Source organism: Pelophylax lessonae (assembly GCF_965119305.1).
Source record: "Pelophylax lessonae genome assembly, chromosome: 1".
In the NCBI taxonomy this organism is placed as follows: Eukaryota; Metazoa; Chordata; class Amphibia; order Anura; family Ranidae; genus Pelophylax; species Pelophylax lessonae.
In genome coordinates this window covers 498,977,039-499,121,217 of record NC_138768.1, presented here as the reverse complement: position 1 = coordinate 499,121,217, position 144,179 = coordinate 498,977,039, and the positions used below count along the sequence as shown (strand labels likewise).

General features: G+C 44.5%; 1 protein-coding gene across 2 annotated transcripts; it reads right to left on the bottom strand.

Annotated features, from left to right (window-relative positions):
* Positions 1-39,629: 39,629 nt before the first annotated feature.
* Positions 39,630-141,890, bottom strand: LOC309566127 (uncharacterized protein). 2 transcript variants are annotated; one of them, XM_082271183.1, is made up of 3 exons: positions 141,802-141,890; positions 70,017-70,894; positions 39,630-40,122 (listed from the first exon to the last, which is right to left on the bottom strand). In XM_082271183.1, the coding sequence occupies exons 2-3, from the start codon at positions 70,886-70,888 to the stop codon at positions 39,960-39,962; spliced, it is 1,035 nt and encodes a 344-aa protein (XP_082127309.1). In that variant the 5' UTR covers positions 70,889-70,894; positions 141,802-141,890; the 3' UTR covers positions 39,630-39,959. The 2 variants fall into 2 exon arrangements, with proteins under 2 accessions (XP_082127309.1, XP_082127310.1); XM_082271184.1 differs by having other exon boundaries at positions 141,798-141,812.
* Positions 141,891-144,179: the final 2,289 nt, after the last annotated feature.

Genomic DNA, 144,179 nt, shown 5'->3' with positions numbered 1-144,179 from the left:
TCGGCCACCTCCGCCAACATGAACTCTATGATAAAGCCGAGAAATGTGAATTTGAACAGCAAAGCATCCAGTTCTTGGGCCTGATCATAGCCACTGAAGGAATTAAGATGGATCCTCAAAAAGTTTCTGCTATCCTGGATTGGCCGGCTCCATCTGACAAAAAGGGAGTGCAAAAATTAGTGGGATTTGCAAATTTCTACAGGAGATTCATTAAGGGGTTCTCTACCATCATCTCACCTATCACACAGCTTACCAAGCATAACATTCGCGTCCATTGGTCCCCTAAAGCCCAGACCACCTTCTCAGTCCTGAAAAAGCTGTTTACTACTGCTCCCATCCTGAGACACCCTGATCCCACCTTACCTTACCTCCTTGAGGTAGATGCGTCAGAAGTCTGATACTGTCAGGACTCTGGAGGCGAGCAGAGGGTAGCCTGACAAAGAGGAGTCACCCAGGCAGTAGAAGCAGGCTAACCCGAGGTGTGGAATCTAAGTGCCAACCGGTATTCACCAGAGCCTCTGATGGTGAGGATGGATTTCGCTGCGTGTATAGCACCAGGTCGTGGTCCTCGGGGTTGCCCTGCCAGAAGGTGAACAGGTCAGAATCCGGGGGCAGATAAACAGACAAAGATAAGGTAGAAGAGTGGTCACAAACAAGCCGAAGTCAGGGCGGGTAGCAGACAAGCGAGGTGAGGGACAAGCCAGGAGGTCAAACAGGAATCAAACTGGATACAACAGGTTTCAGGTTCAGGAACACAGGAGAAGCTGCAGATCAGACAGCAAAGACACAGTGCTGCTGAGGTGTTTAAATAAGGCAGCCTGTTGCCAATTACTGGAATTAGTCTGCATTAGGTTAACCCTTAGGTGGCAGAATCTTGACAGCACTTCAGTGTGCACAGGGAGCGTTCCTGACACCTAAATTGCTGGGAGGGCGTACATTGACATCCTCTCGTCCTGTTGTGGGTCGGTGGCTGACGCCTGGCAGTGTGGGTGGCTTGCTTGCTGGCACCCTGTTGTGGGGTGGCTGGCTGCTGTCACCCTGTTGTGGGTCGGTGGCTGACGCCTGGCAGTGTGGGTGACTTGCTGAGTTGCTGACACCCTGTTGTGGGTCGGTGGCTGACGCCTGGCAGTGTGGGTGGCTTGCTTGCTGGCACCCTGTTGTGGGGTGGCTGGCTGCTGTCACCCTGTTGCGGGTCAGTGGATGATGCCTGGCAGTATGGCTGGCTTGGAGTCACTCTGTTGTGGGTGGCTGGCTTGCTGGAACACTGTGGTGGGTGGCTGGCTTGGTGTCACTCTGTGGTGGGTGGCTGGCTTGGTGTCACCCTGTTGTGGGTGGCTGGCTTGCTGGAACACTGTGGTGGGTGGGTGGCTGGCTTGCTGGAACACTGTGGTGGGTGGCTGGCTTGGTGTCACCCTGTTGTGTGTGGCTGGCTTGGTGTCACCCTGTTGTGGATGGCTGGCTTGCTGAAACACTGTGGTGGGTGGCTGGCTTGGGGTCACCCTGTTGTGGGTGGCTGGCTTGCTGGAACACTGTGGTGGGTGGCTGGCTTGCTGGAACACTGTGGAGGGTGGGTGGGTGTCTTGCTGGAACACTGTGGTAGGTGGCTGGCTGGCTTGCTGGAACACTGTGGTGTGTGGCTGGCTTGGGGTTACCCTGTTGTGTGGGTGGCTGGCTTGCTGGAACAGTGTGTGGTCACGGTGGTGGGTGGCTGGCTTGGTGTCATCTGGGTGGCTGGTTTGCTGGAACCTTGTTGTGGGTTGGGTGGGTGGCTGGCTGCTGGCACCCTGTTGTGTGGTGGGTGGCTGGATGCTGGCTTGGCACCCTGTTCTGTTGTGGGTCAGATGGCTGGTGGCTGGCACCCTGTGGTGGGTGGCTGAGGGCAGGGCCTGTGGGTGGCTGCCTGTGGCTGGCACCGTGAGCACTGTGATGCACAGTGGGCTGTCTGAGGCATGGGAGGCGGTCTTAGAAGGCAGAACGTGTGCAGCGTGCGGTGAAATGACGTCACGTATGCGCCGCGCAGGCGTGGGAGGCGGTCTTAGAAGGCAGAACAACATACGGAATGACGTCACGAAAATATTGGCAATATCGGTAACTTCAGAGTCCGATTCCGATATATCGGGGAAAGAACATATCGGCCCCCAATATATCGGTGTTGCCGATAATCAGTCGATCCCTACATTGTACCCCTACCCATTCACCCGAAAAAAGGCAGTGTACTGCAAATAATGACGAGACGGTTTTGAGAAGTCCTTCTGTGCGAGCTCCACTCTTTGCGTTTTTTATATAGCCATGGGGTGTGGCCACCTGGCGATGTCATTCAGAGACCCCACCCTTGTGTTGTCACGTGTCATGTGACGACACAAGGGACGGGGTCTCCGGGTGACGTCACCAGGTGGCCATGCCCCATGGCTGTATAAGAAGCAGCAAAGAGTGGAACTGGCATAATCACGGGAGACAGCGTCGGAGGAGGACCAGGTTGGGGGCGGAGAAGACTGGAGGCACGGAAGACCTGAGGGAGAAGATCGAAGGAAGATTTTTAATAAAGGACTTCCAAAACAATCTCTTGTCATTATTTACACTACACAGCCTTTTTTGGGGTGAATGGGTAGGGGTACAATGTACCCCATACTCATTTACACAGGGGGGGGCGGGATCTGGGGCTGCCTGGTAAAGGGGGCTTCCAGATTCCAATAAGCCCCCTGCCCGCAGACCCCCATAACCTTCACCCAGGGTTGTCCGGAAGAGGCCCTTGTCCCTATCATCAACATGGGGACAAGGTGCTTTGAGGTGGGGGGTGCAGAGCCCCCTTGCCCCAATGCACCCATCCCCTCATGTTGAGGGCATGTGGCCTGGTATGGTACGGGGGGGGCGCTCGCTCGTCCCCTCATCTTTCCTGACGTGCCGGGCTGCATGCCCAGATAAGGATCTGGTATAGGTTTTGGGGGGGAGTGGAGTTCCCTTTCAAGCTCCATACCAGACTCAAAGGGCTTGGTATGGAACTTGGGGGTGACCTTACACCGTTTTTTATTTACATTTTGGCGTGGAGTTCCCTTCAAGATCCTCAAATCACAAGTCAAATCATCATGATCCGACTTGGATGCGACTTCCTTTCAAATCAATGGGTTCTCATAGGGAACCATTGATTTTGACATGTCAAAAAAAAAAAAAAACACTTGACGTGGCCTAATGCAGTATGTGGCCTTTAAGCCGTGTTTAGCAGCCTTTAGCAGCATCAGGCGTTTTTACAGCTGTAACTCTGGTCCTCAGAATGCGCTAGCCCTGTTTTTTTTTTTTTTTGCAGCCTAAAAACGCCTATGCCACTTACAGCTTTAAAAAATCTGTGTGTACATGAGGCCATAGAATAACATGGAAGGGCGTTTTTAGGCTGCAACAGAAAAATGCCTGACTCTCCAAAAAGCAGCTGTAAAAATGCCCTGTGTGCATGAGGACTAAATGTTTGATATACCAACCAAGTGAATAGTTGGAATCCAGGTCAAAACTTGGGCAAAATGAGTTCCTGTCTTTCTAAACAGACCTTTACACCCCCTCTGTCATGCTCACCTGTGTCATCTTGTAGAGCCAGGTCTTCTCCCCTGTATGAGTCTGTTGGCACATAGTCAGTGGCAGCTGCTGCTTTAGCCAATCCATGGTCAGGCTTTTTCTTCAAGAGCTGATGCATAATTTGCTTGAGCAACTTGTGTCTCCTAGTGACAGGGGCTGACTGGCAACTTTCGGCCCAGGGGGAAAGTACGAACCAGAGGGCCATGGTGCAGAAAACTCTGCCCCCCCCCACCACTCTACCTCTTCCCGGCCTCCTCCTGACCCCCATTCCAAACATAAAAAAACTGGCGCAACAGGACTCAAAATGAACCTCAATAGCCTCCTAGGAAAATTATAGTGGGAAGATGCACGGACCTGGATGTTGTGTGGCAAAGTCCAAAAAGTCCATAAGAAGCACCGGTCTGTGCACTCCAGAAGGCTGCTGACTCTCAAGTGGAGAAGAAACTTGCAATATACTGGAAGATAAGAACAGCGCCACTCTAAGTGCAGTAAACTCAGTACTTTATTTAACATCTAATAATGCTGGGTACTCACAAGATAAAATGATAAAAAAGCATGATGAATGTGTATAAAAGATCCATTATTCCGGTGTCTGGGCGAGGAGGGGCTGGTGTGCTCCAAACAAGTCCGTCCAACTGCGGGAGTAAGCGGTATCCGGACCCCAAGGACACCTGCAACGCCTCCGGCGGCGGACTTCCGGGTTGGGCGTAGACCGTGGGCGTGATGACGTAGGCGACGCGTTGTCGGAGCATGCGCTCCTTCCTCAGGCCTATGAACCCGCCATCTTGGAGAATTTGGAGATTGTTTAACATGCCCTTGTGGCTTGTTTTATGTTGGCAGGACCATTCGCACACTAAGGAAGAGGTTTGGTGAGCACCGTAGGTTTGTGGAAGGAGGTAATGACAAGCACAGTGTTCCCCGCCATTTTTTGACCCACCATGATCATTCCTCTCTAGGGTTACGAGTCTGGGTTTTAGAATCCATACCCGCCATGCCTTCAGCAGCCCAACGCTTCAAACAGCTGTGCCAAAGAGAAGCTTTTTGGATATATACATTAGACACTTTGGCACCTGGGGGCCTTAACGAGGAAGTAGAGACCAACTCCCTGGTATGAGGCTCCTGACCCATTGGGGTCTCACCAGCCATGCGGAAGATTAGGGTTACTCCAACAAGGGGAGTGAGAAATGGATGATCCTCTGTCATTGTGCTATGATACATTTAGTTTCCCTTGAATTGGACACTACTTATCACTCCTTTCATATTAGAACTTTTTAATATTACTATCTTATTTATTTTTATTTTAACTTCAGTCTATGTATGATACATAATAAATTTATAATTCACAACCTATATGTTTTACCATCTTAGTGAATGAAGGTTGCGACACTGTTTGCATGTGCACACAGTTCCCCTTCTTCACATTTAAAAGAAGGTTGCGAGAGTGTATGCTATATGCTTACCACTCCCCTTCTTTTTATTTAAATTGTCACTAGCTCCATCCATTCAAATTTATTCCATCAGGTTTCATTTAGTTTTATTCGTTTTTTTTTTTTTTTTTTTATTATTATTATTATTATTATTTTTATTTCAATTTTATTTCCATTTTTATTTTATTTTATTTTTTTTTTTATTTTCATTTTCATTATCATTATTAGTTTTATTTTTATTATTATAATTATTTTTATTTTTATTTATACACATTTTTTTATTATTTATTATTTTTTATTTTTTATTTTTTTATTTTTTTTATTTTCCCCATAGCAATTCTTACTATTTGAATCCAGCTTTCCATCATCCATTTTCAACTTTATTATATTTATTATTTTTTATTATTTTTTATTTATTTATTATTTTATTATTTATTATTTTTTGCTGCCATTAGGATCGGTTCCAGATACAATACTTCCTACTATTAGGTTTCTATTTATCATGATTACCAATTTCTTCTTTTAGTAATCCTGTTGTTTGTAGTATATGACCACTTTGATCTATTTATGTATACTCTGTGTGTATATATTTAACCATACCCACTTAGCTCTTAGGCTCGAACTGCCGTCCAGGTGTCCTTAGTGAGGGTATTTGCCGCTTTGGACTCCTCCTAGGACCCTGCGGCAGCCGAGCGTCCCTCCCCTATATAATGCCCTTCTCCAAGATGGCGGGTTCATAGGCCTGAGGAAGGAGCGCATGCTCCGACAACGCGTCGCCTACGTCATCACGCCCACGGTCTACGCCCAACCCGGAAGTCCGCCGCCGGAGGCGTTGCAGGTGTCCTTGGGGTCCGGATACCGCTTACTCCCGCAGTCGGACGGACTTGTTTGGAGCACACCAGCCCCTCCTCGCCCAGACACCGGAATAATGGATCTTTTATACACATTCATCATGCTTTTTTATCGTTTTATCTTGTGAGTACCCAGCATTATTAGATGTTAAATAAAGTACTGAGTTTACTGCACTTAGAGTGGCGCTGTTCTTATCTTCCAGTATATGACCCCCATTCCAGGCTGAAGTTTCGCTCCAGGTACTCTCTACTCACCTTCTAAATCGGGGTTCCTAACCTGGCCAGCAGGGCGAGGTTGGGGGGAGCTGGGACAGCTCAGTTGGGGCTGGAGGGGGGAGAAGAGTCTCCAGTGGGGCATGGAACTGACCTCTGCACAGACACAGTTTACACCATCCATGCTGGGGGGGGGGGGGGCTGCGTTTTGTCCTTGTCTTCAACCCGCACTTAGTAGTTCAGTGGCAGAGACTTTTTACTTCTCTTCACCAGGAATCCCTTAGGGCATGTCTGTGGCAGAAGCAGTGCAGCCTTTTTACGGGGCATCAGAGCAGCCCAGGGGGAAAGTGCCCCCCTGCCCCCTGGCCCAGTCCTCCCCTGCCTAGTGACTTCCTGTGCATGTTTCCACTGAGCCTCAGTGGCCCCTGTTTGTTTCCATTGTCTCCCATGGACAGCCTCCAGTGATTATCTGTGACTTCCTGTAAATGCCTGCTAGAAACTTGCATTTTAGCAAGTGCACTTCAGTCTATAAACCGCATACTCCTGCCTTTGACTTTGTAGTGCACCCCATCCAGAATTTAGTCTGCCTTCAACACTATGGGGTTTATTTACTAAAGGCAAATCCACTGTGCACTGCAAGTGCATTTGGAAGTGCAGTCGCTGTAGATCTGAGGGGAAGTCCTGAAATGAGAGGAAGCTTTACTGATTTCTATAATCCAATCATGTGCAAGCAAAAATGCTGTTTTTTATTTTCCTTGCATGTCCCCCTCAGATCTACAGCGATTGCACTTCCAAGTGCACTTGTAGTGCACAGTGTATTTGCCTTTCGTAAATCAACCCCCCCATGACTCCTTGTGTATATCAGCCAGCAGATGGCATCACAGCACCTGCTTGATTCCTGGGGTTCATGCCAGCAACTTGTTATTTACACCTGTGTGATTGAGCACTTCAGCCTGCATCTGGTCTCCCTACACTTGAGTGTTCCCTGCACTCTCCAGACTTTCCCTTTGAGTCCAGTATCCCAGTGGTTCTACAAGACACTTGTAGCACCTAGTGAGCTCATTCCTAGTTTGTTCAGCACCCTAGTGCTGCCAGAGTCCCAACCCTGTACATTTTCACACATTTCCCCCAGTCAGAGGCCTGCTCACACATTCCCTGGCCTTAGGCCTATGACTTGATATAAGTGAATGTCCACACTCAGATACATTTTCAGCACTTTACTGCAACCTCATGTTTCTTCACAGCGCAGACCTCTGGTGTAGGAAAAAGAGCTTTATTAACCCCTTGTATACTGGGCACTTATACCCCCTTTCTGACCAGGCCAATTTTCAGCTTTCATTGCTCACACCTTGAATTATAATTACTCAGTCATGCAACACATGCCCATATGTATTTTTTGTCCTTTTTTTCACACAAATAGAGCTTTAATAAATATAAATAAATAAAAAAGGCTGAAAATTTTCAAAAAATGCATTTTTCTTTTTTGTTCATTGACGGACACAGCTCCTGATTTTCTTGACCATTGGGTTATACTGCCCCCTACAGGAGTAGTACACTAGGTAGAAAAAGAACTTGACTACACCTATGGGCAGTCCCAGCAGGTAAACTCCCCCTCTCTGCTATAGGTACTCAGTTTTTGTATGGACCTAGTTTCTTGCTGGGATCTCTGGTCCTGGCACTTTTTTTATTTTTAGATAGATTTTTTTCTCCTGTTTTTTTTCCTGTGAGATCTACAATCAACTGCCTGACTGGGCAATGGGCTGGATAATCTAGATCACCCAAGTGGTCACCCAAGTCTGGCCAGCAATCGCGTGCAGACCTCCGCTCTACGCTAGGTCGGCCGTGACATAGCCCCACCGGACGGGTGCTGGCCTGCAAGTTAAATGCCTCGCGAGGTCGCATATGACCGGGCTGCGATGCAGGCCGAAGCCTTCCTCCTGGCCGACAGCCCCCCATTTCACTGGCGAGGAGGTTCTGTCTGGAGCGGTGCCCGTCTGGTTCCTGGTATGGTAAGTAGCTATCCCCCCTCTCCCCTGGAGGGTTTTGGGGGGGACACGGGCCCCTCCCTGGGACGGTCGGAACCTGGGTTCTCCTTCCCACTAGGCCCCCCTTGAGTCTGATGGTCCTGTGGGTCATCTATTCCCCCTCTCTGCCCCCATCCCCCCTCCAACTATACTGGGGTTGTATGGTGGTCTGGCTACCTCCTGGGGCTGGGGCAGGGTGTTGTACTGGCGACGGGGGCAGGGGAGGGGGGGTTGGTGACCGGCTTTGGAGAGGGGCTGTACCTGTTGGAGGGGCCCCTGCCATGACCCCCCTTCTTGCCCTGTGTCTTGCCTGTGTGCCAGAATCCTTCCTGGGGGCCTCGTGGAGCCGCCATTTTATTGTAGCCTATCTTCTCTATAGGCTTGTGGCCATGTTTGTGTAGCCGCTGTGGCCATTTTGCATTAGTCTGGCACTGAAATTAATGGAGCCTTCTGGGCAGCTATTTTAGGTGTGGAAGCCCCTCCTTATCCCCTGGTGCTGACTCCTGGGCCTCTTTTCTTCCTGGGTGCCGCATGTGGAGTGCTTTGATCCTGGTGCTGCCGGTGACTGCCTGGTAAGGTGGTGAGTCTGGTTGTGGCCTCTCCCTCTCTCTGCTGCAGGATCAGGGGGTGTTCTGTGGCTGGTGACTTGGTGGTGTTACCAACGCGGTGGGGGTGTCCCTTAGCAGTGTTTGTTTGCACTTTAGTGGGGTACCCTTATTCCTCATGGAATGTTTGGAGCACATTTCCCACCTGACCCCGACTCAGAGCCTGCGGGGCCCTTCTGGTCCAACCCATCTATTGATGCACTGACGGCGGTCCTGGAGTCCTTTGTGTCCCAGGTGGAGGTGGCTTTTAGGTGGCACGGTAGTAAAAGCACCCCCGCCTTGCCCTGCTTCATATGTCTCCTCAGATTCTGAATCTGATCTGGCAACTGTGGACGGGGCCCGTCCTGAGGGGGCTCAGATAGTGAGGATGATTTCTTCACTCCTGTAGCACGCACGAATAAGCGTGGGTGGACGCACTGATTATGTCTGTGCGTGAGACTTGAATAATAGAGGACGCTGCTGAAGCTGCGGCGGAGGCACCCACTCCCTTTGGCACTCACAAGCCGTCTAGAGTGGCGAAGGTGTTTCCATTTCCTTCCTATTTTGACAGATTTGTCGCAAAAGAGTGGGAACGCCCCTTTGTGGTCCCTAAGCGGTTCGCAATAAGGTACCCATTTGAAGAGTCCCTTCTTAAGAACTGGACTGTTCCAACCTATGGTGGATCCCCCGGTTTCCAGGCTGAATAAGGCAACATGATTCCAGTAGAAGAATCGCCGGCATTTAAGGATCCGGCTCACAGAAAGGCGGAGGGTGTGGCCCACAGTATGTTCACTGTGGCTGGCTTGGGGGAGTCCCATTTAGGTGATGTATTGGGGTCCACACATGCCCAACAAGTCAGTGGACATCTCACACATTGGTCTGTGGAACGCGCGCAGACCGAAAGCTGGAAAAATGGCCATGTCGTATGTTCCAGATGCCGGCCTAGTGGTCTGGGTGTGTTGCATTCAGTGACGCCCACTCGCGTCATCGCTATTCAGCCGGGAGGCAGGAAACCGGATGGACGTTGGCCGTGGTGAACCGCACACGTCATTTCCGGCCTTCCACAAACGGCACCAGAAACACAATAAGATGTGTACAGCCATCATGCACAAAAGGGAAAAAAGGTAATTGGGAGTGCTGGAGATGTGTATCGGGAAACGGATGTTATTATCACATGTCCTATATGTTGGGAAAGGCCAGCTACCACTTTACTGGTGTCAAAATCTGAACATTTAAAATGTACCAAAACTTAAATAGGACAGTGATTAAAATATATAATATAAAAAATATATAATATATATTATATATATATATATATATATATATATATATATATATATAAATACTTAAAATTTCTCATAAAATCAGATAGGTTATGAATCTTACTGAAACACTTATTAGCACTATTATTGGGATATTAGGAAAAAAGTGTCCGTTACCAGAAGTGACGTGTGCAGTCCACCACGGCCAACGTCCTTCTGGCTTCCTGCCTCTCCGCTGAATGGCGATGACGTGAGTGGCTGTCACCGGATGTGACACACCCAGACCACTAGGCCGGCATCTGGAATGCACAACATTTTTCCAGCTTTCAGTCGGCATGCGTTCCATAGACCAATGTGCGAGATGTCCACTGACTTGTTGGGCATGTGTGGACCCCCTTACATTAGGTCACCTAAATGGGACTCCCTAAACAATTCAACCATCGGAAAGGCTGCCAGAAATAGCAACCAATTCCCTAATGATGGTCGGTAATTCAGTTTACAATTCTTTTTACATTTGTTTTGATATTTATAAATTTATGTGGTACTGTGCCCCCCATTACAAGGAGTTTTTTTTTACTATTATCACAATGTGTTTATATTTATATGTATACATATCTTCCTGTCAGAACATCTTTCTCGCACAATAGTGTTTCTATGTTCTATGTTGGAAGGTCATTTGCAAGACACTCTTTTGTGTATTGTGTTTTATTTACGTGCATGTTCCGTTGTTGCATCTATCCAATCGGCGATTCACCACTAAAACCCCGCCCATTCTAAGAGCGATTTATGTTTAGGGTCATTGAGGCATGACTATTTAAAGATCAGCTGCCCATACTCCAAATCCAGCTCTGAGAAAGAGGGGACACCCCTTGAAATGCGTCAGCTTCTTTTGGAGATATCCATCCCACAACTGTCGCTGACCAGAAGGCCATGCCAAGTGGAAATCTGGGTGAATTTACACCTATATTTGCTTGGATTTTTGCAAAGGTAATGCGCTAGGCGGGTGCGCCCCCTGTTATTTTTCTTTTTAGGATTATCTCAGTTGGCAGGCTTTGGACCAAGGGGAGTGGTCCCTTCTTCCGGAGGTGTTTCATCAGCAATGTCTCTGGTGGAGCACCCCCCGAGGTGGATCTGTTGGCGTCTCAGCTCAACAGGTTTGTGGCACTGTCACAGGATCCGCTAGCAGACACCACAGATGCATTGTGATTAGTGTTGAGCGAACACGGACTGTATTATATTATTACTGTATGTTCGGGTTTAAAATCCGTGTTCGGTAATTTTATTTCCTGTTTTGTATGTAATGGCGCGCTTTTAATGGCGGGCTTTCAACGGCCAATCAACAAGCGTTTAACTGGTGTGCCAAAGAAGCCATCACAGCCATGCCTACTAATGGCATGGCTGTGATTGGCCAGCCTATAGCATGTGACCCAGGTCTTTATAAGCTCGAGACACAGCGCGCAGTGTGTCAGCCTGCTGTAGTGTAGGGAGAGAGCACACATAACAGTGCTGGCTGCTGCTGATTAGGAACAGACAGGGTAAAACAACATTGTGCCCGAAAAGAATGCAGGGACAGGTCGGAGTGTAGGCAGGGAAAGATATTTGAGCATTTTAGGAACAGGCTGGAGAGATTAGGCAGGGAGAGATTAGGAGACACAGGACAGAACAATCGTCCGTTAGCAATCTACATTGATTTTGCTGTGTGGGGGGTGGTGCAGTGAACGATCTTTTTGCCCTCACTTGAGCCCACTGAGGAGGAGGAGGAGGAGGAGGGAGAAAAAAAATATATTTTTATCAGTCTGTTGTGTGCAGCGTTCAGCTATATTTTACTACAGATTGATGTTCTAATCTGCTATTTAAAAATTACAAAGTTAAAGGGGATTTTTTTTCCCTTCATAGCCTGCTTCTGACCGTGACATAAAACATAAGACACTGCTGTGTGCTATTGAAAAATCACCAATTTTATATACTTTTTTCTATTCCACTATTCAATATACACGCTTTTGGGGTAAAAAAAATTAAATTGCGGCATAGTCTGTATCGGTACGTGTGAGATAGACCTTTTTATATACTTTTTTCTATTCCGCTATTCAATATACACCCTTTTGGGGTAAAAAAAATTAAATTGCGGCATAGTCTGTATCGGTACGAGTGAGATAGACCTTTTCCGCTATTCAATATACACCCTTTTGGGGTAAAAAAAATTAAATTGCGGCATAGTCTGTATCAGTACGTGTGAGATACACCTTTCAAATTTTTTTGGCGCATCTTCCACCGCCGAGGATTGCAGGGCGCTTCAGTTTTCCTCCTGTTCCGAACTCCTCCTACTCCTCTTCCTCATCCTCATCCTGCCTTTAGGGTACAAAAAATTGTAATCGGGGGCCTAGTCTGTGTTCATACGTGTGAGATACACCGTTTTATAAAAAAAAATTTATTCCGCTATTCAATATACACCCTTTTGGAGTAAAAAAAATGTAATTGCGGCATAGTCTGTATCGGTACGTGTGAGATACACCTTTTAAATTTGTTTGGTGCATCTCCTTCCACCGCCGAGGATTGCAGGGCGCTTCAGTTTGCCTCCTGTTCCGAACTCCTCCTACTCCTCTTCCTCATCCTCCCTTTAGGGTACAAAAAATTGTAATCGGGGCCTAGTCTGTGTTTGTACGTGTGAGATACACCGTTTTATAAAAATTTTTCTATTCCGCTATTCAATATACACCCTTTTGGGGTAAAAAAAATTAAATTGCGGCATAGTCTGTATCGGTACGTGTGAGATACACCTTTCAAATTTTTTTGGCGCATCTTCCACCGCCGAGGATTGCAGGGCACTTCAGTTTGCCTCCTGTTCCGAACTCCTCCTACTCCTCTTCCTCATCCTCATCCTGCCTTTAGGGTACAAAAAATTGTAATTGGGGCCTAGTCTGTGTTTGTACATGTGAGATACACCGTTTTATAAAATGTTTTCTATTCCGCTATTCAATATACACCCTTTCGGGGTGAAAAAAATTAAATTGCGGCATAGTCTGTATCGGTACGTGTGAGATACGCCTTTCAAATTTTTTGGGTGCATCTTCCACCGCCGAGGATTGCAGGGCGCTTCAGTTTGCCTCCTGTTCCGAACTCCTCCTACTCCTCTTCTTCCTCCTCATCCTGCCTTTAGGGTACAAAAAATTGTAATCGGGGCCTAGTCTGTGTTTGTACGTGTGAGATACACCGTTTTATAAAAATTTTTCTATTCCGCTATTCAATATATACCCTTGTGGGGTGAAAAAAATGTAATTGCGGCATAGTCTGCATCGGTACGAGTGAGATACACCTTTCAAATTTTTTGGGCGCATCTTCCACCGCCGAGGATTGCAGGACGTTTCAGTTTGCCTCCTGTTTTGAACTCCTCCTACTCCTCTTCCTCATCCTCATCCTGCCTTTAGGGTACAAAAAATTGTAATCGGGGCCCAGTCTGGGTTTGTACGTGTGAAATACACCGTTTTATATAATTTTTTCTATTCCGCTATTCAATATACACCCTTTTTGGGGTGAAAAAAATTAAATTGCGGCATAGTCTGTATCGGTACGTGTGAGATACACCTTTTAAATTTGTTTGGCGCATCGCCTTCCACCGCCGAGGATTGCAGGGCGCTTCAGTTTGCCTCCTGTTCCGAACTCCTCCTACTCCTCTTCCTCATCCTCATCTTGCCTTTAGGGTACAAAAAATTGTAATCGGGGGCCTAGTCTGTATTTATACGTGTGAGATACACAGTTTTATAAAAAAAATTCTATTCCGCTATTCAATATACACCCTTTTGGGGTAAAAAAAATTAAATTGCGGCATAGTCTGTATCGGTACGTGTGAGATACACCTTTTAAATTTGTTTGGCGCATCTCCTTTCACCGCCGAGGATTGCAGGGCGCTTCAGTTTGCCTCCTGTTCCGAACTCCTCCTACTCCTCTTCCTCATCCTCATCCTCCCTATAGGGTACAAAAAATTGTAATCGGGGCCTAGTCTGTGTTTGTACGTGTGAGATACACCGTTTTATAAAATGTTTTCTATTCTGCTATTCAATATACACCCTTTTGGGGTAAAAAAAATTAAATTGCGCATAGTCTGTATCGGTACGTGTGAGATACACCTTTCAAATTTTTTGGGCGCATCTTCCACCGCCAAGGATTGCAGGACGTTTCAGTTTGCCTCCTGTTTTGAACTCCTCCTACTCCTCTTCCTCATCCTCATCCTGCCTTTAGGGTACAAAAAATTGTAATCGGGGCCTAGTCTGGGTTTGTACGTGTGAAATACACCGTTTTATATAATTTTTTCTATTCCGCTATTCAATATACACCCTTTTTGGGGTGAAAAAAATTAAATTGCGGCATAGTCTGTATCGGTACGTGTGAGATACACCTTTTAAATTTGTTTGGCGCATCGCCTTCCACCGCCGAGGATTGCAGGGCGCTTCAGTTTGCCTCCTGTTCCGAACTCCTCCTACTCCTCTTCCTCGTCCTCCCTTTAGGGTACAAAAAATTGTATTGTAGTCTGTGTTTGTACGTGTGAGATACACCGTTTTATAACATTTTTTCTATTCTGCTATTCCATATACACCCTTTTGGGTTGAAAAAAGTTAATTTGCGGCATATTTGACTGAGATACACCTGTTGTATTTGTATACTGTTTTTCTATTCCGCTATTTAATAAACACCCTTTTGGGGTAAAAAAAATTAAATTGCGGCATAGTTTGCATATTTGACTGTGAGATACACCCGTGCAATACTGTTGTTGTTTTGTTCCGCTATTCAATAAACACCTTTCTGGGGCAAGATCATAAATTACAGAAATATGAGGAGAACGTCAAATAGGGGGCGTGGCCTGGGTCGTGGTGCTGCTGGTAGAGCTCCTGTTGCAAGGAGAGGACGTGGTCGATCTGTGCCAGCTACACGCACAAGTGAAACACCTTCCTCAAGTGTGAGTAGGCGACAGAACCTGCAGCAGTATTTGGTAGGGCATCATGCGCCTCTACAAGTGTTGAGGCAAGAACAAGTACAGGCGATAGTAGATTGGGTTGCTGACAGTGCCTCCACTTCCTTCACATTGTCTCCCACCCAGTCTACTGCAGAAAGGTCAGAGTTTGCACCTGCAGCCGATGTCCAACCGTCTTTCACCTCACCCCCTTGCAAATCAGGCAAGCAGTCTGAGCCCCAAGTCATGCAGCAGTCTCTTCTTCTTTTTGATGACTCTGTCAGCAGGGTTTCCCAGGGCCATCCACCTAGCCCTGCCCCAGTAGTGGAAGAGATTGAGTGCAGCGATGCCCAACCACTTATTTCTCAAGATGAGTACATGGAAGGACCATCGCAGCACGTCTCCGATGATAATGAAACGCAGGTGCCAACTGCTGCGGCACTCAGAATTGTGGAGACCGACAAGGAGGGAAGGGGTGAAGACTGGGTGGAAGATGATGTTGAGGACGATGAGATACTCGACCCCACATGGAATGAAGGTCATGCAGGTGACCTGAGTAGTTTGGAGGAAGAGACGGTGGTCGCACAGAGCCACCAGCACAGCAGAAGAGGGAGCAGGGTGCAGAAGCGGAGCGGCCATGCCCTAGACACTACGCCTGCTACTGCCCAACCCAGCAAGGGACTGAGCGCACCAAAGCCAGCTTAAAGGAGTTCTCTAGCGTGGAAGTTCTTCAGACAATGTGCTGATGACAGGACATGAGTGGTTTGCACCCTGTGCAATCAGAGCCTGAAGCAAGGCATAAACCTTCTGAACCTGAGCACAACCTGCATGATCAGGCATCTAAGTGCAAAGCACGAGCTGCAGGGGAGTAGACACCTTCAAAACCAAGAAAGGTCTCTGGCTCCTCCTGCTTCTTCTTCTGCTGCAGTTTCAGCTTCATCCACCTCTGTAGTGATACCGGCACCTGCCACCCCGCAAACAGAGGATCTGTCAGCAACACCACCACCTGGGTCACCAACCATCTCCACAATGTCCCGTGGAAGCGTTCAGCTTTCCATCTCCCAAACACTTCAGAGGAAGAGGAAGTACCCCCCTACCCACCCGCGATCCCTGGCTCTGAATGCCAGCATTTCAAAATTCTTGGCCTTTGAAATGCTGTCATTCCGTCTGGTGGAGACGCACAGTTTTAAAAGCCTTATGTCAGTGGCTGTCCCACAGTACGTCGTGCCCAGCCACCACTACTTTTCCAGGCAAGCCATCCCTTCCCTGCACAACCAAGTGGGGGAAAAAATCAGGTATGCACTGCGCAACGCCATCTGTGGCAAGGTCCACCTAACTACCGATACGTGGACCAGTAAGCACGGTCAGGGGCGTTATATCTCCCTAACGGCACACTGGGTAAATGCAGTGGCAGCTGGGCCTGAGGCGGATAGCAATTTGGCGCATGTCCTTCCACCATTGAGGATTGCAGGGCGCTTCAGTTTGCCTCCTGTTCCTAACTCCTCCTACTCCGCTTCCTCATCCTCTACCGCCTCCTCATCTGGTCAGCGTAACACCTTCACCACCAACTTCAGCACAGCCAGGGGTAAACGACAGCAGGCAGTTTTAAAACTTGCCTGTTTGGGGGAAAAACCACACACCGCGCAGGAGTTGTGGAGGAGCATGGAACAGCAGACAAATGAGTGGTTGCTGCCAGCGAGCCTCAAGCCCGGCCTGGTGGTGTGCGATAACGGGCAAAATCTCATAGCAGCTCTGGGCCTAGCCGGTTTGACGCACATCCCTTGCCTGGCGCATGTGCTGAATTTGGTGGTGCAAAGGTTCCTTAAAAATTACCCCGATATGTCAGAGCTGCTGCAGAAAGTGTGGGCCGTCTGTGCGCACTTTCGGCGTTCTCACCCTGCTGCTGCTCACCTGTCAGCGCTGCAGCGTAACTTTGGCCTTCCCGCTCACCGCCTCATATGTGACGTGCCCACAAGGTGGAACTCCACCTTGCACATGCTGGAAAGACTGTGTGAGCAGCAGCAGGCCATAGTGGAGTTTCAGCTGCAGCACGCACGCTTGAGTCGCTCTGCAGAACAGCACCACTTCACCACCAATAACTGGGCCTCCATGCGAGACATGTGTGCCTTGTTGCGCTGTTTTGAGTACTCCACCAACATGGCCAGTGCCGATGACGCCTTTGTCAGCTTAACTATCCCACTTCTATGCCTCCTTCAAAAAACGATTCGGGCGATGATGGAAGAGGATGTGGCACAGGAGGAGGAGGAGGAGGAAGAGGGATCATTTCCAAGGCTTTCAGGGCAGTCATTCACAAGTGGCTCCGAGGGTGGGTTCCTGCACCCACAAACGCCAGGTACACAATTGTCCAGCAGGGGCACAGTTCTGGAGGATGAGGAGGAGGAGATGGAGGAGGAGATGGAACCATGTTCACAGCAGGGTGGCACCCAGGCCAGCTCATGGCCATCACTGGTGCGTGGCTGGGGGGATACAGAGGACACAGACGATAAACCTCCCACAGAGGACAGCCTTTCATTGCCTCTGGGCAGCCTGGCAGACATGAGCGATTACATGCTGCAGTGTCTCCACAATGACCGCCGAGTTGCCCACATTCTAACTTGTGCTGATTACTGGGTGGCCACGCTGCTGGATACCCGTTACAAGGACAACGTACCGTCCTTAATTCACTCACTGGAGCGTGATCGCAAGATTCGCGAGTACAAGCGCACGCTGGTAGACGTGATGCTGCTGGCATTCCCACCTGACAGCGGGGCCACAGTGGAAGCACAAGGCCAAGGCAGAGGAGGAGGAGGAAGAGGTCGCCAATGCAACCAGGGCACCGCCAGCACCTCAGAAGGCAGGGTTAGCATGGCCGAAATGTGGAAAAGATTTGTCAGCACGCCACAACAAACAGCAGCACCAGCAGCTCATATGGAACGTCTTAGCAGGAGGCAGCATTTCACCAACATGGTGGAGCAGTATGTGTGCACACGCCTACATGTAGTGAATGACGGGTCTGCCCCCTTCAACTTCTGGGTCTCCAAATTGGGCACATGGCCTGAGCTTGCCCTTTATGCCTTGGAGGTGCTGGCGTGCCCTGCAGCCAGTGTATTATCTGAACATGTATTTAGCACGGCTGAGAGTGTTATCACAGACAAGCGCAGCCGCCTGTCCAGAGACAATGTGGACAAGCTCACATTCATTAAAGTGAACCAGGCATGGATACCGACCTCACCCAGCCATTGTTATATTTTTGATCTTTCTCACTCTTTTGGGGTGTACCCTAATTTAAAATGACTAAAAAAAAGCAGTGTTGGCTACTTTGTCCCCCTCCACCGCCGCTTCCACCTACACCGCCACATCCACCGCCACCTCAACCTCCCTCCTACTCCATATGGGCCTTGTCCTTCGCAGATGAAGAAAATTGTTTTATTTTTCTGTTTTTTTTTGTTGTTTTAAGTTATTTCCCTATCCACATCCACATACCGTCAGCCACCCGATTTGAATGCCATCAGTCTGACCATGCCTGCTTTGAGCACTGTGACAGTGGTGTGTTTGTAAGTTTTATTCCTTGCTTCTCTTAATAAATTGTTATAAGACAGAGAGCATTAGATTCTTCTTACTTTTGTTTCCTGGATGACATGCCCGTATCGAGCCTATCCCAGGTCAAGATCCTAGCAAGAGTTTTGGTGTCTGCAGTTGTATTTCATGGCATAGTGACCCCTAGTGGTCGATTGCTGGAGGTGAGAGGCTTTGATATTCTATGGTGGAAGGATTCACTCTGTATAGTGATGCATATCACTCACCTTTTCCTGCACTGAAGGCATCTCCTTGCTGTGGACTTTATGGACTTTCAAATTTATGCATATTGTAATCATATTTAAAGCGCTGCACTACTGCTAGTTTTTTTTTGTCTATGTTATAGGTTTTGTCAGGTTTGAATAATTTCTTGTTTTATGACGGGAAGCAGAACTGCCAACACAGCTCTTCATCCTCGGACCCTGTTCAGGCATTGGGGAGGAAGGGACAGCGGCCGCTTGAGGAAAAGGAGCCGGCCCCCCTCCAACTATGTCACTCACATTGGGTCTGACAGCTGGATATCGGATTCCCACCCTGCCTACTGCTTGCGGGGAAACCACAGAGAGCAGCCGGGGGGGATAGAGAAGGATCCACTGCCTGACACCTGGAGTTGCAGTGGCAGAAGCCCAGGCGCCAGGATGCGGTAACTGGTCGCTATGGTGACCTGGTGCTTGGGTTTTTTGAGCCCTGGGATATATAAATGTATATATCCATACACAAGTCCAGGTTTTTGAAATTGTGTGTCAGCAAGTACAGATCCGTTTGCAGAGTTGAAGGCACAAGAGGACCCAACACATCAAGCAGCACCTTTGGGGCTAAGCTCTACATGAGCAATTTTGCAACGTGCACAGTCAAACCGTGAATGTGAATATTAGTGACCATTTACTTGTGTATATACTGTACTCCTATTACCCATACTTTATATCTTATAGACAACAAGGTCATCAGCATTATTTCAATATACATCAAGAGGATACACAATGTTCTTTAACTGCAATAAAACATGTGCTATTAATGTGTGTGTGTGTGTGTGTCTGTGTATAAAATAAACAGAATAGTTAATTATGTGAATGATCAGAAAGAGAGTAAGCGTAATTTGAAATTTAAACTAAACTAGGACAAAGTTAGAAGCATTATTACAAAACAGGTTCAGGATGGCACATGCATGCGCTATAGATTGATATAAACTACACAGACATGCATTTGCCATATGACTCAGTAGGGATAACATGGCTACATAGCATAGTCTCAGTGCTCTTTAAGACACATGGGAGTGCGTACCCCCCTCTGACAAGTGATCTGAAGTGGATTACTTTTCAAAGGACGGTGTAACAGTCATTGGCAGGTATTCAAGAGCCAATCTTACACCTCCTGAATGTCTGCTCTTTTTTCAGCTTTAAGGGAGATTTTATAAACTAATAGAATATGTTCAAGAAGCAGGGTATAGAAAGTCCTTGTCAGGGACTCAGACGCCGCTGTACAGCCTACAATCCATCTAGGTGAGTGCGCATGCACGTGCGTCATGTCGCACATCGTACCAACCCAGCCTCCTCTTAAGGATCGCTCACCCTCTCATCCAGTGCTGGATTATCGTCAGCTTCCTGTTTCCTGCTTCCTGTTTCCTGTTTCCTGTTGTGACCCCGGCCTGCTCCACGGACTTGTCTCTGCCTGTTTGCTTGTGTACCGACCCCGGCTTGCTCCACTGACTTGTCTCTGCCTGTTTACCTGTGTACCGACCCCGGCTTGCTCCACGGATCTGCTTCTGCCTGATAACTTGTGTACTGACCCCGGCTGGCTGTTACTTGGACTGACCACACGTGTATGACCCCCGGCCTGGCATTTACCACCGCATTGCTTGCTTTCACTGGAGCTTCTCAGAAGGGACCCGGATATCCCTCTCAGCCATCCACCTGCACCATCACAAGCATCCAGTGCTACTTGGGTCGCGTCACCTCCTGTCTCACTTCCAGGGGTGATTCGCACCGAGCTGCAAGGGAAGCCCTCTCAGCACATCGGCCTCCACCCAGTGATCTGACAGTATAATCCAGCCATGTCAGAGGCCGACAGAGGCGCTTCCCAGCTCGAGGCACTGTGTCAGCAAGTTTCCAGTCTGACCCAAGCAGTTCAAAGACTGCAGGATGGCTACTTCCAGCTGGAGGGTCGAGTATTAAATCTCGCAGGCTCACCACCTCCTGCTAACCCCAATCAACCTCCTGCCAGGTCGGTGCCTGTCTCCTCTCCACAAGGACCAGTTACGGCTACCGCACCTGAACCCAGGGTCCCCATTCCTGAACGCTTTCATGGGGAGCGAAGAAAATTCAGGTCTTTTAAAAACGCCTGTCTTCTGTACTTGGCACTTCAACCTAGAACCTTCTCTTCCGAGACGGTCAAAGTGGGGTTTATAATCTCTCTGCTGGCTGAAGAGCCCCAGACCTGGGCTCATAACCTCCTGGAGCAAAAGAGTCCAGCCCTGAATTCCGTGACCTCTTTCTTTGAGGCCATGGCCCAGCTATATGAGGATCCGCAACATACAGTCACGGCCGAATCCGCTCTGCACGCCCTACAGCAGAATAAACGTCCTGTGGAGGATTACACCGTTGACTTCCGCCGATGGGCCGCGGACACGGACTGGAATGAGCCAGCCCTTAAGTACCAGTACCGACACGGACTGTCTGAAGCCCTTAAGGACGAACTAGCTCGGGTAGAGGCCCCCGCATCTCTGGAAGACCTGATCTCACTAGCGATTCAGCTGGACAGGCGCTTGCGGGAGAGACGTTCGGAGCGTCTTCAAGGGGCTCGACCCACCTGGGTACTGCCCAAGGTTCCATTTGCTGCCTCACCGCATCCTGGGCCTTTCGCCACCACGGGACCTGAGGTGGAGCCTATGCAAATAGGGCTGATCCGTTCCTCTTTGACCCCTGAAGAGAGGCAACGTCGACGCCAGGCCAATCTCTGCCTTTACTGTGGGGGATCCGGCCACTTTTTGCGCAGCTGCCCAGTAAGGCCCAGTAAGTGCTACACCCGACCTCTGCTGAATTGTCAAATTGCCAAACCATCTCCTGCTCATCTGGTTCTCCCTGTCTCCCTACAGGTAGCAGAAGAGAAGATTCCGCTCCTGGCAATCATTGACTCTGGGGCAAGCAGCTGCTTCTTGGACCACTCACTAGCCAAGAGATTGGGTGTCCCTCTGCAAGCCAAGAAGCAACAACTCCATATCCTGTTAGCGGATGGCACCCTGCCCAGTTCTGGACCAGTCAGTGAAGAGACACACCCCATCTTCACCACAACGGACTCCCATCACCAAGAGTTCCTTTGCTTTGATGTCCTGTCCTCACCTATGTTTCCTATCATCTTAGGACTTCCTTGGCTTCAGGCTCATAATCCGCAAATTGATTGGGTTAATAAAAAGGTCGCCTTTACCTCTAACTATTGTCTGAATCATTGCTTTCCTTCAGGATCCAATATCCCTGCTGCCTGCCTGGCCTTCGGCCCAGTATCGGATCTTCCCGAAAACGTCCCCACAGTCTATGGGGAATTTACAGACGTTTTCGACAAGAAAAAGGCCGAAGCTCTTCCTCCGCACAGACCCTACGACTGTCCTATCGAGCTTCTTCCAGGTGCAGAGATTCCTTTCGGGAGGATATTCCCTCTGTCAGAAAAAGAATTGGAGACCCTCCGAGTCTATGTTAATGAAAACCTGGAAAAAGGTTTTATTCGCCCCTCTTCTTCACCAGCAGGAGCGGGCATATTCTTTGTGGAAAAGAAGGACGGTACCCTCAGACCCTGTGTTGACTACAGGGAACTTAAAAGGGGTACCCTCTACCCCTTATTCCAGAACTGTTCCAACGCTTCCGCTCGGCCCGGATCTTCACAAAATTGGATCTCAGCGGAGCTTACAACCTGGTCCGCATCCGGAAGGGGGATGAATGGAAAACGGCCTTTAGAACTCGTTTTGGCCATTTTGAGTACTTGGTCATGCCCTTCGGGCTATGTAATGCTCCGGCCACCTTCCAACATCTGGTCAATGATATCTTCCGGGAATTTCTGGATAACTTTCTCATCGTCTACCTGGACGATATACTCATCTTTTCTCCCAACCTTGAGCTCCACCTGGTCCATGTTAAGAGAGTACTGTCTACCCTAAGGGAACATGGTCTTTATGTAAAGGCAGAAAAGTGTGAGTTCGAAAAGAGCTCCATCCAATTCCTGGGGCTTATTATTTCCACCAACGGCATTTCCATGGACCCACAAAAGGTGAAGTCCATCCTGGAATGGCCAGCCCCCACCGATAAGAAGGGGGTCCAACGATTTGTGGGGTTTTCCAACTTCTATAGAAGATTTATAAAAGGATTCTCCACAATTATTTCACCTATTACCCAGCTGACTCGTCAACAGGTCCGTTTCCATTGGTCACAAGAAGCTCAAATGGCTTTCGACAAGTTAAAAACCTTGTTTATCTCGGCACCTATTCTTCAGCATCCTGACCCAGCCATAGCCTATGTGCTTGAAGTAGATGCATCAGAAATAGCCACTGGAGCAATTCTGTCTCAACGTCTAGGCCCAAAGGCCCTTCTACACCCCGTTGCCTTTTTCTCCCGGAAAATGATTCCTCCTGAGAGGAACTATGATGTGGGGGACCGGGAACTTCTGGCCATAAAATGCGCCTTGGAGGAATGGCGATACCTACTGGAAGGGGTGCTCATCCCATCATGATTTACACAGACCACAAAAACCTGGAGTATCTCAGGACAGCTAAACGCCTGAGACCCCGTCAGGCCCGATGGGCCTTGTTCTTTTCTCGATTTAATTTTCACCTAACCTACAGACCAGGATCGAAGAATGGGAAGGCAGACGCCCTTTCCCGGATGTTTCCAGACATTCCAAATATGACTGAGCCTAACACCATTCTTTCGGCTCAAAATTTTTTACTTATCCAGACCGATTTACGGTCAGCAATCCAGCAAGCTTCCGTTCAATGTATAGAGCCGGGTGTCTCTTCCTTGAGACGACAAGAAGGATTCTTATGATACCGCGAAAAGATCTTTGTCCCAGCACAGGCTAGACTACAGGTCTTGGAAACCTTACACGACCACAAGCTGGCCGGCCATTTCGGGGTCAAGAAGACGTGTGAGCTCATTCAGCGTCTCTTCTGGTGGCCAAATCTGGTCCGGGACTGTACCAACTATGTAAGTTCATGTGTCACGTGCCAGCGGAATAAGGGAGCTAAAACTTAATCCTGGGGTCTACTGAGACCACTGCCAATCCCTGAACAACCATGGAAGGGAATCTCTATGGACTTCATAGTGGAACTGCCACCCTCGGAAGGGTTTACCACCGTTCTGGTGGTTGTAGACCATCTCTCTAAGATGGCTCACTTTCTGCCCATGATGGGCACACCCTCTGCAGTTGACACAGCCAATGCCTTTATAAAAGAAGTGGTCAGGCTACACGGACTCCCGGACAGTATAGTCTCAGATAGAGGTGTTCAGTTCACTTCCAAGTTCTGGAGAGAACTCTGTAAGTCTCTGTCTATTGAGGTTTGCCTATCGTCTGCCTATCATCCGCAGAGTAATGGGCAAACCGAACGAACCAATCAGACCCTTGAACAGTATCTGCGTTGCTTCTGTACCTGCTCTCAAGATAACTGGGTCCCGCTTCTTCCCTGCGCTGAGTTTGCATATAACAACTCTTTGCACTCTGCAACTAACCAGACTCCGTTTTGGGCAAACTACGGGTTCCATCCCTCCTTTTTACCCAACATCTTACCCGAGTCATTAGTTCCTGCAGTACAGGATCGGATAACTACCATTAAAACCAATTATCGACTGCTACAGGATAACATTGCAAAAGCTCAACAGGAGTACAAAAGATTCCACGATCTCGGGAAAAAGGAAAATCCTGCATTTAAGTTTGGGGATGAAGTCTGGCTCTCCTCAATCAACCTAAAGATCTCTTGCCCTTCTAAGAAATTAGGACCAAGGTTTATCGGACCCTTCAAGATCAGGAGGATCATCAACCCTGTGGCCTTTGAACTGGCCCTGCCAGGTTCCTACAAGATTCATCCTGTGTTCCATGCTTCCCTGCTGAAGCCTGCAGTGCCTAGTCCCTTCCCAGGGAGGGAAGAGCCACCTCCACCTCCAATCACGGTGGAGGGGGAATCGGAATTCGAGATCGAGTCCATCCTGGATTGTCGGAAGAAGGGTAATTCTACACAATACCTAATCAAATGGAAAGGTTACCCCCCTGAGGACAATTCGTGGGAACCTGTAAGTAACATTCACGCCCCTAAACTCATAAAATAATTCCATGACAAGTTCCCTGAAAAACAAGCCCAGTTGGGCATCCGGAGGTTGCCCTTGGGGGGGGGCACTGTCAGGGACTCAGACGCCGCTGTACAGCCTACAATCCATCTAGGTGAGTGCGCATGCGCGTGCGTCATGTCGCACATCGTACCAACCCAGCCTCCTCTTAAGGATCGCTCACCCTCTCATCCAGTGCTGGATTATCGTCAGCTTCCTGCTTCCTGTTTCCTGTTGTGACCCCGGCCTGCTCCACCGACTTGTCTCTGCCTGTTTGCTTGTGTACCGACCCCGGCCTGCTCCACGGACTTGTCTCTGCCTGTTTGCTTGTGTACCGACCCCAGCTTGCTCCACGGATCTGCTTCTGCCTGATAACTTGTGTACTGACCCCGGCTGGCTGTTACTTGGACTGACCACACGTGTATGACCCCCGGCCTGGCATTTACCACCGCATTGCTTGCTTTCACTGGAGCTTCTCAGAAGGGACCCGGATATCCCTCTCAGCCATCCACCTGCACCATCACAAGCATCCAGTGCTACTTGGGTCGCGTCACCTCCTGTCTCACTTCCAGGGGTGATTCGCACCGAGCTGCAAGGGAAGCCCTCTCAGCACATCGGCCTCCACCCAGTGATCTGACAGTCCTGTTCTGAACCAAACGTGGTCATTGAAAGGTGACAGAAGTGGCTTTACCAGGACATAGTAATCAAATATAAAGTTTATCAGTACAAAACATAGCGTAAATTACATAAAGATGAAATGAATGATACAACAGTGCCCCATACCTCACCAGTATATAAAAACTGAACAAGCTTTTAAAGTACTACCCACATGCAAATACAAAGAACAGCGTCCGGACGTCCTCTCTTTTTTTTTTCTTTTTCCAAAAGTTTTTATTGCGAAATAAAATGAGCAAGAAAATGTTCACAAACAGGTGAACAAACCGATCAACATTTTCGGTGTTCATGGTAACATCAACATGTGAGAAGGAATAACAAGAAATACAACAAGAATTTGTGCTCACAATTTGGGAGTACAATCATCAACATCATATTGATAGCATTGCTTAAATAATGTCAGGATAAATTTCTTTCTATAATGGGAGTTCATGGTTATATTAATGTTAATTGCACAATGGGGATGAACTCCTGTTTGAACTTTAACAAGTGTTATGAGGGCTTGCGTGATGTAGTATGGGGAGAGTTGGTTTCCTGCACCAACTCTTCCCTTGGTGGGGGGGGGGGAGGGATAATAGTAGAGGGGGAGAGATAAGATAGTAACTCAAGACTAGTATATAGGGGATCGTGTGAGAAATAATGAAATATGCCAAGGAAGTATGAGGTATTTGTTATCAGGTAGTTTCTATAAATTGTGAGGAGGGATTGTTGTTATTTCATAATTTGTATATATGCACTCCTTTTTTTGTATTGAGACCAAGGATTCCAAGTTGATGCCAATTTAGTGGGTGTGTCGTGAGATATTGCAATGAGTTCTTCCATTTCTGCAATTCTTTCGACTTGAATGAGCCATTCTTTCACAGAGGGAGTCTGGGGAGCCCCCCAGTGTCGGGGGATGCAAAGTCTCGCTGCATTTTCTAAGAACATGCTGAGTGATTTACAGTGTTTATTATTAGCAGAGGGTAGCAAATGAAGCAGGTACATGAAAGGAGAAATGTTTGTGATGTTTTGGATGATTTCATGTATTTGTTTCCAGAATTTTTTTATGAGAGGGCAGTTCCACCAGTTGTAGGAGATCCCTTTCCTTCTCATGGCATCTCCAGCATTTATAATCTATATCTCTATTCCATTTGTGGAGCAGAGAGGGTTTTCGGTACCAACGGGAAAGGAGTTTATAATTGTTTTCTTGGGTGGAGACATTGACGGACCCCTTGTGAGCAGCATAAAAGATTTTTGACCATTAGCCATCCAACACTGTGGTTTTGAGATCAGTTGACCAATAGTCACAAAAGTAACCCTCTCCTGGGTTTGTATTTTCCCAAAGTATGGAGTAAAGTTTTGAAATGAGGTGTGGCTTATGTTTGGGCTCTAGACATAGTTCTTCAAAAGTGGTTAATTTGGTTGGTTTGTTGAGTTCTTTTAACCTAAGGGAAACAAAATTTCTTATTTGAATATAGTTCCAGAATGGAATTGTCACGTACCTGATCCAAGGCCGAGATGCAGAGAGGGCTCCCCTTGCGGCTGAGTGCGGCACACCCCTGGGGTTGAGACAGAGGGTGTAGCGCCCACAGAAGCACTGGTTGCCGGCAGGGTCCTGATGGTAGACAGGCGGTCTCTAGCAGAGTGCTTGGCATAAATACACCGGACAGTCCAAGGAGGAACCAGGAACCACCAGGCAGTAGGTGTAAGACCCGCCGGGGGTCAAACACAGGGCTCGGCAGGAAGCTGCAACAGGTGCAAGCCAAAGGTATAGCAGGAAGGCCAGAAGCAGACAAGTCCGTGGGAAAGCCAAGATCGGGTACTGGAGGGCAGGTAGACAGGAAGCAAGTCTGTGAGCCAAGCCAAGATCAGATAACGGGAGAGCCAAACTGGAGCAGGGATGGTCAGAAGAAGCCGGGGGTCAAAGCCAGGAGAGAGAGCAGACAGGTCAGAAACAAGCCGGGTCAAACTGGAATCCAGGAAGTAGCAATGCTCAGGAAACAGGAAGAGCTGAAGACAATCCAGCAATCTGATGGGCTAAGCAGAGTCCTTTTATAGGCCAGTGAATTAGTCTATGGCCTGAGTCCATTGCGGCCATGGGAAGTACTGGCAAAGTTGCCAGTTGCAGCATGGCCGTTTCTCTGACAGGAATATTGGTGTAGTTTGGGAGGGATTTCAGGTTTTCAAAAGTTTGCATTCGTCTCTGGTGTAGAAAATGTAGTATTCTGGTGTTGTCATTAAGCGATTTGTGAGCGAACTGTGGGTTTTTGTGTCCTGGCAGAAAGTCTGGATTATGTAGTATAGGTGTCATGGGACCGGGTGAAGAAGTAATTTTTTGAGATGTGGTGATACGGTTAAAGCATTTCAGGGTGGAGCCAATTAGGGGATGTTTAAGAAGATCTGGTGGTATTGTTTTGAATGTACACCATGGGGCACTTGCTAGGGGAATTTGAGAAGAATAACGTTCCAAGATTATCCAGTCTTTGTCTCCACTTTGTGTATTCCATTCAACAATGCGCTGTAAATGACAAGCATGTGCATATTTCTGTAAATCTGGGATACCTAGACCTCCTTTTAATTTTGGTTTTGTTAGCTGAGTAAGATTGATTCTGGGAGGCCTGCGTGCCCAAATGAAAGTCCTGCATTGAGAACGGAGCTGTTTGAAAAATGATTGTGGTATATGTATTGGTAGGGTCTGGAAGAGATATAGGAATCTTGGGAGAACGTACATTTTAAAGATTGCGGCTATTCCAAACCAGGAAAAATTTGCTTTCTGACACGATTTTAGGCCTTGGTCTATACTTTTGACTAGGGGAACATAGTTCTTCTCAAATAGGGTGTTGAGTCGTTTAGGGAGTTGGATTCCCTGATAGGTAATTGTGTCCGAGGTCCATTTGAAAGGGAAATTCTTTTTGCAATTTTTAACTTGGTGATCAGTGAGGGTTACGTTTAGGGCCTGAGACTTTGAGTAATTAATTTTGAGATTCGACAAATCTTAATAAGATTGGAGTGTTTGTAGGAGGTGGGGAATAGAAATGTGAGGATTGGATAGGAACAGAAGTATGTCGTCAGCGAAAGCTGCGATTTTAAAATTTTATTTCCAATGTGTATCCCCTGTATATTCTCGTTAGCACGAATAGAGTTTAATAGGGGTTCTAATGTTAATATAAAGAGGAGGAAAGAAAGGGGACATCCCTGTCTAGTCCTGTTTGTGATGGGAAAGGCGTTTGACAGGAGGCCGTTGACTCGAACTTTAGCAGAAGGAATGTGATATAGTGCCATTATGAGATTTAGGAGTCTGGGTCCCAGTCCTAGACTGGTTAGGACCGCTTCTAGGTAGTCCCAGGCCAGCCTGTCAAATGCCTTTTCTGCATCTAGGGAAAGAAAGAAGTCAGGTTTTTTTTTTGAGATGACAGGTAATGGTGGATGTTAATAGCTTTTATGGTGTTGTCCTTTGCCTCTCTCCCGCGGATGAAACCAACTTGATCTGGGGACAAGAGAGAGGGGATTTGGGGGAGTAATCTATTAGCTAGAATCTTTGCATATATTTTTAAATCTACATTAAGTAGGGAGATGGGTCTAAAGTTAGCTGGTTGGGTATTGTCTTTTCCAGGTTTGGGGATGACGGAGATGTGTGCTTCTAGGAGCGAAGGGTTTCTATAATTGGAGGAGGAAAGAGAATTGAAAGATTTGAGGAATGGATTCGCAAGGATGTTTGCAAAGGTTTTATAATAAACAAGAGCAAAACCGTCAGGTCCCGGGATCTTGCCTAGTTTCATCTGTTTGATGACCAAGTGGAACTCCTCCGCAGTTAGGGGTCCATCAATGTCTCTTGCTTAAATAGGTGATAGTGTATTAAGGCCATTGGTATGAAGAAATTCCTTGATAACATGTTGTTTGTCTATGGGGGGATTAGGTTGATTGGTAGAGCTATTTAGATTGTACAATTTGGCATAATAATTAGCAAATTCGTTGGCTATGTTGTTATTCGCAGTGAGTTTCCCTCCTTGGTATGAAGTTAAAGAATTGACTGTATTGGTGTCCTTCTTGGATGCTAGAGTTCTGACTAGATACTTGCTGCTCTTGTTGCCAAACTCATAAAATAACTTTTGGGCTAGGGTAAAGGGTTTTCTGAATTTTTTATTGAGTTAGTTTCTCAGAATTTGGCGTGTTTTTTCTAGCTCAGTCAGTGTGTTTTGGGCTTTCGATCTTTTATGAAGGGCTTCTAGAGAGCCAATTTTTTCTAATAAAGAATTGATATATTTCTGTTGGGATCTCTTTCTTTGTGCTGATAGTTTAAGGAGCGTACCTCTAATTGTGCATTTGTGGGATTCCCACTGTGAAAGAGAGGAGGAGTCTGGGGTGTCGTTGATTTGGAAGAACTCAGAAAGTTCTCGGGATTGGCTAATAGTGTGGGATCCAGTCTCCAAGTTTTTGTAAATTGGATATTGTTCGGGAGGGTAAGTTTAAGTGTGATTGGGTGGTGGTCAGAAATGAACATGGGTTCAATGGAAGTGGCGTCGATGGAGGGAATGTCTTTTTGGGATATGAAAAAATAGTCAATTCTGGAATATTTGTGAGGAGTGGAATAGAAAGTGTAATCTTTGGTATTGGGATGGGATATTCGCCATGAGTCATGCAAAGTGAGATCCTGAAGCTGTAATTTAATTTGGCGTAAGGCCGCATAGGGTAAAGATGTTCCCGTGGATGTATCTTCGAGTGGGTTCAGAGTTACATTAAAATCACCTCCTAAGACCACAATACCTTCCTGAAATGCAGCAAGAGAGGCAGTTATGTCCCTAAAAAAGGGAACTTGTGCATGGTTTGGACTGTATATGTTGGCAATAGTGATGGGGGACTGCCAGACAGAATCCTTTGATGAAAATATATCTACCTTCTGAGTCAATTAGTGAGTCAGATATTTTTAGAGGTAGAGATTTGGATATTAAAATGGATTCTCCCTTAGATTTAGCAAGAGGATTTGTGGAGTGTTACTTGGTAGGGAAGTCAATTTAATGGAATTTAAGTATATTGTCCGAGCGAAAGTGAGTTTCCTGTAGTAGGACCACATCTGCCTTACTTCTCTTCAAGTAATGTAATAATTGAGATCTTTTCTCTGGTACGTTAAGTCCTTTAGTGTTAAGAGAAACTAATTTGAGAGTGGTGGGTTGGGTTGTAATATCTTTTCTTGTGTTAGGTGAGGTATGTGGTTTGCGTGGGGGAGCCATACTGAAGTATTAAGTGTTCAAGTCTAAAAGGAGGATGGTCGAGTTACGTAGTGGGTAAAAAGAACGTTTGGTAAGAGTATGGTATTTAGCGTGTTAAGTTTAGTTGGTCGTATGATTTTAAGGGGGTATATTGCAGAGGAGAATAGAGGGGGTGGGGGGATTGGAGAAAGTCACCGACAGTGCGTCTAGACCGGCTAGAGTACTAGTAATTGTCAGTATGTGTAGTTCAAGAGGAGCTTGAACTGGTCAGGTGCGTGGAAGGATTAGGAGAATGATATTAATATTAAGATTTAACAAGGGTCCGGAAGAAACCGTGCACACACAGCTACTCCTTCAAGTGGTCGTAATCTTATAATGTGACCTGGGATCCAGGAAAATTGAATTTTAGTATACAGTCTAACTAGGGGGTGGTTATTTCAGCCTAGTGGTTCGAGTGTAAACAGTCAACAAAAGATAGAACTTTTATCTAGAAAAATGACTTGTCATCCTTGTGGGCTTTAGTGGTGGACCATTGAACTAGATCAACAGGAAACATAATGGAAACTTGAACATTAACAATGAACTGGGTTTGTCAAACCTTCATGTAAAGGGTGAGAGGCATTTTTTATTTTTTTATTTTATTTTTTGCCGCCAGGGTTCTGGTGTCAACACCCCAAATCAGTGTATAAAGCTAGTAGATATAAATCACACAGGAGGGAGAAAAAGAGAAAGCTTTTCTTTCTGAATGATGATATTAGAACCATAACATACATATCAGAGGAGGAGGTATATACTGTATTTGAAAAAGTCATACCTTTGATGCAAACTTCTCATTTCAGGGTACATAGTATGGAAATGTAGAAGGATTTTTTTTAAAATACAAAAGCAGTTAGAGAAATACAAAAAGGAATGTTGTAGACATTTCTATATTACTTTAGAATTTTTCTGGATTACTATGAAATACAGTATAACAGTCTGGCAGTAGATTCGCTAGAAGCCTAGAGATACATTTCAGGGAGTGAAAATCAACTGTAGACACCATACAATTTCAAAAAGGCAAAGAAAAACCAGTAATGGATAGAGATGATGGGGTACTAACTATTGAGTGTGATAAAGAATAATATGCCTATTATCACACAAACATTAATTTTGTATGGGATGATCATGTGCTGTATACAGAACATTAATTTATCTGTTTCAGGGTAGAAGGTGATGATAATCATCTAAGAATATTTGCAGAGAAGTAAAGGTGTAGTTACTGTCAGCCTGTTTTTTTTTTTCTGATAGAAGCAACATGAGAAAGTTATTCTGTTCTAGGTCTTCTGTGAACCGGAGATGGAGGAACACTATTACTCCCCGGAGATCTACGGTTTGCGGGGGGGAGTGGAGTCATGAGGGGAAATTCTTCTTCTTCTGAGGAACCTGGGAGAGTCCTGATGGGGAATTTCCGTAGCTTCATCTCGACGGGACCTCTGCTGGGAAGGGAGCACATTCCAATCTGGGATGGGGACATGCAGAATATGTAGTGCATCACGAAAAACAGGTATATCCTCTGGATAGCGTAGCTGAGCTGTGCGACCTCTGAAGCCTGCTGAGAGGCAGAAGGGGAATTTCCTTTTATAAGGGATTTCCCTTTCTCTCAGGGGACGCAGGGATTTCCTCTTTTGCAGGGTTATCTGTGACAAGTTGTCAACGAGTCTGTGGTAGTGAGCTCTTATAGATCCCCAGCTCAGGATTCCCCAGGGTGCGGAGTCTAAGCCCCAGCTTGCTTCTTCACCAGGGGCCCTGATGGTGGGGATGGACTTACAGCAGACTGGAACCAGGTCGTGGCCCCCAGCTGAGGATGTGGAGACCGCTGGCGTGTGCAGGGTAAACAGGAGACTATAAGGAGATCAAAGAGACAAGCCGAGGTCAGGACAGGCAGCAGACGAACATAGACGGAAAAACGAAGCCGGGTCGGTATACAGGAGATCAGATACAATAGCCAAGGGATACACGGATGGGAGCTCAGAGAACAGCGATGTTGCTCAAGCAAGGAGCAGTTACCTGAGCATGTGTATATATAGGGAAGCACACAGGGAGGTGACCCAGGAAGTAATAGACAGGAACAGGATATAACCCACAGTGGAGCAGGCGACGCCCATAGGAGAACAGAGAAGCCAAACACCACATGTGAAGGGAGGCAAGATAGAGGCAATAGCAGCAAGGAGGTAAGAGATACAAACAAAACTACAGGCTAACTTGTGACACAATTCTTGGAACAACTTAATTTCAGCTCCCTGGAAAGTGATTCTGCCTCTGAGCCTGGCCCTGTTTAGGATCTCCTCTTTTAACTGGAAGTTAACAATACATCCAATGATGTCTCTGGGGGGGGGGGGGGGTCTCCTTCTCTGCCTCTGGGCCTAAGGGCTCTATGTAACCTCTCCATTTCAATGTTTGAATCATGTCGTCTTTCAAGTAGATCATTGAAGATGGATAACACTGATCTGGTGAGGTTAGGGGATTCAATAGTTTCAGGAAGACCCCTTATCCTTATGTTATGCCTCCTGCCCCTATTCTCCAGATCCTCCAAATGCCTGCTCATGTCCCTTAGCTGTGCTGAGTGTGAATTCAATGCTTTCTGTGCGTCATCTATGTCAGCATCATGGCGATCAGTGAGGTCCTCCACATCTTCAAGCCTGCTAGTGACATTTTTCATATCTCTGCGGAGTTCTAGGATGGGTGCATTGAAGGATGATTTGATATCATCTGCTACTGCCATCATCCAGGCACAGTGCTCTGGGTGGATGGATGGCAGTGGATGGAGAGGGAGAGGGCTCTGACTGTCTCTGAGGGATTGTATTAGCATGCATGCTGGTACCTGAGGCCTGTATCATGGCCAGTGCTTCCTTCTGGTGGAACTTGAAGATGTCCGGAATCTGCCTCTCCATCTGCGATTCAGGATTCCTGGGCGAGCGGGAACAGCTGGCAGAAGCTGTGTGGTCGGCTTTCCCTATCTTTTAGGTGCTGATTCAGCCCGGATCGTGCTGGAAGGAGAGCTGGGTGGCGGAGCACTGTATTCAAGCGGCCATCTTCTCTGGCGTCCTAGCCACGCCCCATCTTCTCTTAAACCAGCTTTGGCACCACTGGGGCTAATAGATACTATCAAATGGTCAAAGGCCCTAACTGAAGGAGCGTGGAGCATGCTCCTCCATTTTGTATCCATTTTGTATAATATAAATTGCTAATTGCCTGAAACTCCATTTCTGTCAATTCTAGACACACGTAATATATATAGTTAGTACATAATAGCGTGTCTAGACTGTATTCTTTGGTTTGCTGATATTTTTTACTTTAGTTCCTTTTTTGACTCATACGAGCTCAGACTTGTTTTTTTACATATATTAACCAATAGAATCGAACTAACCAGTTTATACCCGTATAAGGAAATTACCCTAGACCAACCCCCCTTTTACAATGTATGTATAAGTGTTTGCAAGTGCATTAAACCTTTGAGACAATCCTTTGAACCACATGCTGACTAGATCAATTTATTCCAGTGGCAAAGGGTTTCATCCGGAGACTCCACCTTTGCACAGAGCTGACTTGACTGAGTTATAGGTAGTCAGGGATTACCTTAGGAGGGGTTAAGTAAATCACTTTCACTAACCATAAATGCTGCCCAAATCAAGTGCCCCAATGTGTATAAGCCTCCTATGCTCGAGAATTGCAAACAATATAATATTGCATAACTTTAATGGGCCATGAAAAGTTCTTTGCTTATATGCAATATAATGGGCATGCACGACTGTACCCCTTTAAGAAGTCAAGTTAGGGTCCCTATATTTGTTGACATAGCTCGATTCCTTGTTAGTAAGTGGCAAACAACATATAGTTGAGGCCAACAAATATAGTAACCCTAACTTGAACTCTAATACCGATTATGGGTGGGCTCCCTCCAGGCACATATGCCCTCAATCTATTCACAGCTATATGTGCTCCAACTGGGGAGACTCTGAAAATTATAGTTACTTACCGCAGTACACAGAGGAGCCTTGACACAGGCAGGTTATTTTACAGGGTAGCTGGTAAGTGTGCTTGGAATTTTTTGTTTGTGATGTGTGTTGCCCTTCCATGTGCACCTTACTGCAAAGGCTAGGGTGGTTGCCACTTTTTTGTAAAAGTAAAGTGCATATAAAGCTTCAAGTGTAGAGCTTTCAAGGACTCAGTCAATTTCAATAACTTCTTTTTTAGGGTCTTTTTGCCCATTTTTATTTAAGAAAAAAAAAGTTCTTACACAGCAGGTTTTCCATGCAGGGGTTCTCATCATCACATACAGCAGTGGTCTTTAAACTGCAGCCCTTTGCTTCCCTTTATCCATCCTTTGAGGCATTATTCCTCCTACTGACACCAACAATGGGGTACTATTCCTTCCACTAGCAACAAAAATGGGGCATAATTCCTTCCACTGACACCAACTATTTCTCCCCCTAATACCAAAGATTGGGCATTGTTTACTCTCAATGACCACAGTTTGGTCCCACTAAAGTTTGAAGGACAGCAAACTGGCCCTTTCTTTAGAAAGTTTGAGTTTCCCAGTCTAGGTTACACAGGTTCCATGCTTTTTAAACATTATTTCACTATGCTCCTCCATGATCCACTCTTTTTTTTTATCAGACAAATGGTCTGGACATAGCACCGCTCACTCAGGCCTGGACACACACTTCCTGGGTGTCTGTTTACACACTCAATGTTTCCGTTAGCATGACTCCCCTGGGGGAGGGAGGCCCTGTCTGACTACACAGATTCTTTTTCTTGAGTGAACACCCACCTGGCGGTCAATTTCACACCGACTAGTCACCTGTTAGTCAACCTCTTTTAACCTCCCTAGCGGTATTCCTGAATGTGGCTCGAGGTTATTATAGTGTACCAAAAGTGGTAATCCCGAGCCACACTCGGGATTACTCCAGAATCAAACTCACCTTCCCCTGCGATCCCCCGCCTTCCTCCAGCCATCCCCCCGCTGTCCTGTCGCTGTGTGCTCAGCCAAAGCCGGCACCTGTCTTCCGGTTCCCTTCCCTGCGAGCGCTGCTACGCAGGGGAGTGGAACCGACGGCAAATTCAAAAATGTAATGCAACAAAATGACATGGTACAAAGTTATGATCCTATCGGATTACACTGTATCATGCCATTTCAGCACAGGATTTCACCTGGTGGCTTTTCCAGTGCCATGCCTGTGCTTGTGCTTTTCCAGTTCTTTGTGCCTGTAAAATTGAGAACGACCATGGCGTCCAAAAAGCGTTCTTTTTGCGCAAAAGAGCTTTTAGACAAACTGGAAAACAGCGAAACTGAGTTACTTGAAGAACTGAGCAATAGCAACGCGTGGGAAAATTCATCATCAGTTACGGAAAGTGACGACAGCAACGATTCTGATGTCTCTTTCTGGCACATAGCTCAATTTTATTGTGTGGGGGTGCATTGCACAATCTTTTTGCCCTGACCTGAGCCCAGGGAGGAGGAGGGAGAAAAAAACTTTTATACGTCTGTTAGGTGGGCAGCGTGCGGCGTGCAGCGGCCATTTAATGCAAGCTCAGTGCATATGTGTCTGCTTAATCTGGATTTTAAAAAAAACAAAATGTTTTTTTCCTTCATATTTTACTGTGACATACAGCGTTTAGACACTGCTGTTCTAATCTGCTATTCAAAAATCAACAATTTAGGGGGAAAATAATTATTTTTCATTTTTTTATTCATACTTTACTATGACATACAGTGTTTACACACAGTGCTGTTCTAATCTGCTATTCAAAAATCACCAATTTAAGGGAAAAAAAATTTTTTGTTTCAGTTTTTTATTTATACTTTACTGTGACATACAGTGTTTACACACAGTGCTGTTCTAATGTGCTATTCAAAACTCCCCAATTTAAGATAAAAATAATTATTTTTCAGTTTTTTATTCATAGTTTACTGTGACATACAGCGTTTAGACACTGCTGTGCTCTAATCTGCTATTCAAAAATCACCAATTTAAGGGAAAAATAATTATTTTTCAGTTTTTCATTCATACATTACTGTGACATACAGCCTGTACACACAGTGTTGTTCTAATCTGCTATTCAAAAATCACCAATTTAAAGGGAAAAATGTATCCACATCTGTTTGCAGAGCACTTGCCATGCTCTTAACAAGATTTTGCTGCCATTTGCAGCCCTCTAGCCCTTTCCATGTTTTTTTTAGTGCTCAAAAGTTCGGGTCACCATTGACTTCAATGGGATTCGGGATCAGGGTCAAGTTCGGGTTAAGTCGGGGTCACAAACCCAGACTTTTTTTTTCAAGTTCAGCCGGACCCGCCGAACCCGGACATCCAGGTGTCCGCTCAACTCTAGTTAGGATCACAACTTTGTATCATGTCATTTGATGTATTTACATTTTTGAAATTGCCGCCGGTTCCAGCCCCCTGCGTCAAGACGCTTGCAGGGAAGGGAACTGGTAGACAGGTGCCAGAATCGGCCAAGCACACAGAGGGAGGATGGCTGGAGGATGGCGAGGATGGTGAGTTTTATTGTGGGGTAATCCCTAGTGTGGCTCGGGGTTACCGCTTTTGGTACTCTATATTAACTCCAAGCCACACTCGGTAATACCGCTAGGGAGGTTATTATAATTTATGATTTCGTGTTGCAAACTTCATCATACCCGGGATGTCTACTAGACTCTTGTTTGGACAGATTTAGGTGGGTTACTCCTAAGAATTACAGGCCTAAAGTATACAACAACATATTTCCATGCAAAACAATGTACCGCTTTTAGCACAAACATTCTGACATAATTAGACCGCCAGGGAGGTTAACCTCACCATATCCTCATTAGGGCCGTAACCCTTAGAACTATTCTTGGGACCTTCCTGTCCCCCGAGGTAGCCTTTATCCTTGCCTACACCTCATCAGACATTATTTTCTAGTTAGAATAGGATTTAGAAAAGGGGTGAGAGCAATTTTAGGCTTAGTTACAGCAGACCAATCCTGGACTTCCAATTTAGGTTGTCCACACTTCAAGCACCTAGGACAAATACGAAGCTTGTTATCTGGTGTTTTCTCTACACAGATCTACAAAGATCTTAAAACTTGTTAAACATCTGCTGTCTATTTAAAACTGAACCCTAAGCAAGTCTGGTTTAAAGCTTAATACGATAGCAAAGGCTGGTTTTGTTATTGTATCTTGTAGGCCTCTTTCAAACTTGTACGACTCCAAAGTTGCACCTACTTTGGAGTGCAACTTTGGTGCAAGTGTGATGCAATTTTGGATGGGTGAAACTTGGATATGAATTTGGCTTTGGCCAGTTTTAATGGACAACTGTTGCACATAAGTTGCCTTGTATAACATTCAGGTATGACTTTCATACAACTTCTGAGGGTTAACATTGAAGTCTATGGCTCTCAAGTTGCTTGAAAGTCAGACCAAAGTAGTGCATGAACTACTTTGAAGTCGCACAAGTGTGAATGGAGCCTCAATGTGCAAACTCATTTTTATCCTTTTTTTTTCTAGAGTTCTGCTTTAACAATTTGCAATGTATCCGTTTTAAAAGAGAAACAAAGAAAAACAATCTGTAGTCGCTATTTACAGGGAAAAATGTATGTACTAACTTAACATACAGTCAGGTACATTAATATATTGGGACATCGACACAATTCTAATCTTTTTGGCTCTATACACCACTACAATGGACTTGAAATGAAACAAACGTGCTTTAACTGCAGACTTTCAGCTTTAATTTTAGGGTATTTACATCCAAATGGGGTGAATGGTGTAGGAATTACAATATTTATGGACCTGACTGTATGTTTATAACTATTTAAACTCACATGGGACCTGCTTTGTATAAATGTATTGAATCCAACTGACAGAGTAGTAAAAAAGTCTTTTTAGAGCATCACAGACATTATCTTAGTACTATCTAATCTCAGGTTGGAGAAACGTGAGTACATTTAACTGTAGGGATATTTAGGAGAAGAGTGGATAAAAGATGGGAAGTGTACTGTATGTATCTGGTGAAAGAGGCAGAGAACCCTGCTCCATTTGTCCAAAAAACTAAGGAACTCAACCCCTTCATGCCGACGTAATGCAATAATGCAGCCCTCTGCTTCAAGGGGTTGTACCTGGGTGATGTCTCCAATTTTTAGAGCCTGGATGCCCCCCCCACAGCCGCTTAGCCTGGGTCTTCCGTCCCACCTGCATGTCTGCCGGCTGGCCGGAGACCCAAACAAAGTCGGGATCCGCTTTGATCGGGTCTCGGATCTAGTAACGTGGAAGTGACGGTTTACTGGAGTCTTAAAGGCGCCAGTTTTAATACATTTAAAATATTCAAAAATGCCTTTTTGAATACTTTCAAGTGCAGAGGCCTGTGACTGCCTATTACTGTCACAAGCGATGTTTACATTCCTTGTAACAACAATAAAAGTGATTAAAAAAATTTGAAAAGAACAATGTAAAAATTAAAAATATAAAGTCAAATAAATAAGGGAAAAAAATTAAAGCAGCCCATCCCTCAATGCTTGCGCACAGAAGTCGAGCCCGCAAATGTAAACGGTGTTCAAATCACACATGTGAGGTATTGCCACAATCTTTAGAGAGAGGACAATAATTCTAGTGCTAGACCTCATCTGTATCTCTAAACGGTAACCGTTAAAAATGTAAAGCTTCGCCTATGATGATTTTTAAGTACCGTAATTTGTCGTCATTCCACCCTGAATTCCAGGAATTTAAAAGCATGACATGTTCGATATCTATTTACTCAGTTTAACATCATCCTTCATATTATACAAAAAATTGGGCTAACTTAACTTTTTTTTTTTAATTCATGAAAGTGTATTTTTTCCCAAAAAAATGTGTTTGAAAGACCACTGCGCAAATACAGTGTGACATAAAATATTGCAATTACTGCCATTTTATTCTCTAGGGTTTCTGCTTAAAAAAAAAAAAAAATATATATATATATATATATATATATATATATATATATATATATAATGTTTGGTGGATCTAGCAAAAAATACAAATTTTAACTTGTAAGCAACAAGTGTCAGAAAATGGCTTAGTCTCCAAGTGGTTAATCCTACTCCTCTGCACACCAGTAGATTTACAGAAGCAAATTGTCAGCTCATCTGATAACTTATCTTCATGTCTAATATTCACTCTTTAAAATATCCTCTCACAAATATGAAATAGGAACAAATATAAAACCACTGATGACAACATAAAAAAATAAAAAAAATAAACATGTTTAGTCTTGTAACTCATTGGATCAAAAATAATGCAGGGACAACATGCTGACATGATTCCTCCAAAAGCCGTCAAAATTTGATAGATGGAATACTTTTCAGTGATCAGGTAAAATATACACATCATCATCTTCTTTGTTTATACCAGTGTCACCACGATTGCAATAGTTGTAATATACTCCTTGCGTGTTGCTGTATATTGGTTGATTGCCCTCACAGACATCACTCTCTAAATAGGGGTCTTCTTCCATGGTTTGTTTACTGTGGACAGAAAGAATAAATAATGGTCACACTGCTATAAACGAACCTTGCAGTTCAAAATGAAATGGCTCAAACACATATTTACATTTACTATCCTATCTTTTTTGTAAACCTAAGGAGAACTCGAAAGAGTTGTACTATTGTGTGATTCTGTAGTAGCTTACATTGCAGACAGAAACTTTAGTCTTTAACTACAACGTTGTCACAAACTGAATTTTTTTCATACAGTATGTATTTAATATCTGATCCTTTAATACCCTCAGTACAATAATTAAACATGCAGCTCACAGTTCCAATGTAATCCCTTGCCTTAAGGGATTTTAGTTAAGTCAAGAACTAAAAATTGTGACTTAGAACGCTTTCAGCAAGTACAGAAAAACCTGTTGTTCGTGACAGAAATGCAGTTCCTTATCGCCTTCTGTCAAATAAAAAGGAACAATCTTATCTTCTATCTGTAAACTAGTAATCTGCCCATCTCCCTTGCAGAGGAGATGAACAAAGACAGATATGTTTGAAGTCCAGTCTGGGTAAAAAGACTGAAAACATGAAGCCACCTCATCTAAGCACTGATAAACTGCAATATATAAACATTTTTAACTTTGATTTGTTTGATACACTTCAGCGAGAATACATATACTTCAGCCCACAAACAGTTTTACGGCTTACGTATACAGGGCGGTTGAAAACGTATTCTGAAAGCTGGAAACCAAAGGTGAAAAATTTCAGTTTTACAGCTTTTACATACCGTATTTATGTAAGTTTAGCAGTAGTTATGAGCATTTGAGGTTAGAAGTGTTTTTTAACCACTTAACGTCTAGCCACGTAGACCTACGTCGGCTGACTTTAAGGGGTTATACCGGGATGATGCCTCTAGCTAGAGACACCATCCCGGTACCGTTGTTTGAAGCCGACGGTCGGCTTTCCGTCGGTAACGACCGATGCGGCTCGGGAGCCGCTCGATCGTTACCCGGGGGGCGGGAGGGGACGTCCCCCCCCCTCCCGCCGCCTTCCGTGGCTTTGCTCGGGGCTCCCGTCCCACCGGGAGCCCCGAGCAACCAGCCGGCACGTCCGCCGGCTGGATGGAGTCCCGATGAATGCCGGAAACGGCATAGATCGGGTCTCCGATGACTTAACCCGGAGGCGGCGTCCATGACGTCACTTCCGGCTTACTGTGCTGCAAAAGGCGGCAGATTTAAAAAACGGCTGTATGCAAAAATGCCGTTTTCGGCGTTTTGCATACAGGGAAGTGTAGTGGAGGGGTTTGGGGTCTTTTAGACCCTCGATCCCTCCATAAAGAGTACCTGTCACTGCATATTGGTGTCACAAGGGATGTTTACACTGCTTGTGACAGCAATAAAAGTGATCAGATTTTTTTTTTAAAAAAAAACCTGTAATAAAGTTAAAAAAAAAGAAAAAATAAATAGGAAAAAAAAATTAATTTAGCCGCCCCCGTCACCGTTAGCTCGCGCACAAGAAAAAACGTATAAGCAAGTCGAGCCGCGAATGAAATCGCTGTTCAAACCACACATGTGAGGTATCGCCGCGATCGCCAGAGCGTGGGCAATAATTAAAAAAAAAAGAGCTACACTCTAACTCTGAACTGGTAACCGTTAAATAAATTTTAAGCGTCGCAGATTGAGATCTCTATTGACCGTAGTTTGTCGCCATCCCACGGGGGGGCGCAATTTTAAACCGTAACATGTTGGGTATCTATTTACTCGGCGTGACATCATCATTCACAATATACAAAAAAATGGGCTAACTTTACTGTTTAGTATTTTTTAAATGCAGTGAAATGTGATTTTTCTAATTTTTTCCAAAAAAATGGCGTTTTAAAGACCGCTGCGCAAATACCGCGTGACAAAAAATTTTGCAATGACCGACATTTTATTCTCCAGAGTCTTTGCTAAAAAAATATATATATATATAATGTTTGGGGGTTTTAAGTAGTTTTCTAGCAAAAAATACTGGTTTTAACTTGTGAACAAAAAATGTCAAAAATAGGCTTAGTGGTAAAGTGGTTAAAGATAACCTCATGAGACCCTCACAAATGCCCACAATGCATGAAAAACAAGAAATTTATGGTATAAACTATTTCAGCCATTCTGTAAGAAAAGAGAGAGCAGTGTGCTTGTAAATAGCTGTCTTATTTTGTATGTTTTCACTATGGATCCCATCATGAGCATGTGTGAGGAAATGCTCCTTATGTTACTGTTCCTGAGGCTCCAAAGACATAGAAAATTGCATGAGAGGACCAGAGTACTGGACTCATCCACTTGATGCAGACAAAAGCATGTGGTGAAATTTGTTGTTTCAACATTTGTATATGTTCAAAAATGATCAGAAATGTTTTCCCCAAATGTAAGCGTGGTTTACCGTGGTTGCAAGCATTTTTCATTTGAAATGCCGGTAAATTGCAGACCTAAACACGATTTTTCTGCTTTCAAAAAATGTGTGTAACCTCAACTACCTCTAAACTACTATCAATGACTGAATTTGCGTGTACACATCGCAAACCGGAAGTGACGGCACGGGCCGCGGCCGCAGAGGGAGGAAGTGGAAGGAAGGTGAGTATATTTTCTTCTATAATAAGGTAAGTGACCAAAAAAAAAAAAAAAATCACCATTATCCATTTCTTTTTCAGGTTTCCCTTAGCAAGTGGATGGCCCAAAATCGATTTTGAGGCCGGAACTCCGCTTTAATGTCTAAACCGCTAGCAACAAAAGTGAGTACACTACTAAGTTAAAATGTCCAAATTGGGCCCAAAGTATCAATATTTTGTGTGGCCACCATTATTTTCCAGCACTGCCTTAACCCTCTTGGTCATGGAGTTCACCAGAGCTTCACAGGTTGCCACTGGAGTCCTCTTCCACTCCTCCATGACGACATCAGGGAGCTGGTGGATGTTAGAGACTTTGCGCTCCTCCTCCTTCCATTTGAGGATGCCCCGCCACGGATACTCAATAGGGTTTAGGTCTGGAGACATGCTTGGCCAGTCCATCACCTTTACCCTCAGCTTCTTTTGCAAGGAAGTGGTCATCTTGGAGGTGTGTTTGGGGTCATTATCATGTTGGAATACTGACCTGCAGGCCCAGTCTCCAAAGGGAGGGGATCATGCTCTGCTTCAGTATATCACAGTACATGTTGGCATTCATGGTTACCTCAATGAACTGTAGCTTCCCCAGTGCCGGTAGCACTCATGCAGCCCCAGACCATGACACTCCCACCACCATGCTTGACTGTAGGCAAGACACATTTGTCTTTGTACTCCTCACCTGGTTGCCACCACACATGCTTGACACCATCTGAACCAAATAAGTTTATATTGATTTCATCAGACCACAGAACAAGGTTTCAGTAAACCTTGTCCTTAGTCTGCTCATCGTCAGCATGTGGGCTTTCTTGTGCATGTTGTCCTGTTAAAGCTCTGTATGGTCTTTGCTACTGTGCTTCAGCTCAGTTTTAGGGTCTTGGCAATTTTCTTATAGCCTAGCCATCTTTATGTAGAGCAACAATTCTTTTTTTTTAGATCCTCAGAGAGCTCTTTGCCATGAGGTGCCATGTTGAACTTCCAGTGACCAGTATGAGAGAGTGAGAGCGATAACACCAAATTTAACACACCTGCTCCCCATTCACACCTGAGACATTGTAACACTAATGAGTCACACGAGGGAGGTAAAATGGCTAATTGGGCCCAATTAGGACATTTTCACTTAGGGGTGTACTCATTTTGTTGCCAGCAGTTTAGACATTAATGGCTGTGTTGAGTTATTTTGAGGGGACAAGCTGTACACTCACTACTTTACATTGTAGCAAAGTGTCATTTCTTCTGTGTTGTCACATAAAAAAATATAATCAAATATTTACAAAAATGTGACAGGTGTACTCACTTTTGTGAGATACTGTAGGTTTAACACAATAACGCTTAACATTTTCGCCTATTAACCAGCTCTCTTTCATGTTCACACTTTATATTTCAGAGTGATTTTTACATTTCTGCTTTTTGCCTGTTTGTTTGGAGGCAACATTATTTAGGGTAAGGAAGAGAAAATGTGCAATATCGCCTTGCAAAAAAAATGTATTTTCTATGAGACTCACAGTATACATAAAAAAGACCAGTATCAGTTTTAAAATACGTATTATCTAAGGTGCATATTCACAATGCAGCCAATTAGGCCTGCGGAATATAATCGGCGAATCAATGCATCGCGATGCGACCCTTCGCGATTCTGCATCGATTCGGGGGGGACGGCAACATCGATTAGGAAATTACATCATCCAAGTCGCGCCATGCCCTCCCGCGCCTGGGAGAAAAAAAGGCAAAGAACACAGCTGATTGGTGGATAAGTCTGTGTCAGTGGGGGAAGGGGGGTCTCTGTCAGTGTCAGTGGGGGTCTCTGTCAGTGTCAGCTGTGGGGGGGGGGTCTCTGTCAGTGTCAGCTGTGGGGGAAGAGGGGTCTGTGTCAGTGTCAGCTGTGGGGGAAGGGGGGGTCTGTGTCAGTAAGGGGGGGTCTGTGTCTGTGTCAGCTGTGGGGGAAGGGGGGGGTCTGTGTCAGTGTCAGCTGTGGAGGATGAGGGGTCTCTGTCACTGTGCTGTGGGGAAAGGGGTTTCTCTGACAGTGTCAGCTCAGCTGTGGGGGAAGGTGTGGAGGGGAGGGAGGTCTCTCTCAGTGTCAGGCAGCTGTGGGGCAAGGGGGGTCTCTGGCTCAGTGCATTCATAAAAGGGACTGACAGACAGACAGACAGTAATATTTTATGAAATATGTTGTTTGCTTGTTGCGGCTTAGTTTACAAGTGCATTTTTTTTTTTTTTTAACACTGACAGAATTTGGCAACTTACGTCATCTGTCTCCGTCACATACATGGTAATATGGTAATGGCAGAAGGAGAAAAAGAACGAGAGATAAAAAATGCACCTAGCGTTTTAAAAGCAAACATCTGGGCACATTTCGGATTTTACGAACAAACAGGGAAGCGCGAGTTGGACAAGACACATGCTGTGTGTAAAGCCTGTCACACAAAAATTAAATACCTAGGCAATACTACGAACTTGAGAAACCATGTTAGCCGTTTTCACTCTGAGTTAGTAACACCTGTCGCCACCAGCAGTGCCACTGCCAAGGAAAGACTAGACCCAGATCAGCCAAGAATTTATGCCATACTGTCAACTTATCCGCCCAACTCTAAAAAAGGGAAGAAACTAACCAAAGCTGTGGCAGCTTTCATCGCCAAGGGCCTACGGCCTTACTCTGTTGTGGACGACCCCGGGTTTCGCTACCTTTTGAAGACGCTAGAGCCACATTATAAGATCCCGTCACACAGTCACTTTACAGAAAATGTTATACCTGCACTCTACCACGACACCAAAGCTCAGGTACTTGCGTCAATGAACCAAGCCAGTCGAGTCGCAATAACGTGTGATTCATGGACTTCAGTCACGACGGAGTCCTATGTAACAATAACAGCACATTACATTACTAAGGACTGGCAGGTCTTGTCACATGTGTTGCAAACGAGAGCAATTTATGAGTCTCACACGGGTGCTCATCTGGCAGAGCTACTGTCTCATGTCGTGGAAGAATGGCAGCTGTCTGATAAATCTGTAGTGCTTGTGACCGACAACGTGGCAAACATGATAGTTGCAGCTCAAGTTGGTAAATTTCCTCATGTTAAATGTTTCGCCCATACACTCAATTTTGCATGTCAGCGGGCACTGAAAGGGGTCACGCTCTCCAGGCTTCTCGGCAGAGTGCAACGAATATCACATTCTTTTACCACAGCACTAGAGCAAGCTACTGTCTAAAAGAGAAACAGAAATGTCTGGGCCTGAAGAATCATAAGCTAATAACTGATGTGCCAACAAGATGGAACAGCACATATGACATGGTCGAGAGGTTCTTAGAACAACAACCTGCAGTTTGTGCCACCTTGCTGTCTCCAGAAGTCAGAAAAGAGGCTGATCTCTGCACTCTCAATGAAACAGATGTGTCAAATGCAGAGGACGCTGTGAGTGCATTAAAGCCAATGGAGGATGCAACCTTGCTGATGTCAGAAGAGCGCAACCCAACAGTTTCTCTCATTGCCCCTCTAAATGCACAACTGCTCCAGAGCATGACAGACACCATGGGAGACACACCCTTGACCCATGAGATCAAGAATGCCATCAAAACAGGTCTCCTGAAGAGGTACCGCACTGAGGCAGAGAAGAATATCTTTCATACAGCCTCTGCACTGGATCCTCACTTTAAAGGACGTCCTTTGACAAAGTCGGAAATGACGAAACGCATCAGAGCGTGAACCTACGGCGACCGGAAGTATGCGGGTGACACGAGCGGAGCTCTGGAAGGGACCCAACACCGACGTGGAGTGGGTGAGAGGAACTGTCAGAGTACCATTTTTTGCAATACTGCCTGTTTATTTATGTTGCTTGTGAGTGCCTTTTCATATGGTGTGGTGTAGGGTTGAGCGGACACCTAGATGTCCGTGTTCGACGGGTTCGGCCGAACTTTAAAAAAAAGTCCGGGTCCGTGTCCCGGACTTTTACCGAACTTTTCCCGGACACCGAACCCCATTGAAGTCAATGGGGACCCGAACTTTAAGGCACTAAAACGGCTCTAAAACACCAATGGAAAGGGCTAGAGTGCTGCAAATGGCAGCAAAACGTAGTTAAGAGCATGGCAAGTGCTCTGCAAACAAATGTGGATAGGGAAATAACTTAAAACAACAAAAAAAAAACAGAAAAATAAAACAATGTTCTTCATCTCTGAAGGACGAGGCCCATAAGGAGTAGGAGGGAGGTTGAGGTGGTGGTGGATGTGGCATAGGCGTGCGCACAGGGTGTGCCTGGTGTACCTGGGCACACCCTAATCACCTAGGGCACATAGCATTATCGCTCTGTTTGCCAGTGAGGAGATGGGAAAGATCTCCCTCACACCTGCTCTGCTCTATTTCTCTTTGCCAGCAGGGAGAGTAATGTATCCGGGCCATGTACATGTAGGCAAACACATGCATGTGTATTTCAACTTTGGGGTGCACACCCTAATGCAATAGGCTGCGCACACCTATGGGCGGTGTAGGTGGAAGCGGCGGTGGAGGAGGACCAGGGCCGGATTAAGAGCATCATGGTCTTGGTGCTGAGGATTTTGAAGGGCCTTAAGGGCCGTGCCTTGGCATGCACCCAGAGGAGGAAGGGTGCAGCCATGCATGCCTAATTCAACATGGGATGCTGTCTCTGAAGCCCATAAACACATCCATGCATCGGCAACTGTCCCTCCTTGTCCGGCCTTCGCGCTGTGTGGGGAGGTTCTGAGGGTGCTGCCTGGGGAAGCGAGCATAGAAGCCAGACTTCTGTGTTTACAAGTGACAGAAGAGCGGTCACAGTGAATATGGCCAACCCGGGGCCTATATAAAAGGTAGGGGCCTGCATGGAGCTGCAGCTCCAATAGCCCCTACGTTAATCTGGCCCTGAGGAGGAGGACGAGGTAGCCAACACTGCTTCTTTTCACAAATTTTAAATGAGGGTACACCCCAAAAGAGTGAGAAAGAGCAAAAATGGAACAATGGCTGGGTAAGGTCGGTATCCATTGCTATTCTGCACAAGGTACGGAAAAGTCCCGTGGGATCCATGCCTGGTTCATTTTAATGAACGTGAGCTTGTCCACATTGTCTCTGGACAGGCGGCTGCGCTTGTCTGTTATAACACCCCCAGCCGTGCTAAATACCCGTTCAGATAATACACTGGCTGCAGGGCACGCCAGCACCTCCAAGGCGTAAAGGGCAAGCTCAGGCCATGTGCCCAATTTGGAGACCCAGAAGTTGAAGGGGGCAGACCCCTCATTCACTACATGTAGGCGTGTGCACACATACTGCTCCAGCATGTTGGTAAAATGCTGCCTCCTGCTAAGACGTTCCATCTGAGCTGCTGGTGCTGCTGTTTGTTGTGGCGTGCTGACAAAGCTTTTCCACATTTCGGCCATGCTAACCCTGCCTTCTGAGGTGCTGGCGTTGCCCTGGTTGAGTTGGCGACCTCCTCCTCCTCTGCCTTGTGCTTCCACTGTGGCCCCGCTGTCAGATGGGAATGCCAGCAGCATCGCGTCTACCAGCGTGCGCTTGTACTCGCGCATCTTGCGATCGCACTCCAGTGAGTGAATTAAGGACGGTACGTTGTCCTTGTAACGGGGATCCAGCAGCGTGGCCACCCAGTAATCAGCACAAGTTAGAATGTGGGCAACTCGGCGGTCGTTGTGGAGACACTGCAGCATGTAATCGCTCATGTGTGCCAGGCTGCCCAGAGGCGACGAAAGGCTGTCCTCTGTGGGAGGTGTATCGTCCGTGTCCTCTGTATCCCCCCAGCCACGCACCAGTGATGGCCATGAGCTGGCCTGGGTGCCACCCTGCTGTGAACATGGTTCCATCTCCTCCTCCAGCTCCTCCTCCTCCTCATCCTCCTCATCCTCCAGAACTGTGCCCCTGCTGGACAATTGTGTCCCTGGCGTTTGTGTGTGCAGGAACCCACCCTCGGAGCCCCTTGCGAATGACTGCCCTGAAAGCCTTTGAAATGTTACCTCTTCATCCTCCTCCTCCTCCTCCTCATCCTGTGCCACATCCTCTTCCATCATCGCCCGAATTGTTTTTTCAAGGAGGCATAGAAGTGGGATAGTTAAGCTGAGAACGGCGTCATTGCCACTGGCCATGTTGGTGGAGTACTCAAAACAGCGCAACAAGGCACACAGGTCTCGCATGGAGGCCCAGTTATTGGTGGTGAAGTGGTGCTGTTCCGCAGAGCGACTCACGCGTGCGTGCTGCAGCTGAAACTCCACTATGGCCTGCTGCTGCTCGCACAGTCTTTCCAGCATGTGCAAGGTGGAGTTCCACCTTGTGGGCACGTCACATATGAGGCGGTGAGCGGGAAGGCCGAAGTTACGCTGCAGCGCTGCCAGGCGAGCAGCAGCAGGGTGAGAACGCCGAAAGTGCGCACAAACGGCCCGCACTTTCTGCAGCAGCTCTGACATATCGGGGTAGTTTTTAGGGAACCTCTGCACCACCAAATTCAGCACATGCGCCAGGCAAGGGATGTGCGTCAAACCGGCTAGGCCCAGAGCTGCTATGAGATTTCTCCCGTTATCGCACACCACCAGGCCGGGCTTGAGGCTCGCTGGCAGCAACCACTCTTTTGTTTGCTGTTCCATGCTCCTCCACAACTCCTGCGCGGTGTGTGGTTTGTCCCCCAAACAGGCAAGTTGTAAAACTGCCTGCTGTCGTTTACCCCTGGCCGTGCTGAAGTTGGTGGTGAAGGTGTTACGCTGTCCGGATGAGGAGGCGGTAGAGGATGAGGAAGCGGAGTAGGAGGAGTTAGGAACAGGAGGCAAACTGAAGCGCCCTGCAATCCTCGGTGGTGGAAGGACATGCGCCAAATTGCTATCCGCCTCAGGCCCATCCGCCACTGCATTTACCCAGTGTGCCGTTAGGGAGATATAACGCCCCTGACCGTGCTTACTGGTCCACGTATCGGTAGTTAGGTGGACCTTGGCACAGATGGCGTTGCGCAGTGCACACCTGATTTTTTCCCCCACTTGGTTGTGTAGGGAAGGGATGGCTTGCCTGGAAAAGTAGTGGCGGCTGGGCACGACGTACTGTGGGACAGCCACCAACATAAGGTTTTTAAAACTGTGCGTCTCCACCAGACGGAATGACAGCATTTCAAAGGCCAATAATTTTGAAATGCTGGCATTCAGGGCCAGGGATCGCGGGTGGGTAGGGGGGTACTTCCTCTTCCTCTCAAGTGTTTGGGAGATGGAAATCTGAACGCTTCCACGGGACATTGTGGAGATGGTTGTTGGTGACCCAGTTGGTGGTGTTGCTGACAGATCGTCTGTTTGCGGGGTGGCAGGTGCCGGTATCACTACAGATGTGGCTGGAGCGGCCGGGACTGCAGCAGAAGAGGAAGCAGGATGAGCCAGAGACGTTTCTTGGTTTTGAAGGTGTGTACTCCACTGCAGCTCGTGCTTTGCACTTAGATGCCTGATCATGCAGGTTGTGCTCAGGTTGAGAAGGTTTATGCCTCGCTTCAAGCTCTGATTGCACAGGGTGCAAACCACTCGTGTCCTGTCATCAGCACATTTTCTAAAGAACTTCCACGCTAGAGAACTCCTTTGAGCTGACTTTGGTGCGCTCGTTCCCTTGCTGCGTTGGGCAGTAGCGGGCGTAGTGTCTAGGGCACGGCCGCTCCGCTTCTGCACCCTGCTCCCTCTTCTGCTGTGCTGGTGGCTCTGTGCGACCACCGCCTCTTCCTCCAAACTACTCAGGTCACCTGCATGACGTTCATTCCATGTGGGGTCGAGGACCTCATCGTCCTCCACATCATCTTCCACCCAGTCTTCACCCCTGCCCTCCTTGTCGGTCTCCACAATGCTGAACGCCGCAGCAGTTGGCACCTGCGTTTCGTCATCATCGGAGACGTGCTGCGATGATCCTTGCATGTACTCATCTTGAGAAATAAGTGGTTGGGCATCGCTGCACTCAATCTCTTCCACTTCTGGGGCAGGGCTAGGTGGATGGCCCTGGGAAACCCTGCTGACAGAGTCATCAAAAAGAAGAAGAGACTGCTGTATGGCTTGGGGCTCAGACTGCTTGCCTGATTTGCAAGGGGGTGAGGTGAAAGACGGTTGGACATCGGCTGCAGGTGCCAACTGTGACCTTTCTGCAGTAGACTGGGTGGGAGACAATGTGAAGGAACTGGAGGCACTGTCAGCAGCAAACCAATCTACTATCGCCTCCACTTGTTCTGGCCTCATCACTTCTAGGGGCGTATGATGCCCTACCAAATACTGATGCAGGTTCTGTCGCCTACTCACACTTGAGGAAGGTGTTTCACTTGTGCGTGTAGCTGGCACAGATCGACCACGTCCTCTCCTTGCAACAGGAGCTCTAGCAGCAGCACCACCACGACCCAGGCCACGGCCCCTATTTGACGCTCTCCTCATATTTCTGAAATTTAAGATCTTGCCCTAGAAAGGTCTTTATTGAATAGCGGAACAAAAGAACAACAGTATCGCACGGGTGTATCTCACAGTCAAATATGCAAACTATGCCGCAATTTAATGTTTTTTACACCAAAAGGGTGTGTATTGAATAGCGGAATAGGATAAAAAACTGTGTATCTCACACGTACAAACACAGACTAGGCCCGAATAAATTTTTTCCTACCCTAAAGGGAGGATGAGGAAGAGGAGTATGGAACAGGCAGCACCCTCAAATCTTCAGAAGTATGAGATGAACCCCAAAAACTTGGAAAGGTGGATCTCACACGTACCGACACAGACTATTCCGCAATTTAATTGAGCCCCAAAGGTTTTTATTGAATAGCGGAATAGGAAATATGATAAAAAAAAAGTGTATGTTTTTCACACGTACAGAAGCACACTAGGCCCCAATTACTATTGTTTGTACACCTAAAAGGATGGATGAGGAGGAGGAGGAGGAGGAGTATAGAACAGGCAGCACCCTCAAAGCTTCAGAAGTATGAGATGAACCCCAAAAACTTGGAAAGGTGGATCTCACACGTACCGACACAGACTATTCCGCAATTTAATTGAGCCCCAAAGGTTTTTATTGAATAGCGGAATAGGAAATATGATCAAAAAAAAGTGTATGTTTTTCACACGTACAGAAGCACACTAGGCCCCAATTACTATTGTTTGTACACCTAAAAGGATGGATGAGGAGGAGGAGGAGTATAGAACAGGCAGCACCCTCAAAGCTTCAGAAGTATGAGATGAACCCCAAAAACTTGGAAAGGTGGATCTCACACGTACCGACACAGACTATTCCGCAATTTAATTGAGCCCCAAAGGTTTTTATTGAATAGCGGAATAGGAAATATGATCAAAAAAAAGTGTATGTTTTTCACACGTACAGAAGCACACTAGGCCCCAATTACTATTGTTTGTACACCTAAAAGGATGGATGAGGAAGAGGAGGAAGAGGAGTATAGAACAGGCAGCACCCTCAAAGCTTCAGAAGTATGAGATGAACCCCAAAAACTTGGAAAGGTGGATCTCACACGTACCGACACAGACTATTCCGCAATTTAATTGAGCCCCAAAGGTTTTTATTGAATAGCGGAATAGGAAATATGATCAAAAAAAAGTGTATGTTTTTCACACGTACAGAAGCACACTAGGCCCCAATTACTATTGTTTGTACACCTAAAAGGATGGATGAGGAGGAGGAGGAGGAGTATAGAACATGCAGCACCCTCAAAGCTTCAGAAGTATGAGATTGTGTTCACTGTACCCCACAAAGATTGTGTTCACTGTACCCCACAAAGATTGTGTTCACTGTACCCCACAAAGGTTTTGTTCACTGCACCCCACAAAGATTGTGTTCACTGCACTCCAAAAGGATTGTCTTCACTGCACCCCACAAAGATTGTGTTCACTGTACCCCACAAAGGTTTTGTTCACTGCACCCCACAAAGATTGTGTTCACTGTACCCCACAAAGGTTTTGTTCACTGCACCCCACAAAGATTGTGTTCACTGTACCCCCCAAAGATTTTGTTCACTGCACCCCACAAGGATTGTCTTCACTGCACCCCACAAGGATTGTCTTCACTGCACCCCACAAAGATTGTGTTCACTGTACCCCACAAAGATTTTGTTCACTGCACTCCAAAAGGATTGTCTTCACTGCACCCCACAAAGATTGTGTTCACTGTACCCCACAAAGGTTTTGTTCACTGCACCCCACAAAGATTGTGTTCACTGTACCCCACAAAGGTTTTGTTCACTGCACCCCACAAAGATTGTGTTCACTGTACCCCACAAAGGTTTTGTTCACTGCACCCCACAAAAATTGTGTTCACTGTACCCCCCAAAGATTTTGTTCACTGCACCCCACAAGGATTGTCTTCACAGCACCCCACAAGGATTGTCTTCACTGCACCCCACAAGGATTGTCTTCACTGCACCTCACAAAGATTGTGTTCACTGTACCCCACAAAGGTTGTGTTCACTGCACCCCACAAAGGTTTTGTTCACTGCACCCCACAAAGATTGTGTTCACTGCACCCCACACAGATTGTGTTCACTGTACCCCACAAAGGTTTTGTTCACTGCACCCCACAAAGATTGTGTTCACTGTACCCCACAAAGATTGTGTTCACTGTACCCCACAAAGGTTTTGTTCACTGCACCCCACAAAGATTGTGTTCACTGTACCCCACAAAGGTTGTGTTCACTGCACCCCACAAAGGTTTTGTTCACTGCACCCCACAAAGATTGTGTTCACTGCACCCCACAAAGATTGTGTTCACTGTACCCCACAAAGGTTTTGTTCACTGCACCCCACAAAGATTGTGTTCACTGTACCCCACAAAGGTTGTGTTCACTGCACCCCACAAAGGTTTTGTTCACTGCACCCCACAAAGGTTTTGTTCACTGTACCCCACAAAGGTTTTGTTCACTGCACCCCACAAAGATTGTGTTCACTGTACCCCACAAAGGTTTTGTTCACTGCACTCCACAAAGATTGTGTTCACTGTACCCCCCAAAGATTTTGTTCACTGCACCCCACAAGGATTGTCTTCACTGCACCCCACAAGGATTGTCTTCACTGCACCCCACAAAGATTGTGTTCACTGTACCCCACAAAGATTTTGTTCACTGCACCCCACAAAGATTGTGTTCACTGTACCCCACAAAGATTTTGTTCACTGCACTCCAAAAGGATTGTCTTCACTGCACCCCACAAAGATTGTCTTCACTGTACCCCATAAAGGTTTTGTTCACTGCACCCCACAAAGATTGTGTTCACTGTACCCCACAAAGGTTTTGTTCACTGCACCCCACAAAGATTGTGTTCACTGTACCCCACAAAGATTGTGTTCACTGTACCCCACAAAGGTTTTGTTCACTGCACCCCACAAGGATTGTCTTCACTGCACCCCACAAGGATTGTCTTCACTGCACCCCACAAAGATTGTGTTCACTGTACCCCACAAAGATTTTGTTCACTGCACCCACAAAGATTGTGTTCACTGTACCCCACAAAGATTTTATTCACTGCACTCCAAAAGGATTGTCTTCACTGCACCCCACAAAGATTGTGTTCACTGTACCCCACAAAGATTGTGTTCACTGCACCCCACAAAGATTGTGTTCACTGTACCCCACAAAGGTTTTGTTCACTGCACCCCACAAAGATTGTGTTCACTGTACCCCACAAAGATTTTGTTCACTGCACTCCAAAAGGATTGTCTTCACTGCACCCCACAAAGATTGTGTTCACTGTACCCCACAAAGATTGTGTTCACTGTACCCCACAAAGGTTTTGTTCACTGCACCCCACAAAGATTGTGTTCACTGTACCCCACAAAGGTTTTGTTCACTGCACCCCACAAAAATTGTGTTCACTGTACCCCCCAAAGATTTTGTTCACTGCACCCCACAAGGATTGTCTTCACTGCACCCCACAAGGATTGTCTTCACTGCACCTCACAAAGATTGTGTTCACTGTACCCCACAAAGGTTGTGTTCACTGCACCCCACAAAGGTTTTGTTCACTGCACCCCACAAAGATTGTGTTCACTGCACCCCACACAGATTGTGTTCACTGTACCCCACAAAGGTTTTGTTCACTGCACCCCACAAAGATTGTGTTCACTGTACCCCACAAAGATTGTGTTCACTGTACCCCACAAAGGTTTTGTTCACTGCACCCCACAAAGATTGTGTTCACTGTACCCCACAAAGGTTGTGTTCACTGCACCCCACAAAGGTTTTGTTCACTGCACCCCACAAAGATTGTGTTCACTGCACCCCTCAAAGATTGTGTTCACTGTACCCCACAAAGGTTTTGTTCACTGCACCCCACAAAGGTTGTGTTCACTGTACCCCACAAAGGTTGTGTTCACTGCACCCCACAAAGGTTTTGTTCACTGCACCCCACAAAGGTTTTGTTCACTGTACCCCACAAAGGTTTTGTTCACTGCACCCCACAAAGATTGTGTTCACTGTACCCCACAAAGGTTTTGTTCACTGCACTCCACAAAGATTGTGTTCACTGTACCCCCCAAAGATTTTGTTCACTGCACCCCACAAGGATTGTCTTCACTGCACCCCACAAGGATTGTCTTCACTGCACCCCACAAAGATTGTGTTCACTGTACCCCACAAAGATTTTGTTCACTGCACCCCACAAAGATTGTGTTCACTGTACCCCACAAAGATTTTGTTCACTGCACTCCAAAAGGATTGTCTTCACTGCACCCCACAAAGATTGTCTTCACTGTACCCCATAAAGGTTTTGTTCACTGCACCCCACAAAGATTGTGTTCACTGTACCCCACAAAGGTTTTGTTCACTGCACCCCACAAAGATTGTGTTCACTGTACCCCACAAAGATTGTGTTCACTGTACCCCACAAAGGTTTTGTTCACTGCACCCCACAAGGATTGTCTTCACTGCACCCCACAAGGATTGTCTTCACTGCACCCCACAAAGATTGTGTTCACTGTACCCCACAAAGATTTTGTTCACTGCACCCACAAAGATTGTGTTCGCTGTACCCCACAAAGATTTTATTCACTGCACTCCAAAAGGATTGTCTTCACTGCACCCCACAAAGATTGTGTTCACTGTACCCCACAAAGATTGTGTTCACTGCACCCCACAAAGATTGTGTTCACTGTACCCCACAAAGGTTTTGTTCACTGCACCCCACAAAGATTGTGTTCACTGTACCCCACAAAGGTTGTGTTCACTGCACCCCACAAAGGTTTTGTTCTCTGCACCCCACAAAGATTGTGTTCACTGCACCCCACAAAGATTGTGTTCACTGTACCTCACAAAGGTTTTGTTCACTGCACCCCACAAAGATTGTGTTCACTGTACCCCACAAAGATTGTGTTCACTGCACTCCAAAAGGATTGTCTTCACTGCACCCCACAAAGATTGTGTTCACTGTACCCCACAAAGGTTTTGTTCACTGCACCCCACAAAGATTGTGTTCACTGTACCCCACAAAGGTTTTGTTCACTGCACCCCACAAAGATTGTGTTCACTGTACCCCCCAAAGATTTTGTTCACTGCACCCCACAAGGATTGTCTTCACTGCACCCCACAAGGATTGTCTTCACTGCACCCCACAAAGATTGTGTTCACTGTACCCCCACAAAGGTTTTGTTCACTGCACCCCACAAAAATTTTGTTCACTGCACTCCAAAAGGATTGTGTTCACTGCACCCCAAAAAGATTGTGTTCACTGCAGCCCACACACAGAAAAATGGATGTGGATCACTGACACCTGCCTATCTCCTATCCCACACCACACAGCAATATCGATTGTAGTTTGTAGAACACAGTTTCCCTAAAATTCAGCAGACTCTGTCCCTAACAGGATTGAGAAGAGATCGTAGATCAGGAGAACTAAGTGCAGACCCCACCCCACACAGCAATATCGATTGTAGTTTGTAGAACACTCTGACCCTAAAATTCAGCAGCAGCCTCTCCCTAACAGGATTGAGAAGAGATCGTAGATCAGGATTGAGTGCAGACCCCACCCCCCACACAGCAATATCGATTGTAGTTTGCAGAAGACACTGACCCTATAATTCAGCAGACTCTATCCCTAAAATGCCTACAACTCGCCCTGCCTAAACACTCCGACCTGTCCCTCAATTCTATCCGGACACAAATGGTTTTTTCCTGCCTATCTTTCCCTAATCAGCAGCCAGCACGTTGATGTGTGCTCTGTCCCTGATCTAAGCAGCATAATGACGCCGCTGCGGCTGCCTCGAACTTATAAAGACTTGGTCACATGCTTCAGACGGCCAATCACAGCTACTGAGACATTTGCAGGCATGGCTGGGATGGCTTAAGGCACACCAGTTAAACGATTGTTGATTGGCTGTTGAAAGCCCGCCATGAAAAGAGCGCCAAAGCATGCAAAACCCGGAAATAAAACGACCGAACACGGATTTTTACCCGAATATACAGTAAAGTGTCCGTGTTCGTGTTCGGGTAACAAAAATCCAATTATTCGGTACGAACACGAATAATACAGTCCGTGTTCGCTCAACACTAGTGTGGTGTAAATAAATGATATTATTTCAAGACAATATCACACTAGTGCGGCCTTTTATCTCTCCCTTGTTGCCGGGCATATGTGAAAACGTGGTGCTGGTCGTGAGGACAAAGGAGGTATTCATATCCTAAAAGGGCCACCTGGTGATTATTTATCCACGCTGAGAGGAAAAGGGGAAAAGGAACTGAACCGTTGTGGATTTTAGTATACTTCCGTGTATTAGCCTGCCTATGAGAGTAGGGGAGCCATTATATCTGGTGAGTTTCCACCCTCACTTAATGTCATAGCGGTGATTCCTATTTGGGGTTCCTGGTTACACGGTGGTGTCCCCTGCTTGGTGTTTGGGCGAGCCATGGCTGTGTAAGATCTTCGGAAATGGCCCAAGATTTTCCTGGCCTACCGCAAGACGTCCTGGACCCCAGAGTATTTGCCAACTAATTCGCTGCACCACCAAGTTTAGGACGTGTGCCATGCATGGCACGTGTGTTATTTTGCCCTGTTTCAGCACTCTCAGCAGATTGGCACTGTTGTTGCACACCATGTTACCAACTGTCAAATTCAGCGGTGTCATCACTGATCTGCCTGTGAACGCAGAGCTGAAAGGAGTGCAGGACCAGTGTGGCTCTTGCCTTCCAGGCACAACAGACGCAGCACAGCATGGCAATGTCTCACCTGGCATGTGGAATAGGTTCTGGGGATCTTGGGCGGCGCAGTGGAAGAGACGGTAGCAGCGGAAGGGGAGGAGTCAGCTGAGGAGGAGAGGGAGGATGGAGGAGGAGGAGAAGAAGAGGCAGGCCTGCTTGCAATCCGTGGTGGTATAACTAAATCTACACGGGTGCCACAGGTTACATGCTTGACAGCCATCAGAAGGTTTACCCAGTGGGCAGTAAAAGTGATATACCTTCCCTGCCCGTGTTTGCTAGACCATGTGTCTGTGGTCAGATGTATCTTGGCACCAACACTGTGTGCCAGAGATATATTCACTTGCCACTGAACATGGCCATACAGCTCTGGAATGCCCTTCTGCGAGAAATATTTCCTGCCTGGAACCTTCCATTGTAGTGTTTTAATGGCCACAAATTTATGAAAGGCCTCCGAGTCCACCAGTTGATATGGCAGTAGTTGGCGGGCTATCAGTTCCGACAAGCCAGCAGTCAATTGTTGGGCAAGAGGGTTATCCGGCGTCATAATTTTTTTCCGCTCCAACATTTGGGCCACAGAAGCTTGCCTTTTTCTAGAACAACGTGACGACGGCATCATGGAAGGTGGAGTGGAGGACAATTGTGAGGAGAGGGTAGAAGGAGAAGGAGAAGAGGCTGCACTGTTAGAGCCTGGAGTGTGGTTTTGTGGGTTCTGACAGTGTTGCTCCCACTGGGCTCAGTGATGGGAGTTCAGGTGCCTTCTTAAGGCGGTCGTCCCTAGGTGAGTGTTGGGCTTACCGCGACTTATGCGTTGACTGCAAAGGCTGCAGATGGCAACATTATTATCAGCAACGGACACATTAAAAAAAGCCCAACCTGTGGAGCCATGTGCCGGCATCCTGGGAGTGCCAGATGTGACTGTACATGGTTGATGGCTCGCTCCTGATGCATTTGCAGTATGCTTTGTACCTCTTGTGCAATGCAAGTTCCGCCTGCCTCTCCTCCCTATCTGCTGGTCCGTCTCTCCCTCTGAACTCCCCTCCTCTTCCTCTCTTGTGGCCACCCACGTGACGTCCATAGACACGTCATCATCCACGTCACCTTCCCCACCACTAACATTCGAGATCTCGGAGTAGGCAGCAACAGCGGGGACCAACCTCCTTGGGCTGATCTGGGTACTGTCGTCAGACTGCTGAGTGGTGGCTGTTGCTACCTCCTCTTCCTGATCCGATGCCAACAATGGCTGCGCATCGCAAATGTCTTGTGATGAATCGGAAAATAATTCCAGTGACTCAAGCGGAGGGTATATGGTGGTGGTGGTGTTGGTGGTGGAGTCTTTGGGGGAGCACACAGCAGAGAATTAAGAGGGTGCAGATAGAGAGGATGAGGAGGGTGCAGAAGAGGAAGGCTGATTGAGCCACTCAACCAAGTCTGGTGCATCCTTTGATGTAATCGAACGCACTTTCTGAAACTTCACACTCCGGCCTACTGCTCCTGCCCTACCCCTACCACCCCTGCGGAAGGGCCTGCCTCTTCCTCTGCCTGTCATTTTTTAATGTGACAAAAGTCTCTAGAGTCTCTAGAGAATCACAGTATATCTGGAAAAAGGTATATAACACCCCGCTTCAATCTGTGGTAATGGGGGGCCACAGGTTTATCACAACAGTTCTACAAATAATTGGCCACTAACTGTTGTTACTGTGTGTAGCACAGTTAACACAGCAGAAGAGGCCAAATTTTTGCAGGACTAAAATACACTCTTAGAAAAGTATACTGTTAAATAACACCCCACTTCAATATGTGGTATTGGGTGGGCCACTGGTTTATCACACCAGTTGTTCAAAAAATTGGCCAGTGAGTTTGGCACTGTGTGTATCAGAGTTACCACAGCAAAAGAGGCAATATGGTTGCAGGACACAAATACACTTATGAAAGTATACTCAGATGACACCCCACTTCAATATGTGGTATTGGGGGGCCACTGGTTTATCACACCATTTGTTCAAAAAATTGGCCAGGTAGTTTGGCACTGTGTGTATCAGATTTACCACAGCAAAAGAGGCAATATGGTTGCTGGACATAAATACACTTATGAAAGTATACTCAGATGACACCCCACTTCAATATGTGGTATTGGGGGCCACTGATCTATCACACCAATTGTACAAAACATTGACCAGTGAGTTTGGCACTGTGTGTATCAGAGTTAACACAGCAAAAGAGGCAATATTGTTGCAGGACACAAATATACTTATGAAAGTATACTCAGATGACACCCCACTTCAATATGTGGTATTAAGGGGCCACTGGTTTATCACACCAGTTGTTCAAAACATTGGCCAGGGAGTTTGGCACTGTGTGTATCAGAGTTAACACAGCAAAAGAGGCAATATTGTTGCAGGACACAAATACACTTATGAAATTATACTCAGATAACACCCACTTCAATATGTGGTATTGGGGGGCCACTGATCTATCACACCAGTTGTACAAAAAAAATTGGCCAGTGAGTTTGCCATGTGTGTAGCAGAGTAAACGCAGCAAAAGAGGCAATATTGTTGCAGGACACAAATACACATACTCAGATAACACCCCGCTTCAATCTGTGGTATTGGGGGCCACAGTTTTATCACACCAGTTCTACAAATAATTGGCCAGTAACTGTTGTCACTGTGTGTAGCATGGTTAACGCAGCAGAAGAGGCCAAATTTTTGCAGGACTACAATACACTGTTATTAAAGTATACTGTTAAATAACATCCCACTTCAATATGTGGTATTGTGGGGTCACTGGTCTATCACACCAGTTATAATACATTAAAGTGCTTTTGTCACTGTTTGTAGTATTGCTGCAGCAACGCTCAACACACCAGTCACAATGCTGCACAGTACACAATACAAATCCACTATAATATGCTTTCTATATTACAAAGTATATTATATGTGTATTACACCCATATATAGTGCAGTGCACACCTATACCAAATAGCAGCCCTTAAAATGACTTTTGTGGATCTTAACAGAGCGATTTGTGTCGCTGCCGATCTGTCCCTGGTGCACACACAGCATACCTGTCCCTACACTGAAAAGAGACTGCAGACCAATACCAAATACCAGCCCTTAAAAGGACTTTTGTGGATCTTAACAGAGCGATTTGTGTCACTGCCGCTCTGTCCCTGATGAACACAGCTTACCTGTCCCTAAAATGAAAAGAGACTGTAGTAGACCTATACCAAATACCAGCCCTGAAAAGGACTTTTTTGGATCTTAACAGACCTATTTGTGTCACTGGCAATCTCTCCCTGATGAACACAGCAGACCTCTCCCTACGCTGACAAAAAGCAGAATGTGAAATGGCCGCCAGCTCTGGTCTATTTATAAGGTAGGGGGCATGTCCATGTGCTGAAATGTTTCAATTGGCTGTCCCGTTCCACCTGACGGCTGTGTCATGGGTCAAAGTTCTCCCCAATGTAAACTAATATGGCCGCCGCGAACATCGGCAAAAGTCCAACTTTTTGCGAACTTGCGAACAACCAAAATTTGCCGCGAGCCGACCGCCGGGCGAACCGCAAGGCCATCCCTAGTGTTCACCTTATTTAGTTTAGCCTGTTCAAATGGGGTCAGCAGTCCATTTACTGATTCATGCATTGTCTAACTTACTTTGTCAAAATATACCTATTTGATTTACCACCAGGTTGCTTGCATTACACAGGTGTGAGCAGCCTCCAACTTACAACGTGTGTCAGCAAAGACTGAGCAGCTTAGAGTCATGGCAGAACAGAGAACCCATCATCACCAACAGCTCCTGCGGGGTAATCGTTACAATGGGAACTCTGTCAACCTTCTTCTCTATCACCAGTACTTGTTTATTATTATCCAGTGGCGGCCCGTGCATAGGGGGCGCCAGGGCGCCGCCCCCCTACCCCTAAAAAAAGAAAAAAAAAAAAAAAACCAAAACGAACAAATAAAGTTGTTCAAAAAAAAAATTGGGTTCGCCGGCCTTGCCTGGAACTGGTGGCTGGGGGGGGGGGGTTACGTCCCAGAAGAGGCGCCGATTGGCTGCCTTCTGGGGGGTAGGGGGGTATCCTGGGCGCAAGTCTTTGCGGTTGGACACCCCCACTTTCTGATATCCTGGCTGTGATTGGTCCAGTCTACAGCCTGGACCAATCATCATCCAGGATATCGCTGACGTCGCAATGGGGGCGGTGCCGGTGCGTGAGTCAGTCACGCACCGTCACCGCCGCTCAGAGAAAAGGAGAGGCCGCCCGCCGGTTCCCGCCGCCGAGACGAGGGAGAAGGACCCGCCGCAGAAGAGGAGGAAGAAGCTGAGCCGCGCCGCCGCCAGGTAAGTTTGAAGGGAGCAGGCCGCCCGCCGGTTCCTGCCGCCGAGACGAGGGAGAAGGACCCGCCGCAGAAGAGGAAGAAGCTGAGCCGCCCCGCCGCCAGGTAAGTTTGAAGGGAGCACGCACGCTGGCACTCTGCAATCATTGGGGGACAATGCTGGCGCTCTGCAATCATTGGGGGAAAATTCTGGCACTCTGCAATCATTGGGGGACAATGCTGGTGCTCTGCAATCATTGGGGGACAATGCTGGCACTCTGCAATCATTGGGGGACAATGCTGTGGCGCTCTGCAATCATTGGGGGACAATGCTGGCACTCTGCAAACATTGGGGGACAATGCTGGCACTTCGCAAACATTGGGGGACAATGCTGGCACTCTGCAATCATTGGGGGACAATGCTGGCACTCTGCAATCATTGGGGGACAATGCTGGCACTCTGCAATCATTGGGGTACAATGCTGGCACTCTGCAATCATTGGGGGACAATGCTGGCACTCTGCAATCATTGGGGGACAAAGCTGGCGCTCTGCAATCATTGGGGGACAATGCTGGCACTCTGTAATCATTGGGGGACAATGCTGGCACTCTGCAATCATTGGGGGACAATGCTGGCGCTCTGCAATCATTGGGGGACAATGCTGGCACTCTGCAATCATTGGGGGACAATGCTGTGGCGCTCTGCAATCATTGGGGGACAATGCTGGTGCTCTGCAATCATTGGGGGGCAATGCTGGCACTCTGCAATCATTGGGGGACAAAGCTGTGGCGCTCTGCAATCATTGGGGGACAATGCTGGCACTCTGCAATCATTGGGGGACAATGCTGTGGCGCTCTGCAATCATTGGGGGACAATGCTGTGGCGCTCTGCAATCATTGGGGGACAATGCTGTGGCGCTCTGCAATCACTGGGGTACAATGCTGTGGCACTCTGCAATCATTGGGGACAATGCTGTGGCACTCTGCAATCATTGGGGACAATGCTGTGGCGCTCTGCAGTGATTGGGGACAATGCTGTGGCGCTCTGCAGTGATTGGGGACAATGCTGTGGCGCTCTGCATTGAAAGGGGCTCGCACGCTGAACTCTGCATTGATGGGGGCACGGAACAGTTGCATTGAAGGGGGCACGCACGCTGAACTCTGCACAGTGTTTATTGCATTGAAGGGGGTACAGCACAGTTGCATTGAAGGGGGCATGCACGCTGAACACTGCATTGTGGGGGCACAGCACAGTGTTCATTGCATTGAAGGGGGCACAGCACAGTTGCATTGAAGGGGGCATGCACGCTGAACTCTGCATTGTTGGGGCACAGCATAGAGTTCATTGCATTGAAGGGGGCACAGTGTTTATTGCATTGAAGGGGGCACAGCACAGTGTTTATTGCATTGAAGGGGGCACAGCACAGTGTTTATTGCATTGAAGGGGGCACAGCACAGTGTTTATTGCATTAAAGGGGGCACAGCACAGTGTTCATTGCATTGTGGGGGCACAGCACAGTGTTCATTGCATTGAAGGGGGCACAGCACAGTGTTTATTGCATTGAAGGGGGCACAGCACAGTGTTTATTGCATTGAAGGGAGCACAGCACAGTGTTTATTGCATTGAAGGGGGCACAGCACAGTGTTTATTGCATTGAAGGGGGCATAGCACAGTGTTTATTGCATTGAAGGGGGCACAGCACAGTGTTTATTGCATTGAAGGGGGCACAGAACATTGTTCATTGCATTGAAGGGGGCACAGCACAGTTGCATTGAAGGGGGCATGCACGCTGAACTCTGCATTGTGGTTGCACAGCACAGTGTTTATTGCATTGAAGGGGGCATAGCACAGTGCTTATTGCATTGAAGGGGGCACAGCACAATGTTCATTGCATTGAAGGGGGCACGCACGCTGAACTCTGCATTGAAGGGGGCATGTACACTGGTCTCTGCATTGAAAGGGGGCATGTACGCTGGTCACTGCATTGAAAGGGGGCATATACCATCTCCTGTACCATGACCTGTGACATGCCTATACCATATCTGTGCCATGCCTATACCATCACCTGTGCCATGCCTGTACCATCACCTATGCCATGCCTATACCATCACCTGTGCCATGCCTGTACCATCACCTATGCCATGCCTATACCATCACCTGTGCCATGCCTGTACCATGACTTCAAAGTCACGCAATTTTTTACTGCGTTTTTTGACGCGAAGCAATACCTATTACATTTTTCTTTTTGCGCCCCCCAAAAATTTTGAGCACCAGTCGCCACTGTTATTATCCTGAGTTTTGGACTCTAGATTTTGTACTATGCTAAACCACTCACATTCATCTAGAAACTTTTTGTAAATGAACGTATGAGTCAGACTTCACATTGACTCCCCTTGCACTTCTCTCCTCTTCTCTCCGTCCACTTTTTTTAAATTTCTTCACCCTCCAAACCCCACCCTTTTCTTTCCCCCCACCCTCTACACTACCCACCCCTAGTCCCCCCTTTGTTACTGCACTGCATCAGGCACTTATCACACTTGTACCTCACAAAGGGGTCTTGCATGGCCCCAAAATATTGCATCTTAGCCATTGTGGTGTGATCACTCTAATAAACTTTGGAAGTGATCTTGAAGATCTATGCTGTGCTGGCAATATATCCTTTAGCAGTGTATACACCCAAGCTTTCTTCAACCTTGCCCTTTTAAGTCAGGCTTACTGTTAAGCAGGATAGGGAACTAAGCACACTATTTGCCACAGCACACATTACTATTTTTCTCTTTTTAGTGTACCCAGGGATGAAAAGTAGAAACCACAGTGCCTACTAGTATGAGAGTGAGCACCAGAGGGTTTGCAGACTATTACAACTATTGCACAGTTCTTTGTAAATGCTCCTAGTAGGTGAGTAGCAATGATGATTATTTTTTTTGTTTGTAAATGCCAGAATTTTGGGGACAAAAAAGCAGAGTGTCATGACTGAGTCTCTGTGCTTCTCTACACAATGCAGAAAGATCATGGCTGGTGGGAGTGGCCAGCAGGGTGTTGTACATAGCTTCCTGGAAACATCAAAGCTCTCTCTTTTCAAGCAGTAGGCTGGCTCTCTAGAGGAGTTATGCAAGTTGATGTCAGTCTGGAAAAGCAGGTATTCCTTGGAAAATTGTATTGGCATGCATACTGTGCTATGTAACGCTCACATATAATGCTGAACCTCCATGTCTGAAAGAATTGAAATCCAATAAATGAAAGGTGTAAGGCTGAAGTGGAAAGGGCTAGATGATGCTGGATGATCTCTTGGCAAGAACGAGACAGGCTCTATCTGACTTGATGCAACTTCTAATGCACACTGTGAGAAGCTCACAGTGTACAGTAAATTCAAAGTAAGCAATTTTAGTACTGGGAAGGAACCTGTAGAACTGTTTAAAATTGAAGCTTCAAGGTCAATTAAGACAAAGCAAACATATGAGCCTCATGCACACAGGGCGTTTGAAAAATCAAGCTGCAAAGCCAGCTGTAAACACATGCTTTTGGAAGCGTTTTGTATTGGAGTTAATGCAAGTTTTAGCCACGTTTAGCAGTGTTAGTGTTTTGCAGCCTTTCTCTGCCCTCTTTTATTTTCCAACCTCAAATCCAACTACTACAGCTTAAAAACGTCTGACGTGGCCTAACGCTGTATGCAGCCTTTAGCCGCGTCAGACGTTTTTACATCTTAAGGCTGCTGCTCCAGAACGCGATGGACCTGGGTTTTTTTTACAGCTTGAAAACGCCTATGCCACTTACAGCTCCTAAAAGCCTATATGTGCATAAGGCCATAGAATAACATGGAGGGGCGTTTTTAGGCTACAAAAAAAAATGTCTGACGCTCCAAAAAGCAGCTGTAAAAATGCCCTGTGTGCATGAGCCTTATACTCACCTCCCTGCTGCAGCACCAGTCTGATGATGCAGCTGTACCTTGCCGGCTCCTTGATCGCTCTGTCCTCAGGTCCGCACTGAGCAGAGAACGGTGACTGTCAGTCTCCCCAGCTCACTAGAGCTGCTGGCTTAGGCTCTCAGCAGCAGGCTAATAGGCTTAAGCCTAGTACACACAATGAGATTATTGGACAAATGATTGTCCTTTTTTACATGCTAGTCTCCATATCGAAAAAGGAATAAGTTACTAAAGTACGAAAATTCTCATTCGGATGAAAGCTGTGTACTAGCAATCAGATTATCGGATGATCGTTTCAAAAGCGGTATTTTTTGTACGATATATTGATCGTATGTACAGGGCTTAAGCCACCTGCCGATCAGGCATCCAGGCTGATTCTGACATTATTGGATCTGGATCTTTTTACACTATGCAGCATCTCGTGCACTCCTGTGACCCACAAAAGTATTGCCACAAAAGCTTTGGCTATACTTCTCTTTTAACTAGGTTATTGAGAAACATAGCCAAGACAGCTATTCTTGTAAAGAGGAAATTGTCAGACATTTCAGTAAACTGCCTAACTTACTTTTGACTGATGAAAGACAACATTTTTAAAAGTATTTTTGTAATATTTTCCAGTCTCATGAGTTTTAAAAGTAATTCTTCTTAGGACCTTTTAAATTATGCTTTTTGGCCATACATCAATTCAACACAAATATATTGTGAAAAGCAAAAAATATTTTGATTTTTTTTGAGCTAGTCAAACTAAAGCCTAGTACTCACTTGTAGTTTTTTTGTCGTTCAACCCAGCAGGACTGAACCAAAAAAACTGACAGCTCCAAAGGAGCAGCTATAGGAACAATGCAATGTTAGTACAGCTAGTACATCTTCCTTGCTGTGCTATTGTGTTCTGACAGGGGGACAGTCCCCTTGTCAGGACACTCCGGTCAGCTCTCTCAGCCATTGGCTGAGAACGCGGATTGGGAGCCGGTCATGCCCCATTGACAGAAGCCTGGCCAAACAGGCGGCTTCTGGCAGACCAGATGCCTTGCCCCACAGCCAACATTCTGCCTGTGTGCACTAGGCTTAACACTGGAATATATACTGCTCAAAAACACTTTTTATTCAGAGTATAGCATCAAGTCCATGAAACTCCTGAGATATTGATCCGGTCAGTAAGTAGCAGAAAGGGTTGGTAATCAGTTGCAGCTGCTTTGGTGTTAATGCAATTAACGTGCACTAGATGGGCAACAATGAGATGACCTCCAAAAAAGGAATGGCACCTTTTCTGCCTGTTTTTTTACTAGTTTTGCATTTGGCTGTTTTTTTACTAGTTTTGCATTTGGCTGGAGTCAGTGTAACTACTGGTAGCATGAGGCGATACCTGGACCCTATAGAGGTTGCACAGGAAGTTCAACCCCTCCAGGATAGCACATCAATACTGTCATTGCCAGAAAGTCTCAAGCGAACAGAAGAGATTCCAGGAGACAGGCAGTTGCTCTAGGAGAGCTGGACAGGGTCGTAGAAGGTCCTTAAACCATAGGCATGAATGGTATCTGCTCCTTCTTTCAAGGAGGAACAGGATGAGCACTGCCAAAGCCCTCCAAGATGATCTCTAGCAGGCCATTGGTGTGAATGTCTCTGACCAAACAATCAAAAACAGACTACATGAGGGTGGCCTGAGGGTCCGACATCCTCTATTGGGCCCTGTGCTCACTGCCCGGCACTGTGGGGCTTGATTGGCATTTGCCATTGGACACCAGAATTGGTAGGTCTGCCACTGGCGCCCTCTGCTTTTCACAGATGAGGGCAGGTTCACCCTGAGCACATGTGACAGATGTGAAAGGGTCTGGAGATGCCGTGGAGAACGTTATGCTGCTTGCTACATCGTTCAGCATGACCGGTTTGGTGGTGGGTCAGTGATGGTCTGGGGAGGCATATCCATAGAGGGACGCACAGACCTTACAGGCTAGCTAGACAATGGCACCCTGACTGCCATTACATATCGGAATGAAACTCTTGGACCCATTGTCAGACCCTACGCTGGTGCAGTGGGTCCTGGGTTCCTCCTGGTGCCTGACAATGCCTGGCCTCATTTGGCGAGAGTATGCAGCCAATACCTGGATTATGAAGGAATTGATACCATTGAATGGCCCCCACGCTCACCTGACCTAATTCCAATAGAACATCTCTGGGACATTGTTTCAGTCCATCTGACACTACCAGGTTGTACCTCAGTCTGTTCAGGAGCTCAGTGATGCCCTGATCCAGATCTGGGAGGAAATCCCACAGGACACCATCCGTTGTCAGGCATGCATACGAGTATGTGGGGGCCATATAAACTAATGAATACCAATCTGAGTTGCTGCAATGGAATTTCAGCAAAATAGAATAGCCTGCTGCATCATTTTTTCACTTTGATTTTCCAGTTTCTTTGAATTCAGCCCTCTGTAGGTTGATAATTTCATTCCTAACACATTACCCAGTCCATATCAGTATACTGTAGATATCTAGCATGAGATTTTCTCCCGTTGAGTTCTGATGTGTTTTCAAAGTGTTCATTTAATTTTTTTTTTGTCCTTAAGCACTTTACCGCTGAGTACCGTAGTACTACTGCGGCAAAGTGGCTCTTGTAGGTCTGACGACGTAGACCTACGTCGCCAGACTCCTCCCCCTGTAGGCGGCGCTCGCGCGCCGCCGGAGGCGCGCTCCTGCTGTTTTCATTCACAGCGGGAGTCGGGCCAGGGGAGGAGCAGCGGCGATCGCCGCTGCTCTGCCCCGATCGTCGGGGAATCCAGTTTGGAGATCCGCCCGCCTGTGTAAACAGAGCAGGCGGATCTCCTCAGTGACAGGGAGTGACAGATCGGAGTGTTCAGCATAGCTGGACATCCGATCTGTCCCTGTCTCACACAGTCACCTCCCCCCACACACGTCAGTAAGCACCAGGCATACATTAACCCCTCCCGCTCCAATAAAATTAACCCCTTCCCTGCCAGTGTCATTTTTACAGTAACAGTGCATATTTATAGCACTGATTACTGCAGTAATGTCACTGGTACCCCCAAAAGTGTCAAAAATGTCAGTCAAGGGTCCGATCGGTCCGCCGCAATGTCGCAGTCCCGCAAAAAAAAAAACGCAGATCGCCACCATTACTCGTTAAAAAAAAAAACACCAAAAATGACAGAAATCTTTCCCTTTGTTAGTAAACGCAATAACTTTTGCGTAAACCAATCAAAATACGCTTATTGCGATTTTTTTTACCAAACATGGGTAGCAGAAAACAAATTGGCCAAAAATTAAAAAAAAATTGGTTTTTACATCTTTTTTGGGGGGAATTTCATATAAAAAAATGTTAAAAATATTGTTATTTTTTCAAAATAAACGCTATTTTTTTGTTTATAGCGCAAAAAGTAAAAATCACACAGGTGATCAAATACCACCAAAAGAAAGCTCTGTTTGTGGGAAAAAAAGGACGTAAATTTCGTTTGGGTACGGCATCGCATGACCGCGCAATTGTCAGTTAAATTCGCACAGCGCCGAATCGCAAAAAGTGGCCTGGACGTAAGACAGCAAAATGCTCCGGTGGTAAAGTGGCTAAACAGCTGACTTATTGTTTGGAATATTGACTCTAATTGCTCACTGAAAATATCCAGTTTCTAGAGGTCCACATACTTTTTCTATAAATGCTCATTTTGTTCATGACTATATGGTAAATAGTCAGATGTTGTTGTGTGCGTGTGTGTCTTGTTTTTTTATTGCTTTTGTGAATATCATTAAAATAAAATGTTCCATTTATTTAATTTCCTTTACTTTCATTTGGAAGTACTTCCTTTACTTTCATTTGGATTCTTAAATTCTGTGTCAGAAGTTATATTCAGCATTTTCTATAATATATTACTCTAAATATGATGTTAGTTGCTACGTCATGCTATAAAGTCAGTACCTTACCTTGGTGCTTCTGGTTTGCTTTGGTCTTTTGAATATTCATAAGGTTTTGTTTTTGTTTGCAAGTGACCAATAAAAACATTTTCATAGTCTTGCCTTGGGCCTTGGTTTGAAGTTGATTCCATAACATTTGTATTTCTTGTTGTATAGCGTGGTTGCCCATGAGAGGGGGACGTCTCTGTGTCAGTCTTGCTTCCAAAATCAGCTGAGTTTTTCTTCTTCCACAGGTACAGAGTCACCCCACCAACTATAAGGCACACAGCTAATATAGGCAGCACTATGTACAGAATCAAATAGCCTTGTGAAGCACAATTTTTTGCAATGAAATCACCAAGTTTTTCAGAACTTGATGAAGAGTGTGATATACATGTCACAGAAAGCTTTGAGTAGTCTGTCAAGTTGTCATTTAGGTGCTGCATTATACTGTTAGCCATATCACATTCGCAGTCTACGCTTAAATTACGGAGACTAGTGTGAAAAACACTTGATGGAATTTTAGATAGCAGATTTCCGTCAAGTTTTAGCGATTGCAGATGGGAAGAATTGCTAAGAAAGTTTTCTGGCAGCTGTTCCAGAACATTGTTCCCCAAGTTAATTTCTTTAATAGCTGTTGCGTCTGAAAGGAAATTTTCTGGTAGCTGTTTAAGTCTATTGTAAGACAAATCTAATATCTGAAGAAAGGTATAAGGCAAAGCTGGAATTATATTCTCAATGCTAGCGTTGGTCAAGTTGACAGTTTTACAACTTGTAAAATTTGACCACTGTAGAGATTTACAGGTCTGATTTGCTGACTTTTCACATTTGTTTCTATTGCAGACTTCATCAGCATCAGTAAGTGTGTTGGAAAAGATCATCATCATTATTAAAAGCCACATCTTCTCCTGTAGAAGACAAAGAAAATGACACATAAGAATGCCTACTAACAAATACAAACTTTAACAAAACAAATATAACTTTAGGTTACAGAGAGTGAGGAAAAAACATAGACAATAAACACAGTGAAAATATTTGTTATGATTGCTTTAGTAACATTCTTAGTCAATGCAACCTCCAACTACATTTCGGACATAACAGATTGTAAAAACGGAATACCGTAAGCCCAATACACATTTCTATAGTACCAGTTGCACAACTGGTATACTTCATCCAAAAGTGTAACCACTTTGCATTTGGGAAGTATCTAAACCTGTAGTGAAATGGAACAGCAAAGGGACTGCAATTTATTCTGTTTTACTAAAATGATTTGGTGAGACCAAAGTACTTATCCTCTGGCAGCAGCATTTCTTTTTTTAAGCAGTTTTTCTATACTGAAACTTTCTGGAAACATACATACATCAAAAACAGTTTAGTGACATCTGCTTACCACACACCCACAAAAAAATTGGCTTTCCTCAGAAGGGACAGCTTTCACACCCAAAGCACACAAAAAAAATCTATCGTTATCACAATGCAACACAATTGTGTCTGTCCTGATACCAAAATTTGAAATCATTTTTAGTTAAACTCAATGGAAATATTACTTTTTCAACCAAACTATGTAACCGGCTGAACATCAGGAAGAAGTTAACTCTGTATGGCTACAGTAGTAGGTTCACAAATCAAGTCCACATATCAGCAAGACAGCCATTATCCCAAGAGACAGCCTTTTAAAATATAAGCAATTTAGGACAGGGCCCTGTGCCCCCCTGATGGGAATTTATCAGCTGTAGGTGTCAATCCTTTTCAAAATCCTAAATGAACTCCACTCAGTACTAAAAAGGTGACAGACTATGGGGGGAAAGGGGGAACGCAGCCTAATTTCTTAATATACAGTATCTCACAAAAGTGAGTACACCCCTCACATTTTTGTAAATATTTTATTCTAACTTTTCATGTGACAACACTGAAGAAATAACACTTTGCTACAGTGTAAAGTATTGAGTGTGCAGCTTGTGTAACAGTGTAAATTTGCTGTCCCCTCAAAATAACTCAACACACAGCCAACAATGTCTAAACCACTGGCAACAAAAGTGAGTACACCCCTAAGGAACAATGCCAAAGTGTCAATATTTTGTGTGGCCACCATTATTTTCCAGCACTGCCTTAACCCTCTTGGGCATGAAGTTCACCAGAGTTTCACAGATTGCCACCGGAGTCCTCTTCCACTCCTCCATGACGACATCATGGAACTGGAGGATGTTAGAGACCTTGCGGTCCCCCGCCTTCCATTTGAGGATGCCCCACAGATGCTCAGTAGGGTTTAGGTCTGGAGACATGCTTGGCCAGTCCATCATCTTTACCCTCAGCTTTCCTAGCAAGGCAGTGGTCATCTTGGAGGTGGGTTTGGAGTTGTTATCATGTTGGAATACTGTCCTGTGGCCCAGTCTCTGAAGGGAGGGAATCCTGCTCTGCTTCAGTATGTCACAGTACATGTTGGCATTCATGGTTCCCTCAATGAACTGTAGCTCCCCAGTGTCAGCAGCACTCATGCAGCCTCAGACCATGACACTCCCACCACCATGCTTGACTGTAGGCAAGACACACTTTTCTTTGTACTCCTCACCTGCTTGCTGCCACACAAGCTTGACACCATCTGAACCAAAGAAGTTTATCTTGGTCTCATCAAACCACAGGACATAGTAATCCATGTCCTTAGTCTGCTTGTCTTCGACAAACTGTTTGCAGGCTTTCTTGTGCATCATGTTTAAAAGAGGCTTCCTTCTGGGACGACAGCCATGCAGACCAATTTGATGCAGTGTGATCCTCAGAGAGTTCTTTGCCATGAGGGGCCATGTTGAACTTTCAATGACCAGTATGAGAGTGAGAGAGCGATAACACCTAATTTAACACATCTGCTCCATGGTCACACCTGAGACCTTGTAACACTAACGAGTTACATGACAGAAAATGGCTAATTGGGCCCGTTTGGACATTTTCACTTAGGACTGTACTCACTTTTGTTGCCAGAGGTTTAGACATTATTGGCTGTGTGTTCAGTTATTTTCAGGGGACAGCAAATTTACACTGTTATACTAGCTGTACACTCACTACTTTACATTGTAGCAAAGTTTAATTTCTTCAGTGTTATCACATGAAAAGATATAATAAAATATTTATAAAAATGTGAGGGGTGAACTCACTTTCGAGAGATACTGTATATATTTGTCCATCAATACTGTCCCAAATAATGCTGCTTAACATTTCTTTACAGTGAACCATCTATTTAAAGCGGAGCTCCACCCAAAAGGGGACACTCCACTTATCGGCCTCCCCCCCCCCCTCCGGGGCCAGATTTGGAACATTTCAGGGGGGAGTGGGTAAGCGGTTTTGACAGGTAGAAGTATTGGCTGGGCTGCAGCGAGATCACCCAGAAGTTTGCCCCCCCCCCCCTCCTTCCCCACCGCCGGGCTATCAAGAAGCACAGCACGCTTCGCACATGCACAGTAGGGAATCGGCTGTAAAGCTGCAAGGCTTCACTGCAGGTTTCTCTTACAAGCAATGGTGTTGGCAGCACCCGATGGAAAAATCGGCTGGGGTGAAGACATTGCTGGATTCCTGGACAAGTAAGTGTCCTAATATTAAAAGTCAGCAGCTATAGTATTTGTAGCTGCTGACTTTTACATTTTTCTGAAGGAGCTTGAACCTCCTCTTTAACCAATTGCCGACCAGCCGCCGTAGTTTTAGTGTGGCAGGTTCGGCTCTATTACGCGAAACAACATACCTGTACGTCACTTCGTGTAACAGACAGTGGGGGGAGGCTAGAGGGGGAGCCAATCAGTGGATGTGATGTCTGCCAACCACTTGAGATCTCTCCCCATGGAGACAGAATGGTGGTCTGCTAATGTAAACAAGGCAGAATGCCTTTCTGTCGGAGATAAACACAGGGATCCTGTGTTCCTACTATTTAGGAACACAGGTCTATGTGTTCATCCCTTGATTACATCCCCCACACAGTTAGAAAACACTCCTTAAGACCACACAACCCTTTGATCGCCCCTGGTGTTTACCCCTTTCCTGCCAGTGCCATTAGTACAGTAACAGTGCATATTTTTAGCACTGATTACTGTAGTAATGTCACTGGTCCCCTCGTAAGTGTCAAAAGTGTCAGTTAGGTGTCTGATCTGTCTGCTGCAATGCCGCAGTCCTGCTAAAAATCACTGATCGCCGCCATTACTAGTAAAAAAAAAAAAAATTTGACATAAATCTATCCCCTAGTTTGTAGACACGATAACTTTTGCACAAACCAATCAATATACACTTATTAGAATTTTTTTAACAAAAATATGTGGCAGAATACATAAACTGATGAAAAAGTTAGGTTTTTTTTTTTTTGGATATGTTTAATAGCAGAAAGTAAAAAAATATTTTTTTTTTCAGAATTTTTGCTCTTGGTTTGTTTATAGCGCAAAAAATAAATACTGCAGAGGTGATCAAATACCATAAAAAGAAAGCTCTATTTGTGGGAAAAAAAGGACATAAATTTTAATTGGGTACAGCGCCACACAGTAAGTAACTGTAGTGCCGTATCGCAAAAAATGGCCTGGTCATTAAAGGGGTAAAACCTTCCGGTCCTTAAGTGGTTAAGGTCAGAAAAATTTGATCATGTTTATAAATGTAACTTAATTACATTTAAATACCAAGCATACATTTCCAAATGTGAGGTTTGCATTAGTCAATTTTTTGCAAGGATAATTTAGTTGCATTTATAGTTGTCTTTAGTTTGCAGAGATCCACCAGGAACAATAAAAAAATTGCGTCACTAGGCTTAGTAAAAGATATCTAAACCCACACTTCATGATGACCAAATAGGAACACATACTTGATCAGACATTGCTAACACTGGGGAGGATCCTTGTTTTAACTACCTTATCCTTTGTTTGAAAAGTTTAGTGTAACCTAGTTGGGATATTAGCCTTTGATATCCAAGTAAATTACTCTATCTCTTCTTACAAGTGTACCATGTACCCAACCTGCTACCACTGGCCCTCTATCTTACACTATGCATCCCTCATTGTTCCCAGCATTCAATTTATAACTTCAGCCTCTGCATAAAAAGATATTCCTTTGCGGTATATTTTACCAAAACTCGTTAACGTCAGGTAAAAAAAATGACCGGTCAACATTATTCTCATGTACAATTCGTGCTTTGTGTAGATTGGGTAGCCACATGTCATTTTCACATTTAATAAATACATTCTCTCAATCTTTTTTTTTAACACCATTTTATTTTAATAACACATTGAGGTCAATATGTTTTCATATATAGGTTTTCATGTGGGATTCACAAATGTATTCACTTTTATAGTTACGTATTTGTTAAGTGTCTTTTTATATGTATCTTTGAAACCACTTTTTCAAAAATAGCATTTAGTAAAATGTAATTTATGTATGTGTGCTACTGTGAGGTTAATGAGTTATTTATGTTTTTATGACAATAAGTGGAGCTCTGCCCACTGTAAAACTCCTAGTCTGCATATCTGTGTTTTGGGATTAATTAATTTTTCGGCAGCTAGATCTTCACACCTGTGTCTGCAATAATCTAAATTAAAAGATACACATAGCGGTGCAAGCAAAAAAGGCGTAGGAAACTGATAAAATGTCCATAGGGTAGTCATACAGACTACCCTTGTAGTCCTTGTTGTATGTGGGGAACAGTCTTTTTACTCAGGGCCAGCCTTGTGGGGAGCGGAAGCAAGCTCCAAACACGTAAGAAAACAGAGAAAAGACAGGCACCTCTGAGTTAGGACTGTGGAGATTTATTGTGGCAAAGTACATTAAAAACGTACATGGAAGTAAGTAAATGCAGGGGCACAGATGATCCAGTGTCCGGGGTCGGCATGGGGCCTCTTCTTGGGTCTGCTGTGCTCGCTCATCTCGAATTCCTGTCCGGCAGGAAGTGGTAATGACGTTGGAGAATGGTCCAGACCCCGGACTCATCCAGATCAGGGCTCTGTGTAAACCATGCCATCATTCCAGGACTCCTTGTTCTTCTTTACACTGAAGATAGTTCCTAATGACATTGGCTGTATGTTTGGGATTGTTGTCCTGTTGCAGAAAAAAATTGGGTCTAATCCCATGATGCATAAGTATCTGTCTGTATTTCTCAGAATTGAGGACACCATTGATCCCAACCATAGCTCCAACTCCAAAGAAATGCAGCCCCAAACTCGCAAGGAACTTCTATCATGCTTAACTGTTTCCTGCAGGCACTCCTTATATTACCACTCTGCTGCCCTTCAGCGAACAAATTGACTCATCAGTCTAGAGCGCCTGCTACCAGTTTTCTTCACCCCAGGTCAGCCTCAAACTTGACCAGCACTGCATTGACACCTGGCAGATAGCATAAACAAGTGATATATATATACAGTATATATATATATATATATATATATATATATACATATACAGTATCTCTATAGTAGTGTACAGCTTGTATAACAGTGTAAATTTTCTGTTCCCTCAAAATAATTTAACACAGCCATTAATGTCTAAACCGCTGGAAACAGAAGTAAGTACACCCCTAAGTGAAAATATATAAATTGGTCCCAATTAGCCATTTTCCCTTTCCGGTGTCATGTAACTCGTTAGTGTTATAAGGTCTCAGTTGTGAATGGGGAGCCTGTGTTTAAATTGGTGTTATCGCTCTCACTCTTTCATGCTGGTCACTGGAAGTTCAACGTGGCACCTCATGGCAAAGAACTCTCTGAGGATCTGAAAAAAAAATTGTTGCTCTTTATAAATAAATAAAATAGGCCATAAGAAGATCGCCAAGACCCTGAAACTGAGCTGCAGCATGGTGGCCAAGACCATGCAGCTGTTTAATGGAATGTTCCACTCAGAACAGGCCTCACCATGGTCGACCAAGAAGTTGAGTGTACGTGCTCAGTGTCATATCCAGAGGTTGTCTTTGGAAAATAAAATAGATGTATAAGTGCTGCCAGCATTGCTGCAGAGGTTGAAGGGGTGGGGGGTCAGCCTATCAGTGCTCAGACCATACTGCATCAAATTGATGTGCATGGCTGTCAGAAGCCTCTTCTAAAGATAATGCACAAGAAAGCCCGCAAACAGTTTGCTGAAGACAAGCAGACTAAGGACATGGATTACTGGAACCATGTCCTGTGGTCTAATGAGACCATGATAAACTTATTTGGTTCAGATGGCGTCAAGCGTGTGTGGCAGCAACCAGATGAGGAGTATAAAGACAAGTGTATCTTGCCTACAGTCAAGCATGGTGGTGGGATTGTCATGGCCTGGGGCTGCATGAGTGCTGCCGGCACTGGGGAGCTACAGTTCATTGAGGGAACCATGAAAAGCCGACATGTAAATGTGACATACTGAAGCAGAGCATGATCCCCTCCCTTCGGAGACTGGGCCGCAGGGCAGTATTACTACATGATAACGACCCCAAACACACCTCCAAGACAACCACTGCCTTGCTAAAGAAGCTGAGGGTAAAGGTGATGGACTAGCCAAGCATGTCTCCAGACCTAAACCCTATTGAGCATCTGTGGGGCATCCTCAAATGGAAGGTGAAGGAGCACAAGGTCTCTAACATCCACCAGCTCCGTGATGTCATCATGGAGGAGTGGAAGAGGGCTCCAGTGGCAACTTGTGAACGTCTGGTGAACTCCATACACAAGAGGGTTAGGGCAGTGCTGGAAAATCATGGTGGCTACACAAAATATTGACATTTTGGGCCCACTTTGGACATTTTAACTTAGGGGTATATTCACTTTAATTGCCAGCAGTTTAGACATTAATGGCTTTTTGTTAAATTATTTTGCAGGGACTGCAAACTTACACTGTTCTACAAGCTGTACACTCACTACTTTACATTGTAGCAAAGTGTCATTTCTTCAGTGTTGTTACATGAAAAGTTATATTAAAAGATTTACAAAAATATTAGGGGTGAACTCACTTTTGTGAGATATTGTATATATATATATATATATATATATATATATAGAGAGAGAGAGAGAGAGAGAGAGAGAGAGATACATATACATATACATATAGATATATATTATTTGTAGTAACTACAGTTCAGGATTGATTTTGGTTAATTATGTTTATGTAAGTAAAAGTTTTGCTTTGATGCTACTCTTACAAAACACCAAAAACACAATAATGACTAAAAAGTTAAATAATTATACATACTTTATCTTTTCTATATTGTTCCAGTGCAGCATACTGGTTTCCTTGCCAATGCAGATTTTAGCCAGATCCTATTTGCAAGTGAAACCACCAACCACAAAATGTTTAAAAGGAACTAGGCCCCTAAAACTGCTAATCTTAGTCTGCTATAGCACATTTGCATCTCCTATTACATAAATTAGAAATGTGCTCCAAGAACTGAAATAGGGAACTACAGCTCTAAATCCAAATTACACCGCGGATTTGATACTATGTTTAGTTAAAGTGATATGCCTTACATAATAAAAAGAAGAGCAGTCCATAATTTAAGCATATTTTTCAGGGCAAAGTAAAAAAGACATTTGCAGTACATCTTTGAAATATATGCACATATTGTGGGGTGTTCTATGAAAGCATTGGGCCTGTGTGCAAGATCATACCCTAGACCTGCCAGTAAAAAATCAAATGAGGTGCGTGTAGTATGCCATGGCCATAGTACACCAGGTTCGGCTCCACAGGAGGATACTGAGGTTCATGGCGAGGTCATGGGTTCCTCTGGCAAACGCCGCAGGTGATGGCAAATATATCGAAACATACAAAAGAAGAACACTATAAGCATACAATTTGACTGAATGTATATAAAATCATGTATCACAAAGATAAAAAAGGAACAGCATTAAATATATTGAAAAAGTATAATGAAAAAGTATATACCTCCAGATATCTGTTTCTATTTAAATTTCTTTTGTGTGTGTTGGATGGTCAGCCTAGCTTCTACTTATTAAAAAGTTTGCCGTTTGTATCTATGTGAAACAAATGCCCACCAGAGGGTCTAGAACACAAATATTATAAAACAATGAATAAACCCAAAATTAGTGCACATAACCAATATTAAAAAGACACATAATAAATGTGTTGCGTGGTATCGTGACAAATTTTTAATAAGTAGAAGCTAGGCGGACCATCCAACACACACACAAAATAAATATATAAATATAAAAATGCTTATAGTGTTCTTCTTTTGTATGTTTTGATATTTGCCACCATCCCTTTTTTGGGTCATGTGACCCTTGGGGTTTGAAAGAGTGTATCAATGCGCCTTACTGAAATATTATATTTCATAATACATTCCAGCTCATGCCCACTTTCCAATGGAATGTGGTCCCTTGCACTGACATTAACGAGTCAGACTAACACACCTCATTCATACATCCTTTGACACTTGGCAGTTGTATTTTTGCATATAGACGACAGACATTGATAGGTGTTTTACACATTAAACACCTTTCATTCATTCATTTGGACACTTAACAAGTTAGGCTTCGCATAGAGATTACAGACAACACCTGAACACAATTGACAATTGCTCACATTAACACATCAGACAGCTGAACACAGACGGAGCGGCTGTTCCACAAACATAATTTCAGACACGAGACACCCCACATTGACAGAGATGTATGGGGAACACAAGGGCCTTCTCATGTATTGTTTTTGTGGAGATATGTTCTATTGTTAAGTTGACCCATGAATTGTAACTGGTTTAAACTGGGTTTTGCCGCTCAAATTTCCTTTAAATGTGTGAGCCAACTTGAAATAAATCAGATGTGTCTACGCTAAGCTTAAGTTGCTATGTGTCGTCGCATCTCCTGGCCAGCAGACGGAGAATTCATTACACAGGGGGAGTTAGGACTGAGGGGCCGTAAATCATCTTGTAATTGCCTCCTGACAAGATTGAGCTAACAGTTTGGTGTCGAGAAGTTGGGATCTGCCATAACACAGTACTGGGTGAGTAATTATTTTTTTTATTATTGCCACCCTATACTGTCAGAGCAGATTAACGGTACCCGGTTTGTGCTATTTTAGCGCCTCCCAGGAATCTGATATTCCTAAAGAAAATAGGGGGTCTGATACCCCAGGGTCTGATACCCAGTTACAAAGCAGTACTGTGTGTGATAGTGAATTCTCCCTCTAAACCTTGTATATTTGCTGTATAGACATTTAAGTGTATTTTTAGTCGTTATATAAGATTGCATGCCATTGTATAGATGTATGTGGAGATTGTATGTGATATTAAGCTGAGCTTGAAGGTATAAACTTGCCCACAAAGGATAGTTAACAGCAAACCATAAATTGGGTGTATATAAATCTGATTATAAAGACGCAGGAAACCACATAAGTTGGAAACTAGGTTTTCCAATAAAGTCTAAATACTGACCTCACCATCCCTATATATATATAAACCTTCAAACTCAGCTAATCTCACTTTATATTCTGAGCTTAGAATAATGGGCAATTCTCAAAGTAAGGAGAATTCCAAGGGAAAAATGAAATGTAAGTTTAGAAAAATTGTATGAAAATTGTATCGTGTATGGGCAACCTTAGTTGTGTAGCGGTGTGTGAGATCCATGGATCGTTATGTTGTGTTAGTTTTAATAATGTTCCTAAAAGTGCTGTATCAGCAAAGCATTTGATAACACTGAATGAATACTGGTTGCATAATGATTTGTTTTGTGTTTATTACTTATGTTTTAAAGTGATGTGACTTTGCCACGAGTACAACTAAAAGGTAACAAATCCGTGCTATGCTGGTCATGGCAGCTTTTAGAAGCAAGAAAATATATTTGGTGTGTAAAGTGTGACCTTAAGGACTAAAATTGTATTTCTATCCTTAAAATCGTGAGCAATTTTGAACTTTATCATTGAGGTTTTTGTCACTGACTTTTTATCTTTATCACTGACTTTTTAAAACAAAAAAATTTGGTGCCTTTTTCAGCACAAACCCCCCCCCCCCCCCTTCTCCCATCCGTGACACAGGTAATTGCAAAGGCTAGGGAGTGTAAACAGTTGTATTGTCATACAAATTGACTGAGTAAACTTGAAGAGGAAAGTACAAAATAATCTGTTAATTGTATATGCAGATGTATATTAACTATCAGTTTTTGCTTTTGTAGAAAAAAAACAGAAACAGAAAAAAAACAGTTTTGAAGAATGTCCCAAATGGGTGAAAAATGGTGACGTATAATTTCTTGTAGCCAAATGGGAAATTACTGATGTTTATTTTTGAGCTGCGCATTTTTTAACCATGGTGAACAATAATAATTTTTTCTTTAAATTTATGGTATACCATAACACAAAAAAAATATAGAAATCCACGTGGTAATAATTAATTTGACGTCAACAATTTTTGGTATTAGAGAAGTGCACTGTTAGGAAGGAAAATTTTTGACATGCTTACTGTATGCTAAATTCCTCTAACCGTTGGTTTATTTTTAGGAGGAAAAGTAAAATGTTTTGTTACTACATTTTTCTTGATGCTTATTTCTCAGATAAATTTGATTTGAGACTTTCAGAATGAAGGACGATCACAGCCTTCAACGACAACTCACCAATGGGAGTATTGTTTACAAATTGTTTTTTTCTGATTGATTAGACTGTTTTTATGGGTGTTAGAAAGTTCTTATTTATTGGGTGTCAGATATTGGATGTGTTCTAATTTGACACATATGAGCTCTGGCATTAATGAGGTTCTATGCCTTAGATAATTAAGCATCTCTTGTCTTATAAAGTTTTTTTTATTATATTGTGAGATGGAAGAATAGGATGGAATTGGATAAATTGTTGCTCTATTATTACACCTATAGTGTGCTAAGAATTATAACAAATATATGTCAGTGTTACTACATTGTTTGTTAAAATTACTTTGGTATTGTTAAGATTTAAACTTTGGTACAAGGTAACCTCCTGTTGTTAATTCAATTAGTTGCATGGCCAGCCAAGCCATCTCTTTTCATTCTAAGGTGACTCATTGCCCAAGGCTTTGCATATAAATGGTCCTTGAAGTGAAACCCTGTGTCTCCAAGGCTGTTTGGTTTCAATTTCCTGTTTGGTGTCACTGGGCAACTGTGAAATCCCTTATAAATTTATGTTTGCATGGGTACTCACTTCTAGCTGTTTTGGGTGTCTCTGTGTATCCATGTACACAAGACAGCTTGAATTTTACTCCCTACTGTTTAGTGATCACAGCATCTTAGCCATGCAAGGGATTCTCAGTTGTCTATTGGCCTTTTAGTTCTAGGTAGCTGCCTGCTTGGGTGAGTAAGAGGACTGCAAGTTAACCCATCTCCACCTTTGGAGAATACAAGGCAGTTCAACCCCTCCAAGGGCCCTCGCCATTGTTGCATGTGTGGACATGCTGTGTTCTCCTAAGATAGTGCCATTAGGTATCCTTCCTGTCTTAGGGTTACCTGCCTTCCCGTAGGCCCTAAACCCCAGTGCTGCAAGTGGTTCTTACTAGCATTTATTTTGCTGCCTGCCTGTAAGACCAGAAGCCCAGTGCCGCAATATACTCCTGCCATTCTTGTAAAACTTGTATTCTTGTCTCTGTACTTACCTGCTATTTTTGCTGAAGTCAGAATGACTCCAGACCCACAAACCTGACCCTTTGAAATTTTGATGGGCAGACCCTTCCCAACCCCATGAATCCATTAATTCTCATATCTAGAGATCTGCAGCAGATGCAAGAGGAATATGTGGCAGAATTAATTGAAAAATTAAACAGTGATTATGGTGATATTTCGCTCTCGTTTCCTTTGCCAACAGGTGCACCAACCCACCCATTCAAGCCTGGAGACAGAGTCCTGGTGAAGGCCCCCCATAAGACGTCGCTAGACCCACCCTACGGACCTCCTGCGACAGTTCAAGCAGTGACCAGAACAGCGGTATTGACAGACGACTCCCCGGTTTGGATCCACGCATCGCGACTGAAGGAAGCCCCACTTCTGGACCCCACGACTGCGGACCGGAGATTGTGACGAGCACCAGACGAATTCCAGTTGGATCCAGACAGACGCATTGGTACAATGCCAATGGACACCCCTACTCCTGGAAGACTTTCCATTCGTGCAGCAGTGGTACTCTTTGTAGCAAGCTTAACACTAGTAGCCACTGTCTGGTTACTTGCAACATGTGCTCACCACCCGGAGAACCTCTCCTCATTTTGCCCTTCCTCACCCCAGGAAAGGAGAGAGACATGAGACATGTCTCCACTTTACAGTTGAAGTCAAGCCTATTGAACACAAAGGACATTGTTTAACGTTGTAGCCGCCAGGGATTTAGTCTGACCGTTCTGATGATACGGGGGTCGAAAGGGAATTTTTTCCTCCAATTGAACGGGGGGTTTATTTTTGCCCTTTCCTGGCAAAGGCTTTAGGAGATGTTGAAGATTCACATGCTATAGTCAACAGGTGGTATGTGCTGCCATGGTCTATTTGTAGTGACTTTAATGCCATAATGTGGAGTTTAGATTTTTCAGGCCATAGATTCTTGCAAGCTATGGCCCTCCTCATTGAACATGTCTGTTTTTGATTTGATAGAATTCTAAGAAGTTATATCCCTATGTGCACACAACCAAGTCGCCAGCCTACATACACCTTAGAATATAATGTCACCTGTTTTGTGCAAGTCAGTTACCAATAACATGACATGCACTCATACAATAACACAACCCAGGTATGTCAAGAATGTCCAGCTCATTAAGGGATGGTTACTATCATGTGTGACTCATAGTTGGACATATATCCCAGGAGGGCACATAGTGCTATTCACAGACTCTAGGTGACCCCACCCTTATGAATAAGGCTGGGATCAAAGGTTGGGTTGAAAGAGTATCAATGCGTCTTACTGAAATATTATATTTCATAATACATTCCAGCTCATGCCCACTTTCCAATGGAATGTGGTCCCTTGCACTGACATTAACGAGTCAGACTAACACACCTCATTCATACATCCTTTGACACTTGGCAGTTGTATTTTTGCATATAGACGACAGACATTGATAGGTGTTTTACACATTAAACACCTTTCATTCATTCATTTGGACACTTAACAAGTTAGGCTTCGCATAGAGATTACAGACAACACCTGAACACAATTGACAATTGCTGACATTAACACATCAGACAGCTGAACACAGACGGAGCGGCTGTTCCACAAACATAATTTCAGATACGAGACACCCCACATTGACAGAGATGTATGGGGAACACAAGGGCCTTCTCATGTATTGTTTTTGTGGAGATATGTTCTATTGTTAAGTTGACCCATGAATTGTAACTGGTTTAAACTGGGTTTTGCCGCTCAAATTTCCTTTAAATGTGTGAGCCAACTTGAAATAAATCAGATGTGTCTACGCTAAGCTTAAGTTGCTATGTGTCGTCGCATCTCCTGGCCAGCAGACGGAGAATTCACTACACAGGGGGAGTTAGGACTGAGGGGCCGTAAATCATCTTGTAATTGCCTCCTGACAAGATTGAGCTTACAGGGTTAACCATGTCATTTAGTCTACACTGTTTGAGCTGTTTTATGTCACTTGTGTTAGCCATGATTAAAGCCTGATGGCGGAAATGCAATGGCTTTTTATTTGACTGTTGTTCATATGCTAAAATAAATGTTTTAGCCGACATCCATAGCACCAGCCTTTTTCCTTTTTTGTATGGATTACTTGGAGGTATACAGAGACCTCACAGGCTGGGTGCTGTGTGTTTAAGGCTCACCAGACATTGCATAGGAGGCAGTAGCTCGGATGCACCTGTTTCAAACGCTGCAGTTGTGAAGGCCAGTATCATCCTTGGCTCAAGCTTCTTCCGTGGTTCCTGCAAGGAACCAAGGGTGAGGGTCTTCTAATCATTTTGGTGGCTGTAAACGTCTCTTGGGGGCTACCTCTCAGAGAGGACTAGTTATCCCAACTTCTACCATCCTGCTTTACAGTCACTGGTTTTAATGGCTCCGCTATTGAAAGCTAGGTACTGAGGGATAGAGGTTTTTCTGGATCAGTGATCCCTACTATAGTGGAGGCGAGGAAGTCGACTTCCAGCAAGATATATCATCATACATTTCTTGGTTTGAGACGATTGGCGTTCATCCTCACTCCTTTTCTGTGGCTTGAATCCTAGCCTTTCTTTAATGGTTGGTTAAGCAGAAGTTGGCCTTGAGTACCCTCAAGGGCCAGGTATCTGCCTTGGCAATCTTTCAGAAACCCCTAGCCATGCATTCTTTAGTTCATGCCTTCATTCAAGGGTGCAACATATGGCTCCACCTGTACGGTCTCTTTTGCCTCCATGGAATTTAAACTTGGTACTCTTGGTTCTCCAGAAACTTCCATTTGAGAATATTCGGGAGATTGCCTTGCCTATGTTGTCCCAGATGGTGGCATTCTTGGTGGCTATTACCTCCGCCCACAGGGCATTGGAGTTGGCGGCATTATTCTGCCATACTCCCTATTTGGTGGTCCATAGAGATAAAGTGGTTATTCGTGCCTGTTAGCCATTCCTGCCCAAAGTTGTCTCTGACTTCCATTTAAATGAGGACATTGTGTTGCCTTCCTTGTGTCCCAAGCCGGCTAATCCCAAGGAATTTGCTTTGCCTACCCTGGATGTGATTTGGGTGATTTGGGTGTATCAGGCAGTCACAAAGTCCTTTCAGAGGTCAGACTCACTTTTTGGTGACTCCACAAGGACCAAGAAAAGGGCTGGCTGCTTCTTCGGCTACCATCTCTAGATGGATCAGACAGACAGTGACTCAGGCCTATTCTATTAAAGGTCAGGTTCCTCTTTTCCCTGTCATGACGCATTCTACTTGGGTGCTGAATACTTCCTAGGCCTTCCATCCTCAAGCATCAATATCTCAAGTTTGCAAAGCGGCCACTTGGTCATCGGTGCATACTTTCACCAATTTCTACAAAGTAGATATTTTGGTATCTGCGGATTGCTTCTTTTGGTCGCAGGGTTTTGCAGGCTGCTGTTTAAGAGGGGCTGTTTCCTCTTGAGGGGTGTTTTCTTTCTTTAAATTTTAATATTTCAGATGGGGCTCCTGTGACCTGGTTAAGGTTCCTGTGTCCTGGTTAGTTTAGCTTTGGGTTATTATCCCCACCCCTTATTTTCCTTTTGGCACTGCTTGTGGATGTCCCAGTAGTTATGATTTATAAAGCGCTGTGTCCATCGATGAACGAAAAAAAAATGCGATTTTTTACTCACCGTAAAATGCATTTCTCTGTTCATCGATGGACACAGATACTTCTAAAACTGCTTGCTACTAAATTGAATACCTAGAGCAGAGAAGGCGGTTATATACCAGCTGAGGACAGCCCATGGGCATAGCCAAGTGTTTTTTGTTATACCTTGTCCTACTCCTGGAGGAGGCGATATAACCCAGTAGGTATGATTTATGGAGCGCTGTGTCCATCAATGAACTCAGATAAATGGATTTTACGGTGAGTAAAAAATACAGTTTTTGGGAAGGGGCAGATGGGCTACCTATTTGCAAATATAGTGACTTTGCATTAATTGATCCTTTAGAGATTTGGATCTCTTGAAGGTAATTTCAGGGTAATGACCTATATATTTTTTGATGCTGTATTGTCAGCCTGTAACAGGTACCAGTATTTGTTTATAATCTGGCATACAGTATGATGTTGACCCATAAACCTGGTAATAATTATAGTAGTGGAGGGACCAGTCTGTGTTTTAACCTGGTGTAATTATTGATATCTGTCACTATTTTTGACCCAATTGTATGCCCTCTTGAGGCAAGATCTTCTATACCCTATCTGTTGGAGGGGATTCTGTAAGACTTTGACCTCTTTTTCAAAATCAAGGGGATTAGTACAATTGTGTTTTATCCTGAGGTATTGACTATAGGGGATACTGGAAATTAGTGGTTGAGGATGTGAATTACTTGCATGGAGAATTGTATTGCCGTTGAGGGCTTTCGAAACAAGGATGATCCAATACTTCCATCACTATTGATGAAGATTGTAACATCTAGAAATGTAATTGATTTTTGATCATAGTTCATAGTAAATTTGAGATTGTATTAGTTTGTAATCATCTTTGACAAAAAGGTTTGTAATTCCAGTTGGGTACCTCCCCAAATAAATAGAATATTGTCAGTGAACCGATGGCAGGTAATAAGGATACCAAGGTCTTGCTGCAAATCCTCTCTGGAATGAGGTCACACTCCCACCCCCACAGGTACAGGTTCGCATATGAGAGAGCACAACGGGTCCACATTGCGACACCCTGTACCTGGAGGTTGTGGGAGCCTCGGAACATAAATATGTTACGTGTTAGTAAAAAAGTGCAATAGTTCCAGTACAAATTGGTTATATCTGTGGGCAAACCCCCCCTCTCTGAGAGAAATAGTTTCATTGTATGAATCCCTTGGTTGTGTGGAAAATAATTATACAGGGCTTCTACATCGACCACAACTAACCATGCCCCTTCTAGTATGTGCATGCCATCTAAAGTTTTTAGTAGATCAATGGTGTCTCGGACATATCCGATGTCAAGAAGATCACATGAGGGTGTAAATATTCATCAACTAGTTGATTAGCCTTATATGTGGGATAGCCCTTTCCTGACACTATAGGCTGACCTGGAGGAGTGTTATGGTTTTTGTGAATCTTGGGTAGTGCACATATGGTTAGTGTTTTGGGTATTTAACATTCAGAAAAGACCAAGTATTTTTGTTTATAATACCTAGATGGTATGCACGATTTGAATATTGCTCTAAACTCTATCTGGGTGGAATTACCATGACTTGCTGGTATGGGTTATACCACATATGATTATTTAAGATGTCCATCACCATTGATTCATATTGCACTGAATTCATGACCACAGTGTTTCCTAATTTATCAGAAGGTTTATTAACAATATGTTTGTTACGTTCAAGTGAGGTGATTGCATTATGTTGAAAATTATTTAAATTATGTGTCAGCGTAGTTTTCCAGTTGGTGTTGATGATTTCATTGCATACCTTGGGCTTATAGTTGGAAGGGGGAGGAAAAGCAGCAGGAAAATCCTAGTGTATCTCCTCCGTGATATCCAAGTTACTTTCTTCCCAAAGTTCCATGAGATCATTTAGAGCTCTCATGTCTTGGATGGTTACATTTTTCTATTCAGGGTTTGTCAGTGAACTGGTTTTAGGGGTAGAATTGTTTTTGTCATACATTACATTATACATTAAATGTTACGCAAATAAGTGAACATCTTTGATTAGGTCAAATTGGTCCACTCGTTGGGTCGGGCAAAAACTGAAGACATGGAAAGGATAATTTCATTCAAATTGGTTTAAGTTGTGGGAAATTTTGGGAATTGTAGGATCTGGATTGGAGCCTTTCTTCCTGTCAAGGAGATCACATGAGGGTGTAAATATTCGTCAACATCGTATATGTCTAAGATGCCATTGATCTACTAAAAACTTTGGATGGCATGCATGTCCCAGAAGGGGCGTGGTTAGTTGCAGTCGACGTAGAAGCCCTGTCTAGTTCTATTCCACACAACCAAGGGATTCATGAGATTGAGCTATTTCTCTCAATCTGCCCACAGATATAACCAATTTGTACTGGAACTATTGCACTTTATCCTAACACGTAACACATTTATTTCCTGAGGCTCCCACTATCTCAAGGTACAGGGTGTCACAATGGGTGGGAGCGTGATCTCTTTTCCAGAGAGGATTTGCAGCAAGACCTTGGTAAAATTATTACCTTGCATCGGTTCATTGATAATATTCTATTCATTTAGGGAGGTATCCAATTGGAATTACAAACCTTTTTGTCAAAGATGATTACAAACCAATACAATCTCAAATTTACTATGATCAAAAATCAATTACTTTTCTAGATGTTACAATCTTCGTCAATAGTAAAGGAAGTATTGAATCATCCTCAGCGGGCAATATAATTCTCAATGCAACCAGTTTGCATCCTCAATCACTAATTTCCAGTATACCTCATGATAAAACGCAATTGTACTAGTCCTATTGGTTTTGAAAGAGAGGCCAAAGCCTAACAGAATCCCCTCCAACAGAGAGGGTATAGCAGATCTTGCCTCAAGGGGGCATAAAATCGGGTAAAAAATAGTGACAGTCACTCTGTCTCCCCTCCTCCCGTTCGTACTAAAAGCACAAATAATACCTACACCATGGTGTGATCACTCACCCGTAGTGTTGACGATCTCAGACTTATGGACCAAGCCCAGACCAACCTCCTGGAGGCTCAATGCTTCGCTGTTGAATGACCCCTTGGTTTTCAGGGAAGTGGAAGACTGTTTGCGACAATACTTTACTGGCAATCTTGCTACGGACACTTCTCCAGCAATGGTATGGGCCGCGCACAAAGCTACGATTAGGGGTAAACTAATTCAAATAGCCTCTCGGAAAAAAAAAAGAACGTGACGGCAACATCTTGCGACAAGAAACAGAATTGGGGGACCTTTTACGGGAGCAGAGGAGAACCCCAGGGGTAGACATTCAACATAAGATTGACGCTGCACAGGTGGCCCTTAATTTTAGCTTAACCACCAAAGCTGAAAAATCCATTCGCTGGTTGGTTAATCGTTACTATACACTGGGCGACAAACCACACACTCTGTTAGCTCGCAAACTGGCCCCGAGACTTCACTCCCCAGCACTTCCACTGATGTTGAAAAGTTTTAATGTAGTTTACCCTGCCCTGTGTCATTTTGTAATAAACAGTTGATGTTTTTACGCCACCCTACACTATGTCTTGACAAGTGAATTGGTGAGCTAAGGGATTTTGTATCGTGCTGATATCAGGCAAGAGAAGCTTATACGGTGGACATACTCCTCTTGAGTACGGGGTCCATCACAAATCTCTTCTATCTTCAGCTTCAACGATTCAGCCTTTACCCACAGAAATGCTTTTAAGCCACAATGGGTGAAGCTAGCTTTTTAGTTGGCCGTACGGACGCCCAGGTGCCCAAAAACAGGCAATATGCTGGTCTACCCAACCCGACTTATGCCGTTTCCTTGGGTGCAACACACCCCTTTCAAAATCTGTCTCCCCACCCACCACCCTATCTTAATTTTTTTCTGTGTTGCTATGTAATTTCTCCCCCATTGTTATTTCTGAATGACAGTTTCAAAATGAGTGAATACAATTATAGATCTCTTATGTGGTCGTTTAGATAAGCTTGACCAAACTACTGTGATATTGTCCCTGTATTTTAGTGTTCTTGCTGTTATTCTATGGGTAGATGGTGGCAGATATGATACTGCTGCCGTTGTGCGTGATTATGCATTTGAGCTATTTCTTTTGTGACCACTAGTTTGCCCAATGCTGCACATTGACTCCCACTGCTGCCTTTGAGCCTGTGCATGCACCCGACTTCCAGATTGATGATGCAGTGGAGAGGGGTGGTGTCCATCCTGCATCTGCACTGCTCCGTAATGTCAATACATACGGCGCAACGGGAGGTGTACATCAGTAGTGGGCTCCGGCACTCGGCAGTGACGGTGGGGAGCGGTGGCAGGCAGATCTTTGGCCAGTGAAGTTTGTTATTGTGATAGTAAGCTATGCACCGACATTGGGCCAGGTCTTGATGATTTTGAATTCCTTATTTAATAGACCGACTGAGGTATGTATTCTTACATTTCTCCTACTATCTTACCCTTTTAGTGTGTTACTGCAAGCTGCTTTGGAGGCGACGTTTGGATTGGATTTTTCAGCTGTGGTTCTTTGTCTGGTCTGTACTAAGGCCACAGGAACAGGTATAGATGTACAGTATATTGTTGTTTTACTGTCACCAAGAGTTAACTACTTATTGACAGGTGCAAATTAGGTGAGTACTAAAAAGTTCAATATAATCTATCTTGATTTTTCAGCCATTTTTGCCTGTTTGATTACCCCCTCCCGTGGCTGACTGCACAACAGCTTTTACCTTGGCCTATAGGGAGGGATATAACTTATTTTCCCACTTCACTGGTGTACAAGTTGGATTTTTATTTGTGCTTGAACAATTCCTGTGAATCCAGTATACATGCAACCATTGTCAATTTTGGTATGATGCCCTTTAACAATCTTTATGTATTTTTAGGTTTACATTTGTGAATGTCAATTAATTATTGACCTTTGTGGATTATGGCATTTCTGTATGACCAAGTTTGGTTGAAATCTGTTCAAATCGCCATATGAATATAACTTTTGTTATATATTTAATTGGATGTAACAATCTCATGTGTATAAATACTTATATCTGTATTTGATTCATCTGTCTAGCTATAGTAGTATATATCCCTTGAGGAAACCTATCAAATGGTGAAACATGTCGGGCTTGCTATACTATGACAAGCAACTGTAACAAATTCACTTAACGGATATCAAACATGAATTATTTCCATGTTTTTAATATATTCATATTGTCTGTCTATACTGTATTTTTTAATGACATATATAAATAAAATAATTTAATTTTAAATGATTATGATTTGAGTTATTGGCACCTTAAAAATCCCAGCTCTTATAGAAGAGCATTCCCAAGTGTCCTGTCTTTCACTATTTTGGGATGCGGCACCTTTGGGACTTTCGCTGACCAATCTATCCTGTGTATCTCACCCTCATTCCTCCCTTATACTTACCTGAGCCCTCACTTGATCCAGTACTGTGCCCATTTTTAGCAGCTCTCCGCGATCTCACAGGCTTTTCTGAGGGAGGCAGCAGGAGCCATTGCCTCCCACTGCTGTCAATCAAATCCTGTGACGAGGCAGTGGGGATGGGGCCAAGACTCGATGTCCTATAGACACAGATAGCGCAGCTCGAGATTGAGCCCACAGGTGTACCACAATGGGAAGAGGCTTCCTATAGTGGCACACCAAGAGTAGGAGGATCTAGGCGCACTGGCGTGTGACTCAAAAAGAGGATGGGGGCTGCTCTGTACAATATCATTGTACAGAGCAGGTAAGTATAACGTTACCTTAAAAGAAAAAAGAAATACTGGACAAACACTTTATGTATGATCCTGTTTAAGTTACTCTTCAGGGTCTAATTTGGCATCCCCTTTCTCACTTGCTGTGTGTGCTGAACTCCTGTCCACTGACACTCCACTGGAGCGGCCCTCCTTCCTGGGCAGACCCCTGGCAAGCTTCCCGGTACTCACAGACACTTTTTTTCCCAAGGTTGCTCTTCCTCCAACTCCACTTGTCAGCTTTCCTGGACCTCCTGGCTCAGCTCCACACTCCTGGTCCACTAGGCCGACCACCTGTGATCACCTTCCACAGAAAACAGGAGGCGAGACAGCCGTCACCCTCCTCCTGGGACCTAGCTTCCCACCCAAAGACACCCTGTCACATGTACCCTTGACTTTTATAACATATCCCAGGATGCACCACTATTTGTGTCAACCCACTGCGATAGTTACAAAGCCTGTGTGTCACTTGTTAGGTTTCCTCCACTGTCCAACAGGCTCCCCTATTGGACACAGTGGGGACACTCCCTCAGCCCAGGCATAACTATTGATCAGACTCCCCTGTTAAGCAGATGGAGCAGGCTATGCTTTACCTGGTACTTCCCTGTTAAGCAGGCAGCGCAAACTACTCTCTCTTCCTAGCACCTATCTAGAAGGGTGCTACAGATGCATTAAACATGGTCAAATATCATGTTCTATGTTGCCCTCTTTTACCTTTATAATAAAAAATATTACAAAAACATGAGGTTTTATTGCTCAGATAGGTACGTTTTCTATATCAGTGATTGTTAACTTGCCCAACTTTTTCTGCTCATCAGCTGTCTTTTTTATTAGTGTATTTTAACTGTGGCCCAAAAATATTCCTCTTCTTCCAATGTGTCAAAGGAAGGTCAAAAATGTTGGACACCCCTGCTCTACACTTATGCAACAGCCTTTGTATCCACGATAAACTCCTAATTACTGTACCACAACTGACAATTTCACAGACACAGATACTGCTCAGAGGATTCATTTACATATGCTTTTCTGCACACAAAAAGATATAATTTTGCCTGACTGAGCCTACTTTAACCACTTTAGCCCCGGATGATTTGGTTGCTCAATGACCAGGCCCTATTTTGCGATTCGGTACTGCGTGACTTTAACGGACAATTGCGCGGTTGTGCGATGCTGTACCCAAACAAAATTCTTTTTTTTCCCCACAAACAGAGCTTTCTTTTGGTGGTATTTGAGCACCTGTGCGATTTGTGCGCTATAAACAAAAAAAGAATGACAATTTTGAAAAAATAACAATATTTTTCACATTGATTTATATGAAATTCTCAAAAAAAAAAAAAAAAAAAAAGAAAAAAGGAAAAATCTAAATTTTTTAACATTTAAGGCCAATTTGTTTTCTGCTACATATTTTTGGTAAATATAGCGTATTTTGATTGGTTTGCGTAAAAGTTATTGTGCTTACTAACTACGGGAAAGATTTTTCATTTTTATTGTTTTTTTTTTTACTAGTAATGGTGGTGATCTGCGATTTTTTTTGCGGGACTGCGACATTGCGGCTGACAGATCCGACCCCTAACTGACATTTTTGACACTTTTGGGGGTACCAGTGACATTACTACAGTAATCAGTTCTAAAAATATGCACTCTTACTGTAAAAATGACACTGGCAGGGAAGGGGTTAACTGTACTGGTGATCAAGGGGTTAAATGTATCCCCAGGGACGGGATTCTAACTGTGGAGGGGCGTGGCTTGTGAAGTAATCACAGAGACATGCCATCCTATATAGCAGGGTCACATAACCTCTGTGATCACTTCAGGGAGAATGAGAAACGGCTGTGTTTACAGTACATCAGCCATCTGTCCTTCTCTCTCTGCTGCGGGAGATTGCAAGTGGCCGGCGGCCATCGGAGCCACCTGTCACACGTGCAAAGCTCCTGAGCGAGCAACGTAGTACTACGTCACTTTGCCCAGGAGCGCCTGCCTGCCGCAGTAAAACTGCGGTGGGCAGAGCGGAAGTGGTTAAAAAAGACCTTTTTTTAAAACCAGCAACTGTTAAACACTTTGGTCAGGACTATGTAACGTACAACATATATAGAGTGAAGGAGTCAGGATTGTTTATACTCTGATATTTTTACTTAACCACTGATGTAGGCTCTTTACCATGTGACCAGCTGTGTCCAATCACGAGAAGGCACGAGAAGAGGAGAGCCGATCCTCGGGGGGGGGGGGGGATTCTGTGCTGGTAATCAGAGCATTGATTACCAATGCAGACCCTGAGGGGGGTGTCACTAGAGCCACCAGGAATGCCCAGCCATGACTACCAGGGATGCCCACCTATGACCACCAGGGATGGCAATCAGGGCTCAGGGAGCCTGCCAGTGGTGCCCTCCCTATCAGTGCTGCCCACCATTGCCATTTATCAGTGCTGCCCACCAGTGCCCATCATTGCCATTTATCAGTGCCGCCCACCAGTGCCCATTATTGCCCATCAGTGCCGCCTATCAGTGCCCATCAGTGCGGCCTATCAGTGCCCACCAATGCTGCATATCAGTGCTACCTATCAGTGCCCATCAGTGCTGTCTATCAGTGCCACCCCATTAGTGCCATCCTATCAGTGCAATCCCATCAGTGCCTGTCAGTGCGGCCTCATTAGTGCTCATCAGTGCAGGAAAAAACTTATCTATTTACAAAATTTTATAACATGAACAAAAAAACTTTTTTTTTTTCAAACTTTGCGGGTTTTTTTAATTGTGTACCAAAAAAGAAAAAACCTTGCAGTGATCAAATACAACCAAAAGAAAGCTCTATATGTGGGAAAAAAATGACATAAATTTGGTTTAGGTACAGTGATGCATGACCGCGCAATTGTCATTCAAAATGCAACAGCGCTAAAAGCTGAAAATTGGCCTGGGCAGGAAGGGGGTGTAACTGCCCTGTATTGAAGTGGTTAAAATACACTAAAATCATTATTAGCAGACACAAACGCAGTAAAAGTTGCAAAATTCTACCTACGTTCCTACTAAATATAAAGGCTAAAACTGTATTGAGTTAATAAATAACAAATATTCATAAATTTTAAATGTTGATTTTTTTGTGAAACAATAGATATCAACGGTATGCAAAACTGTAAATAAGCAATTTAGTCTAAGAATCTAAGAGCCGGTTCACACTACTCTGACTTGTAGAGCATGTTCAAACCTTATATTATTAGATTTTTACTCCAGAAGTATATAATTAGTTTGGAAATTCTAGAGAAATGTTTAAATAATGCACTACAATTTACCTTAACCCATTCCATTTGAAGTTGACTAAAATGTACTAGAGTTTTTAGGCGACTAAAATATGACCAAAACAATATGACTAAAACTAAAACAATTCCGATGTCTAAAATATGACTAAAACTAAAATAGCATTTTAGTCAGAAGACTAAAATACGACTAAAACGAAAATGGCATTTTAGTTAAAAGACTATGACTAAAACTAAATCGAAATTTGCTGTCAAAATTAACACTGCCTGCGACACTACCCAAACAAAATGAATGTCCTTTATTTCCCACAAATAGAACTTTCTTTTGCTCTATTAACAAAAAAAGACTGACAATTTTGAAAAGAAAAAAAAAACTATATTTTTTACTTTCTGCTATAAAACATTTCCAATAAAAAAAAATGTAAAAAATCTAATTTCTTCATCAATTTAGGTCAATATGTATTCTGCTACATGTTTTTGGTAACAAAAAAAAAAAAAAAAAATCCCAATAAGCGTATAATGATTGGTTTGCGCAAACTTTATAGTGTCTACAAACTTTGGGATAAATTTATGGACTTTTTATTTTTTTTACTTGTAATAACGGTGATCAGTGAATTTTAGTGGGACTGCGACATTGAAGCAGACAAATCTTTTTTTGGGGACCAGTTACACCAATACAGTGATCAGTCCTAAAAAAAACAAGTGCACTCTCACTGTACTGACACTGGCAGGGAAGGGGTTAACATCAGAGGCGATCAAAGGGTTAAATGTGTTCCCTGGAAGTGCTTTCTTACTGTGTGGGGGATGGTTTAACTGAAGGAAGACAGAGCTCCATGTTCCTGCTTAGCAGAAACACAAGATCTCGGTTTTCCTTACTAGCAGAACTGTGATCTGTCTTGTTTACATAGGCAGATTGCCGTTCTGCCTCTCTCTGAACGATTGCCAGGTTTTCAGCAGACATCGTGTCCCGCTGTCGGGTCCTGCTGTTGATTGGCTCCCGCTGTGTCCATTCACAGCGGGAGCGGAGCTCCAGCGGCATGCACGACTCAGAGCCTAAGAAGGAAATCATGTACAGGTACATGATTTCGCACTTTTTTTTTTTTTTTTTTTAATACCCCCGGGACAGTCAGGGCTAGTACATTCCACAATGGCTAGCCTCTGATCTGTCCCGGGTTGCACTTACCTGTTAGGACAAATACTTACCTTGCAAACGTCTTGTCCAGCGCTGCCATCTCAGATGTGGGCAGCTTGAAGCCAGCGAGATCCCCTTCGGCGTCTTCTTCCGCCTTCTTTGGTCCCACGATGCTCTGCGCCGGCCCCGACGTCACTTCCGGGTCGCGCGCGTCATCCCTCTACAGGTTCTGGGCATGCCCAGAAGCTGTTTAGAAGGGGATGATGCGCGCGACCCGGAACTGACGTCGGGGCCGGTGCAGGCGCAATGATTCCTGGGAGCTATGACGTTCAGCTCCCAGGAATCATTGCAGAGCCAGGAAGTGACGACGGGCCGCGGCCGAGGAAGGAGGAAGAAGGAAGTAAGGTAAGTATTTTTTCTTCGCTACGAGGTAAGTAAAAAAAAAAAAAATATGCGATTATCCATTTCTTTTTCAGGTGACCCGGAGCGAGAAGATGGAGGTAAGTATAAAAATAGGGTGGAACTCCACTTTAAGGATAAAGGATAAGGATATGTACGTGGGGCGGTCCTCAAGCGGTTAATTGGATTTATTGTTTAGGTCTCATGTTTTATAGTTTTGGTAAATCTTAAAGCAGAAGTTCAGCCTAAAACTAACACTAAATCTATTGACAACCACACTTTAAGACTAAGATATCTAACACTGTAAAGCAAGAATCGCTTTATATACCTTTTCTGCAGCCAATCCAGTCTGGTCCCATGCTGAGCTGCCAGCGGCTGCGTCTCTACATGGGTGTGTGCGGGAGAGGCAGCCTTCAGCGGAAGTCCCATATTAAGTCTATGGCTGATGTCACTTCCCAGCCGGCTGTCTCTTACACACCGCATCCGCCGCTAGAGACCTGACCTGATTGACTGCAGAAAAGGTATGTATAGTGATTTTTGCTTTACAGGGTTAGATAAGTTACTTGTAGAATGTAGCTGCCAGTAGATTTAGAGTTAGTTAGCGTTAGGCTAAATGTCTACTTTAAATTGATGATCCAAAGATTGCGCGGTCAGATATCAGTATGTATGGTAACCCTTTATAAAGTCATAGTTGACAGTATTTCATCCTCTGATTGGCCCTGACCTTCAGATATATTATTTATGAATCAAGTGTTTTAGACTGATCTGTATATTTATACAGTCACAATACAAGCAGCACATTTTATATTACATTCTATATATCTGGATTTTCAATTATACTGTAAAACATTCAGGGAATCATATCCAAAATATTTTAGGGAAGAAAACATTCATAATATGGTGGTACAATGATATTGCATTAGTATGAGGAATAACAATGTAATATTATTACTCAAATAAATATAAAAAGATCCTAAAAGCAGAATTAATAATTATTAGCTATTCTCCTTGCCTTTCAGTGGAACTGTTAAGTCAACGGTCTTCCTCTTACAAAATTGCATTGTAAAAAAAAAAAAGAAAAAAATCTATGAGGTAATAAAAGGAAGCTAGCTCTTTCCTTTTTTTTGCAACATATCCCATACTCGCTGAAATGACAAAATAACTGCGAGAATTTGCCTTTTCTAAAATTTGCATCACCCTATAACACAAAATGGGAATTTCCTAAACGTTTTGCAACACATGGACATTTTGAATGTGCATTTGCTGTTTCCCTAATCAAAAGAAAAATAAATATGTTTTATTCTATGTTCATATTTTTATTCGTTTTTCAATAAGCGTACAAATTAAATTGAAATCGTTACAGAAAATCAACGATAATATATAAACATTACTAACAAATTTACAATCTTTATAACCCTTACACCCCCCCCCCCCCCCAATCAAAAAAAAAAAAAAGGCAAATAAATATGTATTTTAACTTTAGTGACCTAGAAAACACAAGCTTAAAATTATTTTTAGAAAGCGTAATTAAAGCTCTAAAGTGATTGTAAACCTTTTTTTTTTTTTTACTGTTTTAAAAATGACAAACATTTCACACTTACCTGCTCTGTTGCAGTAATTTTTGCACAAAGCAGTCATGATCCTCCTCCTCTGGGTCCTCTGCTGGAGCTCCTGGCTCCTCCTCCCCTCTGAGTGACCCAATAGCAAGCCCCCCCCCCCCCCCACTCCTTTCTCACTGGCTGTGATTGAGCCTCTGCACAATGCTGGATCGAGATCAGGTTTAGGTAAATATTTAGTGGGGAGGGTGGGGGAGCTGCATGCAGAAAAATTCTTTACTTTAAATTCCTCAAATTTAGTCAAACAAGGGCCTGCCACACATTGATCAAAATCTGGCGAGTCCTTTTGATCAGCATATGGTCAGCTTAAAGCAGTTGTAAGCCTTTTTTTAAAATAAAAAATAAGTTTATACTTACCTGGTTTTGCCCCCATTGCAAGCCACTTAAGCTGGATCGAGAGCCCCCATGGCAAGCCACTTAAGCTGGATCAAGAGCCCCCACAGCAAGCCACTTAAGCTGGATCAAGAGCCCCCATAGCAAGCCACTTAAAGCGGATTTCCGGCCTCAAAAACCACTTTGGGCCATCCGCTTGCTTTAGGTCACCTGAAAAAGAAATGGATAGTCCCAATTTTTTTTTGTTTACTTACCTTGTTATTGAAGAAAATATACTTACCTTTCTTCCACTTCCTCCCTCTGCGGCTGCGACCCGCGCCATCTCTTCCTGCTTGCATTGACTCCTGGGAGCTAAACGTCATCGCTGCCAGGAATCAATGCGCCTGTACCAGCCCCGGTCGTCAGTTCTGGTGCAGGAGCGTCATTCCCTGCTAAACAGCTTCTGGGCATGCCCAGAAGCTGTGCAGGGATGACGTGCCTGCCCTGGAAGTGACGAGTTGGGCCGGTGCAGGGCATTCTGGGACCGAAGAGGACATGGAAGAGGACATGTTAGAGGACACTCCGGCTTCAGCTGCCCACACCTGAGATCGCAGCGCTGGACAAGACATTTTCAAGGTAAGTATTTCTTCTAAAAGGTAGGTGCAACTTGGGACAGTTCAGAGGCTATCCATTATGAAATGCACTAGCCCTGACTGTCCCGGGGGTATTTTTATCTAAAAAACGTTTCCGAGGCAGGAACTCTGCTTTAAGCTGGATCAAAGAGAAGACCCAGATAATGGTTTAAGGTGTGGGGGGGGGGGGGCTAGGGATAGCTGCTATTAAAAGTTTTTTTTTTTTTTTTTTAACCTTAATTCAGTGAATGCATTAAGATAGAAACCCTTTCACCTTTAGAATCACTTAAGCTTCAAGCAGAGCAGGAAATTTGAGAGTAGTTCAGACACTCTATTCAGGACTCTAGCTTCTGTATAATTATTTTCCCACTGCAACCTATTGTCTTCTGGTCAACCCATTCTATTCACTTTGTTGTACTTTACATACTTGTAAAAACCCACCTCGAACACTGTCTTAGGCCCCATTCACACTTTTGCAACTTTGGACCCCAAAGTCGCACGACAAATCGTAATCCATGTTTCCCAGTTCACATCTGTGCGACTTCAAAGTTGTTCCTGCACTACTTTGGTCCAACTTACAAATAAGACTTGAGGTCCATAGACCTCAAAGTAAACCATCAAAATTTGCATGAAAGTCGCACCTACATGATACAGATGTGATTTGTGTGTGATTTGTGAATGTCAGCAATGAAAAAGTTATCAATAAAAACTAGCATGGGGTCCCCCCCAAAATCCATATCGGACCCATGCAGCCCGACAGGTCAGGAAAGGTAGGAGTGAGTGAGTGCCCTCCCCCCTCCTGAACCATACCAGGCCACATGCCCTTAACATGGGGGGGCTTTGGGGTAGGGGGGCTCTGCCCCCCCAAAGCACCTTGTCCCCATGTTGATGGCCAGTGGTTGTGGGGGTCTGTGGGAAGGGGGCTTATCGGAATCTGGAAGGGGGCCCCCTCTTCTATGTTAATGATTATGAGGTAAATAGTACCCCATAAAGTATACTGGGTTGGTGACGTCACAAGGGGGCGGTGCTGTCACCAGGTGGCCCTGCCCCATAGCTATTTAAGAGCTGTCATGCGGCAGAGCAGGTAGACAGTGAGATGCTTTGTCTGAGCCAGAGGTTTTTGGGGGGTATTTTCTCCTTTTTTTGGTAGGCGGCAGTTGGCCTGATTGACGATGGACCTACACTGGGGAACATTTTTATTATTTTTTAATAAAGGACTCAAAAATTTGTGTTGTGTCTTCACTCACTTTTTATAATGAATGTGTAGGGGTTCCGATAAGCCCCCCTGCCCACAGACCCCCACAACCACTGCCCTCCCGCTCCAAAGCACCCCCTACTGTTGAGGGCATGTGGCTTGGTATAGTTCAGGGGGGGAGAGCAGTCGCTCACCCCTCCCCCTTTCATGACCTGCGGGGTTGCATGCTCGGATAAGGGTCTGGTATGGATGTTGGCGTGGATTTCCCCTAAAATCCATCCCAGACCTGAAGGGCCTCATATGCATTGAAGGAGGGACCCCACGCCATGTTTTTCATTTATTTATTTATTTTTCATTGCCAGCATTCTTTCATTTACATTCAGCTGTCAGTGGGGAAACCCACGGACAGCTGATGAGTCATTGGTTGTTAAGCATGCGGCAGCCGGCTTCCCGGCCCGCTCCTTAACAACCAGCACAGAATTCAATGTCTAAGGACTTTGTGGAGCATAAACAAAATAAACACATTGGTTAAAGCCAAAGTCGCACTCATCCAAAGTCGCATCAAAATCCCACTAAAGTACTATCAAGTCGCTGAGTAAAGTTGCTATGGAAATTGCATGATTTTAAAGTTGCACAGGTGTGAATGGACTCTTATCCTGGGATCAGCACAGTGGCATAGTGGTTAACACTTTTGCTTGGCAGCACTGGAATGCCCAGATTGTATCCCAACCTGTACCAGGACATTACCTCGTGTTTTTTCTCTGGGTACCACGTTCAACCACAACCACATTCAAATGACATGCTGATAGGTAAATTTAACCACTATGTTGTATATATGCCTATGAGATAGGGACCACCTTAGGTTGTAAGTGCCTTTGGCGACGGGGACTTATGTGAATGTACAGTATGTAAAGTACAGTGTAAATTGTTGACGCTATATAAATACAAATAATGTAATAAAAAGGATTTCTGAACAACCTGCTCTGTGCACTGTTTTGTCTTTTAAGTACTTCTGAACACACCACTATGCATGTTGATACTACTGTATATAACCTTGGTTAATGTCTCCCTGTGATTATATCATTATATGTGACAGTGATTTTTAAACTTCACTGGATATTGTCACAAAATGTCCTTATCTCAATGTGTTTGCCTTGTGAATTGAGCCTGTCTGATGTCAGTTGTCTTCCTAGCTTGATTTGTCATTTTTTCTGGTGTATTGAAATTACTGCTTTTAAAACAAATTTATTACTTGATATTTAGTTTTGTTTAGTGTCAAACTTTTTTTAAGCTGTAATACTTTGATATAGTCACTGTAAAGTGTGTTTAAAATCTACCTTATTAAACATATGATCTAAGCTGAGCACAGAAGTAACTTCCTGTTAATAGCTAATCCTAGCAATATAGGCTCAAGTGTGACCAGCGCTATGGAGTATCTATGTATAACCGTCAGGTGTGAGCTGCCACCAACCTACCCTTGGATATCCAGTGGTCAAGTGAAATAGATAAAAAAATGGTTTCAATAGACAACATAAAGACTTAGAAAAAATAATTAAAAAACATTGGCCCATTCTAAAAGCGGACAAAACTTTAAAACAAATACTACCAGATAAACCATCCTTCGTGTACAAGAAGGCACCTACACTCAAAGATAAACTGGTACATAATGTGGTAGACCCTCCCAAAACAATAAACCACCCCACAAGCAGGTGCCAAAAATGCCTGCCATGCAGAACTAACAGTATACAACAGAGAATAATACAAACCTTTAGGTCCACAGTTACAGGCGCTGAGTATAAAATTAGGGAAACAATTATCTGCACAAGTACGCATGTTACCTATGTCATTGAGTGCCCATGCCGGCTCCAGTACATAGGCAGAACCACCAGGCCCCTATTTGTTAGGATAAGGGAGCATGTTAAAAATATTAAAAAAGGGCGACAGGGGAAATATTTGACCTGACAGCCCAAAATAGGAGAGGTAGATCGAAGAGAAGGGGTAGAGGCTCAAGGAGCCGATCCTGGAACGAATCCACCATTTCAGGAAGTGAAGAGGAGGATCGCTCTGTATATTTTTTAGAGGAGGAACAGCCAGAGGAGAACCCTCCTCCGGCCCCCCCAAAAGGTATTTTGAAGAAAGCACAAAGAGGGAGGGGAGGAGGAAAAGGAAGAGGAGGGGGAGGAGAAAGAGAAAGGATTGTTACCAGACAACAAAAGGATTGGGCCAAAAGCCGACGATAAATAGTGACAACACAGAGAATAATCTATCTAGCATAATAATCCCACCCCCCCCCCCCCCCAGCCCAGAACATCAGGGAGACTACTGTGAGTGAAGTTGCTCAAAAGGTGATCAACCTTTCCCAATTTCCATTAGAGACCAGACACATTAAACTATTAAGAAGAGGCCTATCTTTCTCGCCAATTGAGAAAATTGACCACTTCGAGGTCTATAAAGACGTCTGCCTATACCTAAGGAAAGTATACTATAAATTACTTTTCTCTGTTGAGGGGAGCAAGAGTGAAAGTAACCATGTTACTGACCCAGCGGATCTAGAAGCCCTTGAGATACTGAACTCCCTATTAGAAGAATCTGAACCAGGGGAGGAACCACCCCAAGAAAACCTACCAGGCCTACGCAAAGCAAACATCACCATTCGCTCCACATCAATGCCCAAGTTCAGTAGTAATAAGTGGCTGGGAATTTTCCTCTCCTTGGTAGAGGAGGACCTCAAAAAGGTCAGATGGGACTGGTCACCCCCAGACAATATTTCTAAGGAAGAAAGGAGGGCCCTATACGAACTTAAACATGCCACCAATCTAGTAATCAAGAAGAGCGATAAAGGTGGGAATGTTGTACTATTATCTGAGGAGATGTATGAGAGCGAGATAAGGAGATTACTCTCTGACACACAAACCTACAAGAAAACACCACAAGATCCTTTCCCAAGCATAGTGAAGAGACTTAATGAAAAACGTGATTTCGCCAAAGAGGCAAATTTGATTACAAGTAAAGAAAAAAATTTCCTGAAGATTCTAGATTACAACATTCCCACCTTCTACGCTATTCCCAAGATCCACAAAAACCCACTACAACCACCAGGGAGGCCCATAGTGTCAGCTATTGGGGGCCCACTCGAAAGGATAGGGAAATACCTAGATTCCCTAATTAAGGAGCTGGTCTGGGACTTGCCATCCTATGTAAAAGACACGGGTGATGTCTTGAATAAAATCAAGGACCTACATTTTGAAGAAGAGGTATTACTAGTGGGGATCGACGTTGAATCACTTTATACGTCGATCCCCAACGAGTGGGGGATCCTTGCGGTATACCATTTTCTGGAAAAAAAACTTTCCCCTCAATGGAGCACAAAACGAGTTCCTCTTGGAAATCCTGGAATTTGCACTTGGAAACAACTATTTCCAATTCCTAGGCCACTTCTACCAACAGGTCAGGGGCACAGCCATGGGAGCACCATGGGCACCCTCCTACGCCTGCCTCCATTTAGGCATGTGGGAGGAAGAGATAGTCAGGGCCTCATCTATGTACCACAGCCATGCCTTAACGTAGCTGAGGTATATAGATGATGTTCTGATGGTCTGGAAAGGCACGGAATTGCACCTTGAAGAGTTTATGGACGAGCTAAACACCAATAATCGCAACATCCGCCTGACATATACAGTAGATAAAAAGCAGATCTCATTCCTTGATCTCAGCATCCGCCTGCATGAGGGCAGATTGCTGACATCTACATTCAGGAAAACTACTGCAGAAAATACCCTACTAATGGCTGATAGCTCTCACCCTGAGCCTCTGAAAAGAGGTATACCGGTGGGACAATTTATTAGACTCAAGAGGAATTGTTCAGAACATGGTGACTACATAGCGGAATCCCGTGAATTATACAACAGGTTCAGGGAACATGGGTATTCCCACAGGACTCTTCGGAGTGCCAAAAGAAAGGCGGGTCTAAAAACTAGGGAACAACTCCTAAAACCCAAGGACACCAACATGACTGATCAGAACCCGGCAACACAGCCTCGACTGATCACGAGATTCGGTAGCCAATGGCAAGAGGTCCGGACAGTGCTGGAGAGACACTGGCATGTCCTACAAAAAAACGATAGGTTGAAAGACATAGTAGGCCCTAGACCATCAATAGTTGCAAGAAGGGCAAAAAACCTAGGGGACCACCTTATGCACTCTGAGTTTACCAAAGACAATACTCAGAGAAGCTGGCTCACTGATCTCCCCAAAATGAAGGGCATGTTCCCGTGTGGACACTGCCATATCTGCCGATTTGTCGAGAAAACGGATGTTTTCACGGATGCTTTTGGCTCTAAGGAGTAAAACATCACCTCCTTCATAAATTGCAGTACCTCACGAGTACTGTATCAAATCATATGCCCCTGCAAAAAAATATACATTGGGAAGACCAAAAGAACCCTCAGGATAAGAATAGGCGAACATCTAAAGAGCATTAGGCTCAAGGAGGAAACCCCCATTGCCCAGCATTTCCTTGAAACACATGGAGGTGATGCAAAAGGGCTCAAGGTGAAAGGGTTTTGGACCCTTAACATCTCGGCACGTAGGGGTGACTTCGATAGAATACTCCTACGTGAAGAGAAAGCCTGGATCTTTAGGCTAGGCACCCTAACACCGTCTGGACTGAACAATGAGCTCAGTCTTAAGGTATTCCTAGATCCTTAGTGCTCCCACTTCATGGAGTAATCAGATTGTTTAGCCACTAGGACCTCATCAAACTTTAAGAGGAGGACCACTGGCCCAGTCTGCTACAATATTATATCCATCCCCAACCTGGCCCAATGGGCAAATATCCAGATACTTTGGTTAGCCCCTACATATCCTCTAATAACTCCTTCCTCTATTGTATATTTTCCTCAGGCTGTTTTTCCATGTAAGTATAAGTACCTCCCACAAACAATATATGGAATTTCGCAAAATAATACATTTCCTTAATATATAAAAACATTTTTTTTTTTTACAAAAACAGAGACTCGATCCACCGATCCTCCATGCTAATGTCAAGCATTTTTGATCTTCTCTGGGGGACTGCACTTTATCAGCTTATCAATGACGGCATACGTAGTACATAAATAGCTATGCTACCATCTCTGTAAATTGACAAGCCACAAAGTCAGAATACTCTTATTAAGATTTGTACATATGTTTTTATATGTCCGTTCTGTTTTTAAATATCTTCTCTGCCACTGAGCACTTACAAATGTGATATCACTGTCTGAACACAAGATGGCGATAGTCTGCATTATGGGACAGCTGAAATCAATTGCCAAAAAAATCTGGACTACTATTTATTCAGCCCAAAGAGACTACACCATTATGTTCTGAAGAAGCGTGCGTGGGCACGCGAAACTAGTCAACTGGTCGACGCCAGCACCTGATAGGCACAGTAGGAAGCTTACCTACCTTCCAGCACCTACCAGCACGGCCAGCACGGCACACCCACGTGGGACGCCAGAGCAAGCAGCGCCGCAGGAGCGGCGGCATCTCACAGTCTGAGACAGAGCATCGCAGTGAGAGAGCTTTCCGGCTGCATCTCCGGAGGTCTGAGCACCGGCCAGGGTGAGCATCCCACTGCAAAGGACAAGAGGAGACACACCATCCACTGTGAGTAGATGACTGATCAGAGGTACTGGACTTCTTCATCCCACATCTGAGTCAATGAGAGAGGTAAGGCGAGCGACATGATCCCCACACACAGACACAGTATGTAACATATCCTTGATGGATTGACCCAGGATTCTGGATGGATCACCGCTACTAAGCCCTTTTTCCTCTGACTAGGTGGGCCCCATCCCTGATCAGTATCACTACACACATTATAGGACAGGTATATCCTGGATCCCTCTTTGGCTGTGGTAATACCTCCCCAGTTCTGGACAGGCCTGCTCCCTCCGTGCACCACAGGCTGAGACTGAAGTCCAATCAAATACTTCATTGTCCCCGCCAACTGTGGATCCAGTAAGATCCTATCCGTGTCCCATACCTACCGGGTGATACATACACCACCCCCATCATATGACTGGACTCTCTGTCCCTATGTTTATGGAAGTGCCGAACAGTCCATGAGATCTCCACAGGGAATCAGCAACTGTTTACATGTCGGGTGGCCACCCCTTCTAATGTGTATATTTAGATCTGTGATATACCATATTTTTCCTCAAATCTTTGATTGGTTGTAATCATGTGCATTTAATATCACCCAAACATAGACAGTTCTTGCTTACCTTAAGCATGTCCTTTTGCCCTCTGCCGGTCATTACTATACTCACTATTGAGCATTACCTAGGTACACACCACTTTTACATAAACTGAACACAGAGCAGAAGACACCTCCACACACAGGGTTGAGTGAAGTGGTGACCCAAATGAATTTTATCATATGTCACTCCCTCCCCACAGTAAGCTCCTAAAACAGAACCTCAGTAGGTGCCACAGGTGCTAGGCAAGGTTGGTGCATTTGCATTTCATGCACAACCGACACCGACCCGAGGGGTCGGCAATCAGCTACCGAGTTTCAATTTGTAACTAGGTAGTTTTTTTATCTTTGTATCTTTATCGATTAATATTTTTTGTATGTACTGCACCCAAATTTAATAAAGTTTATATTTTGTTTTTGCACAAACCAATCCCTGTGAGCTCTTCTTTAGCAACCTTCCAGAGAGGGTACCTTCCCTCTCTCCATTTCTATGTTTTTGGTTACATGCCTGGTTGCGTAGGGTTCCCGGATCAAACTATCCGTATGGGTATGCTTTAATAAGGTCAGATTTAACTGACCTTAAGGCGACTGGATCCCATCCACAGCACAGCCTTTTATCCGTAGGTCCATTTGAAAAACATAGCCTATCCCGACATTTCAAGGAAGCCCACTCCCAGGACCCTTCGGCATGGTCTTCTATGGTATTGACAAGATCAAAGGACACTGGAGAGGCAGCAACAAAAGGATCATGGTCTCACGCAATGAAACAAGATGGATTTATTTAATGCACACACTCTGGCCTGAGGGACTTAACGTCGACATTGACTTGAACTGTTTCATTTCAGACACTTGATGTGCCCTATAACCTGTTTAGCCTTTCAGTCACCCCCTTTTTTAGTCTTTTTTATCTTGTTTAGTCTTTTTTAGTCTTTTTAGTCCCCTTGGCCTCTTTTAGGAGAACTCTAAAGAAAGGAATACCTAAAGAAATTTGTGAAAAAGTTTTTAGAATTTTTTAGAATTTTAACATTTCTCCATAACATATAAAGGTCTACATAAGAGACCCCTAGAGAGCTTCCCTTAACTATAATTAGTTTGGGCCTAGATAGCTTTCCACAACTATAATTAGCTAGGGCCTACGCCAAGCAAGATGGCCCGCCTCTACACACATTTAAATTTTGTAATTTGTGTATCACACAATCTGCACATATTTCTGTTTAAAATCAGTACTTTACTTTCACTAATCTTCACTTCTATCCTTGGAAATATCATTCCCCCAGAGGCCTATGCGAAATACACATTTGCTTTTTAGTTCCATTTTTTCCCTTTATTTTTCATTTTTTATTTTTCATTTGTATTCAATTTTTCATGTTCCTTATTTTTATCCAACCCATCTTCATCCAACCTATTTTTGGAAAGTTTTTTCCAACTCAATTTTTGGTATATGGTTTACTCACATAGGGGCTCAATAATAATAAACCAAGCCCACATTAATTATCCTAACATCATTTCTTAAAAGCCTCTCTTTATAACCAACTTTAATGAACAAAGCACTGTAGGTCTCCTCAAGCATTCCTTCACTTTATTTATATAAAGCCATTTACTTTCTTCATTTTAATATACGGTAATATTTTTCACTTTTTTCATATCTCTTTTTGTATAAATATACATTTTTAATTTTTTCATCTATTATTTATTTTTTATATGAGTATTTTTTCATTTGCATAGGAGACTTCATCCTATGAGTAATTTTAAATATTTCATGGCTTAGTTTTTTAACAGATTGAATAAATGTTGGTTTTAAACATGCCATCAGCACACAATTGGATCGAGCACTCATGATGTACATTTACGGCCAAAACACCCGTGTCCGTTCACAATCGGAACTCGCTGTGCGAGCAGCAAGATGGCTTCTGGTTTAGCATCAATAGGAGTACAAACATGGCGGCTTGCTAGGACACGGGGTGGCTATATAAGAAGCAGGAGTACGTAAAGATGGCACCGCTCCAGATGACGTCTTGATGACGAAACGCGTAGGGCAGAGAATACAGCGTCAACAGCACTTCCGGCTAGGGGAGTTCGGAACGCGGAAGTGTCCCGGCGTTTCCCAGCTGAATAGCATGTATCCAATTGTGAGTTTACTGCTTTTTTGTTGAACTTTTACCCTGCATACTACACCATGGGGGAACCCCTGTTTGTTCTCTGAGCCCACCAGACCCTACGAATCACCAGGGAAGGGACTAACAGCCAATCCAGGCACAGACACCAGGGAAGCCCAAGACTCGTGGGAAACCAGTAGCCTAGGACTACATACATAGCCAGCACCCCTGTCAAAAGGGGAATTCAGAAGGGTGAGTGCAGTACCTAGTGGGGGGCCACGGGTATAGGCACTACCAGCACCCTCACCGAAACCGGTCAATCACGCCGGTAGTAACTGGCACTCATGGTTGGGCATTGAGCACTGGGAGTAATCTCCCCACTAATTATCACATTAAATTTATATATTTTTTTTCTCACACCCATGAGTATAATCATTGACTTTGAGAACTTATAGAACCTCTAAATAGAGGATTTCACAATATTATTGGCTGTACTATCTATACCACCAAGCAAACTTACTTAATAAAGTTTGCAAATACACACTGAGCACTGTTACAGTGATTTTTTTCTGTTGCACTGACACCTAGCACTTATAAAAGCAATATTTGCACAGTAATCTGGTTTACGCTGCACGTTGCACTTTATATTATATTTTATTAATTTATACACTGTTGGAACACACCAGGAATATGTGTATTGATTTTATGTATATATTTTTTAATTGAGTTTATGAATTATTGCGTATGGTAAACTAAAAACTCTCCCACACACTGTAAAGAACGCAAGTGCATTCATTTTTTCATAGCAGGTAGCGCCATATACCAACAACACTTTTTATCTAATCCTAGCAATAGCAAGATGCATAACCTGCAACTACCTTGCACCCAAAGGCTAAGTTCACCGTTTTGTTTTGTATTTTTTTTTTTTTCTAAATTCCAGCTTACCTATGTATCAATATACCATTAATGAACCTCTGTTGCAGAAAAGAAAAAGCTTTGTATTTACTTTCGGATAGGCCTCATCTCAGCCTCCAGTGTGACCTATGGAAAACTCCTGCATGACCTCCTGCTATCCATCCCCTAGGACATGAAAACTGTTACACTAATGCTGGCAATACAAACATCGAATTCCAAATGATTTTTTTGTACGCAAATTGTACCTTTTGAATAATTGTTCGATTTTTGACCTTTAGTGGGGACGCAGCAACATTAAATTTTTGTGCGGCCATCGAATTTGAGAGATTCGGTATGTTGGAAATGTTTTCAAAAACAAACACATTTCTAATCAGCGATTGGAGAATCATGCAAGAAATATAATAACAAAAAATAAAATTAATGTGAGCTGTGACCTGGAAAAAAAAGAAGATTCCTGGCCACAAGTTTTCTTTTCTGTAACATGAGGTGAAATTGAAGGCTTGGGTGGTTGAATTTCGAAATCAATGGTGGCACCATCTGATTACAAAACACATGAATTTTACATTGGCTAATCGATCGGTTTTGGACCAATGTATGACCTACTTAAAGGAGTTTTAAAGGCAGAAGGTTTTTATCTATGCATTAAGATAAAAAGCCTTGTGTGTGCAGCAGCCTTCCCAGCATCCCCTAATACTTGCCTGTGCCCCATCTCTGTCCAGCAATGTCAATTTAAGCCCCTCGGCCATCCAGGACTCTCCCTCCTGATTGGCTGAGACACAGCCATGGCACCATTAGCTCCTGTGGCTGTCAATCAAAGTCAGTTAGCCAATCAGGAGAGGGGATGGGCCTGAACTGCAGCTTCGTGTCTGAATGGACACACAGAGCTGCAGCTCGGCTTAGGTTCCCCCATAGCAAGCTGTTTGCTGTAGGGGCACACGATATGAGGGAGGGGCCAGGAGCAGCAATGAGGGACCCGAGAAGAGGGGGATCCAGGTTACACTTTGCAAAACCAACTGCACAGAGGAGGTAAGTATAACATGTTTGTTATTAAAAAAAGACTTTACAATCACTTTAACACACACCCTGCACCTGCCCTGCTACTCTAGGAGATTGCTCCCACTCACCTCTGTAGTTACATGCTAATATTGTAAGTGAGCTTCTTCTTGCATAGATCGTTCATTTGGCAGAGTTTGCAGGAGCTGAGCAATCACATGACAGCCTATGAGAAACAAAGCTGTAGTTTTGGAAACAGAAAAATTGTGTCTCTGGAAGTCTGTAAAGCTCAAAATACACTATATAATCTGATAGTACAATCTCCTTTAGCTCTACCATCAATTATGTAGTGCAAGAGACTGCCTAATTGGATACAAAGTGATTGGATAGATAGGGGGTGTCCTTCTTCTTTATAGTTTTGGTAAATCTAAAGGAGATTGTACAAAAATCCTACAATTAGATAATATAGTGTATGGCCACCTTTATACACACAAAGCATACTGATTGTACTATCTCTGTACAATTTACTTTAGATTTACAGATAATACTTAATAGGACAACCCACGTGAGCAATCCATTCAATTTGTATTGAATCAGGCAGGCCTTTGCGCTACATAGCTGATGGTAGATCTAAAAGGGATTGTACAATTAGGTTACACAACATAACTTGCAAAATCCTTGCTAAATCTAAAAGGTAAAACTGAGTAAAAAGATAACTAAAAGACTACAAGAGAAAACTACTGAGTGAATAAATTACAGATATGTGTACATTTTAAGCTGTGCCTTTTTGTAAAACAGTGAAACTTGAAGGGTACACAAAAGATAAAAATAATAAACTTGTGCTAAAAATCTGAAGGCTAGCTTCCAACCTATGCCTTGTGGTAGTTCCTGATCTTCAGTGACGTGCGTTGCACGTCACTGAAGATCAGGAACTTAAATGATAAAGGCATCATTTTATCACAACATAGCATGTTAAAAGGTCAGCAATGTGCTGCCATACATAGAGCTGAAAAAACAACACACTGCAGTACACGCAGACAATGCACACCATGTGCACGATAATGGGAGCCCACTTGTCTGAACAGGTTCTTACTGGGTTAATGAACCACATTGCACTAACACACAAAATGTGCATTATCACAATGTGTCTAGTGCACATGTATACATTATGTGTGTGTGTATGGGGGTGTTTAAAGAAGAACTAAACTCACCTGAAATACTCACTTCCTCATTCCAGCAATGTGACAGTTAAATCCCTCACTGGCCCCTGTCCTCTTCTCCCCAGTTACTCCTGAGTGCTGGGTTTTTGACCTCTCGATTGACCATGTGGGCAATGACGTCATCCCACATGTGCGCAGCTCACTTTACATTCAATAGAAGACTTCAAGAAGGCAAGTAAATGTTATTGCAAAGAAAACATAGCATTTCTCTTTAGCAATAAAGCACTGCCTGCTCTTGGTATTTTATTAGTCACATTTAATTCCAGTTTAAGTCTTGCTTCATATTCATGTGGTGCGGTTATTGCTCATTCATTGATGCAATTGTAATTGTGCGTTGTGCTTGGGCAGCCTATTTATTTGAATGAGCTGCCCAATGCACAGAAATTACACCGAAAAGGTTTATGTACTTTTTTTTTTCTTTTAATGAAAAAGTCCTCATTCACATTGGTGTGATGCACAGCACATCAAAATGCATGGAATATGTTATCAAGTGTTGTGGTTTGCTGCATTGCATTTCCATTAGTATTAACAATGAATGGTGCCACAGCACACCAGCAAGAACAACAAGTGTTTTCATGCACTGAAGCTACATAAATGGTATTGTGAGCATCCCTGCATCACACCGATGTGAATGAGGACTTTTTTATAAAAAAAAAAAAAAGAAGGAATTAAAAACAAATTAACACTGCCTGCGACACTACCCAAACAAAACTAATGTCCTTTATTTCCCACAAATAGAACTTTCTTTTGCTCTATAAACAAAAAAAAAAAAAACAGACAATTTTGAAAAGAAAAAAACTATATTTTTTACTTTCTGCTATAAAACATTTCCAATAAAAAAAAAAAAATGTAAAAAATCAAATTTCTCCATCAATTTAGGTCAATATGTATTCTGCTACATGTTTTTGGTAAAAAAAAAAAAATCCCAATAAGCGTATAATGATTGGTTTGCACAAACGTTATAGTGTCTACAAACTTTGGGATAGATTAATGGACTTTTTATTTTTTTTACTTGTAATAACAGTGATCAGTGAATTTTAGTGGGACTGTGACATTGCAGCAGACAAATCCGACCCTAAGTGACACTTTTTGAGGACCAGTGACACCAATACAGTGATCAGTCCTAAAAAAAACAAGTGCACTCTCACTGTACTGACACTGGCAGCGAAGGGGGTTAACATCAGGGGCGATCAAATGGTTAAATGTGTTCCCTGGAAGTGCTTTCTTACTGTGTGGGGGATGGTTTAACTGAAGGAAGACAGAGCTCCATGTTCCTGCTTAGCAGAAACACAAGATCTCGGTTTTCCTTACTAGCAGAACGGTGATCTGTCTTGTTTACATAGGCAGATTGTCGTTCTGCCTCTCTCTGAACGATTGCCAGGTTTTGAGCAGACATCGGGTCCCGCTGTTGATTGGCTCCCGCTGTGAATGGAGCGGAGCTCCAGCGGCATGCGCGACTCAGAGCCTAAGAAGGAAATCATGTACAGGTACATGATTTCGCACTTAAGGACCGCCCTGCCGCAGGATATGTACGTGGGGCGGTCCACAAGCGGTTAATTGGATTTACTGTTTAGGTCTCATATTTTATAGTTTTGGTAAATCTTAAAGTAGAAGTTCAGCCTAAAACTAACGCTAAATCTATTGACAACCACATTTTAAGACTAAGCTATCTAACACTGTAAAGCAAGAATCGCTTTACATACCTTTTCTGCAGCCAATCCAGTCTGGTCCCATGCTGAGCTGCCAGCGGCCGCTTCTCTACATAGGTGTGTGCGGGAGAGGCAGCCTTCAGCGGAAGCCCCATATTAAGTCTATGGGTGATGTCACTTCCCAGCCGGCTGTCTCTTACACACCGCATCCGCCGCTAGAGACCTGACCTGATTGACTGCAGAAAAGGTATGTATAGTGATTTTTGCTTTACAGGGTTAGATAAGTTACTTGTAGAATGTAGCTGCCAGTAGATTTAGAGTTAGTTAGCCTTAAGCTCTGGTCCGGCCACATCTGGAGTATGGTGTCCAGTTCTGGGCACCGGTCCTCAGGAAGGATGTGCTGGAACTGAAGAGAATCCAGAGAAGGGCAACAAAAATAATGGGGAATGGAGGACATCAGCTATGAGGAAAGACTTCAAGCACTGAACTTATTCTCTCTGGAGAAGAGACGATTGAGGGGGGATATGATATCAATGTACAAATACCTTAAAGACCACAACATACAGGGGTATACAATGTACAGTTAACAGCAAACACACACACACATCATAGATTGAACTGGATGGACAGATGTCTTTTTTCAACCTCACTAACTATGTAACTATGTAACTATGTAAGGCTAAATGTCTACTTTAAATTGATGATACAAAGATTGCGCGGTCAGATTTCAGTATGTATGGTGACTAGGGTTGAGCGAACCCAGACTGTATTGTTCGGGTTCGTACCGGACTTTTGGGTATTCAGTACCCAGACCCGAACCAGAACATTTCACTGTATGTTCGGGTACTGTCCGTTGTTCGGTAACGTTATGTGATGTTTTGGCGCGATTTTAATAGCGCGGTTTCAACAAGTGCAAGGCAGCCTATAAGCAAGCGTTTAACTAGTATGCCCTAGAATCCATCACAGCCATGCCTACTAATGGCATGGCTGTGATTGGCCAGTGCAGCATGTGACCCAGACTCTATATAAGCTGGAGTCACATAGCGCCGTGCGCCACTCTGATCAAACTTTACTAGGGAGAGGTTCCTGATACTTTTGCTGAGGGAGAGATAGGAGTTTACTGTAGGGTCAGGCTGAAGATTGCTTTGAGGGAAAGCATAGGAACAATCTTCTTTAATCAGACACTGACAGACAGCGATTTACATTGATTTGATTGTGTGGGTGCAGTGCACAATCTTCATGCCCGGAAGGAGAGATAGGAGATTACTGTAGGGTGGAGATTGCTTTGAAGAAAAGTATAGATAGGAACAATCTTATTTAATCAGACAGCGATCTTGTCAATGGGTCTGTGGTAGTGAGCCCTTATAGATCCCCAGCTCAGGATTCCCCAGGGCGCGGAGTCCAAGCCCCAGCCTGCTTCTTCACCAGGGCCCCTGATGGTGGGGATGGACTTGCAGCAGACTGGAACCAGGTCGCAGCCCTCAGGTAGGCCCAGCTGAGAATGTGGAGACCGCTGGCATGTGCAGGGTAAACAGGAGACTATAAGGAGATCCAAGAGACAAGCCGAGGTCAGGACAGGCAGCAGACAAACGTAGACGGAGAAACAAAGCCGGGTCGGTACACAGGAGATCAGATACAATAGCCAAGGGATACACGGATGGGAGCTCAGAGAACAGCGAAGTTGCTCAAGCAAGGAACAGTGCACTGAGCATGTGTATATATAGGGAAGCAAACAGGGAGGTGACCCAGGAAGTAATTGACAGGAACAGGATATAACCCACAGTGGAGCAGGCGACGCCCATAGGAAACAGAGAAGCCCAAACACCACATGTGAAGGGAGGCAAAACAGAAGCACTGCAGCAAGGAGGTAAGAATATACAGACAAAACTATAGGCTAACTTGTGACAGTACCCCCCCCTCTTATGGGGCCTCCCCACTCGTTTGGGCCCAGCCTTGAGAGGAAACTTCTGATGAAAAAGTTTCACCAAACGAGGTGCAGAAACATCAGTGGAAGGAATCCAACATCTCTCCTCAGGACCATATCCTTTCCAGTCCACTAGATACAAGAGCCTCCCCTTGGAGAATTTGGAATCCAAGGTTTGCTTGATTTCGTACTGATCTGAAGTACTGGCTATTGGAGAAGGATGACGAATAGGACGAGAAAACCTATTGATGATGTATGGTCTCAGGAGAGAAACATGGAAAACATTGGGGATTTTTAGATGTGACGGGAGACGGAGCTTAAAAGTGACAGGGTTAACCTGGCAGAGGATTGTAAAGGGACCAATGAAACGGGGAGCAAACTTCATAGAGGGTACCCCGAGACGGATATTCTTGGTAGAGAGCCAAACCTTATCACCAGGGAGAATTTTGGGGCTCACACGGCGATGACGATCTGCAGCTACCTTGTACCTGGAAGCCGCCAGATGTAAATTCTTGGAAACATCTGCCCAGATAGAATTGAGAGACCGTTGCACCTCTGCAGCCGCCGGCACCTCAGCAGAGATCCCGAACAGGAAATGGTACTGGATGGCGGCCAAATACCGTGAAGAAGGGAGACTCGCCAGTGCTGGCATTAGCATTGTTATTGAGGGCAAATTCTGCCCAGGGTAAAAGGTCTACCCAATCATCCCGATGGGCAGAAATGAAGGCACGAAGATACCGTTCCACATTCTGGTTAACCCTTTCCGTTTGACCATTTGACTGCGGATGAAAAGCTGAGGAGAAATCCAACTTGATTCCAAATGACGTGGCCAGGGCTCTCCGGAAGCGGGCCGTAAACTGAACTCCTCTATCTGAGACAATGTGTGAGGGCATACCATGGAGACGAAAGATTTCCCTAATGAAGGTGGAAGCCAAAGTGAAAGCAGAGGGTAGGCCTGGAAGTGGAGTTAAGTGACACATTTTAGAAAACCTGTCCACCACCACCCAGATAACGGTGGAGCCCGCTGATGGGGGTAGTTCAGATATAAAGTAGATAGAGATGCAGCGCCACGGTACATCTGGAACAGGTAGAGGTAACAAGAGACCTGCTGGAGCTGAAGTAGAAGACTTAGACTGCACGCAAATGGAGCAAGCCTGGACATATTCCTCAAAATCCTTCCGGAGTGAGGGCCACCAGTAGTAATGCCGCAGGAAGGCACAGGTGCGTTGCACACCAGGATGTCCAGAGAGTTTAGAGTCATGTGCCCATTTGAGAAGCTTGGGGCGAAGGGAGGGCCTCACAAAAGTCTTTCCGGGAGGGATACATGGAGACTGAAGGTGAGTGGAGGCCAGGAAACAATTGGCAGGAATAATATGTTCAGGTTCAATATGACACTCTGAGTCAGCAACGTCAAATGATCTGGACAAGGCATCCCCACGAGCATTCTTGGAGCCGGGCCGGAAGGTGATGTCAAAATTAAACCTGGAAAAAAAGAGAGCCCATCGTGCTTGCCTGGGATTTAAACGTCGGGCGGACTGCAGATACTGGAGGTTCTTATGATCGGTATAGATCAGAATACGATGAGGAGACCCCTCCAGTAGATGTCGCCATTCTTGCAGTGCCAGCTTGATAGCCAGAAGCTCCCGATCCCCGATGGTGTAATTTTTCTCTGCATCAGAAAACTTCTTAGAGAAAAAGGCACAGGGACGGAGCTTACTGTCATGCCTTTGGAGAAGGATGGCCCCCACTCCCAAGGAGGAAGCATCTACTTCCAAGAAGAAAGGCTGAAGAATGTCAGGACGTTTGAGAATAGATGCCAATAAGAAGGCCAATTTGAGCTTGTGGAAAGCCTCGACAGCTTCAGGAGGCCAGGTTCTGGCATTGGCACCCTTCCGGGTCAAGGAGGTAATGGGTGCCACTAGAAAGGAGTAATCAGGGATGAACTGGCGATAGAAATTGGTGAATCCCAAGAACCGTTGCGTTGCTTTTAGACCAGAAGGCTGAGGCCAGGTGGAGATGGCCTGAAGTTTGGCAGGATCCATAAGCAGCCCTTTATCTGTGACTATGTAGCCTAGGAGAGGAACTTAGGTTTGCTTGAAGAGGCACTTCTCTAACTTCACATACAAGCGGTGGTCCCGAAGATGTTGAAGAACCGTACAAACATGCTGGCGATGAGTGTTCAAATATGGAGAAAAGATGAGTATGTCATCCAGATACACAATGACACAAACATATAGGAGATCAGAAAAAATGTCATTAACAAAGTTCTGGAAGACAGCTGGGGCTTTACACAAGCCAAAAGGCATTACGAGATATTCATAGTGCCCATCTCTGGTGTTAAAAGCGGTTTTCCATTCATCCCCCTCTCGAATCCTAATCAAATTGTATGCTCCACGGAGGTCCAACTTGGTGAAAATATGAGCATCTCGTAGCCTGTCAAAAAGTTCGGAAATCAAGGGTAACGGGTACCGATTCTTAATGGTGATGGCATTGAGACCTCTATAATCAATGCAGGGCCGGAGTGTACCATCCTTTTTCTCCACAAAGAAGAACCCAGCCCCAGCAGGAGAATTGGATTTACATATAAATCCTTTCTGCAGATTTTCCTGGATGTACTTGGACATGGCTTGGGTCTTCGAGGGTAGACTCTACCTCGGGGTGGTGAAGCCTCGGGTTGGAGGTCAATCGCACAGTCGTAGGGACGATGAGGAGGCAAACTGTCAGCAGCTTTTTTGCAAAAGACATCTCGGAAGGTCAGATACTGCCGAGGAAGAATTGGAGAGGTAGAGACCTCAGCCACAGGTACACGGAGAGGTGGAGACACCTTAGGGAGACAGGTCTGATGGCATTGCGACCCCCAAGATAACACTTGGCCAGAGTTCCAGTCCAGATAAGGTGAGTGTTTCTTCAACCATGGAAGTCCAAGAATGATGGGACTAGAAGACTTGGGAAGTATCAGGAAGGAGACTTCCTCCCGATGAAGGACACCGACATGCATGGTGATGGAGGCTGTTCTGAAGCGTAGGGGTCAGAAGGCCAAGGTCGAGCCATCCACTGCCAAAACAGCTAGAGGCATAGCCAGGGGAACTAGAGGAATGCCCAGTTCAGTGGCCAAAGACTGCTCAATGAAATTCCCCGCTGCTCCAGAGTCTACATATGCAGAAACTTGATATGAATTTAGGGCCCAATGAATAGAGACGGGTATAACAAATCGAGGGTAGGTGGCAGAGTTCAGATTCTGGTCTAGATCGCCTCCCTCTGAGTGACCTAGACCCGAGAGTTTCCCGGAAGGACGGGGCAGGATTTTTTTTTTTTTTCCATAAAGAATTTTTATTTTTGTGAAAGTTGTACAATACAAGTTAAGCATAATGTAGTACAATAAGAGAGAATTCTTCAAAAATATAACAAGACATGTTAACAATAACAGAAGAGAGGTTAAGCACAACTGTAATATTATCACCTGTCACACTCCGGAAAGGTAGCAAGGAGACAAAAATATGTATAAAAAGAGAAATACATTACAGTGGGCTCAACAGGGTTACAGTTGTTGGACCCAGTAACTCATCTCAGAAGCTATCTTTAACTTTACAAGAAAGAAAAGAATGTTAGCCAACCTTAATGCTGAAGTAGCTAAATTGTGAATACCGTATATAGTGAAGTAACATAACAATATGGACTTAATCAGACCAAGATTGATTTAACAATTTCAGGGTATTCTAACAAGTAGTGAGGTTTGGCCAGTTTAATTTATAATGAGATAAAGTTTGTTAATCAGACTGCAAGTTATTTGGATCCAACATTTGAGGGTGCGCCTCCAGTAAGATAAGAAAAAGGGTTCAAGTGTGACAGCGGGAGTAGCATATGTTAGGGAAAAGGGAAGAGAGAGAAAGAAAGAAAGTGGAGGGGGTAGGACGGGGGGGAAAGCAGGAACCTCCACCCCCCCGGGGGTCAGGACCATTCTAGGTCTTAGAGAATTATTTGAATTTAAATTTGCAACTTTTAGGAGGGGGTCATTACCGATTTCTAAGTCAAAGATTGTTTGAAGTTAGACCAGGTCTGCCATTTAGAAGCGAAAACTGAGAAGGAGTCATGAGCAATGCTAATCAGTTCTTCCATTTGCTCAATATGATTCAGTCTATGGAACCATTCCTTCATGGAAGGAGTCGTGGTCGATCTCCAGTGGCACGGGATGCATAGCTTGGCTGCTGTTACCATGTACATGGCCAGCGATTTCCTGTAATTGTGTCTATGCGAAGGTGACCAATGCAGCAGGTATTGCCTTGGAGAGAAATCTAAGTCAGACGAGGTGGCTTCTTTGATCAGGTTGTGGACTTTCGTCCAAAAAGGACGTAGAGCTGTGCATTCCCACCAAATGTGCAGCATAGTTCCCTGCTCGTGATTGCATCTCCAGCATACATTTGGGATGGTAGGACAAAATTTGTGAAGTCTATCAGGGGTTTGGTACCATCTAGTTAGGATTTTATATCCATTCTCCTGAATCGTAACGCTTATTGAGTAAAAAGTAGAGGAAAATCCGCGCTTAGGATAAGAGAGCAGGGAGGTAGTAGGGAAAAATGGAATATAGAATCTGATTGGCTGCAGCCCACTTCGGAATATAACCTGCTAGAGATTATACTAAATATGGCGGAGGGGTGGTGCACAGCGTGCGTTCTCCCGACCGGAGCTGCGTCCTAAGCCAATCAGTAAAACAAAAGCGGAAGTGATGCGGTGCGCACTCTACATGTTTCGTCGTAATGACTTCATCAGGAGTAGCCTACTCCACCGCTCTGTGCACCACCCCACCGCCAGAGAGGACCTTGCGGCTCCTAAGTCTTTTGAACGATTGTTACCACTGTTTATTGTGAGTACCTGTTTTTATCTTTGATGCATTAATAAATGGTTTAGCGGTATTTCACTATTTGGAGGCATCTTTTTATACACACATGTCCTGGGATGGGTTTTTTTGGAGCATTAAAGTCGGGATACCCCTACTAATACGCCGAGCAATTGTGACCCGGGGAACTGGAACTTTTGAAGTGGACCAGGTGACCGGACCCCTCTTCCTTGGGAGCGATCCCTACTAATATCGACCTGCGCTCTACCCCTGCAGGGGTAGTTCTTTCTGGTAAGCTCGGTATTTTACTAGAAAGGGGAGCACCGGACCCACTGAACAGGGGAGCACCATAGTCCTTACCCTAGAATTATCCACCCCGTGGCACCTGTGATTTTGGCACTTCAGCATCATTGTGGACTGTTATACCTACATGCGCTTTATTGGACTCTGTTGATGCACCTTTTTGTGCATTTTTGGACCATATGCTTTTGCGCATTTCTTCCACCAACACACCTTTGCCGTTAAAGACATCCGGTTTAATAGGCACCTAGTCACTATTTTTATATCACATTTTTGATATTTGTTTTTTAATTTTTTATTCTTTAGCTCACCCCACTGTGATTTTGGGGGACCCCACTTGGCACTCTCTCTCTCCCCCTTTTTGGGATTGAGATTATTCTCTTGAGCACGTCACTCTTTGGCCACTTAGGCCACCATAATCAATTTTTTGTATCATACCTTCTATCACCACTTATTGGTTTGCCATTAATTTTATAAATTATTTCACTGCACTTTAATAACTTATATATTTATTTATTTCTCTCTAACGTCACCACTTCACCCTCACCTGAAGGGCACTAATTTTTATTGCAGTATATTTATGGTATTATATGTCACTATTTATGTCTTCATATACACTTAATATCGGATTTTAGAGTATTAGTTTTGTATTATACCATTGCATTTTATCTTCACGCAACCAACCTATTTATTTATACACCTATTATATATATTTTTTATCCGTATACAATATTTGTGATATTTACTACCTCCCACCATTGAGTGAAGCATTTCCACCATTTCACGCACATATTGGCAGCGCCAAGCACTTCTTCCTTTTTTCACATATTTAGTAACGCTTATTGAAGCTTTTTGGATGGTCTGACAAACAGAGGACCATTCCAATTCCGTGAGAGATAGATCTAGGTCTCTGGACCAGGCTTGAACAAAAGACGAGGAAGAGATCGGCGGGGGAGATAGTAAAGTGCGATATAAAATCGAGATTATGTGTCTCTGGGGGCCAGATTTTTCACAGAGAGCCTCAATCCCCATCAAAGGTCTCGTCCAATCAGACAGGGCACGACGGTGAGTCAGAAAATGACGAATCTGGAAAAATATCCATAGCGGGATAGAGTGAGGTTGAATATTTTGGTTGATCTCCTCCCAGGACAAGGGGGATCCCTTGTGAAAGAATAGTTTAGCTGGCACTCTTACGCACAGCCATATGTCCTGGAGAAAGGAACTAGACATTCCTGATGGAAAAGCAGGGTTCCATCGGATGGATGTTAGGGGGCCAGCTGCCAGATTTATTTTCTTAGCTTTGCGCCACGTACTGTGTAGCTTTAGTGGGGGGGCTATGAGAGGATGACTCTTCAGGTCCTCCTCTAGCACTGAAAAAGGGAGCCAGTATAGGACTTGTAGAGGAATAGTCGAAAAGGCATTTTCCAGTTTGATGACTGCTTTAGTGGATGAATGGACGTTCCAGTCCACTAGTCTAGTTAAAATACAGGCCTTATAGTATGTATGTAAGTCCGGAAGCCCTAAGCCGCCGCTTTCTTTAGGAGACGTCAATTGGAGATATCTGATCCGGGGCCTTTTGTCTCCCCAGACAAATTTCTGGGAGCATGACTTGAAAGATATAAAGAAAGAATTTGGAAGTTGAATTGGGACTGTTTGGAATAGGTATAGGAATTTCGGTAGTATCGACATTTTGAGAAGGGAGGGTCGTCCGAACCAAGATACCTGTATCGTCTTCCAGGATCTAAGGGTATCATTGGCAGAGTTGAGGAGTGGTTGATAGTTCAACCTGTATAGATCTGAGAGATTTCGGGGTATTAAGATCCCGAGATATGGAATAGACTCAGCGGCCCATTTGAATGGGAAATTTGAGGCACAACGTGCGACTTCCGATTGGGGAAGGGAGATATTTAGGGCAAAGGACTTGGTGTAATTAATTTGTAAATAAGAGAGAGATTTAAAGAATTCCAAATCATGAAGCAAATTTGGGAGCGAAATGTGGGGTTGAGACAGGAAGAGTAGCATATCGTCCGAGAACGCGGCAACTTTATGAGAGGAGCCCGCTATATCAACTCCCTTGATGTTCGTGTTGGCGCGTATCATATTTAGAAAGGGTTCGATTGATAGGATGAACAAAATTGGTGAGAGGGGGCACCCCTGACGGGTCCCATTAGATAGGTTGAAGGCGTCCGATAGGTGGCCATTGACCCTGACCCTGGCAGTCTGGTTCGTATAGAGGGCTCGAATGGAGGAAAGCATCTGAGGCAAAATGCCCACAGACTCCAGGGTAACGGGGCAGGATTTTATCATATGACCACCAGCTCCGCAGTAAAGACACAGGCCGAGTCTCAGGCAACGGGACCTCTCTTGTGGAGCGAGGCGTGTCCGGCCTAATTGCATGGGTTCTTCAGAAGCCAAAACTGCGGGAGAGATGGGTTGTTCCGGAATGTTCTGGACAACAGGAGCAAGGTGACCCAGTGGGGGGTGACGTGACACAGTCCTTTCCAGATCTCGCTCCTGGAAGTGGACATCAATTTGGATGCTAAGGGAAATCAAGCCATCCAAGGTGGTGGGTATAGTTCTGCCAGCTAGTTCGTCCTTAATACGATCTGCAAGACCTTGCCAAAATGTTGCAGTAAGAGCCTCCTTGTTCCATGCCAGTTCCGAAGCCAAGGTGCGAAACTGAACTGCATATTGACCAACAGTCATGTTTCCTTGACGAAGACGAAGAAGGGCTCCAGAAGCAGATGAGGCCCTGCCAGGCACATCAAAGGTATTAGGGAAAGCTTGTAGGAAGGCAGAGAGACTGGAAATGGTAGGATCTTGACGCTCCCACAGCGGCGAGGCCCAAGCCAAAGCTGGTCCCGACAGGAGTGAAATCATGTACGCCACCTTGGAACGATTAGTAGGAAAGTCTTGGCCTGCTAGCTCGAAGTGGATTGAGCACTGATTGATGAATCCCCGACAAGCTTTGGGGTCCCCAGAGAAGCGAGATGGTGGAGGCAGCTGGAATTTTGCAGGACTGACCTCCGCTGGAGGGACTGCGGAAGCGGAAGCGACAGGGGCGGACACAGGAGCTGCAACGGAGGAAGCGGGAGTAGGAACAATCTGCAGCTGATCCAAATGGGAAGAAAGAGCCTGCAGACACTGCATAATCTGTTCTTGATAAGCCTGCTGAACGTTAACTCTCTGCTCCAAACTCTGAAGTTGATCCTGAAGTGGCTGCGGTGTCTCCGACGAGCTCATGGCTTGAGCAAACTGTCAACGGGTCTGTGGTAGTGAGCCCTTATAGATCCCCAGCTCAGGATTCCCCAGGGCGCGGAGTCTAAGCCCCAGCCTGCTTCTTCACCAGGGCCCCTGATGGTGGGGATGGACTTGCAGCAGACTGGAATCAGGTCGCAGCCCCCAGGTAGGCCCAGCTGAGAATGTGGAGACAGCTGGCGTGTGCAGGGTAAACAGGAGACTATAAGGAGAGACAAGCCGAGGTCAGGACAGGCAGCAGACAAGCGTAGACGGAGAAACAAAGCCGGGTCGGTACACAGGAGATCAGATGCAATAGCCAAGGGATACACGGATGGGAGCTCAGAGAACAGCGAAGTTGCTCAAGCAAGGAACAGTGCACTGAGCATGTGTATATATAGGGAAGCAAACAGGGAGGTGACCCAGGAAGTAATTGACAGGAACAGGATATAACCCACAGTGGAGCAGGCGACGCCCATAGGAAACAGAGAAGCCCAAGCACCACATGTGAAGGGAGGCAAAACAGAAGCACTGCAGCAAGGAGGTAAGAATATACAGACAAAACTATAGGCTAACTTGTGACAGATCTAAATTGATTGCATTGTGTGGGGGTGCAGTGCACAATCTTTTTGCCCTGACCTGAGCCCAGTGAGGAGGAGAAAAAAAAAATGTTATCAGTCTTTTAGGTGGGCGGCGTGTGGTGTGAGAGCTTGCACATTTAATGCAAGCTCAGTGCATATGTGTCTGCTTAATCTGCATTTAAAAAAGAAAAAAAACGTGTTCCTTCATATTTAACTTTGACATACAGTCTTTAGACAGACACTGCTTTTCTAACCTGCTCTTCAAAAAGCACCAATGTGTTTTTTTTTTTTATTCAATAGCGGAATAGAACAACAGTATCCAACCTGTTAGGCGTGCGGTGTGTAGCGGCCATTTACTGCAAGCTGAGTGCATATGTGTCTGCTTAATAATTTAAAAAAGAAAAAAACATTTTTCCTTCATATTTTACTGTGATTTACAGCATTTAGACAGACACTGCATTTCAAATCTGCTTTTCAACAAGCACCAATTAAGGGGACAATTATTTATCAGATTTTCATTCATACGTTACAGTGCGATACACCCATTGCATACTGTTGTATTCCGCTCTGCAATAAAAACCCATTTAGGGGCAAAAAAAGTTAATTGCGGCCTTGTCTGCATATGTTACAGTGACATACACCCATTGCATACTGTTGTATTGCGCATTGCAATAAAAAAACCCATTTAGGGGCAAAAAAAGTTGATTGCGGCCCTATCTGCATATGTTACAGTGACATACACCCATTGCATACTGTTGTATTGCGCTTTGCAATAAAAAAAAACATTTAGGGGCAAAAAAAGTTAATTGCGGCCCTGTCTGCAAATGTTACAGTGACATACACCCATTGCATACTGTTGTATTGCGCTTTGCTATAAAAAAAACCCCATTTAGGGGCAAAAAAAGTTAATTGCGGCCCTGTCTGCATATGTTACAGTGACATACACCTATTGTATACTGTTGTATTGCGCTTTGCAATAAAAAAAAAACATTTCTGGGAAGATCCAAAATTCGATAAATATGAGGAGAAGGTCAAATAAGGTACGTGGCCTGGGTCATGGTGTTGCTGGTGGAGCTCCTTTTGCAAGGAGAGGACGTGGTCGATCTGTGCCAGCTACACGAAACACCTTTCTCAGCTGCGAGTAAGTGACAGAACCTGCAGCAGTATTTGGCAGGGCCTAATGTGCCTCTACAAATGTTGAGGCCAGAACAAGTACAGACGATAGTAGATTGGGTTGCTGACAGTGCCTCCACTTCCTTCACATTGTCTCCCACCCAGTCTTCTGCCGAAAGGTCAGAGTTGGCACCTGCAGCCGATGTCCATCAATCTTTCACCTTGCCCCCTTGCAAATCAGCCAAGCAGTCTGAGCCCCAATTAATGCAGCAGTCTCATCTTCTTTTTGATGACTCTGTTAGCATGGTTTCCCAGGGCCATCCACCTAGCCCTGCCTCAGAAGTGGAAGAGATTGAGTGCACCGATGCCCAACCACTTATGTCTCCAGATGAGTACATGGGAGGACCATCGCAGCACGTCTCACATGATGATGAAACACAGGTGCCAACTGCTGCGGAATTCCGAATTGTGGAGACCGACAAGGAGGGCAGGGGTGAAGACTGGGTGGAAGACGATGTGGAGGATGATGAGGTCCTCGACCCCACATGGAATGAACGTCATGCAGGTAACCTGAGCAGTTTGGAGGAAAAGGCGGTGGTCGCACAGAGCCACCATCACAGCAGAAGAGGGAGCAGGGTGCAAAAGTGGAGCGGCCGTGCCCTAGACACTACGCATGCTACTGCCCAATATATAATAGAAGCCGCGCTAATTTGAGACATGCAAAATGAGAGCATGTGATAAAATAATCAAACAGTGAAACAAATAATACAAAGGTGGTGCTAAAAAAGCAATCAAAAATAATGATAGTGATCAATGCACATCAACATAATATGAACATAATATGTGAATAAAGAGTAAAGTCCAAAAGATTGTGCAAAGTGTATGAACAGGAAATCCTTCACCGTGATGGATAGCTCTTCACTCTATAAGAGCATAAGTGCCGCGCTATGCGCTTACCACAAATCGGATGTAAACAGGCTCAGTAGTGAAAGAAAACAGCCAAGACACAGATTCGTCCACCACAGTGCTTCAAACCGTGATGAAAGGTGAAGATCACACTATGCGCTTACCGCAACTCAGATGAAAATAAGCCCAACTCAATACATGGAAACAGAGCTTCTGACCGATCCAATAGAGAAGGGATGATCTCTCCAACTGATGCAGCCTAGCGGGAGCGCCAATCACTTGCAGGGTTAAAACACGAACCGTCCGGATCAACCTCACTCCAGCATAAGCCACAAAGAGAATAGGGGCCACAATGGTGAAGTACGTAGGCACAGTTTATTAAACAAAGGTATTCAACTTACATTAAACAGTATTCAAAGCGCTTTACTCGGCAGGATCCGAAGATGCAGCTGCCCGACTTCCGGGTAGTACGTAGGTGACGTCAGCACGCCTTCCTGGGGACACGGGCGGCGTGCTGACTCACCACTTATATGCAATACATAACGTTGTTACCGCCCCTGTCTGAGCCGCACCTTGACGCGACCGGCGCCATATTAACTCAGGGAAACTTTCCAGCACATACAATCACGGCTGCAGGCTAAACAGGAGCAAGTAATTCTACATTAAATGCGTTAACCCTTTATTGGTTACTCTCCACCGTCTTGGTATAAAGCGATCTATAGACCAATCGCTGCTAACAAAAGAAAATTGAATAGTGTCTCCAACCAGGTTAACTTACCATGGGAATTAAGTTTAAAATAAGGTATTAGATATAAAATTAGGGCACGAACATTAAGACATCATTACTGAGTGTCTCATTGGTGGGGAAAATTAATAAATACAAACCCAATATGTTGGAGACGTCAACTTATAATAGACTAAAAAGTTTATATTAATACTGAATTACTTATATTAACAAGTATATACATATAGATATATATAATTAATTACATACACCAAGTTAGCTTTGAGGGGCTGAACCTGCATGATTAGTGATATTATTGAGAAATAAGGGAAATCAAGACTATACATAAATCTACACCTGTGACAAAGATTTTTGAATTAAAAATACATTAAAATTATTTTAATAATGGATTAAAATATTGGATTAAAAATATTAAACATATAAATAATGAACCCCTAAACCTCTAAATACAAACACTCTAGTATAATTAAATTTTGGAGAGCATGACAAAGTCATCCTCTCATCAGAGGTGCGGCTCACACAGAGTTCACATACTAAAATCATTAAATAATAACAAATAGACAATAATGTCATACAGTCGTTACACAGAGTTATAATGTTATGAATGCTAAAAGAACTCGTGAAATTAGGATGAAAAACTAGGCCAAGAATGACCAAAGATACTACTCACAATAAATTCTCAAGAGTTATCTATAAAGGCGTTAACATCGGTATCGATATTCAGGCCATAAGGGGTAAAGGTCTTACTCTTGTATATCCAAGACATTTCAAGTCTTGAAAGGCCCCTCACAAAGGGCTCACCCCTCCAATGTGGTTGAAACCTATCAATGCCTAAAAAGATTGTATTACGAGGGTCCTTGTTATGTTTAACCAAGTAATGTTTAGATACCGAGTGCTTTTTAAAACCCTTCTTGGTATTTGCTATGTGCTCATTACAGCGAACCAGGAAGGGCCTTTTGCTCCTCCCTATGTATTGAAGGCCACAGGGGCACTGCAATAAATATACAACCCCCGTGGTGGCGCAAGAAATAAACGATTTGCCCAAAGCAGCAAGGGACCGAGCATACCAAAGCCAGCTCACAGGAGTTCCCTAGCATGGCAGTTCTTCAGACAATGTGATGATGACAGGACACGAGTGGTTTACATGCTGTGCAATCAGAGCCTGAAGCGAGGCATAAACCTTGTCAACCTGAGTACACCCTGCATGACCAGGCATCTAAGTGCAAAGCACGAGCTGCAGTGGAGTGCACACCTCAAAAACCAAGAAAGGTCTCTGGCTCCTCCTGCTTCCTCTTCTGCTGCTGCAGTCTTGGCCTCCTCATTCACCTCTGTAGTGACAGTGGCACCTGCCACCCCGCAAACAGAGGATCCACCAGCAACACCACCACCTGGGTCACTAACAACCATCTCCACAATGTCCCTTGGAAACGTTCAGCTTTCTATCTCCCAAACACTGGAGCGGAAGAGAAAGTACCCCCCTACCCACCCATGATCCCTGGCCCTGAATGCCAGCATTTCAAAATTCCTGGCCTTTGAAATGCTGTCATTCCGGCTGATGGAGATGCAGAGTTTTAAAAGCCTTATGACGGTGGCTGTCCCACAGTACGTCGTGCCCAGCCGCCACTACTTTTCCAGGCAAGCCATCCCTTTCCTGCACAACCAAGTGGGTGACAAAATCAGGTGTGCACTGCGCAACGCCGTCTGTGGCAAGGTCCACCTAACTACGGATACATGGACCAGTAATTACTGTCAGGGGCGTTATATCTCCCTAACAGCACACTGGGTAAATGCAGTGGCAGCTGGGCCTGAGGCGGATAGCAGTTTGGCGCATGTCCTTCCATCACCGAGGATTGCAGGGCGCTTCAGTTTGCCTCCTGTTCCTAACTCCTCCTACTCCGCTTCCTCATCCTCTACCGCCTCCTCTTCCAGTCAGCGTAACACCTTCACCACCAACTTCAGCACAGCCAGGGGTAAATGACAGCAGGCAGTTTTAAAACTTGCCTGTTTGGGTGAAAAACCACACACCGTGCAGGAGTTGTGGAGGGGCATTGAACTGCAGACTGATGAGTGGTTGCTGCCATGAGCCTCAAGCCTGGCCTGGTGGTGTGCGATAACGGGCGAAATCTCGTAGCAGCTCTGGGCCTAGCCAGTTTGACACACATCCCTTGCCTGGCGCATGTGCTGAATTTGGTGGTGCAGAGGTTCCTTAGAAATTACCCCAATATGTCAGAGCTGCTGCAGAAAGTGCGGGCCGTCTGTGCGCACTTTCGGCATTCTCACCGTGCTGCTGCTCGCCTGTCAGCGCTGCAGCGTAACTTCGGCCTTCCCGCTCACCGCCTCATATGTGACGTGCCCACAAGGTGGAACTCCACCTTGCACATGCTGGCCAGATTGTACGAGCAGCAGCAGGCCATAGTGGAGTTTCAGCTGCAGCACGCACGCGTGAGTAGCTCTGCGGAACAGCACCACTTCACCACCAATAACTGGGCCACCATGCGAGACCTGTGTGCCTTGTTACGCTGTTTCGAGTACTCCACCAACATGGCCAGTGTCAATGACGCCATTCTCAGCTTAACTATCCCACTTCTATGCCTTCTTGAAAAAACACTTCGGGCGATGATGGAAGAGGATGTGGCACAGGATGAGGAGGAGGAGGAGGATGAAGAGGTAACATTTCCAAGGCTTTCAGGGCAGTCATTCTCAAGTGGCTCCGAGGGTGGGTTCCTGCACCCACAAACGCCAGAGACACAATTGTCCAGCAAGGGCACAGTTCTGGAGGATGACGAGGATGAGGAGGAGGAGATGGACGAGGATATGGAACCATGTTCACAGCAGGGTGGCACCCAGGCCAGCTCGTGGCCATCACTGGTGCGTGGCTGGGGGGATACAGAGGACACAGAGGATACACCTCCCACAGAGGACAGCTTTTCGTTGCCTCTGGGCAGCCTGGCACACATGAGCGATTACATGCTGCAGTGTCTCCGCAACGACAGCCAAGTTTCCCACATTGTAACTTGTGCTGATTACTGGGTGGCTACCCTGCTGGATCCCCGTTACAAGGACAACGTCCTTAATTCCCTCACTGGAGCATGATCGGAAGATGCGTGAGTACAAGCGCACGCTGGTAGACGCGCTGCTGGTGGCATTCCCACCTGACAGCGGGGGCACAGTGGAAGCACAAGGCCAAGGCAGGGGAGGAGGAGAAAGAGGTCGTCAATGCTGCCAGGGCACCGCCAGCACCTCAGAAGGCAGGGTTAGCATGGCCGAAATGTGGAAAAGCTTTGTCAGCTCGCCACAACAAGCAGCAGCACCAGCAGCTGATATGGAACGTCTTAGCAGGAGGCAGCATTTCACTAACATGGTAGAGCAGTATGTGTGCACACGCCTAGACGTACTGAATGACGGGTCTGCCCCCTTTAACTTCTGGGTCTCCAAGTTGGGCACATGGCCTGAGCTTGCCCTTTACGCCTTGGAGGTGCTGGCCTGCCCTGCAGCCAGTGTATTATCTGAAGGGGTATTTAGCACGGGTGGGGGCGTTATCACAGACAAGCACAGCCGCCTGTCCAGAGCCAATGTGGACAAGCTCACATTCATTAAAATGAACCAGGCATGGATCCCTCAGGACTTGTCCGTACCTTGTGCAGAATAGACATGTATACCGGCCTTACCCAGCCATTGCTGGATTTGATCTTTCTTATTTTTTTGGGGTGTACCCGAATTTGAAATTTTTTTTTATTAAATACCAAAACCAGTATTGGCTACCTCGTCCACCTACTCCACTGCCGCCGCCACTTCCACCTACACGGCCATATCCACCACCATATCCACCACCACCTCAACCTCCTACTCCATAAGGGCCTCGTCCTCCTTCTACATCATTCAAGATAAATATTTTTTTATTTTTATGTTTTTTATGTTATTTTAAGTTATTTCCCTATCCACATTTGTTTGCAGGGCACTTGCCATGCTCTTAAGATGAGTTTTCACCAGGAGACCGGAGTATTGTGACCAAATCGCATATTGATTCCTGCTGGCGTACACCACCGGGAATCCACCATATCTGGTAAGTGGGAATTCTTACCATTCCATACTGAAGCAGAGAGTCACAACATTACGGCATATATGTATGCATCAGCACCGGCACTTTTAAGAGTTACTTGAAAGGACTGTTTTGTGTATTTGCACCATTTGCAAACTTTTTTTATATCGGCACAACTGCAGCACGGACTTGTATTTATACACGATTGGCTTGCAGGACAATATTGTTGGTTTTATATTTGCATTATACATTTAAAATTTTTAAATAGTTTTTCAGCTGGCACTTTTTAACAGCCTTAGGGCTGTTTTCTCATTCATTAATTGTACTATATTATTGAGCAATCAATTATAGCACATTTGCACTTTATACTATTTTGAAGGAATAGGTACACACAAGGTGTCATTTCACATTTATTATATTGCACTTTACATGAATTATTTTTAAATTTATTTTCCCACGAGCACTTTATAATATTAACAAATAGGGTTAGCGCAGTTTTCCACTCACCTGCTTCAGATATATTATTTATGAATCAAGTGTTTTAGACTGATCTGTATATTTATGCAGTCACAATGCAAGCAGCACATTTTATATTACATTCTATATATCTGAATTTCCAATTATACTGTAAAACATTCAGGGAATCATATCCAAAATATTTTAGGTAAGAAAACATTCATAATATGGTGGTACAATGATATTGCATTAGAATGAGGAATAACAATGTAATATTATTACTCAAATAAATATAAAGAGATCCTAAAAGCAGAATTAATAATTATTAGCTATTCTCCTTGCCTTTCAGATAGAAACACAATACATAGCACTGTCTTTCTTAATAAAGTGGAACTGTTAAGTCAACGGTCTTCCTCTTACAAAATTGCATTGTAAAAAAAAAAGAAAAAATCTATGAGGTAATAAAAGGAAGCTAGCTCTTTCCTTTTTTTGCAACATATCCCATACTCGCTGAAATGACAAAATAACTGCGAGAATTTGCCTTTTCTAAAATTTGCATCACCCTATAACACAAAATGGGAATTTCCTAAAATTTTTGCTACACATGGACATTTTGAATGTGCATTTGCTCTTTCCCTAATCAAAAGAAAAATAAATATGTTTTTTTTTTTTATGTTCATATTTTTATTCCTTTTTCAATAAGCGTACAAATTAAATTGAAATCGTTACAGAACATTTTTCACACTTTTTATATGAAATCCCCCCCCCCCCCCCCCCCAAAAAATGTAAAAATCAAAATGTTTTAACATTTTAGGCCAATTTGTTTTCCGCTACGTATTTTTGGTGAAAAAAACTGCAATAAGCATATTTTGATTGGTTTGCGCAAAAGTTATTGCGTTTACTAACTACCAGAAAGATTTATGTGATTTTTATTGTTTTTTTTTTTAACTAGTAATGGCGGTGATCTGCAATTTTTTTTGCGAGACTGCGACTTTGCGGGGACAGATCGGACCCTTGACTGACATTTTTGACACTTTTGGGGGGACCAGTGACATTACTACAGTAATCAGTGCTATACATATGCACTGTTACTGTAAAAATTACACTTGCAAGGAAGGGGTTAACTTTATTAGAGAGCAAGGGGTTAAGTATGTCCCTAGGGGCGTGCTTCTAACTGTAAAGGGTGTGGCTTTTGATGTAACCACAGAGACATACGATCCTACATAGCAGGATCGCATAGTCTCTACACTTACATCAGAGAGAATGACAGGCGGCTTTGTTTACAGCAGCCGCCTGCCTTTCTCCCTCTCCAGCGGGAGATCGCGAGTGACTGGCGGACATCGGAACCTCCGGTCACTCGCACGGTGATGCCCATAACCAAGCGGGGCCGGGGGCGGGAGCGCACCTCTGGCAGCGCGAGCTCGCCCCCTATTGGCTCACGGGTGAGTGACGTACCCATACGTCACTTTGTTTGCACGGGGCTGACCGCCGCAGTATATGTACTTTCGGCGGTCGGCAAGTGGTTAGCGTAGTTCCGGCCTCAAAAAACACTTTGGGCCATCCGCTTGCTTTAGGTCACCTGAAAAAGCAATGGATAGTCCTAATTTTTTTTTTTTTGTTTACTTACCTTGGTATTGAAGAAAATATAATTACCTTTCTTCCACTTCCTCCCTCTGCGGCTGCGGCCCGCGCCTACCTTTTCACCTTGCATTGACTCCTGGGAACTAAACGTCATCGCTCCCAGGAATCAATGTGCCTGCACCAGCCCCGGTCGCCAGTTTCTGGTGCAGGCACGTCATTCCCTGCTAAACAGCTTCTGGGCATGCCCAGAAGCTGTGCAGGGATGATGCGCCTGCCCCGGAAGTGACGAGCTGGGCCGGTGCAGGGCATTCTGGGACCGAAGCAGGTAGACAGTGAGATGCTTCGTCTGAGCCAGAGGTTTTTGGGGGGTATTTTCTCCTTTTTTTTGGTAGGCGGCAGTTGGCCTGATTGACAAAGGACCTACACTGGGGAACATTTTTTATAATTTTTTTAATAAAGGACTTGTCAAAAATTTGTGTTGTGTCTTCACTCACTTTTTCTGATGAATGTGTAGGGGTTCCGATAAGCCCCCCTGCCCACAGAACCCCACAACCACTGCCCCCCCCCCGCTCCAAAGCACCCTCTAATGTTGAGGGCATGTGGCTTGGTATAGTTCAGGGGGAGGAGCAGTCGATCACCCCTCCCCCTTTCCTGACCTGCGGGGTTGAATGCTCGGATAAGGGTCTGGTATGGATGTTGGCGTGGATTTCCTCTAAAATCCATCCCAGACCTGAAGGGCCTAATATGCATTGGAGGAGGGACCCCACGCCATATTTTTCATTTATTTATTTATTTATTTATTTTTCATTGCCAGCATTCTTTCATTTACATTCAGCTGTCAGTGGGGAAACCCACTGAAAGCTGATGAGTCATTGGTTGTTAAGCATGCGGCAGCCGGCTTCCCGGCCCGCACCTTAACAACCAGCACAGAATTCAAATTGGTCAATCAATTTCAATCGTTTTGAAAATATGGAATTTGTTAGAAAATGAAGAAACCAAACAAAACTAAACAATTTGTTTTCCGTTCAGCACATGTCTAAGGACTTTGTGGAGCATAAACAAAATGATCACATTGGTTAAAGCCAAAGTCGCACTCATCCAAAGTCGTATCAAAATCACACCAAAGTACTATCAAGTCGCTGAGTAAAGTTGCTATGGAAATTGCATGATTTTAAAGTTGCACAGGTGTGAATGGACTGGGATCAGCACAGTGGCTTAGTGGTTAACACTTCTGCTTTGCAGCACTGGAATGCCCAGATTGTATGCCAACCTGTACCAGGACATTACCTCATGTTTTTTCTCTGGGTACCACGTACAACCACATTCAAACGACATGCTGATAGGTAAATTTAACCACTATGTTGTATATATGCTTATGAAATAGGAGCCTATTGATTTGAAATGGGAAAAAAAACTGCGTGGGGGTCCCCCCCAGGTTCCAAACCAGGCCCTTTGGGTCTGGTATGGAATTTGAGGGTAGCCCCATGCCGAAAAAATGGCGTGGGGTCCCCCCCCAAAATCTATACCAGACCCTTATCCGAGCATGCAGCCCGGTAGGGCAGGAAGGGGGAGGGGACGAGCGAGCGCCCCCCCCCCCCTGGACCATACCAGGCCACATGCCCTCAAGATGGGGGGGTGTTGGTGCTTTGGGGCAGGGGGAGCTCTGCACCCCCCACCCCAAAGCACCTTGCCCCCATGTTGATGAGGACAAGGGCCTCATCCCCACAACCCTGGCCGGTGGTTGTGGGGGTCTGCGGGCAGGGGGCTCATCGGAATCTGGAAGCCCCCTTTAACAAGGGGGCCCCCAGATCCCTGACCCCCTCCCTATGTGAATGGGTATGGGGTACACTGTACCCCTACCCATGCACCCCATAAAAGGCAGTGTATGGAAATAACGACAGGGGACGTTTTGGAAAGTTTATTAAAAATCTTCATCTGTTCTTCTCTGCTCTGGTCTTCTCCCTCTCCTGGTCTTCTGCACCTTTGTTGTCCGCTCTTCTGCTCTTTTGCCCTCAGCTCTTCTTCTTCCTCCGGTCCTCCTCCGACGATGTCTCCGGTGATTATGCCGGTCTCCGGTCTCTGTAGCTTGTTATATAGCCATTATGGGCGTGGCTTCCCGATTACGTCATCGGGAGGCCCCGCCCCCTAGTGTCACAGATGACGTAATCTGTGACATGAGGGGGCGGGGCCTCCTGATGATGTCATCGGGGGCCACGCCCACAATGGCTATATAACAAGCTGCAGAGACCGGAGACCGGCATAATCACCGGAGACATCGTCGGAGGAGGACCGGAGGAAGAAGAAGAGAAGAGCTGAGGGCAAAAGAGCGGACAGCAAAAGAGCAGAAGACCAGGAGAGGGAGAAGACCAGAGCAGAGAAGAACAGATGAAGATTTTTAATAAACTTTCCAAAACGTCTCCTGTCGTTATTTCCATACACTGCCTTTTATAGGGTGAATGGGTAGGGGTACAGTGTACCTCATACCCATTCACATAGGGAGGGGGTCCGGGATCTGGGGGGCCCCCTTGTTAGAGGGGGCTTCAAGATTCTGATGAGCCCCCTGCCCGCAGACCCCCACAATCACCGGCCAGGGTTGAGGGGATGAGGCCCTCCTTGTCCCCATCAACATGGGGGCAAGGTGCTTTGGGGTGGGGGGTGCAGAGCTCCCCCTGCCCCAAAGCACCAACACCCCCCCCCCATGTTGAGGGCATATGGCCTGGTATGGTCCAGGGGGGGTGGGGCCGCTCGCTTGTCCCCTCCCCCTTCCTGCCCTACCGGGCTGCATGCTCGGATAAGGGTCTGGTATGGATTTTTGGGGGGACCCCACGCCGTTTTTTTGCCTCAAATTCCATACCAGACCCGAAGGGCCTGGTTTGGAACCTGGGGGGGACCCCCACGCAGTTTTTTTTCCCATTTTTGGCATGGAGTTCCCCCTCAAGATTCTCACAGTGCTGCAAGTCGGATCATCCTGATCCGACTTGCGGTGTGACTTCCATTCTAATCAATAGGCTCCCATAGGGAACCATTGATTTTGAATGGAGGCAGAAAAAACGCTGCTAAAAGCAACGTGGCCAAACGTGCAATAACACAAATGGAAAAAGCTACTGAAAGCAGGTTTAACAGCTTCTTTTTCCCGGCGTCAGAACTAGCTTTGCAGCACGTTTTTTCTAACGTCCCGTGTACATGGAGCCTAACCCGTTGTGGACATTGAGGATGCTACACACCCCAAAAACTCTTTAAAGTACAAATGACATGTGTAGCTTGCTAGTCTGTCAAAATTCAGAGCTGTAATAGCTGCTCCTGTCAAAACCTGTTTGCCACAGTGCTTATAAACAATGTTTAGAGGGGATATAGAGAGCCAGAAAGTAACATTATTACTTTTGTATCTACTATTTCAAAGAGCTGCATTTCAATCTGCATATTATATCAGTTAGAGAAGAGCTTCAGGGAAAATAAATGTTTAAAATTTGCTGGGTAGATTAAAAAAGAAACTGAGATTTTACCTTGCAAATGATTGATAATTGACGTGAACACATTACATACATTATTTACTAGTGAAAATTCAATATATTCACTAAACAGTCTATATACCCCTTAGTAAATCATCTGAAATGGTTCAGTAGAGCACGGACTCATGCCGTACTCTTAGTTCTCAATTAAATAGGATGCACCTCAAAGCAAGCTGTTCAGCTGTGCTGTTCTGGTACCAAGAAAGGAAATCTACCATTTCTTGTACACAGATTGTACTAGTGCCATCCTGTTCTTCAAAAGATTGTTGTTATGCATAGTATCAAGGGCCATATTTATATTTCCTGCCATCTTAGGACAACTGTCCTTTGTCACTCCTACTCCTAACCTACTTGACAGGCTAGCTGTTGATTTACATACCTCCCAACTTTTTGAGATGGGAACGAGGGACATCTATTAGCAAAAGTATGTAGGCAAAGGAAACACCCCCTGCCATGCCCCCTTAACTGCCTGCCGACTGTATACTGTATATATAGGGCAGCAAGTTGGCTCTCCTGCGCAGGATCACGTACCTAGTACGTGATCCTGCACTTCCGGGTCTGGGGCACACACGCATGCCCCCGGCAGGCCAATCCTGCTGTGATTAGACTTGACTTGATGCTTCATTACACAGGCAGAACGGCAGTCAGTCACTACAGAAGACATGGATCCTTAGCAGAGACACAGATCCATGCCTTCTCCTAGTACAAGCACCTCCTCCACAGTAGTAAAGTACTGGCTAGGCACACATTTCACCCTTTGATCGCCCCCGATGTTAACTCCCCCCCCCCCCCCCTGCCAGTGTCATTAGTACAGTGACAGACACAGTGAATATTTTTAGCACTGATCACTGTGTTAGTGTCACTGGCCCTCAAAAAGTGTTAAAGTGTCAGTGTCCCTACGGTCTGCCACAATATCGCAGTCTCGCTATAAGCAAACACACACACACATCATAGGTTGAACTGGATGGACTGATGTCTTTTTTCAACCTCACTAACTATGTAACTATGTAACTGCCATTACTAGTTAAAAAAAAAAAAAAGAAAAAAATCCCATAGTTTGTAGCTGCTATAACTGTTGCGCAAACCAATTAGTATACGCCTATTGGAATTTTTTTTTTTTTATCAAAAATATGTAGCAGAATGCATATTAGCCTAAATTGATGAAGAAATTTGATTTTTTTTTTATATATTTTTTTATTGGACGTGTTTTATAGCCGAAAGTAAAAATATTATTTTTTTTTTTTTTTCAAAAACATTGTGGGGTTTTTATTTGTTTAGAGCGAAACAAATAAAAACTGCAGAGGTAATCAAATACCACCAACAGATAGCTCTAATTGTGGGGGGAAAAAAGGACATTATTTTTGTTTGGGTGCAGCATCGCACGACTGCGCAATTGTCAGTTAAAGTAACGCAGTGCCGTATCTAAACAATGGACTGGTCGTGAAGGGGGGTAAATCTTCTAGAGGTCAAGTGGTTAAAGGTTTTGCACTGGGAAACACTTTTTGAAAGATCAAAAGTGCATTTTATATACAACTATATAGATCAGACCAAAATGAGGGACAAATAAGGAGAAAATAGGCGCAGAGGGACTTTGTTACAAATCAGGGACAGCCCTTCGAAATCAGGGACAGTTGGGAGCTATGGAATCATACTTGCAAAATCAGACGTCATAGCCACACAAAGCACTCCAAGGTTGAAGGCAGACTCACTAGAAGAGAAAGGTTGCCCACTCTACATTAGTACACATAGAACTACTGTCTAGAACAGTAATTGTCACCCTATTGGTTCTCAGTGCATACCTAAATCATGTACAGAGTTCATGATCTAAAAAAAAAAAAAAGTTAAACTACACAGGGACAGCAAGGATAGAGACCCAACCTGATTTCACATACTGTACACAGGGTGGGCAGCTGTTAGGAACTTGTATACAGAAATGTATTACTAACAGTCAGTATTAGTGTCGTTTGCGCCCAAAAGTGTCGGTTAGTGTCCCTACTGTCTGCCACAATATCGCAGTCCCGCTATAAGCCACTGTCACTATCACTGTTTACTACAGAAATGTATTCCTAACAGTCAGTATTATATGTTGTTGGTTGTGTGCCACCTCAAGCACTCCTGCCACTCTATGTGCTAGCTGGTTGGTTATAGACAAATCCAGGCCTGGCAGCATCATGTATTTTTTAATTAAAGCGGAGTTCCACCTAAAACAAAAAAAAATACATAAAAATACCCCCGGGACAGTCAGGGCTAGTGCATTCCACAATGGATAGCCTCTGAACTGTCCCGGGTTGCACTTACCTTTTATAAGAAATACTTACCTTGAAAATGTATTGTCCAGCGCTGCCATCTCAGGTGTGGGCAGCTGAAGCCAGCGCGATCCTCTTCTGTGTCCTCTTCCGCCCTCTTCGGTCCCAAGATGCACTGCACCGGCTCCGCCGTCACTTCCGGGGCTGCAGCGTCATCCCTGCACAGCTTCTGGGCATGCCCAGAAGCTGTTTAGAAAGGTATGATGTGCCTGCACCGGAACTGACGTCGGGGCCGGTGCAGGCGCATTGATTCCTGGGAGTGATGACGTTCAGCTCCCAGGAATCATTGCAAGCCAGGAAGTGACGACTCGCCGTGGCTGCCAAGGGAGGAAGAGGAAGTAAGGTAAGTATATTATCTTCTAAAACAAGGCAAGTAAAAAAAAAAAAAAAAAAATGCGATTATCCATTTGTTTTTCAGGTGACCCGGAGCAAGAAGATGGGCCGAAGGTAAATTTTAGGGTAGAACTCCACTTTAACCACTTTACCACCGAAAGATTTTCCTGCTTTACGTCCAGGCCACTTTTTGCAACTTGGCACTGTGCGAATTTAACTGACAATTGCGCGGTCATGCAATGCCGTACCCAAACTAAATTTACGTCCTTTTTTTCCCATAAACAGAGCTTTCTTTTGATGGTATTTGATCACCTCTGCGCTTTTCATTTTTTGTGGTATTAATAAAAAAAGAGCGAAAATTTTGCAAAAAAATTGACATTTTCTACTTTGACAGTTAAAAAATATCCAATATATTTAATTTTTGTCTTATATTTAGGCCAAAATGTATTTAGGTACATGTCTTTGACAAAAAAATTCTCAATGAGCGTATTTTTAACCGCTTTAAGACCGGAAGATTTTACCCCATTCCTGACCAGGCCATATTTTGCGATTCGGCATTGCCTTGTTTTAACGGACAATTGCGCAGCCGTACAATGTTGTACCTAAATTAAATTTATGTCTTTTTTATCCCAATAAACAGAGCTTTCTTTTGGTGGTATTTGATCACCTGTGCGATTTTTACTTTTTGCGCTATAAACAAAGAAAGAGCGACAATTTTGAAAAAATAACAATATTTTTCAAATTTTTTTATATGAAATTCCCCCCCACCCCCCACCCCCCAAAAAATGTAAAAATCTAAATTTTTTAACATTTTAGGCCAATTTGTTTTCTGCTACATATTTTTGGTAAAAAAAAAAAAAATCGTAATAAGTGTATTTTGATTGGTTTGCGCAAAAGTTATCGCAGCTACTAACTACGGGAAAGATTTATGTCATTTTTATTGTTTGTTTTAACTAGTAATGGCGGCAATCTGCGATTTTTTTGGCGGGACTGCGACATTGTGGCGGACAGATCGGACCCCTAACTGAAATTTTTGACACTTTTGGGGGTACCAGTGACATTACTAAAGTAATCAGTGCTATAAATATGTACTGTTACTGTAATAATGACACTGGCAGGGAAGGGGTTAACTTTATTGGGGATTAAGGGGTTAAATGTATGCCTGGTGCTTACTGACGTGTGTGGGGGGAGGGAATTGTGTGACACAGGCACAGATCACAGGTTCAGCTATGCTGAATCCTGTAATCTGTCCCTGCCTGTCACATAGTAGATCTGCCCGCTTTGTTTACACAAGGGGGCGGATTTCCTCACTGGATCCCCGACTCGTGATCACCGCCTCTCCTCCCCTGGCCCGACTCCCGCTGTGTCTGAATACAGCGGGAGCAAGCCTCCGGCAGCACGCGTGCGCTTCCGAGAAGGGGAGGAGTCCAGCGGCGTAGGTCTACGTCGCTGGACGATAACGAGACACTTTGCCGCAGTACCAGCTCAGTGAGCAGTCGGCAAGTGGTTAAAACACGAATTTCCTGTAATTATGAGAAAAAAAGGAGCTGTAGAGATTAACAGAACTATGACTAAAGATCTTATGTGTGATATATGAGATTAGTGAGAAGCATACAACTACTCTAACATTAAGCTAACTAGGGACAAATACAAAAGTAATTCAGTTAATCAATAAATGATGTAGTTTACAAGTCAACTTGATATCATGTCTATAGACAGTGACCATTTGACTACAATGGCAGGGATATCCATGGGGTTGACCTAAAAAAAAAACAGGCTGTTCACTTTGCAAGGTAATCTTCTGTTCTGTTTAGCAACAGTGTACGTAAACCCCAAATTGCTCAGGGCTGTACGCAATCATGAAGCTACGCATCAAGGCTACATCAAAAATTAAACAATGTTTGGTTTTTGCTGGGTGGTACCACTGCTAAATGCGACCCATTTAGGGGTATGGAGCTGCATCGCAACCACGTACAATGAATGCGTCTGTTATGCAGTAGTTTATCTTTTTTAGGGTTATAACAGGCGGTGAGGAGGCGACATATGGATCAGTTACATAGTCAGATTGACAAAAATATACAAGTCCATCTAGTTCAACCAACGTTTTCAGAAGCAAGGCAAGGGCTGCTGCATGTAAGAACAGAACAAGCCCTCAGTGCCTACATTTGTTTGTGTAAGTTTATATATTTGTATATTTTTTGTTATTTCACTAATTCAAAATAGTTGTGGATTTAAAGTGGGAAATCTATTTTATTAGAAAGTTTTTCTTAATAAATAAAGTAAAATTAAACATCATAGACAACATGCATAATGTAAAAGCAAAAGAAGAAAACACACACCTCATCTTAATCCAGTACAGATAAAAAAAAAAAAATAGATGAGTGTAACGCACTAAAACTTACCTTTATGCTTTTTCACAGCTGTGACTTTAAAATGTAAGATATCCTTTTTCTATACCGTAGTTCCTATTGATAAGTCCAGAACAGAATGACCCTGTGTTACTTTTAGAACACTAATCTATACTGACAAAAAGGGAAGCAGAAACAGTGGTATTTCAACATACCGAAAACTTCTTCTTTCTGATGTGTATTGAAACATGACAAAGTTTTAGGTTTCACATTTACAGTTTCTTTAACACTGCAATTCCTGGACTTGGAAGCTTTAAATATTCTCAGCACAAAAAACACTTGCCTAGACCAGTGTTTCTCAACCGTTCCTTGGTGATGGCACCCTTCAAAAGAATTTTCAGTCCAGAGGCACCCCGAGTCTAGAGGATTGCTCACACGTAAAGGGGGGGGGGGGGTAAATCACATGGTTGAGCCATGTTTTCATTTTTCTAATTTTTATTTGGCTTTGACAGTAACAAACATGGCCAGGCCTCTCAAAATGCTAATGCTCATTTGCTTGTGTATTTTGGGAGTGATGTTGAAGTGAACCTCTAGCCAATCTACGGGCTTTCAAGTATTAGCTTATTATTTTTAAAGCAGTAAATAAGCTGTGAAATATGTTTCACTGACCACTGTAGCTGTAGACATTGTGGAGAAATTATTCTTCGTAACTGCAGGAGGTCTCTAACAAAAGGGATTCTCTCCCCCCATAAGTTGATTTCTTCATCTCTCACTTTTCACCAGGGTTTGGCTCTGCTTTCTGTCTTACTATTCTATTTGAAAATACTATACTAAAGTATAGTATAAAGTACTATACAAAATTTTTAAAGTGTTGCTCACTTTTACCCATTTACATGCATGTATTCTTTTCAGTATAGGTTGGAATTTACTGTGTTGCAAATACTGTTGCTGTAGTATGCTTAATGTGATATGACATATTAGGATATTTGTGCCTATTGTACTACAGTGCTTCTATTTATGTTGAATACATCTTTATGGTGAATACATTCTTTAGATGTGGCGTGCTTACTCTATATATTTATTTTCAATGACTGTACTGCATGATCCTTAGATAAAGATCCTTAGCCCTATGTCCCCAAATAAAAGGAGTATTTATGTAGATTAAGACCCTGAATATACAGTATGTATCAGTGAATAATAACACACAATTAGAAAGAATGAAAAATAACATCTTAATTACACGGTACAGGACACAGGCAACTTATTCATTTTTTTTTATTTTTTTTTATTTTTTTTTACTTATTCATACAGCATGGGTTATATGCTTGTGCTGACAAGCTTTTAAGGACACACCTTCCCTATAACCCTACCCCACTTAAGGAGTCCTTCCTTTTTTGCTAGTGTCTGTAGATGATTGAGCTCTTCTCCTTCACAGAGAAACCAGCTTCACTTTACTTATTACTTTCATAGAATTGTTCATTCAAACTTCATTGTCTTTCTTGGTGTACAGAAACAGTATATCCGCATTGGTGCTTTGTCTGTAAAGCCTTGGGATCTGTACCCAGACCCCAGGCTGTGGGGACCACCTGTAATGTTACTTTGTGCACTGGATCCTACGTGGGGTGCTTGGCAATGCAATGCGTTTGGTAGCCGCAGGATGCTATGGTCAAGGTCCGCGCTCCATTGCTATGGAACTCAGTGGGAGTTTTCCCACCAAGAGAGGTAAAGCCTAGACTTTATATAAAAGCAAGCATCGTGAACAGGTCAGAGTCACCCTGTACCTTTGACAGATACTGTGTAAAATGGGACAATGTTTTGTATGTATTCCATTCACAGTGAAAACTTTTCAAACTTGGCACTAAAAATTAATCACTCAGAGCACAGTCTCTGGTGGAGGACCTAGTTGTTACATCACTCCACTGATTGCACACATTAATGCCACTTCCTTCTAGAACCCTTATAAGTTATTCAGGCTCTTCCTCCTGCCTTTTCACAACAAGGATTTGTTACAGGATTGTCTATACCTGAGTCACCATGTACAGTACTTTGACTGGGCACTCTTTCCCTATCTCCCACACTCTACTCCATCAGTATCCTATGGTGGAATGCCCAGAGACAGCAGAGACCAAGCAAAAGGGAGCCAACTCTAAACAGCTGTTGAACATTTGCTCTGCTGAAGTCCTGCTTAACACTCAGCCTTAAGAGTGATGATGTGTCCTTTGCAACAGAGCAGCAACCTGACTTAACACTGGTCTCAGCATCCAATTCTAGCTCTAATTCAGGCATGCAATAAGTGGCTTATTTGACAAAATTAGAATTTTCTGCATCTTTGTAAACATTTCGGAGACAGATCATGGCTTTTATTCAGCCATTTTTCCCAACACCTTAAAAGCGCCCCACCTCTTCTTCTACTCCTGTTTCTAAATCTGAGT

What these genes read in the sequence shown, in the direction of transcription:
- LOC309566127 (XM_082271183.1), bottom strand. Translation starts at nt 70,888, where the DNA reads ATGTGGCTTTTAATAATGATGATGATCTTTTCCAACACACTTACTGAT. An exon ending in AGCAAACCAGAAGCACCAAG is followed by an intron (nt 40,123 to 70,016) that starts GTAAGGTACTGA and finishes TTCTGTCCACAG; the next exon opens with TAAACAAACCATGGAAGAAG.